The 142,298-nt window shown below is 47.6% G+C and overlaps 2 protein-coding genes across 2 annotated transcripts; both read left to right on the top strand.

Moving 5' to 3' along the window:
- The first annotated feature begins 15,879 nt into the window (after positions 1 to 15,879).
- On the top strand, positions 15,880 to 71,576 carry LOC142043076 (uncharacterized). Its single transcript, XM_075053778.1, has 4 exons — positions 15,880 to 15,949; positions 36,522 to 36,608; positions 63,003 to 63,185; positions 70,186 to 71,576. Exons 3-4 carry the CDS (start codon positions 63,042 to 63,044, stop codon positions 70,690 to 70,692), a joined length of 651 nt encoding a protein of 216 aa, XP_074909879.1. The 5' UTR covers positions 15,880 to 15,949; positions 36,522 to 36,608; positions 63,003 to 63,041; the 3' UTR covers positions 70,693 to 71,576.
- Positions 71,577 to 84,925: 13,349 nt separating this feature from the next.
- ZIC3 (Zic family member 3) lies at positions 84,926 to 87,524 on the top strand. Its single transcript, XM_075054191.1, has 3 exons — positions 84,926 to 85,993; positions 86,611 to 86,774; positions 87,282 to 87,524. Exons 1-3 carry the CDS (start codon positions 84,943 to 84,945, stop codon positions 87,462 to 87,464), a joined length of 1,398 nt encoding a protein of 465 aa, XP_074910292.1. The 5' UTR covers positions 84,926 to 84,942; the 3' UTR covers positions 87,465 to 87,524.
- The last annotated feature ends 54,774 nt before the right edge of the window (positions 87,525 to 142,298 follow it).

The following is a 142,298-nucleotide window of genomic DNA, read 5'->3' on the forward strand; positions in this document are numbered from 1 at the left end:
GGGGCTCTCGCCCTGCGACGGCGGCCGTGTAAACCCTTGCGCCGGCACAATAGGGAGCAGCCCGCGCACAAGACGGCCTTTTCTCTTCCGAGGAAGAGTCCGCCTCTCCCTTCCAACCTGCTTTGCTGGAAAAAGGGCTTTCCCAGGCGAAATAACTTACTTACATTGGGAGGAGCCTTTTGTGGCTGGGCTCTCATATTGTTCTTTGAAAAAAGTAGCCCTTTTTCCCCCGCTCCCCGAAGAATAAAGCCATGCAAAGAAATACAAACGGCACAGCAATGACTCGGGCTGTTACATGCAGGTCTGATTTGATATATGAGATCAGTTCCTATAGTATAAATCTGCTCTGGTTTCCTCCCGAGCTTTGCGCTGAGATTCTTGCCCGGTGTTTTGATAATACCTTCTGAAAAGTGAGCGACTCGAGAGTCAGTTAAAACCATATTTCTTCCAGGCAAATAAATGTGTAAATGTTCCCCAAACGCACTTGCAAGCAGAAATGTCAGCTAGTGTTCTCCAGATATTTTGATGTTGATGAAATAATATTTTGCATTGACAAAGATGGAAATTTGAAGTAATGACTTGGTGCAGCAGCCTTCAAAACGGTAGATAAAAATACAGCAAAATTTCCTTACCGTTGATAGAAAAGTTTGCTTTAATTTTAAAACATCTGAATAAAAAAAGCAGTTGCACTCAGTTTAGTGACGTTCCCGGCCTCTTGGCAACATCCCTTGTGCCAGGGTTTCACTGCCAGACCTTCAAGACGTTGGTTACCCCAAATGCTGCTCCTCTCATTTCGTGTTGGCCACCCAAAACCCTTCGCATGGGGGTTAATGCGGCTCCCTGGCTCGGGTGTCTCAAAGCAAACTTGGGAGCAAAACTGCCTCTTTGAAGTCAACAGCTCCTGGGGAAACAAAGTCACGTGTATTTTTTTCATAACAAATGCTGCAGAAATTCCCTCTTTCCTCAACACCAGCGTTACCACTCGCCCCGTGGCTGTGGCTGTGGATGGTGCTGCTAAAACAGGACTAGGGGTTCGCAGGTGGGGGAGAACTGGCATTCATCACTTACCCCATGGAAACCAGGAAAGCTGCCAGTGTGGTATGGCCGCAGCTGATTTGGCGAGTGGGTTTGCTCCTTGGGATGCTGGTCAGTCCCAGAGCTTTGTAAGATCATGGGAGGAATAGGACGTTGGTGCCTAGCGAGGGAACTGCTTTATATTGACCAGTCCACGAGCAAAGTGATGGCTTGTTCATACCAATCATGGCATTTGTGTGTGCAAGAGGTCCCAGGGGGGACTCTCACATGGTGGGACAGGGACTGACACCACCTCCCCTGCTCTTGCAGCTACGGGATGGTTATAGTGGTGTGCAGGAGTGAAACTCGTAGTATGCATCTCATCCAGGGGATATTCTGTGTACACGTCACCACCATCCGCTCTGCGACGGCCACATGCTTTCCGGAGGGTTGTGGGTACGTTAAAGCTGCTGTGTGGTGTCTGCACTGTCCATGCCCTGCAGGAGGCTTCACCTGCACCTTGGGTTGAAGATCAGTTGGTGACAAACGCCATGAGAGCCGTATGCATGGAAATAATTGACCTCACAATGCTCTAATGAAGGTGGCTTGTCTGGACTCAACCATGGTTTGGGTATGCGGTACTTCCTTCTGGTCACCCAAACTGCAGCAGCTTCCCTCCCTGTTCCTCGGTGGCTGTAAACCGGAGTGCCCACTCTCTGGGGAGCAGCTGATCTCTTTGTTGTAACTGCAGAGCCCAAACAGCCCGACTAACAAACGTAGGATTGGAAAAGACAATCAAGCCGGTTGAGTACTTTGCTATTATCTGTTCTTGGCACAAAGTGGAAGGACCTCGTCTACACCAAACCTCGCTCATTTACACTTTGCTTATCTGCAAATTCCATAATTTACATACACAAAACAGTGTTTTCTTCACATTTATTAGCACTGATTAATAGCAGAATGCTGCAGCGAGCCCTCCTGTTACTCCAACTTCATTACTTTTACAAAGTAGACTACAGCCCGCTTACCCAAAGACGCTTTGCTCAGAAGAATTATCGATGATTAAAACCAAGCTACACTTGTCAAAATAAATTACCCAAGTACGTTTTGAGAGGCAGCAGCCTTCCTCTTTACGGCGGTTGCCTGCCTTGCTAATTTGCACCGTGCGGAGACTTGCGGTGGGACGGCAGCGCGGGTGGAGGCCGCGCGATGCCACGTGGCAGCTCCTCAGCGCGGGAGGAGCCTGTGGAAGCGATTTGGGTTCTCTTGTGTTTCCTCACACGTTACCGGTGTTACATCAGCTGCGGGTGTAATCAAACTTCGCCGATGGAGGAGGGTAATTCGTTCATTGGTTTGCAGAGCTCGGGTCCCCCAGGATTGCCTCCAAACTGCGTGGTGTCTCCGGCTGCTGGATTTTGCGTGTGGATGTGGGAGTCAACTGGGAGCTGTATGGAGAAGCAGGGAGCTCCCCGTTGGCTGTGAGATGAGGTGGCACAGAAGTGCATTTATTTTCATCAATGGTGTGTGGAATGAATTATACTCGTGAAATTTGCTCCAGATCTTCCTCTTTCAGAGGGTAATAAGTAAACAAATGGTGCAGAGTGCCGAAATGTCCTACTTTTCCTCCCAGGGGAGACCTTGGCGGTGGTAGGAGACAAGATGCAACGTGGCAAGTGCCTTCTGCTCTCTTGTTCTACGGGGCAGAGGAGAAACCCTCCCGCAGTGCTGGTGGGCAAGCACCCATTTAGAGGAGACAATATTGAGGCTTCTAGTGAAAAATCTTCAATGCCAGGGCAAGAGGAAGGTCTGAGCGACGGTGTGCTGCTCGTCTGCCCACCACAGTGCTGGGGCCACTGCTTCTGCAAGGACTGGCAGGGACAAGAGCCCCTTCCAGCCTGCTGGGCTCTCTCCGGGCAGCAAAAGGGCTGTGGGAGAGCTCTTCGTACGTGGTCCGGCTGCTTCACGTGCTCGGAGAGGCACTGTCGGTGGTGCTCGTCGCTGCTGCTGCTGCTGGGGGTTTCTGGAGGGGCTGGGGAGGATGCTGATGGTAGCAAGAGCGGCCCTGCAAAGGACTCGGTAGAGCAAAACGGTGCTGTGGGTTTGCTCCCGCTATGCACTGTGACTGTGTGTGTCGTTACCGTAAAGGGTTTCTCTTGGTAAGTGGAGAAGGCAGGTAGATATTTGGCCCCAAAGGCTGTGCTGGGAGCAGCTGGCTCTAATGTGGGGCTCGGTGCCACACTGCGGCTGCCACTTGTGTCCAGGCACGGTATGAGCAGGTACCAAGGAGGATTTGCACCCTACGGAGAAGCAGAAAGCAGATGGTGACAGCTAGTGAGGGGGCGATGCGGGGACATGGGGACACTACCGGCAGAGCTGTGTTTGGGGACATCCCTCAATTCCTGTTGTGGGTGTAACCAGCTCGCTTCACTTGACGTGGGATAGTCCCCCCATACCTGAGAACATGCTACCTTTCGTCTACAACATGGCTCATCAGAGGTGGGTTTTGGGTGAGCGCTCATTTTGATTCCCAGGTGTAGTGGTGGTGATATGAAGATGGGTGTGAAAAGGACTTGTTTCTCAACTGCCAGTATTAGGGTGTTCACAGCAGTCTTTGGGACAATATTATAGGCAAAACAGAACTTTCCAGACCAAGTTGCTTTTTTGGACTAATGCAAGGGAGGATGCATTAGCACCCACACGTATTAATTACGCTTTCAGTGGCTTTTCTTGGGCACAGGCTGAAAGTACAGAGCATCTCATAACCTGAACTGGGCAGGCAGGAAAGGGGGGGCAAATCTGAAATATGTTCTGACACTTAAGGCTTCAAAGTGGTAGTGGAGGAGGAAGAAGATAAAAATCACTATTGCTCCAACCAAAGGAATCGGAAAGTGTGTAGGCAGAGAGATATTTTGGCATTTCTTCTTTGTGCATGGAGCTGGTAAAACGCTGTGAAAGGCTGCCACGGGATAGCAGCAGGCTGGATAAAGGGAGCTTGGCTTTCTGCTGTGGATTAGATCCTTGCCCAAAATGCTGTTCCTCATTATCAGGCTCACAGTAGGTGAGGGTCTGTTTTCCAACCGCCCTAGAAACTTGCCGTCGGGGTGGATGGTGTTTCCGTGAGAAAGGCGTCTGTCGCAGGCAGCGAATCCTCAGCCATGGGCTCTTGGGGGACCCCACGATGGGAAATCTCGGGGGTTCACATCTTGACTCAGTTACAGCGACTCTCAGGCTCTGAATTCCCTTGCTGGAGTGGTGGTGTGAATCCTCGGAGGGAGGAGAGTGGGACAAGGAGCCTCTCGTCCCCCTGCAGAGAGGCTTGTCCAGAGGGGCATCCAGGGTGGACAGGATTCAGCAGCCTCCTTCTTGATGCAAACCCCCAAGAAATTCAAATTGCCCTTCCTGGCATAGGACACCTAAAGCGATGGGTGTACCAACCATAAATAGAAAGAAATAGCAGATTGCCAAGTGGTTAGAGGAACTGTATTTTATCAGGCAAAATTAAGCACTTAAAAAAAAAAAAATAGAAGAGCAAAGCAAACAGCATAGGGAATGGAGTAGAGGTAATGCAATAGCTTAATTGAAAAATTAACTCGAATTGGTGGAGATATGACTGCTGCTCTCTGGATTGAAAACTGGCTGGAGGAATGTAAACAAAAGACAACGAGAAACAGGATTTGGCTGGGGGGAGGCTCCACATTGCTGCAGACACACCAAAGGCATATCCCCTCCGAGCGGCACCCCAACGGTGGTACGGGATGGCGAGCAGGGGGTACCCCATCAGCAATTGCAAAATATCTGAAAAAGACCAAGGAAGTCTAGAAATTGGCACAAAACCCCACATTCTCAGGAAAATCCTGGGTAATGCATTAAAGAAAACCAGTCCTTCGTGCGTGCGCTCAGCAGGAGGAAGGCAGGAGAGGAGACAGGAGCCTTTGGGAGCGGTAGGCAGGACTCGAAAGCATGAGGCAATGTTGAGTGCAGGTGCGAGGGGTGGCCAGAGCCCTCCCGAAATACCCACCCTGGCGAGCCAGCCAGCTGGCCGCACCGGGACCCTTCCTCTCGGCGAGGCGGGATTTCACTGAAATGCCAGTAATGCCCATGAACCACCAGATCAAACAGACCCTTTTTTTTCCCCCCTCCCAAACCCCAGTTATCTATTGGAACCAGATGCATTTTTTTCCACAGGAATTTCCAAGCCGGGAAGGCCAGGCTACCTTGTTGCAATCAGAGAGGTGACTGTCTCCCTCTGAATTTTTGCTTTTTCAGACATATGGAAATGCAGCCTTTTTCCTTGTGATGAGAAAGGTTTGCTAGGAATCCTGTTAAAAGTGCTCAGCAGACACTTGTTGTTGAGTAGAGCTGGGCTTGCTTTGACGGGCTGCAGCACGGCGCCTTGCAAACTTCACCCGCCGTATTTAACGAGATGTCGCAGATTGGTACGCCGAATTATTTCCATGTTCTCCTTTGTGTACCTTAGTAGCATTTAGGGTTTTTTTAATCATGTTGAACGTGTGAGTTTGTTTTCCTTTTTTTTTTTTTTTTACATTTATTTCACTTAGAGCCGTTTTGAAGTGATAGACACCTTTCTAGGTAGCGGCTTCTTACAACGTATAAGCCCGTTTATCAAAGGCAGGATTTGCTGCTGTTGTTTTTCTATTAGAGAGGAATTACACTAAGCCTGTAGCAGACATTTTGTGTTACCATGGCAGCCCATATTTCCTACAGGGTTGTGACCTCTAATGACTACAGTGGAAAGCTAGGAAAAATGGGGACTCTTTGAAGATTAGTAAATAAATGCATACTTATGCAAACTATCCGAGAGATGGCTAAACTATGGAGAGGGAATGGCACGATTCCGAAAGCTGAGTAAATGGCTCTATGTAAATACCTGTGTGTTTTTTAAAAATCACCTTTCATTTCACGATCCTTTTAAAACGCTGTTTTGTTTCCATCAAAGTGGTACACAGAACACGTTTTCTTCTGCATAGGGCCTGTATTATTTTTCATGTAATGAAACAGAAATACAGAGTTCAGAATTTCAGCAAAAAATGTTTCTTACCACCTAAATCATTCTTTTTTTATAGACTTTTCAAATATTATTGCCGTCATGATTGCATTTTCAGTGTTCTTTTAGTTCATCATTGCTAGATAAAATAAGGCAGCAGAAAGTACTGAACTTTTAAACAGACATCTCAGTAGGAGCTGTCTTTATTCTTTTAAAATAGAGTAGTAAAAAAAAGTCTCTGTTTTTAAAAAGAACAGATTGATTTTTACATATGGAATTTAGTAAAAAGGAAAAATTGCACCTATCGAGTAGTACACAGTACTTGTTTTGGACCATTAAAATACCTACAAAGGTATTTTATGGGATTTGTTTGTGAATTTTAAGTGTTCCTGCATTGTAATCTGCAGTGATCTCCTAAATTGTATAAACCCTCAGTAGACATGTTGGTACTCTGTGCATCTTCAGTTAATGACCCTTTTCATGTAAGCACAGCTGTTGCAATGTAAAAAAATAAATTAGCAAAATGTGCTTCTTCTCCCTGCATCTTCCCTGCACTTTTCAGTGGATTTCAGCGTTTTTCCCCTTCAGTCAGTAACTTTCCAGACTCCTGCAGCCCAGATACGTGGTACGAAACTCTCTCCCATCAATGCTGTCAGCAGAAAAGGAGCAGATGAAGCTCTTACAAAACAAAACCAACGTCGGCCAGATCCTGAATCTTTTCCTCTCCTGTCAGGAATATCGGGGTCGAGACAACACTACTGCTCCTTGCAATGGAGGTTGTTTTAACCCTTTTCTCTTCCTTTAGAGAATAAAACAAGACCCTTTGCAGGTAACCCCATAGCACTGGCTTTCAGGGAGAGCACTGGAGTCCCTTGTGTTGAAGCCACATCTACTGAAGGTTGAAATGCTGCCAAACAGATACGGGTTGTCCCCCCCGCAGGGTGGGATGCATTGGGGATACATCACCCTCGTGCTGAATCTACCCGCCAAGGGAAGTCCTCTTTTTGTGGAAATCATGGGGGCTTGAGTACACCAGGATGGGCCGGGGAGTGGTTTTGTGGTGCCCTGGAAGGCACAAACCCAATATCCACAGGGATATTCCCTGCTCCCCACAGACTTGAATCCCTGACACTTTGGGTGCCCACGTAGGATGGGAAAGCCGGGGTGGTTTTGTGATCCACCCTCGCATCAGCATCTAATACTGTAGTGACAATCAATGAGGTTTTGGGATGGCTGCTAGATAGGGGCACGTGCAATGCTCTTGTGCTGGCTGCTCCTGGCTGTTGCCATGTCCTAAAGGTCCTTCTCCTGGGAAGCACTCAGATAAGTCGCTATTATTTCTAGCTTAAGCAGCAGTACGAGGTGCTGCAGTATGAGGCAGCACAGCTCAGGGGAGCACAGAAACCGCGCTGCAAGGCGTGCGATGTGGGGAATTGCCGTGCTCTCTGGTGCACGGGAAAATGATGAAGACTGGAGGCAGATGGAGAAAAAGCATCAGTTTTGGTGTTGGCTTTGATTTCTTTGCGTGTGATTTTGCTTCTCGATAACTGCACTGGCAATACAAACTTACAGGCTCTTTCTAGGGATGTGGGACACCAGATGCCTTCTGGGCTGGTTTGTTTTGCCTAACACTTGTGTTATTAATCTTCTTGGAATTGGGAAATTTAGTTCAAAATGAGAGGCTCCTGATGTCACTAATCCTACTTTTCTTGTGCAACTTCACAACGTGCTTATGAGCCAGGCTATTTTATGTTCTTCTTTCTTCTCCTCTTGGTAGCTTTGAGTCCTCTGTTAATTGACAGCGACCCAAAAAGGACCTCCTGGGGAATTGCCCCCTCCTCAGGCTCTCCTCCCCTCTTGTGTCAGTAATGAACCCCTCACAGGAACAGGGGTGGGGGTGTGTGGTCCCATGTTTTGGACTTCTGCCCTCCTCGCCCAGGGACAGTCCTTCTCCTCTCACTCACTGCATGGCTCTTCAAGCTTTTCGTACCAACTGGAGCTCTCCCAACATGAAGGTTTGCTTGCTAATCAGCCTCACCTGAGGTGTGGGGTACGCACAGATCTGCCCTTTACCTGATCCCAGGCTCTCTGGAAATCTTGCCGTTGGCTTCCTGGGCTCCCGCAGGACCTGTTCTACTTTTTAAAGCTTGAAAAAAGCCCTGAGACAGAGGGACCGAGCGCGTGGCCTCCATCTGTGTGTTGTGGGTCGCTTGCCTCAACCATGAAGCAACCCTATTCCCCCGCCCATCCTTGAACGCATAGTTTCCAGCCCAAACTATTTGACAAATCTGACCCAGACTAGCTAATAGTTTCAGGGTGACCAAAACCGCGTATCTGATGAATTTACGATTCAACTGAAAATTCTTGCTTTACTGAAGTCCAAACATAGAGGGGAAGCTGGTGGTTAAGGCAGGAGGGAGGAAGAGAGGAAAAGAAAGCTGGTGAGGAATGCTGGGGAGGCTGAAATGGGATCCTGACGTGAGCTGCGGGGCTGGCAGAGCTCTTTGGAAAGGGGGTCTTCTTGGTGGAGGACCTGACCTTCAGTTTGCACGTGCTGGTTGGGGGCCCCCAGGTCCTGGCTAAGGGGAGACCCCTCCACCCCTTCCAGTGGTCTCGCGAAACTGCTCTGTACTTCCTTTGGTTAATATTTTTCTTTCTTTTTTGTTTTGGAGGGAATTTTTCACTAGTCCTTGAAAGCAGAATTTTTTTGTCCCTGCTGATGTGAAGTCGGAGGGACACTTGCGTTAAATGAAATGGAAAGTGTGCACTTCTGAGGAGGAAAGCGGTACAATTTTACATCTGGTGGGGTGCAGCAGCACTAAATCGTTACTGGGTTTGTAGTGTGGCAGCTGAGCAGACCGGTCTGTGATTTCCCAGTCCTTCTCCCAAGCCACTGGCACTTAGAGCCGCTGCCATCCCCAGCCACCATGGTGGGCTCTCTGCAGCTCCCACCTTCCGCAGAGCTCCCTGCCTTGCCCGCTGGGCAGCCGCGGTTTGGAAACGCGGTGGGACCGGCAGGAGAGCAAAGCGAGGACCTTTGGGAAATGCAATGACTTCTGCATGTCTTGCTCCTGGTTTCTGCTAGCTGAAAACCTGCAGACTGAAGGTAAAACAGTTAGGTTTTGGAACAGCCCCAAGCTGAGCATCCGCCACTGTAGGCAACTGAGCAAGTCCAAAACCCACCAAAGTTACACATTTTGCCTGTGGCTGGGAGAGCCTTTGGGAGCCTAAATTTCTGCCTCTCCCAGGGCAAGCCGGGTTGCTGCCAGCTTCCTCCAAGAGAGCACTTTGGTGTCACCTGCCTTGAAACCAAACTGAGCAGAAAAGCCCTGTATCGGACCGGAGTCGTGCTGCCCATGCCATATTTCTCCTATCGAAGCTGGTTGTCATGGAGTTGATTCCAAACAAGAGTAGAAGTTCAGGTGAGGAATAGATGGGTTGGTGTTTTGCAAGGCTTAAATATAAAGGAAAACGGGGGAGAATGATCGCTCCAAACAAGGCTGCCCTCAAAGAAAATATTGCTCGTGGCTTTTCCACACAGCTCTGTGGCAGCAGAGACAAACCCTTGGCTGCTGCTGGCATTCCCGGTCACGAGCGGAGCAGTTCAGGAAGTCAGCAAATGAACCACGTTCCTCAGCCCAAATTGAAAGGGTTTTTTTGGGTTGGTTTTTTTTTTAAGACTGAATGTGAAGTAGTATCCTTTATTGCCCAGAGTACAGAGGAGACCACAGTGTAGCTGTGACAAAGCTTTCTGCTTTCCAAAGTACTGCAGTGATTAAGGAGAACAAGTCTCTGAACACCGATGGGAGTTAGGTGCTTCATTGCCATTTCAGTCTTTGAAAATCTCTCTCTGATTTAGCCAAGTAAACTGTACCAATTATCTCGCAAAAGTTTAAAAAGCCTGTCTGAGCAACAGAAAACTCAACATATCTAGGGACTTATGCTGCTGTGAGGACAAATCTATAAATCTCTTTAAAACAAACAAACAAAGGAAATGGATTAAGAATCTATCATAGATATATAAAAAAATATATAAAATATATACAGATTGTACTCAACTTGCATTCCAATTACCTTCACCTCCATTTCGTAGGAAATCAGGGAGCAGGTCGGGCTGGTGTTTCCCTGCTCACGTCCCTCATACTGTAGTACCCCCATGGTTTTGCATCTAACATTTTGTTAAGCAAGTTCTCATTTAGGGAAGGACCATGGCTTTTAACTGGGACCATGGCTTTTATCTGGACAACTGAACATGCCAAAGGAGAGCTGTCTTTGTGGAGGATGGATAGATACCCCCAGGCGATGTGAAAGCTCTTCCTTGTGTTTGCCATACTGTTTCCAGACAAAGTCCTTCAGCAGGCTGCTGGCATCGCCATGCTGTCCTGTGCTTCCAGAGGTGAGGAGCATTTAAAAACCCCAAATGAGAATGCGGTAATTCTGAGACAAATGTCCCCAGCACTATGATCCAACCATCCCCACAGCCGTGGTCACCCCACGCACCCCTTTCCCACCCAGGCTTGCTCCAACGCTGCACCTGGTGGTGGCCGGTGCTGCTGCTGGGGGTGACTCGTCTGCTTTTGAGACTTACTGGTTTGTCAGGTCTCCCTAGCTGAAAATCAAATATGTATGTCCAGTGCGCTTTTTATCTAGTTAACTAAACACAAATAATGCGTTCTGCCTTTTCACTTTGAAAGCCTTCAACGCTTTCTCTTTTATCTCTGTCTGCATTGTTCTTTAGCAACCTGACAGTTGAGTATTAAATGGTCTCTCTTTTTCCTTTATCCTCTGCTCATAATTTTCAGTGATTTTTCGCTGGGCATCACTTCCCAAAGTGCCTTTGTGTATTCAGAGCTAGGCAATGTTGGACATTGATGTGATCTAGACTTCTGAAACAACGCAGGCACTTGCAGGCGTGTTTCTTCTTCTCTGGGGCAGTTAATTTGATCTGGTGACTTAAGATTTGTCTCCAAGCCTGCTGGAGAGGAGTTTTGGAGAAATGCCATCAAGATGAAGTGACACATGCTCACTACCAGCCCTTTTTTTGGCATATTGTACTTTCTGCTCCTCTGGCACCAAATCCCCGGTGGCATGTCTGTGCTGCCTGATGAGTGAGGGCAATCTCTTTGAGATTTAAATTGCTTTAACATGTCTTATTAGCTGCTGTGGGGAGGGTCTTTGCCTGCCAGTGCCCATGACAGGACTCTCCCCATTTACAAAGTCACCTTGTGTACACAGATGCTCTGACCTACATTCCCATAGATCCAGCAAGACACTGTGGAGGGCGCTTCTGGAGCTCCACTTTCCAACTTGGGAGTTTTGACCAAAAATGCTGATATTCTTCCAAGACTTTTGTGCCTGGTCACACTGCAGGCTGCTGCGTAGCTCCTTGCTTATTTGCCCAAATTAACATAAAGCCAAGCTTTCTGCCTGAAATATTTGTGAATCTTGCAAAACATTTTTATTTCTCTATTTTGGATATTTTAGTGATCTTATTTTTCCTCATACATCTGTGTCGCTGGACTTCATGACTACTTCTGCTGTGTTGGGCCCATTCATTTCAACAGTCATTTCTTGCCATTAATTTTCAGTGAATAGTTGTGCTATGATTATTGGTTTGCTGGTAAAACTATGATTTTGATGACTGCAATAGCCATTTCCACATTAGGTCTTGAATTTGTACTGAATTAGAAGCAATAGTCAAAAGAAACAACTTTGTGAAGATCCCGCTTTTTTTCAGCCATTTCCTAGTACAGAAGTTGCTAACACAACTACCGCATAGCTGCATGTCAAATGTGGACAGAAATATTTGTAGCAACGATGCGAGCTGGAATGATGTTATGGAATTCCTGCTATGCTGAGACGCTAAAATATGGTTTAAATTAAAACTGAGGCTAAGCGTATTATTTACTTGATGAGGTTTGTTCCACTCCTTCTCTTGGGATACCTAAAAGCAGGCTGCTATTTCTTCTTCTTTTTTTTTTTTTAATTCCTCTGAGATGACTGATGTCCTCTAAATCAAAATGACACTCAATATTTGAAATTCACCTTCATTCAGTTGCATTTGGTCATGTAAATCACACAGTGGTGTTGCTTCTGTTTCTCAAACGGCCATGGGTTGTTTCTTATAAACAGGAAAGGGCAAGAAGAACCAACAAGGAAGTTCAGCCTCCCAAGGAGATGCGGTACAAAGAACAGGGTCTTTATCAAATGTTGGTATTTTCCCCCTTGTTGGGGCAGTGCAGCATTCCTAGAGGCATTGTGAGTGCCAGAAAGGACTGGCGGTTTGAGAGTTTCTAACCTGAAGGTGGGATCTGGATTTAATTTTCTCTCCTTACAAATGTATGCAGTAATCTGGCGTTTGTAAGTGCCTTGAGTAGTAAAAAGTATCGTTGCATCTCTGTCTGGCTTCTTTAGGAGGTTTTTTAAGGCTGGGACTAGACCTTCTGACTTTCCAGTCTGGTAAGTGGCACAGCAGAGATGTAGTCTTCACCCAGAAGACTTCATCAGCTTTGGCTCCAAGAAGTGCCACTGTCTTAAAAAGGATGCGGTCCTCAGGGACAGAGTCAACACTACGAATAATTTTGCGTGGCCCCTCCAGAAGCTGATGCACTGCTCAGTTGCCCTCCCTTGCAGATGAGCAGCTTTTTTCCAGTTTACAACTGCCCTGACCTTTGGGACTGAACTGCAGGACTTCCCAGGCAGAGATGGGTGGGCATGCAAGGTGGACCATGGGTGCAAGGGGTCATGGCAGCTGTGAGCTTTGCTGTGCACTGATTTTGTGCAGTACATTCGACTCCTACTGGGTGTTAGATCCAAGAATCTTGCTGGGTTCACTCTGATGCACTGTATCTGCAGGAACCATCTACAGGACTTCTTAATGTCTACTGCCCTCATGTTGTGTCTTGACAAGAATTTGAAGTGTATAAACAGGTGGCATTGGCAAATTTGGATGCAGTGTTCCTCCGCTCTGCCTAATAGAGAAGTAACTCTTTGTCCTGGCTCTTGCAAAGGTTGTGCTTATGGAAACACTGCTGGCACAAAAGGATTTTACGGGCAAGGGTGAACCAGCCTTATGTTATATTTCACATTTTTCTCAGCCCCGCAATGGTGCCAGTTTCTGCCTGCGTGAAGCTGTTGTGCAGCGATGTTTGGGAACTCGCTGTGCTGAACATCTCCCTAGTGCACTATTAGGTTTTGTTTTGGATGGTACTGCACGTCCTCCTTCACTTTCTGGGCTCAGACCAAGCAAGGAAAAAATATGGCTTTCTTCTGCATGTTGTTAGAGAAAAAAGTTCAACAGGTTTGACGTGAAATCACTGGTCTATTAAGAAACAAAGCAGGAGATTTTGATCTTGCCAAATCCTATGGCTTGTAAACAGAAATTATCGCTGTCTTTCCTGTAGTTGTAGGACAGAGAAGGCAATCCAAATTGTAAATAAATTACGACTAACCTGGGGTATAAGCGGGACTAGATACATAAGGACTCACCGTTCTTGGCCAACCCCGAGCCCTGTCAGAGACTCCAAAACAAACCCGCTGGAAAAGCCTGACTGGAGATTTCAGCACGCGCCCTGCCATAGCAAACCGCAGGCTCTGCGCTCTATTTATTTGAGAGCTAGAAAAGGTCACATGAGAGCGTATAAAATGCCTGGCCGATGTATTTCTGGGCAGGGGAAGGGCCAGGGTTTGAGCCTGAGCTCTGTTGTTGATGGCAGAGTTGGGGTTCCCCACCTCCCCCCCCCAACCCCGAGCAGGGCAGCAGCCCCCAGCCCCACGGTGCCCCATTCCCAGGCAGACTGCATCACGCCAGGGAGACCTCCCTGCTGGGGACTGTGCCCAAAATACCAGTGCTAGCCCTGCCAAAGTGGGAACCCAAGAAGCACAAGGGTCTCCTGCTCAGGGCGAGTGTTTGGTGTGGTTTTACGAAGGGATGGAGCTGGAGCCCGTGGTCCTTTGCTTTGGCTGTTTCTCTGCCCCAGCAGCCCTCCATCAGCAAGTAGACTGAAAACTCAGAATTTATGTTTTGAATCATCTGGGCTGTGGTGTATATATTTCTTCCACCTTTCAATGATGTTTCTAAGCCTATGATTGCTAATTATCGGTTAATAATGAAGCTTTCAGAATTAGGTCAGAATAGGGTTTCTTTTTTATTTCATTCCTTTCTTTTCACACACCAGCGTGTACAGTGGGGCTGTCTCCTGCCTGCACTGCTTGTAGCAAAGGTGACAGACCCACACCTTGAACAACGTGCAAGTGTTTGTTGCAGAGGGCAAATCTGTACCAGGGGACAACAGGCCTGATTGGAAGTAACTTAGTCTGGAACAAATTCAGAATTATCATCACTGAGACCAGGGAGAAGAAAAATAAATAGAAATCTTTTCCTGCTAAACTAAAACTTGTTTTCAAACTTCATAATTTTGCAACGAGATACATTTGTAATTCTACCTGGAAGCCAAAGAAGTTAGTGCGTGTGCATCATCAAACCCAAAGCTGCAGAAAAAGGAATTGCTGAGATCAAGAAAAATTAATATCAAAGAAACATAAAGGTTACGCCCAGGGGTCCTGTTCTAGGTCAGAATATTTGTTCTTTGGGTGCAGGGCACAGTTGCTCTTCTCCCCTCTGCCCACAGCTCCCCAGTGCATACCCTGTGCTGGGTCCCTGTGCAGAGCAATCCCTGCTCCCACCGGGGCAGCAAGGGCAGGATATCCAGCACAGGCATGGGGGGAATGTTTTGCCCCAAATATAAAAGACAAGAGGCAAGATTTAAAACAAAGACTTTCTTTTGTAGGTCAACAACAATTTTGTATCGATGAGTTCCAGGATGCAAACCGGTTGTGGGAAGCAGGAAGACAGGGGTATTTGTTTTCTGGGGCACTTCATTTATTTTCCATAACCGTGTACCATTTACTGTTTTCAGTGGCTGGGACTTTCAAGTCCATAAAGGTGTTATGGTATCCTGTTCTACTTGGCTTTCCTTGTGGAAGGAAAATCATTCATCTCTGGACTGATGGAGGCTGATTCACATAATTCACTGAACACCTAGCAGTCACGGGTTGACCTGACAACTCTGGCTAATAACCATCCTGATTAGATGACCTTCATATTCTCCCAAGAGCTCGTCAACCAGAGTTCTGATGATGAATCACAGACAGGGCTAAAGCAACACAGAGCTCTCCCAACAGCCCTGTCCTACCGTGGGCTCCAGAGCAGAGGAACTGAATCTGAGACATCTTCATCTCTTCCTTAATCTGTAGTCAGGCAGAGGCTGAGGTTTGCAGGACATGCCTAAAGCTGGGGATCATTGCTATCAGGAGTTTATACCAACCCCAGCAACAGCCTCCTTTCTCACCAGACTCACGCTTCTCTTAGTCCTTTACTGTGCTGAGGACAGGTCTTGGTGGGTCACCTGGAGTTATTTGCAAGGAGAAATCTATGAAGCTTTCTTCCGGACAGCATGATCTCTGTCTCCTGTCTCTACTAGGTCTGAATGTGTCTTGTGGGAATCACAAAAGGGAGTGTCAGAGAGCCGTGAATCTATTTTTGCACTCGTACGCAATAGCAGAAGAAACAATGGTTTGTCGTGGGGATGCCCAGTGACCTGCCTGAGAGTCACGCATCTAGTTGAGGATCTCAGTTAGGAAGGGACTCTCCAGGGAACTGTAAGGGACAAATATCCTTCTGTTCTCACTGGAAAGCTGTAAGGCAGCTTTCTTCCATCTACCAAACTACTTTCTTTATGACAAGAGGAACCTGCAGAGTGAAAGCAGCAGCAAGACATCAAGGCCGTGGAAAACAGACTGAAATCAGGCAGCCCCTGAGTTTCTGGGGTAGGATGTGTCTGCGTGGGTGGGCCCAGTGGTCTTTGGTGGCAGACTGAGATAACACCAGAAGTCACCATCGCTCCCAGAAGTCATGAGAACTCCACGGAGGTAATACCTTCTTCAAATTTCTTTACACCTCGGCCAAGGCAGCCTGGGGTCTGAGCCTGCCTTCATTGGTATTTATGAGATGCTCCCCGCTCTCCCAGGTAGTCTGGCTGAGTTCAAAGGCACTGTTGCAGTTGCCTGGGCAAGGATTATTCTCAGGAGTAAACCTCCACAGGATCAGGCCCTAGGTGTGCATGATAACATATTTACACTTTGTTTTATTTCTTTTTTAAATGCCCGTGGTTTAAGCCTGTAGGTGCATTTCCTCAACAAATCCTGCTTGCTAATGTTTTCTTGGCAAAAGCTACCTTGGAAGGAAAAAACAACCACCCCTAAAAAGCACTGAAATGGGTGGCTGCCGCAGTAAAAAGGATCACCTGGAAGGCACCATCTTCAGCCAGAGCTGTCCTGAGAGCCCTGTCTCTCTGCTAGCATGAGATAAAAGCCCCTGTGGACAGGCGGGCTCTGGCTGTGCCTGTGAAAGGGGAAAAAAAAAAAAGCCTGGGTCTGCTGGATCAAAAGGGACTTGAATCTCTGAGCACCAGACAGCCTCTAAACCCAACCTTGCTCGTCCTCCGGCGCTGGCACTGTGTCATATGCAGCTCTGTGCAACTTATTCCCTTCTTTCCCTCACCATCCACCCAAGGATTGAAGCTCCTTGCGGGGCTGATGTGGCGTTTGCTGTCCCTCTGCTCCTGCCCAGCGGGGACCTGCTGCCCCGGGGCACCCTCCACCCCACTCCAGTAACAATTAATCCTATAACTGGGATTTAGGCAGCTTGCTTTTCACGGCGTGGGCAGACACGGACAAGGTTCCTCGTGGGTGGGGGGGAGTGGGATCGATACCGGCATCCCCACACGGTATGGCACAGCACGGCCCGGGCCCGGGAAGGATGCTCTTCCCACGCCTCCACCGTGGGTCCCCCTAGACACGCGTGAAGCCCCTCGGAACCGGCTCCAGCCCCTCCGTGGTCCCGGGGCTCCGGGACGCTCCATCGTGTCGGGCTCCGGCCGCTTTTCCCCTTCCCCACCAGCGACGTGCGGCCCCCGCCGCTGCTTTTGCCCCGGGAGGGCAATTAAGGAAACAAACGATTTGCAGCGATTAGCTGACTCGCCGCTTTGCATATTAATACGGCGGGGATGCCTTCTAATGAACGGCGCGGCGCTCCGCCCGGCCGTGGGCTCCTGCCGGGGCTGAGAGCCCGGTGGCATCGTGGGGGGGGGGACACGACGACACGAGTTTAAACCCCCCCCGGGCTGTGGGTGCCTGCCCACCCTCCCGGGGGATCGGCTGGGTGCCAGGTCTGGGCACAAGCACGGGGTTGGGGGGGGGGGGTTTGTGCAGGTGTATCTGCTCCTCCAGGGTGCCCCCGGGGGGGGGTGAGGGTGCCCCGGGGGGGGGTGAGGGTGCTGGGTGGGCTCTCAGGTCCATGCGGATGCTGCAGAGCTCCTGGGGTCGGACCTCCCGGTTTTCCAGGGGATCTAGCTATTTCTAGAGGGAAAAGTGTACGGAAAGTGCTTTGCGTGGGCCGCTGGGGTCTAATTTAGCAATTTAGGGAGTGCTGCCCAAATCGCTGAGGCACTGTCCTTGAGCTGTGCAGGGAGCCCAGCACCCAAGCGAAGTCCTCGTATCACAGCCAGGAGGGATATTCCAGGACCTGTCGACACATCTGTACACTTCTGGCTCTGTGTACAACATCCCTTTCCCGAATGTCTTTAGAAAGTTATTTCAGATAGGCAGCTGGGATGGCCCAGCTCTCTCCACCGGTACTGGGAATGAAGGATGAGTCCTAGGACAGCTCAAATTTTGGCAGATTTTAGCGTTGCGTGGATCGCCGTAAAACCTTTAGCCTCTTGTCTAGGATTTTGCAATGACCAGGGGACAGTGGTAAACAGAGGTGCCACAAGTTGTTATTATTAATCATAATAATAGAGCAAAGAATAAGAATAATCAAAATAATAAGAATAATGAAGGCAACAAAGAATAGATTGAATTTCTAGTGTCAAACTGCTATTCAGAAATAATACACAGCAAATTCCAAGTCAGCTTCCAGAAACCCCCATCTGCACTGACAGCATCCCCGGCAGCCAGGCTGGGGACAGTTGGGGCAGTGGCATTTGGGACAGCAAACCTCCGGGTTCACAGGCTCAGGAGAGGAGGCAAAGTGCCCGCAGCACTTGTGTTTCTGCGTACTTCCCTCCCGATGATCCAGTAAAATACGGGATATCTTGTCTTTTTAAAGCTGCATTGTGTCCAATGAGAGAAGATTTTTTAAAAGGGAAGCTGTGTTTTCTGAAACCGTTTGCATGTGGGGATGTGTCGCGTCAGCTGAGAACAAACGCGCTGGAATGGGGCTTGTGATGTGGCTGGTGTGACCCATGTAACCGCATGTGCTGGCTGGGGACTGAGACAGAGGCAAAAGAGCACTCTGAAAGCTTAAGGAAGTCAAAAATCACTTTTGAAGGGACACAGAAATAAAGCTGGCATGTATCTGTCTGTCTGGTTTTAATATACTTCCCAAGATGAGACACTGGTTTGTGATTTTGGGTTGCTTTTTTTCTGCTCAGCACATTTTATGGAGTATTAAAAAAGCAGTTAGAAAGCTATCTGTTTCATCAACAGTTATCCCTTTTCTCTGTGAGTTAGAGTTTGCTGAGAGTTTATTCTCTGCTTTTCATGGGGAAAAAAAAAGTTCTAAAATCAAACTTTGTTGGTTATTTTGGCAACTGATTATTTTCCAGACAGTTCACCTGTAGATTACCTGGAATGCTTGAAGAAAACTAAATATTTTGAGGGTTAAAAAAAAAAGATACTTGATAGTTCCTAAATACTTTTCTCATAAGAACATATTTTCTGTAGAAAATATCATTGACAAAAAAACCCAACCCTAATATCTACCTGGAATTTATTTTTTAATGATTCACTCCTCTTATATACATGCAGCTGTCTTCTTGCGTGTCAAGTATGCACGACCATTTTGGATGCAGTTGGTTTATTTAACGTATGCAACAAAAAGGTTAAGGAATTTTTAAAGCCGGTACCCACGTCAGTATTTTGGCATCTAAACAAGCAGCCTCGCTGTTTGGATGTGCACGCATTTTCTCGTTGTGTTTTGTCTTCTGTTAATAGTCGGCTCCTGTTATTGACGGGAGGCAACACGGGTTGCTCCCTGACAGTCCGGCTCTTTATTTGGATGTGTAACTCCAGGCACTGCAACTTTGGCCGTGAATGCTTGGCCGCGACCCATGTTATGCAGTCAGCAGGAATCTTAAATTATGATGATGGGTATTTATTGTTTGTGTTATGACATTTTCTAGGGATCCAGCTGAGCGCCGTGCCTGCTTCTTCCAGGCACGGCTTGTACGTGTGGGGAGAAGTGGGATTGTCCTCCCGCATCCTTTGGCCAGACGAGGGGCAGGAGGGGAAGGGGAATCAGCAGGACCAGCCCTGCACTGGCCACTCTGCGGCAGGCTGGCCGGAGAGATGTGTAGATTTTAGGAAATGAGTCAAACATTACTCTTGAAAAGGAGGTGGCCAGGCAGGGAGTTTGGAGAGTTCATTATGGCCACAGGGAGAGGAGTTTGGGAGGTCAGCAGGGGTTAGCAACAGCCCCTACCTCCTGGGCAGGGATCCCCGCAGGGTCCCCCGGGCTTGGGCTGTGGGGTGAGACCCGTCTTGCGCCGTGCTGCTGTCTGATAAGCTCTGTCCCAGCTGGTTGCTTTCACAAGAGTTATTTTCAACCAAGCAAGAGTATTAGGCAGCCAGATTAGGGTCTAAGGTTTGGCTATTGTATCTAGAGCAATTAGAGCAATTTAGTTTTGCAGATGTTATGGGAGAACAGCCTGTTGGCTTCATTTGGAGCTGTGCTTGTGTGAGGCATCCCAGGCTTTTGTGGGTAAGATTCGGCTTATGGCTACTTTGCCCCCTACTTAGACATCTCTTCGAGTCCTGTGTCTGCTAAGCATTCACAGCTCCCATCTCTTGCCGTTGTCCTTCTCTGGCCAGCACTGATGCTGGCTGTGGAGGTTCCAACATTTGGGAGCAAACATGAGAGTCTTGAATTGGAGTTACGCTCTTCTGCCCAGTCTCTAGAGAGGACGTGTTGTTCACCAGCCGTTTGCACGTTAATGCTAAGTAATACAAACCCTGGAAGAGCATTTCCTGGCATTTCTTCTTCTGACACCCCTTTCAGTTGCAAGTCTTGCTTCTGAGGAGCCAATGGCCATAAATTCTGGTGTAAGCAGGTGCTTTTCTGTTGGGCTGGCAGCCCTCCTAATAGCTACCTTGGCTTGGATTCAAGGTGCAACCCTTAGTTTTGGAAGAGTTGCCCTAAAAGCCCAGGTTATTTCTAATAGCTGGGCAGCTGTGGACCGGTTAGCATGACAGTCCTCCTCTAGAAATGTCCCACATTCATGCTTTTGCACGTTCATGTGCAGTGCTGTTGTAGAAATGCCTATGGCTGTCGTGAGGGAGCAGGAGGAGTGCTGGGGCAAAGGCTAAGCCCATGTGTAGTCACTAAGTCTTAACTGGGCAGCATTTGGGGCAGAGCACAGCCCAGGCTTGGTCCTGCATGCCATCTCTTGGGTCCTGTGTGCCATCCCTTGTGTCCTGTGTGCCATCCCTTGGGTTCTACATGCCATCGCTGCTCACCCCTGCATGGCAGCACCAGGGATTTTGGTACCCATAGCCGTGGAAAATACCTCTCCTTAAAATTAATCTCAGCTTAGAGGTGATCTCCCTGAACTCAACTTTTGCTTTGGATAAAGCCTGATTTTCCTCCTGTTCTGGGATATTCATACCTTTCAAAGTGATGCTGTTTCAACCACCTTTTGAAGGGCAGCTTTGGCTTTCAAAAGCAGAGGGCTGGGGAGGTTGTTTTGGTTTCCCCAATGCACAGGACTCTCTGTCTGCCTCTGCTTTGTCTGCCCCTCTGCCACTCTCTCCGAGTCCGACCCAGCCATGTGGCCAGGGATTCGTGCCTTGGTTGGAGTTCTCTCATTTAATTTTCATGCATCATTTATAGCTTGCTGCGGTGATTTCATAAAGTGAGTGTATGTAGTTAACGCAGGGGGCCGGCTGGGAGCCGGTAATGCAGCTGTGACAGAATGGTTGCTCCCTGCCTTTGTCATTATTTTCTGTACTTGGTATGTGCTGGTGAGAAAATGCTTCTGGACCAAACACTCAGACTTATTTTTCTCCATGAAACTTGATTGCTTTCCTGAGGAAAAAAAAAAAAAAGGATCACCTTCCCTTTCCTGGAAATCTGGAAAATTTCCCACATGCAACTTCTGCCCTTCAGATGGACATCGTCACAGGGTGAAACCAAGCAGGGAGACGGCCTTGAGCAGGGGTGGCCAACCAACCATCACAGACCGCAAAACAAGGGCTATATATGAGTGGAAAAGTTTGATTTGTTGCTTTTATTGGGCCAATTCAGTGCAAGTCCCACTCCTGGGGTCCATGAGGGTTGGGCACCTCTTACAAGGAGGATCTTCATGCTTGATGGGCTGGAGCTCCAGCACGGTTTTGCAGGGTGTAGTGTGGTGGAGGATGGAGGCAATGAGTCCCTGTGAGCCAAGATGAAAACTGGAAGTGATATTTAGAATATGGTTTGCACCCAGGACAATGCCTGACCGGAAAGCTTAAACCATGTGGTAATGGCTTTCAAGGCAACCCAGGGGCTGCGCTTCTGCCATGAGACTTGGGAATGGGAACCCTTCGAGAAGGCAAGAGGTCAGCAAGTACATCCAATCTTTCTGCTGGACGACATACAGTAAAAGCTGGATGGGGATACAGAACACAAAGCAGTGATAAGGAGACATGTTATGACCTTGTCTGCTGTCAGCAGCTTACATAGCCTGCCAAGGAAAAACCAGCCTGCATTACAAGGGCCATATGGTATTTTACTAACCGAGTGTATAAATCCCTAATACAATTAGAAGATCCAACTTCCATGCTGAATTAGAACCTCTGTGCTGCTTTATCTGGAGGAATTTCTGGATCGCTCAAGATTGTTGATATCAGGGAGGAAAAAAACATATATGGATGGAAAAAGGGCAGGGGTCCATCAGCCTGCTGGGTGGAGCAGCCCTTTTGCTGGTCTGTGCTGTGAGAAATCCTCTTTCTGGCTTGTGCAGCCCCTTTTGGGGCTGCCTGGAGCTGGCCTTTGGGTGCTGGCTGTCCAACCTTGCAGCAGCAGATGTCTGTTTTATCAGAGAGAGTTTATTTAGGATTCCTGAGCAAGGTTAGGATTTCTGTAGGAGGCTAACAGGAGCTATTGCTATCAGGGTAGGGTCAGGAGAAAAGAAGAAGCCTTGTACTTTTGGCTTCCTCTTCCCTGTTGGATTTTGTCCGGATCAGACGTGTGAGCGCAGGAGGGAGAGGGGTGCCCGTTGTGTATGGGGATGGGTCTGAGCATGTCAGCTCCAAAGGTGCTTAGGACCAGAACGTGGGCTGGGGGTGGTGATGGGCATTGGAAGGAGGTACCAGGTAAAGTGTTCGGTGGATTTGGGGATGTCTGGGTAAAGGCAGACTTGTGCGATGCAGTCAGTGGAAGTGCAGCACATCCAGGACTCGTGCTTCAAATGGTGCAGTCAGCCATCAGCTAGGAGGGGGGAAGAGAAAGTCAAAGCAAGGAAACAAACAGGCTTGATCAGAGATTTTTCTCCAAATCTGACTTTCACTGGTAGGGAAATACCATTGCAGAGCCAGAGACTTGTTTTGTCTGCAGCCTTTTTGGGTCCCCATATCTCCTTTATTCATCCCCAGGCTGTCCTCTCCACCAGCATTCGCTAACGAAGGGCAGCTGGGTGGTGGAACTCCCTGGCACAGGGCTCTTGCATAGAATATTTTGGGTTGGAAGGGACCTTTAAAGGTCATCTAGTCCAACCCCCATGCAATGAGCAGGGACATCTTCAACTCAATCAAGGCATGCTGCCTTGGAGAGGTACCTCCGTGTCCATCAGCCACTCAGTCTACCAACACGTCTGGATTTCTCTTTGGGCTGTAGTTTAAAATGCCAAACCCTGCTGATACCCACACTCACGACTTGTGATCCCCTTCTGGGGAAAGGAAACAAAATCTTTGGAGTCCCATAGTGGTCATCCTGCAGCCCATTGTGTGGGGAACCTTGGGGAGATGCTGGCAGAGATCTTTGCTGCAGTAAGCTTGAACTCCAAACCTTGTGGGTGGGTTTGAGAAGCAGGGCATGGCTAGAGCCAGTTCCCAGCAACTGATCTGCTTGAAGATCCCCCTCTTATAGAAACTAAAAAAGGGTGAAAATTTGTCAGTTTGGACTATTTTTTGGAGAGGCTTGAACCATTAAACACCAGAACCTGCTGCTTTGTAAAGCCCAGAAGAGTTCAGCAAAAAGTGACTGAAAATGCGGGTGCTTGCAGCTCTTGCATGGGAAAGACACGAAGCCACGGTGCTTTCTCCTGTTCTGAGCACCACAGCTGAAGGAGGGAGTGTTGGGCTCCACGTCCTTTGCTTGGAGACCCTTGGTGGGCTGTCTCTTTTTCTGGACCATAGCAGTCTCCACATGCTGGGATCATCCCTCTGAGTATAGACCCTTCCTTAGCCTTATGGACCTTTTTTCTTGTCTGTCCTGGCCTGGACAGGTTTACCATGGTGTTACCCATGTCTTCTCCAGTGGTTGCTGGAAAGGCTTCCAGGAACATACAAATTTCCCTCTTTATTCCAGTATATGAACCTCTGCAAAAGATACCACTTTATTTGCAGATGAGAAGGGAAATGACTACCTTTTATTAATAAGCCCTGTTAAGTACTATGGAGGGATGTGGCTGTGCTTAATAATATCAGTATTGAGGGACAGCCTTGAAGCAGGCTGGGACATGCTCTCCTTTTCCCTATAGCTATTGCAAGTCATTTCTCTCTGTCTCAGTTTCTTCCTTTCATAGAGCTGGCTGGGGAGTGTGTCCTGCCCTGCTTTGTGCTTCTCATGGAAAGATATTATTGCTCTTATTTTCTTGGCTGTAAAGTGTCAGCCAGGCATTCAGTGAAACAACCTCCCTTTTATCTGGGTTGGAGGGAACATGGCTTTTGTCTGAATGGTTATAGCTGCTCAGTCTGATGCAGATGTCTCGTATGACTACACAAAGCCTGGTTTTTGGCTGTGCCGCCTCTCTTTTTCATGCATACCTATTTCCAAGCGAATCGCTCTGTGCTGGAGCATGTAATTGCAATGTGCAGCCCTGGCTCTGCCCACCCGCTGGAGGAGACCATGAGATGGGAGCGATTTACCCAGGGGCTTGTCAGGTGGTGGTTACCATCTATTTAGAGCCTGAAGGAGGGAAGTGCCATGGGGTGATGTGCGTGAATAGAAAATACGCTTCTAGCAAGAGCCGGATCCTGCAGGTGGTACAGCTCAGACCTCAGCCCACCGAGTCCTGTGTCCCCATGTCCCCACTGCCAGCGATGCTGACCTCATCTCGCTGGGATGGGAGCCGCTGCCTCCAGAGGCATTTCACATCTGGATGCCCATGGCAGCCCGTGTTGGAATGGGGCGAGGGTGATGCTGGACCACTTTCTCCAGCTCCACACAGCTCTGTGTGTGGCAGCCCCCAGGCCCAGGCACTGGGTAAGGGGTAGTGACTTCTCTCTTGCTGTGTCCATCTGGCAGCGGGTTTCTGTGCACAACTTGCATTTGTTTTGATGGCTGGAATGGCAGTAATGCATTGGTTACCTGAAGTTTTTGTCAGGATGAGACTTTCAGAAGCCTCATTTGTTGGTCCCTCCTGTAGGAATTACTGCTTGCTCCAAGCTTGGCTTCTCTGAGTCCGTAGTCAGGCTGTCTCGCCTTTTTATTTTTAACAACTGGAGAAGTTCTTAGATGCTGTTACAACCCTGGAGCATTTTTAACATGAGTACAAGTATATATACATACCATGATGGATGAAATTGTTGAAAGCTCCTTCAATGAAATGGCCAATACGGTGGCAATAAATTCAGAGGAAATGGACATTATCTGCTGATTGACCTTCTTGGTACGTTAAACAGCTTTTGCTTTTGCCTTGAGGCATCTGGCTGCCTGACATGGCCAATTATCCTATGATAACATCAACTTCATTGGGTCTTATTGCTTCATTATGAAACTGCTTTAGCTGATAATGCATTGCGATTAGCGGGCAAACGTTCTTGGGAAGGGAGATTACTCCTCACCCACTGTTCAGCTTCGGAGCGGTGCAGTTTGTCTGTCTGCTGTGCAGAAGGCAGAGATGTGGGGAAGGTCCTTTCCAGCTCCCAGGAGCAGCCCCAGAGGTTCTGGCAGCAGTGATCCTGTTTCCCTCTCTCAGCTTCCCATTGCCTCCCTTGATGTTTGGATCTTTTTCTTGCCCAAGTGAAATAATTTGTAAATATTTTTATTTAGGGCAGGAAAAGTGCCAGCACATGGGTGCCACTGGGGGGGAAAAAATACTGGCGCTTAGTCCTTCCTTGTCTGGAGCACCAAATCCTTTTCTCTTGTAATCAGAGCTGTGCATAACACTTTGTGCCACGATCCAACCTGGCACGTTCCTGCCTTTCTGTCCACGTCACTAGAAGGAAAGAGAGCCTCTCCGCAAAAGCTCTTTATACTTCCACCCATCTTCTCCTCCTGGCACACGGTGGAGCGGAGCTTATGGCCATGACAGTGATGGATGCTGGTGCAGAAGGAAAAACTACACATCAGTAGCCTGTTTCCCTTGCACGTTCCTAAGATGATGCCAACGCTGGGAGTTCTGCTCTGAACCCATGGGGATTTTGCTCAGTGCCCCATTCCTGGAGTCCTGTGAGCGTGAGAGACTCTCCACTTCCATTGAAAAAGGGAGAGCCGTCCTTGCAGAGGGTGAAAAAGCATGAAAACACTGACTATCTTTTGCAAATAGTTTTCATTTTTTCTTTGTAGTGGCCAGCCAAGTGGGGGGCTCTGGTAGAGGTGCAGCTTCTCCCACGGAGCAGTGGGGAGCCCATCCTCCCTCTGCCACCCACTGCAAGGTACCAGCACGTTACGGAGTTCGGTGTCCATGCCGATAAGTCGTGGGGTCGACAGTGTGCATGCGAGGTACCTGTGGGAGTCAACAGGAAGATTTCGGGGACCCAAACAACCTTACACAGTGAATATAATGCCAGTGCGTGTGTTTGCTGGAGCATCCTCCTTGTGCCCTGTACGTGGAGTCACCAGACAGCAGGGTCCTGCCCAGACTGGGGGTCTGCCTGTCCCCCCAGCCCCGTATGCTGCCCAGCTCGTGGCATCACCCACCCTGCAGGCAGGGCAGGGCAGAACCTATTTTGGTGTTGGGGCTTTGTCCGTGGCTGGAGGGCAGCTAGGGTGCAGGTGGGAGCAGCCGAGGAGGGGAGATCAGAGGCTTAAGGAAGCCAGGGGAAATCAGCCAGGCCTAGCGCAGCTGAAGAAGGAAGATCAGAGTCCCCGAGCAGCTGGGGGGGAGATTGGATTAGTAGTTGGGAGATCAGAAGCCCAGACCGACTGGGGAGGGTGGATCAGACAGGCAAGGAGAGAGGAGATCATAAACCCTGCTAGCCCGTGAAGGGCTTCAGGTGGGTCAGGACAGCTCACAGGGGTGACCAGATGGGGCAAGTGGTTTGCCAGTGCTGCCTGCGTCCGCTGAGCTTTAATACGTGTCGGCGTCTTGGGTTTGCATCCCCCCTGCGATCGCACTGTGTCCCCAGCACAACGGCAGGAGCTCCCACCCCGCCGAATCCGCGTGATGCAAAATGCAGCACAAGGCGATAACGCAGCGGCTCTTCCCAGGGACACCATCTGGGTGAGTGGCTGCTTGCAGCAGGGAGGCACCGCGGTAATTACGCTGTGTTTCAGTCGAGAGTTCCCAAGAGCTGCTAAAATGCTGCAATCCCTGCTAAGACCCCGACTGCATCACCGCAAAACGCTCCCTCCCACCTGCAGGCACCATCCACCAAAGGCTGTGTTTGGCTAAATAGAGCCTCGACGTCCTGCCCCTGCCCGTCCGAGCGTGGAAACGCACAGCAATCGTAAGGGAGAAGGAGCTGTTTAAGACAGATAACTGATAAAACAGCGGCTGCGCTCTTTCAGCTCACGTGTGGCTGCGGAGGTGGCACACCAGCATCACCGTGAAGCTCCACCACCCCTGGTCTGACCTCTGCACCTCTTCTTGGAGCACCAGCTCCGGAGAAACACCCCGGTTATCTGTGTTGGCAGCTGTCCCTCTCCTGCTGCGATCTCGGGGAGCCCCCGCCTGTGGAGAGCAGTCCCTCGGGAGAGTGGGTTGGGACACGGGGAGGTGAGACGTGGCTGGCGGAGGGGACAGCCCTTGGGAGACGTGGGCTCCTGCCTCTGCTGCTGGCAGTTGGGCAGCACTTAGGAGGTTTGTGCTTCTCTGCCGGGTTTTCCCAAAGGAGAAATAGGAGTGAAGATGGAAGGGAATGCTTTCTAGAGAAGAGAGGACCAATCACTTCTCTGGCATGTGCTGTCCTGACAGTAATTGCCTATTAATATTCCCTTTCTTGTGCTTCTTCCCCTCCTTCCCTCAAGCGACGTGGCTTCGCTTCCCAGTGCTGCTTGCTGTGGTGGCAATGCCTGAGCCCAGTGCAGAGGTGTTGGGTCACCTTCCAGAGCAGCAGGGATACCCAGTGGGGGGACATCACTCAGTGGTGCCCCTAAACCCACTGACCCCAGTTTTGGGATTGGTTGCTGGTGCCTTGATTAAAGGGATAGAGCTCTGGCTGCCTGGTGCTCCCACCTTCAGAGGTGTCACTTTGGACCTTTGCCATGTGGACCTCTGCCACCGCAGCTGGTGGGGACAGCCTTATGCTGGGCTCCTGCCAGCCCAGCTTTTGGTGTCCTCCAGGTGGTGGGAAGAGCCGTGGGTGGCTGCATGGAGGCAGCTTTATGGAGCGTGGCTAATTGTTTCGTTGTGCCTTTCAGGCCCTGAAGGTGGGCTCAGGCTCTGAGGACGCAGGGTCCAAAGGGAAGGGAGTGGAGCAGGACCATTCAGAGCAGCCTTGGGTTTGGTTTTGCAATCACAGGCAAGACATGGATGAACCTCATATGGCATTTCCTGATGTTTTCCTGTCTCCTTACTCGCTTTCTTTTGTTTTCAGCTTGGGTTTGATGTTTTCTGATGTTTCACTGACACGGGAGGTGTGCCTAGCAGTGATGGAGGGCACTGCAGCACGAGCCGAGCATCCCTGCGCTGGCACCAGCCCCGCTGCCATGAGGTGTGCTGGAGCCAGCGGGGCTTGGTCCTTCTGGACCCGCTTCAGCCCGGCTCAGCCCGGCCGTTCAGGGTGGCCTCCTCTGCAGCCTTGGTTACAACATCTCTGCCCCGTGGGAGGTGTAAAAGGGAATGTGTCAGCACATGGCAAAATACCAAAGTGATGGATGTTGCAGTTTGGATGATGTTCTTGTTGCTCAGTCGAAATGGTTTGATAGCAGAGATGGGAAAATAATTATTTATGCACAGCTGATTTCAGAGACACAAGTAGAGGGAAGGAAGGCATTTTGCCTGGGTAAGGATGGCAGGGTTTTGGCCATATTGGGTCCAGCATCTGAAAAGCTAAACTTAAAACAGCCCAGGGGGAAGACGTTGCCAGCCCCACACCTGGCACCTCACATACCCGCCATCCTGAGAGGCTCACGTTCAGGATGCCGAGTGTCTCTCTGCTCGGGGTGCATGCAGAGCTCCAGTCCACACGCACAGGGTTCCTAAAGCTGCAGCAGACCCTGCCCCACGGAAGCCACCGCTGCCAGCTGCTGGGGCTTGGGATGTGCCTGGAAGATGGCTTAAATGGAAAGCTAAGACAACCTTATGCAAAAAGGTAACAGCTGAGAAAGCAGAAACCTGTAAAACCTTTGAGCCATGTTATTTGCTAAGCTGATAAAAGGTAGAGTGCATAAATTTATGAACAGGGGAAATCCCTGCTGTATTCACATGGGCTGCTCACGGTTTCATAGTTAAGTAAATATAGTTCAGAATAAGAACAGTTTAAAGGAAATTTGAGAACATAATGAAGCTCAGAGAATTAACTGAATAGCTTTCATTTGAGATTACAAAACCACAGCATAATATAATGTTTAAATACCAATGTGGCTTCAATGTTATATAAAATAACCAAACAGAGATAAAACCACTGTTCTGTCCTAGCATCGGCTGGTAATCTTATTACTGAATTAATGTAACCACGTACGTTATGATCACTGTTTTCCCCCCTAACTTGACAGACTAAGTGAAGGAATAAAAAAAGTCAGAAAAGGAGTGCATGTTGGTTTTGAAGCTCACCGAGCTGCAAAGCCTGATGCAAAGCAAAGCCCGATGACCCAGGCTACACCGTGCTGCCAAAATGCTGCTGCCCTGGCATTGGATGGGGCAGAAGAGACACCTTGATTTTGGGGCAGCTGGAAGAGGCTGGGAGGATGCTTCATACTGCTGATGCCAGCCTTCATATAGCATGGGGAAGACTTTGTGTTTCTGGGTAGGGAACGTGAGTTTAAACTATTAGATTCATTGTAGGAGGGACTGGATGTGAGAGGGGTGAAGGTGTGTAGTGGTTGCTGGTTTTCAGAGAGAAAGCCCGGGTTTTTCAGTCTCCCGTGGTGCACCTGGCTTTTGGGCTGAGGCAGGACCTTCTGCGGTCTGTCAGTGCAGAAACTGCCCCTTGGGACAAGGTGGGTCCCATGATGGATTTATTTGACACACCACTGCATCCTTTCACGTGGTCTGAAGGGAAAAAAACGAAGAATTTATTGTGGGTTTGTGGCTTTGCTCTATCAGTTTTATTATTGGGAGACTAAAACCCCTCCCTTGTTTGGCTGCCAGCTTTCCCCCGAGTGATGCACCGATCTAACACAGCCATCCTTGCTGCAGCATCCCAGGGGGATGGGGAGGCACGTGCAGGAGGAGCAAATGCTTCCTGGCCCCATCCACCTCCATCCACAGCATCTCTGAGGGCAGCAGAGTCCCAGCGCGAGGAAGCCAGGAGGAAGCAACAAGCAGTGAATGTCAGGAGGTTAGGGGGAAATAAGTTATAGATGAGTAACAGGAATAAAAATTAACCATGTGCTTTTTCAGTGGAGTTTTTTCCCAAAGGGTCACCACTTATGTCTGTGATTTGGGGTAGGAACCACGTGTTGTGGTCAAACCAGGGGCTGCTGGGGCTACAGTTGGCAACAGGGACCAGCACTGAGGATGCTTGTTCATGGCATCCACAGATGTGGTGTAATCAGGATACTGGCATGGCTCCTTTGGGACCATTTTTTCATGTTGTGCAGGAACAGCGGCCAGTATTTTCAGTGCTTTGGGATCTTCAAGGTCTCCCACTGGTACCCATGTCTTCTGGCTGCCGTGGTGGGGGCTCAGCTGTGAAGGGCAGGGGACCCTCTGGTTGTGCACCCAGGTGTGTTGCAGATCTCGTAGCATTGTTTGCAAAAGATGCCAAGATGCCTTGGCCCAGGGAAAACAAATACCTTCACATCCACGCTCATAGCCAAAATGATTTGCTCAGCTTTGAATTATAGAAATGTTTCTCCAGATGTTTTGAACTCTGGAATAATGCTGCTCACCAAACCTAATACCTAAAAGGCCTCTTTTATGTGACTATTACTTTGGTGACCAAAGTGCCAGGGTTTTACAAGAGCTGCTTATCCTTTGATAAAACAAAATCAGTGAATTTATGCTGACAGCTTCAGATGCTGCGGAAACCTGAGCAACCTTTCACCAGCATATGTTGCTTGCTGGATCCTTCCTTAAGAACAAACCGCAGAAGCATCTTTAGTAATTTAATGAGCAATAAAGAAGACTATAAAAAAACAAGGATAATTAAATGCAATGATAGATTTTAGCACCCTAAATGGTTACCAGAAGTGCTTAATCAAAACTAAGGTTTGTGCTAGGCAGAATGAATAGCTCTTTGTTGCCCCATAATAGAAAACATTTAAAAATAAAATGCAAAGAAAGATTTGGGATAGCATTGGAATGACAGAATCATTAAAAATCATCACAGCCTGCCTCCTGATGCTCCTCTGATACTTGAGTAAAACAAATAAAACAAAGCAAAATTAGGGAGCTGTTTTGTATATTGCTTTGATCTTTGTTTCACCTTTTGCAAATATTTATGAAAGGTACTTTAATACAATTCGGCTTGTAATTTTTCGATTTGGAAGAGGAACAAATAGATTGACAATGTTAAAGGTTAGTCAGTGAGGTGATTTTTATTTTTTTTTTTTTTTTCCCTTCAGCCTACTGTTCTGGGAGGTAAATCCTAGAGCATGAAACACTGGGTACCTAGGCAGAACGAAGGGTGATGTGTGTGCCTGTGTCCTGTCAGGATGGAGTGTACATGAATTCCAGTCCCACCGCCACTCTCGTTTCAACAACACAAATAGGAAACTAAGGAAAGCACCAACATTGCCACAGATTCTTTCTTAACACAATAGTCTTTAGGAAAATCTGTGGATTAATTACACATTTTCATGCGATAACATGATGTTAATTGTTTACATTAAGCCACATTTGCTTATGTAAATTAACTTAATTGGAAAATTCTTTAGTGTATAATTGTGATAGAGAATTAAAGAAATGAGGAAATACGGAGGACGTCAAGGCAATCCTGTGCAGATGATACTCTGGTGTGATTCAGGGTGACCTAATCAGTTAACTTGGGCACTAATTTCTCAGATAGGTACAAAAGTGCTTGAAACAGATGGGTTGTAATTCTAACAGTTAATGGCCTGATCCTGCCCTCTTTCACTTCCGAGCCCTCCCCATCACCCAGGAGGGAAGGGATGAGGAGGGCTGAAGAGGTGGCTTCACCCTTGGTCTCTGCTGGTGGGACCGCAGCAGCTCAGCTTGTTGGTACTTGAGTGAGCACAGCATTTTTCATGAAAACATCTTTGCAAACAAATCAAGAGGGAACTCCATGCTGGATTTGGGTTGCTGGGCTGTACGCCGCTGGCCAGAGTCTCTTGCCTGTTGTTGGTTGCTGGAAATTTGTAATGCCCAGTGAAAAACCGTGATCTCGGAGAAGTCTTTGAGCAAATAACCAGGGCAGAGCTTAGGTCCAGAAACAAGGAGCGTGAACAGCCTTGCCTGCGGGTACCAATGCACTCAGTGCTGTAGTTGGCGTGAAGTGTGAATTGGATGGTGATCCTCAATCAAATACTATCACTTTCTCATCTTGGTGGCTTTAGTGAGCAAAAAACCCCAGCAACAAGGAAACCGCAGCCAACTTTGCATATGCCACAGGTCAGGTCTCTGGGCTCACTTCTCCTCATTCCCCCTTTACAACTTACTTTGTACCCAGGCTAATCACCGCAGAGGTACTTTCCCAAGGCTGTTGGTTGTCCCAGTTGCTTCAGGATAAACTGGCATATGGCCAGGAGCCTTCCTGGAGTAAGTTGGTGTAGTGCTGTTGAAGCTATCAGTGGGGTCTGTTAAATTAGAGAGACCGAGGGAAATACATGGAAAAATGCCGAGCGGCCTGTTTTGGCTCAGAAAAGGCAGGTGTCAATGGGGGAGGTAGTTTCTCTGCAAGGAATGTCTCTGTGCAGCCACCGGTGTGGGAGACCAGGGTAGCCCCTCTCACCGCTCCGGGGCACAGCCACCTCGCCCCAGGGATGAGGCTGTTTGTCCTTCTTGCCATGCTGAAGACCTGTCCCAGCTCTTACCCTTAGGATGCTGCCACACAGCATGCCCTCACCAACACTCACAGGGTTCCCAAATCTTGTCCCCAACACCCCGACGGGGCAGGATCCCTGGCTGTGGGACTTTTCTCCTGCCCCAGGGATGTGAACCTGCAGAAGGTGCGTGTCTCCATCCTAGTGCAACGTGCAGAAGAGCTCAGCAGCCCTGTCTTCACAGCTGGTTTCACCCACCGGTGCACAGCATCACCAGGCTGGGGACAGGCTTGGAGAGGGGGGGAGACCATTATGGCCCCGTAAAGGGCTTTCCCGCTATGGTCCCGGCTGCTGTGGGTGTATGTGTTGGTGCCGAGGTGGGTGCCTGCATTGCCGCCGTGGTGCGGGGATGTGTCCGCCCGCTTGGTTAGGGGTGCAGGGTGAAACCAGTGCAGAGGACTTCAAAGCTCCGCTGTGTCATCCAGCCAGGAATCGCCTTGCTGCAGCCTTTTTCACCAGCGATTAGACATTAGGTAGGTAGATGAGCAGAAACGCTGGGCTGTGCCCCAATCCAGCCCCTTTGTTCTCCCTGCCACAACCCGACCAGGAGCAGCCAGACCTTTTTGCCCATATTATCGTCACCATCTCCCTGACAGGCATAGTAATATACTGAGCTATCTCAAGCTGGGAGTGTTTGAATGAGGAGAGATTTAAAAAAAAAAAAAAAAAAAAATTAGAGTGAGATTTCAAGTGTCTCACCGGAGCTTGGTGCTACAAACTGCTTTGTCAGGAAGGTGCAGGGATGAGGGAGCCAAAATTACAGGCAGGGAGAGGGGAGGCTGCCCGGGCTGCCCACAAGAACGGGCAGTGCTGAGCTGAATTGCTGTGTATGTGTTATCATCACTTAATAAATGTTATCCAGGAGAGTGGAATGTGTTTGTGATTGGATGGGACTCTCCTGCTGCACTTAAAATGTTTTTCTTTGATTCAGCAGCTCCTCTAATGGGAGGATGAGCATCACTCCTTAAGGGCTGATATCTAGTTAAGTCTTTGTCAGCATAAAAAAAACCCCAAGCAATGCCTTCGTAGTCCACTGCAATGATATTTCACTGTATCATATGCCTAGAAGAGTTGTGTCCTGGACCACTATCACTGATCAGAATCTAGCCATATTTAAAGGGGAAAAAAAAAAGATTTTTTTTTTTTTTTTTATTAGACTTTTTTTTTTTCTTAATTTTACTTATTGGGAATCACATCATTATTTTCTTGAGAGAATCTACTCTTGGTGCTATGTAAAGATTGACAATCTGGAGCTTCATAAGGAAAATGTATCTGAAATATTTCCTCAGCCGAGTCTCAGAGGCACTAGGCTGTCCAAAAGTGTTAATGTAGGCAGGCTGCAACTAAAGGAGCTTTTGCAGCTCCAACAGACTTATTAATTTTGAAGGGTGTTTCTCTGAGCATTAAACCTTTCTCATGCTACATGCTGTTTGCACTCTTTTGTCTTACAAACCTTTTAAAAGTTATCCCAGGATGCTTCAAGTCGAGGCTTTTGCTTTTTTGGGGTGGCTTTTTTTTTTCGTTGCTGCCTGTTTTCTGTCTTAACTCAGTAAACTAAGAGCCGATGAAGGGCTGGGTGAGAATTTCAAACTCCCTCCAGGATAGTTTCAGAAAAGATGATATGGACAGAGGAAAAACAAAAGCACGCGTTGTCAAACGTGTGCATCTTTTACATCAGCGTTTTTTATCGTAAAAGTGCCCACTTTGTCTGTATTTTCAAGACATAGAGGGAATATGTTAAACGAAATATTCAAATACTTTGGCAACTTCTGCACACTTTTTTTTTTGGTATTATAAAGCACTTGTTCTGTAGCCGGGTATGACATTTATTAAAGAGTCGTGGGTTTACCAGTTCCCATAAACAATTTCCATGGTTACCAGGGTGGTGTGGCTAGAGAAATCAAAGTACTTATTAAGACATTAAAAAGTAGGTTTCTTTTAAATGAAAGCAGAGGTGTACTGGGTAACTTCTGGTTTAAGTATGTTGTTTTAGAAAGCTTAGGACTTCATCTGGTGCTGGTGCAAGCAGGTCCAACAGTCCTGCAGCCAGAGATGCCCATGGCATCGCACCCACTTATAGCGGTGGGGGGAACCTGACCCTTGGCTCAAACTCCGTGTCCATTCACAACCCAGGTCTCAAGCACATCCCTCTGAGGATGTGAACATTTGTGCAAACCTCACCAGCCTGCTCGCCCTTGTGAATGGTTCTAAGCACCCAGTGGAGGCCACTGGAGTCAGCTGGAGCTGCTGATTTTCTGCGGCTTTAGATCCAACCGCTAGTCCAATGCAAATATTTCTGGTTTGCACTGCCACGAATCCTGAATGTATTTTCTGTGTCTGCCACCAGCAACAGCAAACGTCACAAATATATTCAACAAAAGAAAGAAACCTGGTTTCTTATGATGGTAATTGAGAAATGAGTTACAGTATTGCCAGTCTTTGAGGTTTGTTGGGGTTACCGTGAAGTTCTGGGCCATATATTAGAATCTCCGCTTTTAGGGTCAAAAACATGATTTGGAGAACCGAAAAGCCAGAGACATTTAAAAGGACTCAGTACATTCTTCAGAAAGAACTGTGTGATTTCTAAGCTTAACTTATGAATCAGGAGACGTGAACTTATGTTTCCAAGACATGACACCCCCCCCCAGCATCCCTGGGTCTTTCATGCATATAGAATCATAAAATCATTTAGGTTGGAAAAGACCTTTAAGATCGGGTTCAACCATTAACCCAGCACTGCCAAGTCCACCACTAAACCATGTCCCTAAGTGCCACATCTACACCTTTTAAATACCTCCAGGGATGGTGACTCAACCACTTCCCTGGGCAGCCTGTTCCAATGCTTGACAACCATTTCAGTGAAGAAATTTTTCCTAATATCCAATCTAAACCTCCCCTGGTGCAACTTGAGGCCGTTTTCTCTTGTCCTGTCACTTGTTACTTGGGAGAAGACACTGATCCCCATCTCACCACAACCTCCTTTCAGGTATTGTAGAGAGCGATCAGGTCTCCCCTCAGCCTCCTTTTCTCCAGGCTAAACAACCCCAGCTCCCTCAGCCACTCCTCATAGGACTTGTTTTCTAGACCCTTCACCAGCTTCGTTGCCCTTCTCTGGACACGCTCCAGCACCTCAATGTCTTTCCTGTAGTGAAGGGCCCAAAACTGAACACAGGACTCGAGGTGCGGCTGGGCAAAGACGGGGTCTGCGTCCATGGGCTGTCCTCTTAGAGGGAAAATCTCTGCCTCCAGTTTTGCAGCTCGTGTCTGAGAGGACCTGGAGGACCTGACACAGAAAGTCTGCCTGCTCAGTGTCTGTTTTATAAATAATGCTATTAAATCTGACTTTTAAAAGCACTGAAATGCCCTCTGAGATGAGACACGCAGCCAGGAAGCACTTGTGGCTGGGGTGTATCTCCCTACCAAGGTAAAATGCTGAAGCATCTGCCGCTCAGCTGCTCTGAGGCTACGCTAAAGCCCAGAGAAATCGCAAAAACCCCAATCCCTGTAACGGGACTTCTGCTCGTCTGCTGCCAGGGCAGTGGGACAGCACGGGGAGGGCTGGCAGGCACCCGCTCCACATCTGGGCTGTATCTTCAGCATTCAGGTTCTGGCCTCCCAGAAGCTGGTGTATCCATGCTAATCAGCAACACCTTGGTTTAATATATACTGAAACAGGTTTTCCATGCTTTACATATAAAATGCTATATCAAGAACATATTAATGTTCTTGAGCCAAGACTATTTGGGCAGGAAAGTGCCAACGAAGTGTGACTGAATCCATGTGAAAAGGAAGTGTCTGCTTGAAGGAATTAAAGCAAATTTAAAATATTCAAGTTCACTGATTAGAAACATTATTACATCTCTCTGGTGGTGAAATAGCAAGCAGCAATTTCTGCTCCTTTCTTCACAGGCCCTGCATTACCTTGAGGGAATTGAGAGGATTCGTGGACTGGAAGGTAACAGACGGGGAATCCAGAGAACTTCAGCCGCAATAAAGGTACCTGTGTGCGACTGAACGAGTTATTAATTTCAATAAATATAAAAACATCAGTAGTGCCTATATGTCACATTTCAACCAGAGGCAGCGCTGCCTGTTTGGAGTTGACAGTTTGCTTTCCAACTTCTTTACACCTTGCTTTTCTCAGACTTGTGTTTTGAGTATTTAGAGTTGCAGGACCAAGTCCTCTGCTTCTTTTCTAGCAAACACCCCTGCCTGGGGTGGAAAAAAGATAGTAGAGAGAGAGATGGCCTCATTAATTCTTATGCCTTTCCTTTTAGAGCAGGAAACTCTGGGAGTTTCTTCTAAGAAACTCACCGAATTGTCGGCTCCTGCCCCATCTTTGGTGCAACTCAAGCAGCACGGAGGGACGAGCCTGGGCTGGTCCCAGCCAAATCGCCAGCTCCCGCCTGGGGGGTGGCTGTTTCTGTGCTTGCAGGGCCTCATAAACAGAGGGGGCAAAGCTATTTCTTTCCTTTCTGTTCCTGTGCTGCTTCCTGAGGCCCGTTTCTCCGGCAGCCGGCTCCTCCTGACCCCCTCTTTCCCCGCGCTCTGGCAATCGTGTGGCTTTACGATGGCAAAAAAAAAAAAAGTGGTCCCCAGATAACTATTTGGTATAAGCAAACCATGCGGCTTTAATGGAATTACCTCAGCCCTGCTAGTAAATAATTTATAGGAGGCAGTAAATAAAATATGTTTCTGTGTTCTTAAAAAAAAAAGAGTTGTCAGCTGGCAAACGCCTGCTGGGGGGGAGTTAACCCAGAACCTGCCCCACCGCAGAGATCCTGGCCAGGGACGGGACCTGGCGGGGAAAGCATCCAAGCCAAAAAGAGCTGTGGGGAGGGGGGGTCCGAAAAACTGTGCTGCTGAGCGGGGGTCCTGGGGGTACCCACCAGCCGCTTGCTGACCGGCTGCTGGCTGTACACATCCATCTGTCTGTCTGTCCGTCCAGTGGGCCATTTCCGAGGTTGCCTCCCGGTAGCCTTGACCGTGAAACTCGAGTCCCAACCGCTTGACCTGAATTTCCGAGGCACCCGCTGCAGCCCCCGCAGTGTCACCGAGCCCCGATTGAAACTCGACCTCTGTCACTAATGGCTTTAACGGGAGCTACGGGGCCTGGTCCGGGCGGCAGCATGGGGGTACCCGGTGGTCTTGGGGTGGGATGCTCGGAGGGATGCCTGGAGTCGGCGGGGGGAAGGATGGAGGGTACCCAGAGGGGGATGGATGGAGGGATGCCTGGGGAGGTGTGCATGGAGAGGGGCGCAGAGCTGGCTGCCATGCCCCTCCCCAGGGCTGTGTGTCCCCCCCAGCCCTTTGTGGGAGCAGGGGATGCTCAACGATGCGGCCCCCCCTCATCCCTGGGATGCGCTGCCCAGCGCCATGGTCAGGGCTCGACCCAGTCCAGCCCGGTCCAGGCCAGCCCAGGGATGGGGTTGGGGGGGGCGCAGCCGGTCCCCCGCTGGCATGGGGGAGTTCGGGCCGGGGAAGGCGGCAGCGGAGATTTACGATGCGGGAGGACAGAGCGTGAAAGCAGTATATCATCATCAGGTTGGGCTGAAAGAAAGAAAACATATCTTCAACAAAAAGCGGGGCTTCGCAATTCAGCTGCGTTGTTAGGACAACGCAAACTATCCTTGAAATGATTAGTTCCACTTCAAAGGCATTTACATTCAACAGGGGCAGACGCAGCCTCTTTTTATGTCGCCAGAGGAGGAGGAAAAAAAAATATAATAATAATAAAAAAAAAAAAAGGCGAGGAGGAGGTGGGGAGGTTTTGTGCTAAGGAGAGTCATATGTTTGCTTCTTCTATTTATTTTTCCTCATTCAGGGGACACTTGTGTAAGATAAACAGAGCGTTCGCAGCCGCAGGGCTCAAAAGCCGCTGGCCGGGGAGCTGGGCGAGGGGTGGCTGGGCAGGCGTCTCCGGGGGCTGCGCTCGGACTCCCCCACCCCTTCCAAATGGGAAGCGAAAAGACAACAGTAAAAAAAAGAAGAGAAAAAAAAAAAGAAAAAAAAAAAAATCCCTGACCTCAAGAGCTGTCTTTCCTGGGACATCTGTTATTAACTTGAGGAAGCGTGACATACGTTTGGTTAGATCACAAAGACTCAGGGTATCCTGACAGAGTTGGGAAAGATTTGAAGACTGAGGTGTCCCCACACTGCTTGGGAATTGGCTCCCATGTCATGGCCTGGGCCGGGAAGAAGTTTTTTGCATCTGAAATTACGCACCTAAACCACTTCCCAGAGGCCTTTGCATGGGGAAAACCCACCTGGTGTGTTCCAGGTTATCCTGAGCTGCACAGGATCAAACGCAAAGGAGGAAAAAGATGCTGGAATTAGCACAGAGGCAACATTTACCATACCCCTATTGCTTTCCCCAAACCCAACCCATATCCCCTTCCCCTGATCAATTCTCACATCCAAATGAACCTACCCTTCTCTCCTATTTCAAAGCAGGTCACTTATTTTAGCTCCCAAATTACCTAATGGTAGTGTTGGAAGTCAAAAAGCAAGCATAAAAATAGTAAAATGCAAACTATGGAGCCTATGTGGAGAGTTAATGTGGGCTAACAGAGGAATTCCCCATCACCTGAAACATGTTGCATCAGCACATGTGCATGTGTATGTATGAGTGGGGATTTTTGCTTTGAGTCCCTCTGTTCCTGTTGCCAGTTTCTGCCTGATGTTTTGCAGCTCATCCTTGGGTTAGACCTCATAATTCCGTAGAAGAAAATTGAAATTGTAAAAGATCCTGGGCAACAGTTTTCTAAAATATTTTGTCTCCCACAGCTATCTCAACGCATATGAACTGAATTATTCTCAATACTGGTGCTGATCAAAAATCTTTCTTTCAAGTCGCTTTTGTGGGGAGGTTAACACTTTGCACATTTGAAACCTAACAACTATATCTGGGTGTTTTTAAAAACATTTTTAAAGGTGTTGTGAACATTTTAATGCCTGCACCCACAAACTCTCAGCTTTAGCCTTGTTGGAAAGCCAGAGATGACAATGGCCCCAACTTTATGAAATAAATAGCAGAGCGCAAGTTAGTGTTTGGAAATGAAATCCTTATTCCAGCTAAGCTGTAGCTGAAGTCAAGGTTTAACTGCTCCATGATCCTTGTTTTAGGTTATGAACATGCACGCGAGTCATTCCTGATCAATCCAAGAAGTTCCCTTCCCTTTTTTTTTCCCTTTCCCCTTTCTCTCGGTTTTTCTTCATCAACCTTTTTCTCACTGGCATGGGAAGGCTCGAATGAGGAGACTTGGAGAAGTCAGCACTCACTTGGTTACTTTCATACAGGTTTTGGTCATTTCAGATGTTTTGTTTGCTCTGGAGAGCTGTGGCCCAGGGAGGACCGGTCCGGTGCTGGGTCTTGTTTGGATAATGTCAGTTGAGAAATTGTGTGCTGCAGCAACCAGCATATAGAGACTAGAAATGGGCCTTTCTGTGAAATCAGCTCTCATGGTGGTGTTGGTAACCAGGAGAAATGTGGCCAAAAGTGGGGCAGTGGCATTAGAAAGAAAAGCGGTAACAGGTTTTTTTTTTTAGAGGGTGAATGCCAGGGAGTTGGTGCTCTGGAAAAAGAAATAAATAAAACTAGAAAAATCTTAATAAAAAGAAGATAGTCTTGAAAATTAATAAAAAAGAGATAGTCTTGAAAATAGTTTGGAATTAGAGAGGCAGATGGGAGAAGAAGAGAAGTGGGCGAGCGCTGGCTGCTGCGCTGTGTGAGGGGCACCGGAGCTCAAAGACAAAGCAGAGAGCACTGTCAGCCTGAGACACGTTAGCCAGCGGTGTTATTTTTCATTCCTAAAGATAAAGAAATGTTTTCAGTCAGAAAAATGCATTTTTATTGAATTCCCTGCAAGTTCATACTTTAAAAATGTGTTTTCCATTTCGGACTTTCTTGTTTTATGAAACACTAGAAACACGAGAGCTTTTCAAATATCCTTGAGAACGATGGGACTTTTACATTTGTTCTGTCATTTACTCCATCGTTTATAGAGGCTTTATCAGGAAACTAAAGCCGACGTGTGTTTTAGCTCTACAGCGTCTTCTGATGTGGACCTTTCCCTTCTCCTGAGTTTTATTATTAATCTGTCACCCTGTTCCTAAAATATTGGTGAGGCTGCTGGGGCCCCTTGCCTGCAGGAGGGAGGGGAGCGTCTCCCCCTCGGGACTCCCCAGTTTGGTGGGGTGCTTGTTAAGGAGAAATACGTTGAGTGGAGAGGGGGTTTTAGGCTGCTTTGGGAGGCTGAGGGCTCAGGGGAGTGAGACTGAGTGAGCCGGCAGCATTTTGTGTTCCCTGGGCTCGAGAGTAGTAATTTTGGCTTGTTTGTCCCAGCTTATCCATGCCTGTCCATAAGCCGGTGTTAACTAGGACCAGCTTTCAGGTTTGCAGGCAGGTGCTGGCGGCCGCGGCATCATCCAAGGCGCGTTTTTGGGGAACAGGAATGAGGAATATGGCTGTTGGTGAGAAACGCACTCAGTTACCTCAGGTCCCTTTGCAGATCCGCCGATCGCAGCCTCGCCGGTAGCGACGCAAAACTTGGGTGAGCGGGGAAAAAACCTCTCGGATTTGGGGGTTCAACCCAAAGGCTCTGCTCGGGTGTCCTCGCACAGGGCAAGCAAAGAGCGAGAGGAGCGGCGTGGGGCGCGGAGGGGGAGCGGGCCAGGTGAGGAACGCCCTTCCCCATGTGGTCTCTTCCCCCCTTGTTATCCCCTTGTCTTTCCCTTTCTCTGATTTTTGTGTGCGTGCGTGTCTCCCTCCCCTCCTTCTTGTCTGCGCGGCTCCTCTCCCATTCTTGTCTCGCTCCACCCTCTGTCTCTCTTGTCTGGCTGCCCCACTCCCCTTTTGTCCTGCTCGGCTGCTCGGCATCGCTTTTGTGTGCTAATAGCAGCCGACTGCCATCGACTCAAAGGATCCCAACGCCACTGCCATCGCCTCCCGGCTTTTCATTCAGCTGCTGAGGACCAAGGAGGCTCCTCTGTCCCGGCCTCCTCGCCGTGCGGCATGGCTGATGCCCACTCCTGGGATGACTTTTTGGGTCCCCTCTTGCTGGGTGCAGCATCTTGGCCGTGATTGCCACGACCTGGAGGGAACAGTCCCCGTGGCCAGTGCACCGTACCCCCCAGTTAGCTTGGAGAGCCCATGGAGAGGGTGGTGGCAAGGCAAACTGGAGCTGCAGGAAGGTCTTCCAGGCTGCTTTGGGCCACAGTGGGGCTTTCCAGAGGTGCTGGCACCCATGTGGCAGGAGCCAGGGAAAAGGATTTGCACCTCCACGGGGATGTAGGTGCCTCTCGTTCCTGACACCCTCCAGCCCCTGTGGCTCCATCCCCATCTGAAATGTTTCTTATTTTGTGTTATGTTCAACTTAAAACATTCAGGGACATAGCTCCCTATGGGGGTTTTTCCTTTGAGTATACGGAAATTGCTGTTTATTGTATGGCAGGAGCCGGTGGCCCAAAGCAGGCTCCGGGAATTGGCCTTTCCTGCCTCTGAGCGCATCGCCATGAAGCGTGCAGGGGTTTGTCCTTGGGCTCCCTGGGGCAGGAACGGTCCCTTCCATTTGGGGATCAGGCACTGGTGGGGCAGCAGGTGACAACGTGGATCAGTGGCTCATTCCCACCCCACACTTTGCCCCTCGCATCCCCGGTGCTGGCCCGGCAGCGGCTTTGCTGGACGCTCCTCCCCGAATCCCATAAACAGCAATTCTTGCAGGAGGCATCTTCGCCCCTTTTCCCCCGCGGTGACAGCATGCCACATGCTTTATTGCTCCTCTCCCTCCTGGGAAGCCTCTGATTGCTCTCGGGAACCGCCACGCTCGGCCGAGCGCACCCCGCAGCTATCCCGGTGCACGGGTGGGTTCTCCCTCTTGGAGCGGGGACGGGGGAGCAGGGCTCCGGTTCGCACAGCAGCATTTTCGTGGCTGGAAAACGTTTGTTGCGACTCGGTGTCACATTTGTTTTTCTAAGAAGAGCCGCATTCCCTGCCCTGGTTTTGTCCTGGGGAGCTCCAGGCTGCGGCCGTGTGTCTGTACCAAGGTTGGCAGAAACCTGCCTCGTCCTCCAAGCCCCGGGATTGCCGGGATGCTGTGTGGGATACTACATGTCAGCCAGGCGATGCCGAGACCTTTGGTACTGGCTGCGAGGCAGACAGCAAGGGATGATGTAACCTGCCTCCGGTAAATGCAAAAGAGTTGCAGAAAATGCTAAAGAGGCTGAAAAAAAGCAGCCGGTTCTCAGAACAATTCTTTCTAAAGAAATAAACCAGTGTCTCTTCCAAAAGGAAAATCTGGAAAGTCAAGTGGTATTTGTCTGTGGCCACATATTTCCTCTGAAACTGTGTAGGGTCGTTTGTAAGTAGCCTGTGCACTGCAAATACACTTAGATTTAAAGGGGGCAAGAATAAAAGTGAGAGAATGCATTTTGCCTAATTACTCATCCTTTTCAAGATTTGTTTGAAATATTTTTCCCTGACACTGTGTTTTCTTTCCCCTGAAGAGAACAAGTTAAAAAAAAAAAAATAGCAGAGATAGAGGGAATCAATGCTAATGAGATGTTAAATGAAGTATTTATATTACCTGCTGATGGGTCTCATTTGTACACCTGGAGTAAAAATACCTGGAGTAAAAATAAAAGTAAATACGTGTATGTATATAAATGTATGTATACATATATAGACTGAGGTATAGATTGATTGAGAGCTTGTGTATGCGTGGGTGTGCGTTTGCATGTACAGGTAGGTGGAGAGAGACAGAAATCCACCTGTGCGCTGCTGTAGCTTTGATTTACAGATGGGTCAGCTGAAGTGAGCAAGTCCCTCTGTCCCTGACACACCCCACGGGTTGCTCTTTATTTAAAAAAACAAACAAGCTCCCTTAAAACCCGCTACAGGCTGAGATAAAACAAGGCAGATGCTAATGAACACCAAGAGGTTTGCAGCCCCCCGAGGAGGAGCTGTGTGCGGGTTTCCACGGCACGCTGACCTTTTGTGTGAGTGCTTCACCCTGCCACAAAGTCAGCCTGCGTGACCTTCTGGAGCGTGCAGGAGTTGCAATGTCCTGGAGAGAAATCCTGTCCCTGCTGAATCCGCCGCAGCATCCAGATGCCAGACAGAGCCAGAGCCGGCATCGGTAGTGCTCGCTTTTCTGGAGATCACACACCATCACTGCTGTCAGATAAGGATATAAAAGCCTGGTTTTATTAATCTAGTACAGCCTTCTACGTATTAAAAAATAGTTGTGCCATTAATAATGAATTTGTCACATTTCTCTGTCAGTTCCAATTTGTGTTACTTCCCAGCCGGCAGCAGGCTTTGTCAGCCAGCACGGTGTGAGCTGGCAGAGCTCTTACCTGGCATCTCGGCATCATCTCCACTCTGCCCTGTGCCCTGGGTGCTGCTTGCCAGGGGCTCCATCCTTACCGCCTTCCAGAAAAGCACCCTGGTCCTTAATGCCACAAGAAAGGGGAGGCTGGCTTAGCTCAGAGATCTGGTCTGAAAAGTGGTTTCTGTTCCTTGGGATAGTAAAAAGAATCACAATGACGAAGACACGGGTTTTTAAATGAAAAGACCTAGTAAAGTTTTTTCACTCTGAGGAGTTAAGTAGTTGAGCATGGATGCCACTGGGTAACCGGTAAGGCAGTTACTTAAACATTCCCAAATAAATCTGCTTTTCCTCCACTGAGACCAGATTTGAATTTGAAGTGATGGAGCTCAGGGAATTGCATCAAAAACCTGTTACGGCCATCAGCATCTCCTGGCAGCAGCTGTACCGGTGGTGGAAATGGTGAGCTCCAGCCTATGACTGAAACCTCCCATCATATCACCCTTCTTGGAGCAGGTCTGATAGACCTCATGTGTTGTGGGACACTGCCCAGAGAGGGTCCCACAGAGCCCCAGGGTGGGTGTGTGGCTGCTGCTTGCCTCCCTCTTGCAGTATTTGCCCTAGGAAATATCATCTACCTCTGACTTTGCCACCTCCTCCAGTTTATTTTAAAAAATGAACAGTCCGTTAAGTCTGGAGGTCTTTAGGCCATGGATTGTCTCTTGCCATGGGATATGTTAGTCTGGTTTCAGAAGGCTTTCACTTCTGAGCTGCTTGTCTGTCCCTGTCCCCCTGTTTTGCTGACTCTGAACCCATAAATCAGAGGCATTGGGCTTCATCAGCTGTGCTGATCCCAGGACTAATTGGTATTGCCCTTGAAATCACAAGTCAGGCTGTGCAACATTGTGGGAATAGCTTAAAAAGCTTGAAACAGAGGGGAAAAAAAAAAAAATTGGACCAGGGTTTGATTTTCTCCGGATCCTTTGAACCCATGGGGATACAATGCAAGGGGATATAATAAAGGGGTGATGGCATGTTCCCCAGTAACTGCCACGATACGCTCCGGGAAGGTGCCTTTGGCTGCGGAGCCAGCGGGAGCCTCGGGGGCCGGTGTGGGGACACTCGAGTCACGGTGTTTCGGCCGTGCTGCGGGCACCTTCCCAGGCACGTCTGTTAGTGCACCCCGGCGTTAGTCACTTGGCACAGCGAGGGTACGGCAGCGTACAAGGTACCATTAAACAGACATTGTACACCCCAGTTCAGTACAAGACGGGGAAAACACTTGAAAGTACAGTGTGGATATATGCTGCGGGTGTTTAGCGTGATGTAGCAGACAAGGGTGTCGAAGGAAACTTCTGGTTTGGGAGTGTTTGGGTTTTTTTCTCAACTGTCATTGCTTGCTTTCTTTTCAAAGTCGCTAATCAAAACATTTGCTTATCTGGAGAACAGGCTCATGAATGCCTCGATGGGGAGCACGGCAGCAGGCGATGGTGGCAGGGTCCCGTGCCCCTCGGTCCGGGCATCTCCTGGGGTGCCGGTGGGTGCTGCTGGGGCAGGTGTCTCCCCGACCACCCCTGTGCCCCGGCGGGGACCCCCCCGGTGAACCCTGATGGCTTACAGCCTCATCTGGGCAGCTTCAGCCCTTCTCCGCTGCTTTTTGCAGCTCTGCTCGGTGCAGAGGCGGTGGGTGTCCCCCCCCCAGGGAGGGAGGACAGGGAGGTGGCCTGGGGGCTTCATGTGAAGCCATGGGTGGGGGGGACTCTTTCTTTTCCCTGAGGCTCCCAGGGGCTGGCAGCACCCAGCAGGCTCCTGACATGATGCTGCTGTCCCCCACCATGGTGGGGTGGGAACGGGCGACCTCCCCTCCGGCGGGAAGGGGAGACATGAAGTCCTCAGAGCTGTCATTACCGCGTCTTTCAAAGCACTGAATTCTTTTTGTAATGCTGTTCTGTATATGATGTTTCTTTCACCGTCTTAGCTGTGAGCTTTTTGAGCTTTGCTGTTATTGCCTGTGCCACATGCTTTTAAATTATTGCTCATGCCACAGCGTTTATCGCTTTTGCTCTCATACCGCGCTGTTGTAAAATCTTTTCGTGTTTAAGAGCCCAAAGTCTACCTGACGGCAAGCATGGGTGCCAAGGCATCGGCTGTGCCGCCGAGCATCCACTCCATGAATTCAGCCCTCAGCAGGCACAACGGGCAGAGGCGAAATTTCCCCTTGTTTTTAGAGAAAAGCTACTGAAAAAGGAAGAGGAGACCAGTGAGCTGTAGTTATAAAGTGGGTTTTTTCAGGTACATGTGCCTGTGTGTTGAACCATGGGTGCCAGCCAAATTGCTCTTAGAAAGTTCAGCACAAGACAGGCCAATTTAGAGTTCCTTGAAACTGGCATCATCAAAGAGCTGTGGGACTGAACATAAGCATTTGGTAAGAAAATATTATTCTGAATTGTTAACCTGAGAACGGGATGGAAATGCGGTATCTCCAGGCTGTACCACATGCCACCGACTCACAACGTCATTGCTTAACCCGTGTTAATGGCACAGGAGTTACAGCCACGCTGAGGGGGGATCCTGGCAGCGATGCTGTTGCACCTCTGGGCTCTGAGCATATAAAGAAGAAAACGCTGGAGGATGATTTTTATTAGATCAACTGTTAAGTGAGACCCGGGTGCTTTTAGCGAGCCATCCGTGACAAACCTATTTGCAAAGACCTAGACAACAACAAAAGATTCTTCTTAATGATGGTTTCAAAGTTACCCTTATAGGAGAAAGATCTATAAAATACATGTGTGTCTGTGTACACATATCCATTCACAAAAAGCTCAAACCCTGTCTATAATTTGATGGAGAAATATAAATGTGATAGTTGATCTTTCTTTTTAACTGAATTGAATATTAGCATTCTAGGCTGACTTTTCCATCTGTGTCCTGCAAAAGATTACACAGGAACCTTCTCCGACTGCAATGTGAGTGAGCCTAATGAATGTGTGTGTTCAGTCTCATAAATGAATGACAGTTTATTTTTTAAAATACCTGTTTTTCAAGAGCTTGTGCTGAAGCACTCAGAAATTCTTATTAATCTATCAGAGTTAGCTTTCTAATTAGTATATGATTGCTATTTTATAAGGAAATGCCCATTGAATACTACAGTTTTTTCCCCAAGAATGACTCCTGGGCACCCACAGAAATTTAAGGAGAATATATGGGACTAAATAGGGCCAGAATTTGGCCCCCAAACACCAATTTTCTGAAAGAAAAGGCAAAGAAGGTTCTGAAAAGCAATGCGAGATGCTGCTTTGAAATTCAGTTATTGTCCTAGTGATTCACTGCACTAACAGTATCCTGCCAGTAACGGCTGGCTTTTAAAATATATATTTGCGATTAGTTTAATTCATGGAGCCTTTTTCCTCTGAATTGATTTGATGAAATGAACTAGGCAAATAATAAATTTTTCACTGGAATGAATCTGCTTAATCAATTTAGACAATCAGTTTGTTCTTTGCTTAATAACATTTGCAAAACCAAAACAAAGTCTTTCATTAACAAGGATGGCCAGACATTCATAATGAGATGTGGCATCTAACATCAGGTTATGTCTTCTCTACGAGCAGAAAACAGGATTAAACATCTGGTGCAAGTACCTGGCTCTAAAATGCCTCTCCTGCTACTCAATGTGGGATTCAACATATGTTTTTTCCCCTGTCATGAGTCCCATTTACATCCCTGGACATTTTGCCAGGGCAGAAGTTAATGACAGGTACACGGGTCCAGATCTGAACCTGCCTAAAAAACCATGGAGGTTTCCAGTCTGCTTCCGATGGGAGCTTAGGAAGTAACGCAGAGACCAAATGCAGTGTTGAGACTCTGCATTCAGTAAAGTTCTCTCATTTGCTTTTTAGAGGAGGAGTTTAATATCGAGTAGTATTAAATAACTGCTTCTTACAATGGGCTGCAAAGTAACAGCTTGCCTGAGAAGCCTGGGAGTCCAAAGCATCTCTGTACAGGGAAAACAAACACTACTAGCCGGAGAGTGATTATGCTTGTACCGCAGTGCAGAGGACTGTTTGGTCTAGTAATTTTAAAGACATTATCTCCTAATGTTTTATTTTCACTGTGTTCTGGATTTTATGTTGATTTTAATTATACCTCTTAGGAATAATATCTGGTAAACTAATTTTGGTGAATGGCAATGAAAAAGCATTATCCACCTACGGTAATTACACATATTTCTTAGTCCCTAGATAAAATAGTTTTACTTAGACCCCACTACAGAATTTATAAACTCCTTTTTACAGATCCTGCCAGTGGAGTTTCAGATAATAGAAATCTAAAATACTAATCTCAGCATCCCAGATGGCCGCCTCCAGGAGCAGCATAAACTGTTTCCCCCAACAAATTTCCTTTTGCAGCCTTCTCAGAAAAACACAGCAAGCCAAAGCAAAGGCATTCAGTATTTTCCCTCATGGTTTCTATTAATTTAATAACTTCTGCCTTTGAAATCAGGGGTGGGGGTGCCACTGAGTTTTACTGCTGAGTTTTGCCCATCGATCGCTCTCCCACGGTGCGGTGTAAATGCCCAGCTGCCCAGCGATGGGCATTTTCTGATGCTGCTCAATAGATGGGAGAATTTTTATCATCCCTTCTTCCTTCCAGCATAACACTCCACTGACATTTTGGCCTCTCTTTATTAAGCCAAATGTCCTATTCAAGAAACTGAATGCTCCAAAACATTATTTCTAACATGTTGTAAAATATTTTAATACAATAATATCTTCTTCCCCACGTTTTCATAGCATTTGGAAACAGAAGCTCAGGATGAGCAATTGGTTTCACCTGTGGGTGATTTCTAATGACTGATAATCTTCTCCTGGGACACCCTCCATCTCTTTCCACCACTGTCTTCTCCTTCAAACCTCTCCTCAAAGCACGTCCTTTCCCCAGCACTTCGCAGGCAGGTGCAAATGGATGTACTGGGCTAAAATAAATAATAAAATGGAAGTGAGCCCTGAGGCCTGCAGGATGGGACAACCTTTCCTGTTCCTGGATGACTGCTGTGCCTCCTGCCTTCGCCTCCCTTGGCTCTTGCTTGCTCCCAAAAGCATTGTGCTGGTCTCTGGGGTGAGAGGTAAGGACTTTGGGACAATAACCCAACTGTGTGATGTTTTCTGCAGAAGGGTTGCTTGGTGCCAGAATTTCCTTTTGTCTGATTTTTTTTTTTTTTTTTCTTCCCCCTGAAATCCTTAAGGATATCTGGGTTGGGAAGCCTGAGTTGATGTTAGGACTCCAGCAGACTCATTTAGGGATGTTATGGAAATTATGTGAGAGATACGTAGCAAAAATCAGGGGGAGGCAAAGGCAGCCACACATAGAGGGAAATGAGGGGTCTTCTGCTAGCGTGGCTGTCCTGACTGGCATGGCTGTGTCAAGCCCAGCTTGGGGCAAATTCTGCCGGCCCTTTAGCTGGACCTAGATCTCAGCAGCCTCTGCTTGCTGGTTAAGGTATAGTTACATGTTGTCCACCCTGGCATCCTGTAGCTGATCACATCTACTGAGGGTTTTTTCCCTTAGCATTGATTAATACTAAAGACAAAATTCCATTAGTGTCTTTAAACTGTTTCATGCAAATTCACTTTACAGTCAGATTTTAACTCACTCTTGAAAATGGTGGTAAAGACCTGCAATCCATTCTTCTACATGGGCGCGAGCTGTTAAATCTGCTGTTTTATTTGGCATTTCTGCTGTATTTCGAAAAAGCGAAAAGCTGGGACACAATACATCAGAACCAGCTTCCCTATTTAATGCTGTATAGGCACCATTTATGTTTTAGGCTAAACTTGGTCTATTATACGGTGGCAACGCCTGCCCTTTTGCAAGACTGGGCTTTTGTAGTCTGCGAGATCAAGCAATGAAAAAGCACCGCTCCTAATTCTCGCCTGTGAAAAGTCCCCGTCAGCTCACATTGTACCTTCTCCAGCAGAGATAATGCTGTGAAATGATCCAACTTGAACTTTTTCCCCCGTCTTTAAGCTTTAAGCTCGTGTTTAAGGAAGCTCATCTTTACCCTAAAAGTGGCAATGCTGGCAATGGAAACTCCCTTTCTCTGCTCTTTCTGATGGTGTCGGGGCTGGGCACGCATGGTTTTGGGGAAGGGGGGAAGGCTTTTCTGTGGCTGTTTTTGGGACATCCAAAGAGCTTCTCTAAAGCCTGATTTTGACCTTACTGAACCCAGAAAAAGGCTGCTCTTGATTAAAAAGGGGGAAAGACCAGGTCTGTTGCTTTTACTGAGCCTTTTCTGTAGTGATTTCTACTAGATGGGAAGCTGAAAAGATGTAAGATTTACACACTGGTCACCAGTGATCCGCAGTACCTGATAGTCTGAAATAAAATACTGGACTGGGTACAGTGACTCCTTGCATAATGGATGCTTCATCTGGTCAGTCAAGGATTTCTAGTAAAGAAAATTAGTGGTATTTATTTTTTTTCTATCCATTCAGTCAGTCTTTTCTTGAGCTGTTTCTGCAGTCTTTGGGTATTATTATATTTTTAATAACAGTTTAACTATCAGATGTAAAAATATATATGAGATAAAGAAGAAGAAATCTCTAACTGCTTCCAACAGATGTCTTACAAATGAGTCTAATGCTTTTTTTAAAAAACAAAACACTTCAGTAATTCATTTTGCAGCATTTGAATATTAGGGTACTTAGAAATAAATGTAAAAAGTAATTGTTAAACAGAATCTAACAGAAAGTGTGTTCCGCTACTGAATTATGTGTTGTTAGAAGAGGACAATGCAGCAAATCTACAGCCTATACAAATCAAACTAGTTAAAAAGTGTAAGCCAAGAAATATTCCATTCTAGTCACTGACTGTGAAAGAAACAAATAAGGAATTTTAAGTGTGCTCTAAAGAGATGATATATGCTTTAATTTTAAAGGTAATCTATGCTGTCGGGAAGAGCTACTGTTAGATGTTACACTGCTTCATTTTGGTTGGAAAACTAAGTTGTTTGTAATAATCCATTTCTTGTCTAGTATATTAAAATTATTATTTGAACTCAAAACTGAATAAGAGCAGGATTTTCCACAGAGAGAAATTAATTTCATTTTGTTGCTGGTCTCTCGTTAAGCATGAGGAACGTGTGTCTGTCCCAGTCCCAGGGACTTGGGACTCATTCTAGTGCTCAGGCTTGGCTTTAGGGTAAGTTTACCCTGTGTGTGAGCAGAAGAAATGTGCAAATCACAAAGAAAAAATGCAAACTCTCTCCTGCCTGATCTGTATTAACTGTCCTCCCTGGAAACCCCATGCCTGCCTACTTTCCTGCCATCCTCCAGGAATGCCTTTCGAAAGGTCCGTGTGTTAAAGCAGCAATTTGGTGTAACGTGGGGAAGGGGCTGTTTAAGAGCAATTAAGCAAACACTTTTGCCTTTCTCAGCCACTGTAACATTTCTCAAAAGATACTAGAAAAGAGATTGAGCCCTTTGTATGTTAAACATGTGTACAGTTAGTTGTTCTTGGTGGCTTTGGGTGAGCCAGTTGCTTGTGTGAATAAACACCAGAGCTGCAGACTTGCCATTTTGTGGGAGAAATGTAAATTCTAACATTGGTAATTTGCACCTCGGTACTTCATGGCTGTAACGTTAATCATCTGTTATAGTATTACATTTTTTTGTTGTGAGTTTTTCTATGGTGGGGGTTTTTTGTTTGTTTAAGCACCCAGAAATCAAATATTAACCTGATTAAGAATTCAGCGTTACATGTAAGGCGGAGAAGAGCTGCAGGTGGTGACAGGCAACTGGATTGTGTTTGATCTGGCAGTTTTCATCTATGCCACCATTTTATTCCTGCTGTGGGACTGCAGCAAAATGGTGGTTCGCTTGTTCTGCACCTCGGTGATGAATAGGGTGTGTGAAATCCCAGCCCCTGCATGCCAGGGACTGCGCTTGCTCCCGAAAAGAGCACGCTGAAAGATGTACCCTGGCTCGTGTGTGACGTACAACAGGATCTCCTACTGGAGAGCTCCCAGTATTGGAGTGGGGAAAGAGCTACGTTAATTCTTCTCATGGGATGAGGATTTAGGAATTTCATCATCCAGTGATTTTTATTATTATTATTTTCCCCCCCTCTCATGTTTTCTTTGGGTAGGGGAGGGAGATAATCTCAGAGCATATGTATAGGGATGCCTTGTCGTGATGTCTCTAAGACGGCCAAGTGCCAGGATGGCTCCGCATCTTCAAGCAGCCCCAATCCTTCCTCCCGTAGGCTCCGGGATGAGTTTTACTTGAGGATTTTACTTGGAAGAGGCTGGGTGCAGAGGGAAGTCAGCAGGTTGTGCAGAGCCTGGCTTACCCGGGGGTACCACTGGGACAGCCCTGGTCCTGGCAGGCTGTGAGGGCAGGGACACCCTGGAGCTGACTGGGAAGCCAGTTTGGGAAACCCTTTCCAGCCAAGACTGCTGCAGCTCCTCTGCTGACCCAGGAAGGAGCGTGTCAGCCCTTCCTTGGCCATTCCTGATGTCCCCTGAGAAGGTGGCAGCAAGGTTTTGTGTTTCCCTTGCACTGAAGTGCTGTGCTCAGTGCTGGTTTCTTTGGCTGACCACAGCAATCTCCATCTGCCAGGGACCTCCCAGGGCTATCTCAAAATCATCAACCGGGGCTCTCCCAAATGATGTCCAGGACAGAAGTGGGGTGCTCAGTTCCCTGTCAGAGTCCCATCACCTGAAGAGATGCTGCTTGGCCAATGCCTGAACCAGCAACTGGCCTCTGAAGACCATGAGAAACATCTGCATTACTTCTAAGAGAAATCACGTGTGACTTGGTTTCCCCACCATCTCTTGAGCTGTGACTGGCTAAGGCTGAAGGAGCTTATTTCTGCCAAGAAATTTCCACTTTAACTGAGGAACGTGGACAACCTTCCTGTTTCAGCTGGCTATGTCCCAACCCTGCTACCAAAGCAGGGAGTTGGCTAGAAGGAGTTCACATTGCTTTGGGCTTCTTGGGGAGCTAGGCTGGGCTGTGGGCTCACACAGCCTGAAGCACCTTGCTATTCCTGTGGCCAAAATCTCAAGCCGGTCCTGGCATTTGCCCTTCTTTGCCAGAAGAGAAACCTTTCTTGTGAATAGTTGACTGCACGTGGTAACCCCCCATATAGAGGGAGGACCAGCTAGGGGGTCTCACAACCATCGCTGGACAAAAAAGGACCTTCTGGTCCAAGTGAAGTGTCTCTTGAGGGAATTCTGATTCTTGTTGTGACCTGAAACAAGTAAAACTATAAGGGCCAATAGTGCTCAGATCCCACTGTGTCCTGCCCAAGTAATTCTGTAGGAGTCGTTGAGGATGTGTTGTGTGTGTTCATTTATACAGTGAGCTGGATGGATTGGGGCATGGATTTGCTGTCTTCCAAGCTTAGAAAGCACCTTGCACGACCCTGGGCTGACTGACATAATAGTAATCCATTGGGATTGCTTGTTTGCTAGTAACTTAAAAAGGGATTTTTGTGCTGGGATGATCTTCAGAAGAGAAGCTATTTCAGCAAGGAATTCTTTCTGGCCTTAAGTTTTCTGCATGTTTCAGCCTCACAGTTGTGCATAAAACTGTTGTGTATCGATAAGAGTTTCCTTCCACCCATAATCTCTTCTCTCCTTCTGTTCCCTGCTGTAAACAAGCCATTAAAAATGTGTTTATGACATCACAGTTGGTGACCATGGAAATGACTTTGATGTTAGAAAGACAAATATAGCATTGTGATTTCATGGCTGGATCAAGGCAGGAGAAGACCTGTGTTCAAATGGCGGGTAATTAACGAAGGTGGTGGAGGGGAAGCTTGAAAAAAAAATGTGAAGAGCCAGTTGACAGAATATGATACATTTTAAAGTTTTCCCCAGTGTAAAAAATAAAATAAATTTAAAAAAAAACTCTTTCAAATAAAAAATTGCAGTGCTCTGGCTGTACTATTTTAAATAAAAGCCTATAGTGTAAACAGAGAACTGGGGAGAAAGCTTTGGAATAAGAATTATACATACGCAAAAAATCCAGCATGTATCTTTCAATCTAGAGTGATCTGTGCTTAAATCGGGCTTGGAGCATGACGGCCAAACTAGACCGTGTGGCCAACCTTCCTCCAGTTCACACCAGTAACAAAGTACTGCAGGTTTTGAGTGCAAATGGATGGGGCTGGGATCTGTCTTGTAAAATCCCCATCTGTTGCTGTGTTATCCTCCTGGTCATACCTGCCTGCAGCCAGGCTCCTCAAAGGAGTCAGGGGAGCCAAGTCTGGCAGTAAAACAAAAGTCTTTGGCTCCTGATTTCACTGTGACTCCAACTCTTCCTCAACCTGTTAGGCCAATGCTCATGGCATGGCTGCATCCATCATTTTCACAGACTGTTGAATATAGGTCCTATATTCAACAACATATATATGTTTTCACATGCATTTTATTAAATCATTAGCATTACATGCTTCAGAGGCAGCAGGACCAAGCCTGCTAGGAAACTACCGTCAGAATCGTTTCTGGGCTCTTTTTGAGCAGTTGTTCCAACATATGTAATTATGAATAAAATAGCCTCTGAAAAGACCTCCTTGGATTCAGAGAGATGAAAACAATAGGGTAGAGATTAAAAAAGATGGTTCTTCTCGGCTAATTGTTTTTAATAAAATGTTAAAAGTGAAGAAAACACCAGGAAACTATAATTAGGATGATAATGCTTTGTTCTGCAGAAATACGTGCCCTGTTGCCTCTCCTATTGCAGAGCAACAAAGGGAACGAAGTGGAAGGGAAGAGGAAAGTGGGGATGAATGGGGGTTGTCAAATACTGGACTGGAAAGGTCAAGAATCTTGTCTTGAAGGTAAAGCTGATATAAAAAAAGCCTCGCAGCAAGGCTGCCCTGAGTGCTGCCCAGCCTGCTCAAGGGGTTACCCAAGTGTTGGGGCTGGTGGGTCTCCCTGGCTGCCCCATACCCCAGGTTCTGGCCGGGAGCGCGGCTTATGAACGCTGCCCAGGATTTCCAGGTGCTGCTGCTGAAGTCCACGCTTCCTCCTGCGAAAGGAAATCCCCCAGGTTTGGGGGATTTGTATGTTCTTCACGTCCAACTTCTCTCGCAGCTGAAGGCTCAGCCCAGCAGGTCGAGAGGAAGACGCGGCCCCTCCATCGCATGTCGCGGTGCTGCCGCCTCTCTCGCCTCTGCCTTGACTCTATGTGTCCTCTCCACCCCCCTGAAACATTCCTGATCCCGTTACCATAGAGCTGCCATAAGTGTTTATAGCAAATAGCACACACGCCCAAATTAGCCCCTTTCTCGGCTTTGAGCGATGCGCGGGCAGACTTGGCTAGCTGAAGGCTTATCCGGTGACACCCTGTGACAGTCCTGGGCTACTGTCAGTCTCTCCCTGAGTCATTAGGGATTCAGCGCGTTGTTCACGAGTGGGTTTGTTGTGTGATTCACTGTGCAAGCTCAGAAATTGTTTTGCTTATGAACCCGGTGATGGTGTTTTGTCTTTCCTCTAATTGTGGAGATTTTAGGCTGGCCAGCGCAGGGCTGTCGTGGTGCGTGTTTGTGCCCGTGCTCTTATGGTTGCTCTTCGCTTTCTGTGAACCTCCTTGTGAATGAAAACTGACCCGTGTGCAGCTATCGGAAAGGTTTTCTCAGACTGGTATTTTGCAGTATTAACCCTTCTTTTACCCCTGTGCACTGCCCTTTGGAGCACAAAACCTCCAGTTTTGGGACAGCAAAGGATGACTTTGCCGTTTTAGCGTGGACTGGCAGCACGTGGGTCCTGGTGGTGCCGCAGCCTTTCCCTGGGCTGGTGCCTCGCTTGTGACACGTTTCTCTTTCCTCCGCTCTCGGATGGTAGCAAACTGCTAGAGACTAGTGATTCAGATAGCCCACGTGTGTGTTTGTGGTCCTCACCTGTTGGATGAAAGCTGGGGCTGTGGTCTTTAATTAGGCTTCCCAGGGGAAGCTTTTATGCCCCCAATTAACCCCTTCCATAATTACCCATAGAAATAAGCAGCCTGGCCCTGGGATGGGGCGAAAGGCACTGCTGGCCAGGAGCTGCCCTTTGCTTTAGATTGACAGGTCGTGGCTCCCTTTGGGGACAGCCACTGCAGTGGGGGTGGCACAGGAGCAGGGACACCTCTGCTGCAGGGTGCCAAGGAGGGCACAAGAGCAAGGGCTCCCCAGAGGGTCTTATATGCAAGTATAAAGAAATTTAGTTCTCCTTGGGCTAGAGGACTCCGTGGTACCTAGGCGGTATAAAATTCATAAGGGAGCAAAAGCTGAGTTCCTGAAGGGGAAAGGAAAGCTTTAGAAATATCTGGGTTTTCTTTTTGTTACATTTATGTCCAGCGCCTGATTAACACTTTGGAGAAGGAAAACATTTCTCATCCAACAGCCCCCCCCCCCCCACTTCGTCTTCTCTCATGAGACAGGAAAGACCAAATTTTACATCTACGAAATCAGTGAAGTAAATCACAAAATAGTATCTTCCCCAAAAGAAGAAAGAATGAATCCTTTCAGCCTCGTACCAAGAAGCAAGAAAGATCATAAAATCGAAACATTTTAAAATACTTCTGGGTCGCATTTAGCAGCTGGCGCAGAGCAGCAGGGAAGTGCAAAGTGTAGTTATTGCTTATTTTAGGTACTTTATTTTGGGTTTTTTTGTTTTGTTTCTTCCAGACTCTGGATAGAAAATGATGCCAGTTTGCTTTGTGAGAAGGAAAGAAAATTTATATTGACAGGTTGCTGAGATGCACCTGAGAAGCCAAGCTGATCGGGGTGAGCTAAAGTTTCTTCCCTTGCTGGCAGGCTTTCTCAACTGAGTCATGTAAGAGTATGAAACCCCTCGGTTCTCTGCCAGCAAAGTGCTGGTCATTTCAGATATATTGTTTGAACGCATCCGTCGGAGGACGGGCAGAGACCACCAACGCTCTCGCCCCAAACAGCCTTTTTCAAAGGGAAAAATGTTGGTGGATTCTCACCATGGTGATTATAGGGGATTATTCTAGGATTCTCAGAAGTATCTGAAAACCAATCTTTCTAAGTTATTTCTGAATAGCTATTGAATGGATAATTTCCATACCCATTATCAAAATGATGTGCTGGTGGTGAAATTTAGCTGTATTGTATTTGATCAGTAATTGGTGAAATGTTTTCCTAGGGTTAAAAGTAGTGTCGGCAACAGCTCTGTGTAGGGATTTACAAGGTGTTTAGATACATTTTTATGTATTCAGTTGCTTTATGCTATCCAAATGCTTTGATGGTGTGGAGAAAGCTAACGGGATTTATCTGAGTATTTAAAGACAAACTGAAAAGACTTTTACCTTCTGAGACCCAAGTTCAGAGTTGCATTGCTTCTGTTAGCTGTTGATGACACAACTAACATTTAAAACAACGTACAATGTTAAAGTCTTGATCATTAATGACTTGCAGATCTGGAGAATAGAACAGGCTCAAAAGCAATCAATGCAAATGCATTAGAGCAATTAGTAAAGAAAACATCAATGATAAAAGAGTGAAAGCTTTCCTTAGCTTAGATTGTCTCTTTCAGTCCATGGCAGTAATGATTAAGATTATGCCATATCTTTGATTTTATCTTGGACCATGTGAAATAAGAATTTGGTAAAATGTCCCTCACTTTTTCAGCTGAAACAAAGAGAATAGATTAAGACTGGGAGAGAGTAAAAAAGAAATATGGAAGGAAGGAAAAAAAACCCCACTTAATTTCCAGTTAAAGGTGAACTGAAAAGGAGAGCTGCCTTTTAGCCCTGGTTTTACATTTCGGTAATGTGACAAGCACACGGTGGATCCGAGTGCATTGAGGCAGGAACAGGCAGGACATAGGCAGCACGTCAGGCTGAGCTTTAAAAATGTTCCTGTGTTGTAGTAGGTAGCTGGGGTCAAAAGCAATTTTCTGGAATTATATCTCCCCCATGAGGTGCTGGCAAAGGGACAGAGCTGAGCTGTTTCAGGACTGAGGAGGGCAGTAACTAAAAAAATCAACACATCCATCACAGCACAGATACCTACACCTTCTCAGTTAGAAGCGAAACATCTTTCCTCTAGCCCCTGCGTGGCTGTTGTATGTTGGTACACTGCTTTTCTCACCTGCGTTTTGGATCCAAAGCTGCTGGCTCCTGCTGGTGTCTAAAGCCATAACGTGTGGCTGTGTGGACAGGAGGTCAAGGTGGCCAGAACGTCAGGGCATCCCACGCTCCCACCTGAGGCACCTCTACGGCTCCAGAAACATAGAAGGAAAGAGCTGATTCTTAGACAGATGTTTAAATATTCCACATTGTCACTACCTGCTGACAAAAAACCCCTCCTCTCATTGTTGAATCCGACACATTCTAGACAAATCTTTAATAGACGTTTGATTTTAGGGCAGTCTATCTGTCCTGGTGTCCCATGGCCCTCTGCAAGCTCTGGGTGGCTGAGCCCTTCTCGGATGTTATCCTGCTGCTGCTCTCAGCATCCTCCAGAGAAGAGCCGACTCCTTTGGCAGCTGGAGGGGATGATGCACAAAGAGACTAAGTGACTTGCCTGAGGCCAGAAAGTCTGTAGCTGAGGAAGAAATGGAAGCCTGGTTGCTCAGTTCTTGGTCGGGCAAGCTGGGTCCAGGACTATCCTTCCTCTTTAAGCAATGAGACAATTTAATCCATCTAGAAATAACCAAATAAAAAGGAAGAAAAATATTATTTTAATATTCCTTGATAGAATATATAGCACTGGGAGCCAATGTAAGGAATTAAGTCAGATATTATAGACTAATGAAAGCTTACCTAATTTACCACCAGGCTAGATAATATAAAACAAAGCTTTGCATTAACTATATAGCGATTTAAAAAATGTTTCAGCCTGACATCAACACTTTATTATTGCATATTTGGGGTGAACTCCCTTAGATTCAAAACACGGTATCTGCAGACTATTTGTCCTCTTATTTTAAGGTGTATTTAGCGATGACGTTTCCTGTAACAAACCTCACCTGTTTCATCTTTAGTGGCGCTCTCTCATACTACTCTGCTTTCTTTCACCCAGCGGCTGGTGATCCTCGTAGACATCCCCACACCAGGGCTGCAGAGATCTGGCCCCAGCAGTAAAAAAGTTGGAAAGGAGAGTTAAAAAAAAATGCAACCCTTCCATCTTGGGTGCCTTGAAACACGTATAGCTGAGGGGAGCTGCCAAGGGGAAGCCATTTCCATACGCTCTCCTTGTCAGAAGAGTAAGCAGGCTGAAAAAGTTGGATGTGCACAGTAAGTGGAAGCTGACCCGGGCAGCCTTGATTTACATAGCGCACACTTGGGACCTGCTCATTACCACAACATCCCCCTAATCATCACCTCCACATGATGGGCACATGGATGTGAATATGCCCCAGGATCCCCAGCGCTTCATTTTCCTAGCAGTACCCAGCCTTTTGCAGTTATTGTGATATGACAGATGCACGTATCATTGAAAGCAGGTCTTGCATGGCATTACACAATGTAAATCAATAATGTGAAAATACAGCCGTTAACACAATGTACAGTTTTGCCTATTACTACAATGCCCTGCTTGTTCCAAAGGAAAAGCAATTTTATGCTCCACTGAAGCATGGTTTGCTTAGCCTTCAACTAGCGGCAAATGCCAGATACTGCAAAATGTTACTGTTACGCAAGCAGTGTCCTGGATTTATTTATACGTATCCATGCAAAGACTAATTTCAACAAGGACTAGGACTGGAGTCCCTCTGAATACGGAGCTGAACTGCTCTGACCCTAAATTTCCAGCTCAGCTGCTTCTTCTCAGCACCCAGGTCCTGATCAAGCAAAGCTGCACGGTCCCACGCACCTCACTGGGGCTGCTCTTGTTTTGAGTTCGGATTAAATTCTCCCAGGTTTTAGGGTATCCTAGCACCCAGTGTCACCTCTCAATCCAAAAATCAGACCAGGATAACTGCCTGCTATGTACATGCCCCATGTATACAGGTCCTAGGTGCTGGGATCACACACCGCTGCGGTTGCTTTCCCCTTGCCTCCACCGATCTCCGTCATACTCCTTTCCTTGGATATGAGGCTTGATTGCCTCCCTGCGTGACAAGAAAATCAGCACTTCTTGGGAACTTCTTACCCTTGTTGGCTGAGATGTATGGAAACCGTAGCATGAAGCCTCTGAACCCATAATTATCAATACAGGTCTCATCAACCGCCCCTGCCATTTTCAAGCCCGGTAGAAGTTAATTCCTTTTAGCTGAGGACACAAAAGGAAGAGCTGTAATGGCAAAATGAGAGATCTGCTCGGATCACTTGGGTAGCAGGGAAGAGGAGCGATGCTGCTGTGTAAAGGTCACCCCTCCTGACCCTCTCTGGAGGCAGAAGTTGCTCAACATTCACTTCTGAGCAAGGAAGCCTTGATGTGTTTAACCTGGCGTAGAAACTGGGTAGAAACAAAGATACCAGAAAAACGTGCTGTTGAGGTGGAAAAGCCATAATTCCCGCGCTTATCAGCTCAGCATAAGGGGGCACAAAAGGGCACTACCACTTATTCTCTGTCTATGCAGCCATCCTCGGGTATGAAAACCGCCCTGTGCTCCGCTCGGGCCGGGGGTATTGATTTTCCCATCTTGCTCGAGCACAGCCGGGGTGGTTGCAGGAGCAGGGAAGCAGGGATGTGGCTGCGGCTCATAGCTCACTTTCCACGTTTTCTGGCAGAATTGGTTTTTGCTGGGAAAAGGCAGATTTGTCAGACACAGGCTGTTTAGCAGAAACAAATTAATTACCCTGAGAGTGTGGACAGGAAAATGTGGAAAAAGAAAAGGGGTGGGAATCCCCACGGGCTCATGGTTTACCAGCTTTCTACACTTTAAGTCTCCTGTGTGGAAGCAGTTGGGTAGCCTCAAGAGAAATTTTCTTGTTCATGTTCATTTAGGGGTAATTTCTGGATCTTGACTTGTCCCTGAGTTGGTTAGAAAGCGCATTTCAAAACGTTAAATTATTGCACAGAGTAGAAATTCTGGCATTGCTCAGTTTTGTCTTCAGCGTATAAGGTGAAGCCGAGGAAGGATTAAAAGCTCCTGCCAGCTACGCTGTGCTGGCATCTAGCCGCTGCAGGTACACTTCTTAATGAGAACTTAATTAGGAATCAAGGGGTTCGCTGGTGAAGGAAGGACACAGATGCTGACTTCTTTCAATAAAGCAGTGGCTGAGACGTTGCATGCCCATGCTGTGGATGGAGGGGCCGGGGCTGTGTACAGAGTGGGGGCGAAGGCACAGCCCCCTTCCTCCACCCAGCAACACTTGAAAATTAAATGCGGTTTTTTTTCATCTGGGGACCTGCTTGGAACCCAGCACACTGACAGGCAGCCTGGCCTGACCTGACCTGCTCAAAGGGTGTGTGGCAAACATGAGAGGGTTTCATCCAGGAGAAACCAAGCATTGGAGTTCATTCCTGGGTTCTTCTAAACCTTTCTTTTTCTCATTTGGGCTGATGTCAATTCGAAATGCAAATGCAACCTTGAAGCAGGAAGTAGGAGTATTTTTTCTTTGAAGTGTCTACATAAAATATTTCTGTTTTATTAAAATACACCCTCTTTTTTTTCCTCCAGAAACATTTGCCGTGTTGGACCCAAACTCAGGAGTGTTTTGCTGCCTGTCCCCTTCCCTTTTCCATTACACTTACTATTTGCTGGGGGAAAAAAATGCCCTTTCTGTTGTGCTGCCTTGGTCGTCCCTTTCCACCATGGCCGCAGCGTGGGTCGATCAGCAGCTGCTGCCTCTTGCCTTCCCCCTGCCTGCACTTCTGCCAGCTCCAGCATCCTCTCCGATGCCTCGGGGTGGGCTTTGCCCCACCACGATACGAAGGTGCAGGCCATTGCTTTTGGGATTTGGTCCAGGCCATGGTGCGGTGCATCGATGCTTCTCACGAGCCATGGCTTTGCTTACAGAGGGGAGAGGGAAACCTTCTTCCCCCGAGGCTGAAGCTGCCCCTCCACGCCTGGGGGCTCTTGCTTGCGGAGGAGAAGGGAACTGATCCCCTTGGCTTTAATATTTCTATTATACAGCCTAGATTAATTTTGATTTTCTCTTCTGACTCCTTTGTTGTGTTTATTTCAAGGGATTTCTGTCACCTCCCTTCTATACTTCAATGTGCCTGAAAAATTTCTGTCAGGAGTGATTGTGTATGACTTCAAGAAAGTGCAATTTTTAAGACTTGAATTCACTTTAAAATCCCCACTGCTTTCTATTCTTTTTTTTTTTCCTCCAAATTAACGCATCTCCACGCTGAAGCTTCCCCACCTGACAATGCTGTGTATGTTATTACTGCCACAAGACCTTTCCACCACTGGGTTTCTCTCTCTTCCATTTCTTGCTATGAATATGAGATTTGCAGGGAATTGCTGTGTGCTGAATATTTGCATCATGGCCCGGGATGCTTTGAGTAAGACTTCAGCGAGCTGAAAGAGACTTGAGATCAATCCAAAATACTCTGGAGAAAACTCCCTAAAGTCGTAGGCAAATATTTCCAAACATGAATATTTCCACCCTGGCAATTCTCTTTAAATATATTATTGTGACAGACAGCTAGACAGACAGGCAGACACTTACGGACGGCTGACATTAGCATGTAGCTTCTGCTGTCACCCGCAGACGGGCTGCGTGGCTGGAATGATGATGTTTCTGTCCTGACTTTGGGGAGTTTCACATATTAGACAGTACTAAAAGAATTTTTAATTGGACTCATTTTACTTTTTTTTTAATCAGAAATGAGACAATGCGCACGAACCCCTGTGGTTACTGTAGTCTCAATCAGCTGCCAAATAATATTATAGAAGTTGTGATTGGATTAATGAAAAGCTTGTAACAAAATTATGGTTGTGAGGAAATTATCCTATTGGGGGCTTTAATTTAAACTGGTGGGACAAAATTAGTCCTAAATTAAAGAAAACAACTAATTGTCTAGATATTGCTTCGTTGATAAACTCACCAGTAGGATCCCACTCCCAGAGTGTCACTCTGCTGTTCATAGGGTTTTTCAGGGAAAATGCACTGGGTAGCCTTGTTCCACTCCCTTTTTGCTTTTTCCACAGGTGTCCCAGCCTGCGAGCTCCTCCTTGGCCCCACTCCTGATGGCACCGAGCCCTGGAGGTCCCAGAGGGAAGGATGGTTTGGGCCAGCCCAGGGGTACCCCATGCTTTCATAGGGATCCCAACCCCTCAGCTGGGGTGATCCAGCACCCGCATGGGCTTCCATTGCTGGGACATATAGATAAGGTGAGGACTCATTCCCTGTGTCCCATCTAGTGGTTTGCTTCGGTGCTCGCGATGGAGCAGCCTAAGCCGTGTTCTCCAGCAACTTCTGATTCCTGCCCCGTGCCATGGTTTTGGGAATCGGCTGGTTGCCTGCAGGGTGCTGGCCCTTTCCCTCGGTGCTGTCCTCTTCCAGCTGTCCCGGCAAAGCAGGACCCCCGGCTCATGGCCATTGCTCATTTCAGGGCAGAAAAGAGTATTCAAAGTCCTGAGGGTCCCCAGGGTGTGGGAGAGGACAGCTAGAGACACTGTTCTACAGAAAGAGCTTTTTTCTTCTGCTGGAATCAAAAAACAGCCACAGATCTGTAAATGCAGAGCCACGGCTGTGCCTCGTGCTGGGGAAAGGATAAATTCTCAGCTAACAGTTTTGTCCGCATTCCATTCAGTAACAAAGCTCAGTTTTCCCCATAGCTGGGAAACCCTGAGTTTGCCTTTTAATAACCACAGAGGTGCTGGAGGCAGCAGAACGCATGGGACACCTGGGGTGTTTTTCATCACATTGTCCTGCTGATCTGGACATGGTAAGAAGGTTTTGTGGAACACAGCATTAACGTGCTGTAGGCAGCTCCCGTGCTGCAAGGGTATTGGGAAGTGATAAGTGGGATGTGGCAGGTACATTGGGCACCAATTGCATCCTATCAGAAAAAATCCCGAAAAGGAGGGGACCCCCATCAGGGCTGACAGGAGACCCCCCTCCCTGATGCAGATGACCTGCAAAGCTGAGCCACTTTGAGACAGGACTCCTGGCACCAGTAAAGGGTGTTGGTAAGCAGATGTTAATCCCCCTGTACTTGGGGGCCAGTTAGACTGAGTTTTCCCTCTGTTTCTGAAGCCCCATTAGATCCTAGCATTTTGCCGGTGGGTTAGGCTGCATTGCCGGATCGGTTTTCTAAGAAAAAAGCTCCATTTCCTTCAGAAATTTTCCCTCTCCTTTAGGAAAATGTTTCTGTTGCTTCCCTCTGTCATTGGCCCTCAAGTGGTAAATCCCAGGCAAATAAATCTGTATTTAAAGCAATAAATTCAGTGCCTTTCCTCTGAGGCTTTATTTTCTCATTTAGTGACCTCTTGTTCCCCATGTCTTTGACACTTCTCCGATGTGCATTAAGCAAATATGCAATCATCCTTTCATTCTCTATCTTTGCTTTCATTATGATTTTTTACACTTCATTACATTTCCCTCTATAATTGCAACTCTTTGTTGTCCCAAAGTTTTATGGCTCTTTCCTCTCTTCTCTCACTTCTTGTGTTTCTTTGTTATTCACGTTAGCTTTTCTTGACACTGTGTTCCTAGTACATTTTCTAGATGTCAAGCAAACTCTTAGGCCTAAACTCATTTATCTTTGAACACTTTCCATTTCCACTTCAGTGCTCTACCCCAATGAATTCCATCCAGAACTTCCTTTTCTTCTAAAATTGGCTGTGCTGCTTTTATTCAGCGTTCTTCCCTTTTTAGGCCTAATTATAAATCCGATTGTTCGGTCCTGAATGCTTCCACGAGCTCCATTCATTTCCGAGCGCGGTTCTGCCATAACTGCCGGGGGAAGTTGCGTGACTGCCCTTTCAAAATCCTAATATGATCTAGATGAGAAAGAGCGGTGTTATTTCAAACTTAAATTAAACCCTAGCGCGAGATCAGGCTGTTAAATCCCTCTGCTCTCCTATCGCCGCATTTACCCACCCTAGAAAGTTTAGAGGAGAGCGAGGATGCTCTGCGGTGGGTTCGTGGGTTTATGGGGTTTTCCCAGCCCCTCGCAGCGAGCGGCGGAGCTGCCGGGAAAGCCGGTGTGCATCGCCGTGCCTCCCGCCGGCATCAAGTGCAGGGGTCTCTTGAACTCCCACTGTTCCGGCAGAAGCAGTTCAAAGTGGCAAATGGCCGATTCCCACAAACATACACCGCCGCTTTCCTTAGGAATTTTTACTGCCTGCTCGAATAATTGGATGTTAATTTGTAAGCAGAAAGTGCCACTCTTACTGCCTTAATTTTGAGCATCTTTGGGGTAAGTGACCAAGGGGAAACGCTAGGGTTTTTGCCGCAGCTCTCCACCTGGGGATTGCTGAGCTGTTTTGGCTGAACTTTGGCTCTGCAACTGGGCAGGGGCTGTGTGGGGAAAAACCACCTGCGGTTTGTGAAGCTTACCCTGCTCCCAGGCTCTACGTGGAGCTCATCTGCTTAGTCTCAAGGCAAACCATGCCCACTGCTCCACAACCAAATGCCTAAGTCCAAGCCAGAGTCTTAGAGTCAGACTTTAGGAAAAGCTAAATGACGTGATGGGTTTGATGTATCTACAGATACGTCTGGCAGTGTTTGCCTTTAGGTATGTCCAGGTGTTAAGACTGCTTAGGTAGCTTTGGCTGGGTTGAATGTTCTCAGGTGGGGAACGCGCAGGGCTGGGAGCACAGTCTGAAAGAGAGAACAAATAGGAACCTGATGCTCTTCCTGTGGAAATGTTTGCAGGGTTTGCTAAGATTTCAAATGGGCAAGGCAACACGCTTCTTTCTCCTCCAGAATTGCCCTTGGAGGGAGGTGATGACAAAGAGAATCACTCTTGTCCACTTACTGATTTAACCTGATTTCTTCCTGTTCTTTGAGCATCTGGAAAAAACATGAGTAATATGATGACAAAGTTCATCCTTTGCTCTGAGTTGAAGAGGAGAATGTCAGTGACTCTGCAGACCTGGGGCACTGTCATCCCCACCTAGTGTGGGGGCTGCTCTGCTCTCTAGGCATTGTTTTCTCTTGAAAGCCCAAGAAAAAGCAACCACTTCTTCCCGGCCTGTCTTCTTGTGACCTTTCAGACTGGTGCTCAAGCAGTGTCAGCAAGCCCAGATGATGTGTGGTGATGGTCCTGCAGGAACGTGAGCAATAGGACTGCACCCTGAAGTGTATATATAGGTATGGTTGTGCATGGTGCACCAAGCACACCATTGAGCATTGGTGGTTTTGAGTCCTATCCATGGTGCAGGATCACCGGTGCGGCTGCAGGCAGATAAACCGGTTGGGATCTATTTCCCACCTGGAAAAAAGAGTGGATATTGCTGGCTGTATGTATGTATGGTGATATTTCTGTATGATGCTTAATCTGCTGAAGGCTTTAAGATGCCTCATGAGTTGCTCTGTGTTCAACTCAGTGATTCAAGGAGGACTTGCCCTTGTCCAGCTTTGCCAGTGCAGAGCAGAACCGTCACGGTTGGAGAGGGAACAGACGCTATCAAGATGCACAAACACCCACTTCAGGGGTTGCCACATGTCGCTCTGGGTTGATGCCACGTAGCACACAGCAATGGAGGGCTCAAGAATAAAGCCCCTTCGGCCTCAGAGGAACACCGTCACCTACCTCATGGTTCATTGCATTGGGGTCCTGCTCTTTGTGGAGACAGTGGAAGAGGGGTTCAGCCTCCCCAGGCGTCTTACAAATTCACTGGCCTTAGAGCCTGAGCCCTTTCAAAATCTGTACATTGATTTGTTAAAAGTTTTGATGTTTTTTTAAGAACTTACTTTAAGTGAAGCTGCTTGAAATGGTGGCCTTCACCATGAATTGATTGGTTATGATGTGGGAACTGTCCCCAGGGGGTGCAGGGGCATGGTGGGGGTATTCAGCTTGTGTCTGAAATTTTTATCCTAGTTTGCAGAACCATTAGTTTTTTGGAAGCTTTAACACATCCATGTGTATGGTCAGGTTTATTTCTCTCTTAAAATATCTGACAGAGAGAGAAATAGAAAGACCCCTTGCAGCAACTTCTCTGTATCAGACCAGTCACAGGAGATAACCTGAAAAAAAATCAGCTATCATATACCATATCATGTAAATAAATACATCTTGCAGTTTTTCTAAGCATCTACAGTCAGCTGTATATGCCGGATGGATATGACTGGATTATTATAGTCTGTCATTTCAGCATGAATTCAGACACTATTTTAAGTGAGTACTATTTAATAGGCTGGAAGAAGCCTTTGGAGCTGTTATTATCTCTCATGTAAATGCATGTTAAAGCAATTTGAACAGGCATATCATCTTCCTGATGTACTGTATCGCTCTTGTGGAAAGGCTGAGGGTTTTGTACTGTGCCATACCGGAGCTACCACCCTCTGGGACGACAAACTGGAGGAGTGCGGACCCCCAGGATGGCAAATGGAGGGATGTCAGGCTGCTACGAGGACCGGCCAAGCTGCCGCCTGGGCTGTGGCGACGTGCTTAAGGATGCAAAGCGAACAGCTTGGCTTGGGAGGACCGAGGTAAATAAGTTTAACACCAACTTTAGAGATGATATCAGCAAATCTGCACGGACTGACCGTATCAATCACTTCGTTGCAGCATGACACGGCTGTGCTGCCTGCGGGTTGCAGATGTGCTGGGAACCCGGGAGCCTGCTGGGGAGCGAAATGTTTCAAGGTCCAAAGAGCAACCTCTGGGAAACCGCTGGCTTTGGAGGGCCGGGAGCCGTGGGGAGAGACTGCACAGCATCACTGTTTATTCACAGACAGCAGAGAGTGAGTGGGTAGGAGGGATAAAATCCCACACAGCACAAAAAGCTGCTTGATGGGGATGCTGCTCTAAGAGACATCCGTGGCAGGAGAAAACAGGCCTTGAAATTGCCATAGGAGTAGGTCACGTTTGTGCTCGTCTTCCATCCCTGCCCCAGCCCAGGAGCCCCTGCACCGTGCCCGGCTCTGGCCGCAGCCGGCGGGCCGCCCTCAGAAGCAGGCAGCAGTCCCCAGCTGCCTCGTGATATTATTATTATTTTTTTATTCACCTCAATAAAAATCTGTGATTCATTAAGTGCTTGTCATGTTTTGATACGTGGATCAGGAACTGATCAATAGCCAGCCAAATTTAATAAAAAGGAGCTCTATTCTTGGGAAATGAGCTTGTTACCATGCCAACTATCGATCTTTCCTGACAGGCTCTGTAAGTCGCAAAATGGGGTCCTGATGGGTAGGTCGGTCTCCCTGCCTGCCTGCCTGCCAGGAACGATGCCGATTGCAACCTCTGTATTTAAAAGACTTTGGAGACAACCCTATTTTTTAATACTGCCTCTATGTAATTCTTTGGCAAAAGTTCTAGATTGCCTGGAGCTAGCAGAAATCATCCAAATGCTTTATTTTTTTTTTTTTTTACTGGCTCTAAGGTGGTGGAAATATAAGACAGAAGGGAGCAGAGCTCTGGTTCTGCACTGGAGCCTCCCGGGGTGAGGAGGGATGAAGCCCGACGCCAGCCCACGTGCCCACCTTGCTGATGCCCGACGTGCCAGCCATCGCCTGGTCCCTGCCCGACACCAACGCCGCAGCGTTTGTTCTTGCGATGTTGATGACTTAATGTGAGCCAGATGGTGTTAAAGGGCACCGGACCGATCCCCTGTCAGGTGGATTTCTCCAGCTGACCATGGTAAGCAGGACAGATTTGCATCCCAAGGGAAGAAAGATGCTCCGTGGAGTCCCACGGGTCGCAGAGTCACTCTGCTGAGCTTCCCACGCTGATCCGAAGTCCCTGAATTTGAAGCGTTGGCATTGCAGCCCTTCTCTGGCATGGGTGACACTGGAAGATTTGGGAGCAAGAACTGAATATGGATGAGGAGGAAGGGGTTTGTCAAATGGAAATAACGCAACCCTGAGGTTTTGATTTGCCTGATCTGTTTGCAATGTTCCTAGATTTTTGTTTGCGCTTTATTCTCCTTTTATTTCACAGAAAGAGGGTGGGCAGGGCTGTCTGAGGCTCTGCAGGGACCCGGGCCATGTCCTTACCCCTGCCAGGGGCTGCGTGGCAGGCTGGCACAAAGAGGGAGTGCTTTCCAAGTACAAAACACACCATGAGTTTTGGCCCAATCATTTTCCTTCAGGGCTTGGTCCAAAACACACCGGGATCAGCGGAGACAGATTTCAGCGGGCTCTGGCCCTTTCCCAGTCCAAACCATTTAAACACAGTGGCCCATGTCCTTCTCGAGGACAGCTGCTTAGGTCAGTGTTTGAGGTTTTAAGTATGGATGGTGAATTGTACTTGGGGCAGCAAAAACTTTATAGGCTTAGAAAATCCAATTCTGTGCTCAGTACAGTCCCTGAGACTTCCCTAGAATAGTTTATCCAGCCAAAAGTGAGACAAAGGTAGAATGTGATGTGAAAGATCTCACCAAAGTCACTAGGGGAGAGGGAGTGCGATGTAATTCCTTCATGGCTTTTCCAGATTGCGTACCGTAAAGCTTATTACAGTTTGATGTTGACATTAGCCCTGCTTTGGCGGGGGGGGTTGGACTCAAGACCTCCAGAGGTCCCTTCCAACCAATGTTTTTCCATGATTTCATCTCAGAGATGTGATGTGAGGTCTAACACCTAAATGAATATGTGACTGACTTTCTAGGGTGTTCAGACTTGGAGGGCAGTAACAGCTGACATCAAAACGTGAATATTTCTCAGAACTATTTGTGTATATGAGGTGCCAGAACGATCCTAGTCCCTCGGCTGCGCGAAACAGAGGTTATAGAACAGTGCTGTTTGCTGCAGTTATCAAAAAGGTTGCCAGCAGCAAGCCCCTGCCCTTGTGTCTGCTCTCAGCATTCCTCCTCCTCGGGCTCAGCTCATCCCAAACTTCCCGCTTCAAGTTTCCTTCTGTCAAAGATTTTTCTCTACAAAAATCAGCAGACATCTCCATAGGGTTCATTAACCTGAGTTATTTCATGGAGAGGTCCTTTAAAGGTGAAAGTCTTCAGTAAGGTTAATAACCCCCAGCCTCTCTCCGTCCCTGCAGTATTTTACAGTGGCGTGGCATGGCAGCGAGCGCTGAGCAGAGAGACAATGAAGTAGCTCTTTCAGTGAAACGTATACATGCCAAATTAAGCCTAAAATAAAACTCTTCTTAAAATCCAGTGAAGGTTGGTTTGGGGAACGGACTGTCAGATCAGAACCCCGCTGCCCGGGCAGAGCCTGGCAAGGTTTTAACGCAATACCGACTCCATATTCTGTTTTCTCTTGCAGTTTGCGCTGGAGCCTCGAAGACAAATGAGACCGGTCGGGTGCCAAGAGCAGTGCGATGCTGACGAGAGAGAGGGGCCCCTCCGAAAGCCGCAGGAGGAGGAAGGCCAGCAGCGTTGTCTGCAGGAGCCGAGATGCGGTTCCCGCTGCTGCTCCTGGGCACGCAGCCCTTGCCCCGCTCCGCCAGCCCAGCTTTCCCCTTTCCACCAGCAGACAGCGAAACAGCCCGGCAGGTTCAGGGGGAACGCAAGCGATGGGATAACCAACTTGGAAAACACCTCTTGCTTCGGAGAGAAAGCTGCCAAAAGAAAAGCCCAGCTCGCCAGCGTTATCTCTGCAGGCAGCTGCCTTCCCTGCCTGCCGGGAGCGAGAGGCTCCACGTTCAGCACGAACCCAAGCGAGGGGAGAGAGACCGAGCTCAGGGGTGCCAGAGGGTTTGTGTTTTCCCGTACTCAAGGAGCCTGCTCTGCAGTTTTTAAGATGGATCAGCAGCCTTACATCGCGTCGTGATTTGGCTGCAAGTTGAGCTGAATGTGTATTATCTCTGCAGGCTCATGGTATGCCTCTCCTCCCCGCCTAATGTATGAATATACAGCGAGAGTTTTACGGACAAGATAATGCGTTTTGGCTGTGTGAAATATTAGTGTTCTCCCTATAGGAGAAAAATCTAATTTTGCTGCGAGTTCCACAAAAACCAGACAGATCTCCATTTATATCCTGGATAATAAATCAAAGCAACATGAAGTCTCGTGCACAGAACTGAAGTGGTTTCTTAAAGCAAATTTGGCAGGAAATAAGTCATCATCTTAAAAAGCCAGTTCACTCTCCATATACAGTACGCCACCAACTCTTCGCTAAAAACTGCAAACAGGCACGAAAAGTCATTTTCTGAAAAATAGAGACAAATCTGTGAGCTCTAGCGATGCTCTGTGAGATAGGCCATATGATTCTCTTATCAAAATAACACATAACTTTGACAGAGAAATCACCCCATGAGTTCTCTTCAACTCCCAGGTTTGCAGTGTCCAGGTACTCAAATCACCTCAAATATCACAAGGGCCATTAGTTTGGCTTCATATAAAAATAAGGTCATGCTGGTATCACATCTTCCCTCTGTGCTTTTCCTCTTTCTTCTTGCCTCCTCAGCTAATGTTGTTATTTTTTTCTTAGGTTTTTTTTTTTCCAACCTTCCTTTCTAGTTTCTATTTCTATCGTGCAAACATGCCATGGCAAAGCGATGTAAGCAATGCATAATATATTTGCAGTAATGTATGATTCATTTACTAGCTTTCATAATTAATGTAGCTGTGTTTTACATACACAGTACTTCCTGCATGCATTTTATGATGTGAACACTCTTCAAAATCTAATAAAATGTAATCCATTAAAAACAATGGTACTATTCCTGTGATGAGATTTGTGTGCAGTTTTGCAGCAGCTGCAGAAAGAACTTGGTGCCAAGTTTATATTCTAAACACCAATTTTATGCTGCTATTTCATGCAGCTCCTAATTCTCAAGGTGGAAATTATTATGATGATATATATTATTATGGTGATACCACAGTTGGTCTGGGTATCATCTGCTTTCATGCCCTGAAAACTTTCCAACTGAAATAATTTTTCTATCTGCTGTCTGGAGTTCAATAACAAATATGAAATTATGCTGAATTTATGAAGAAACGTATAAGAACTGTACAGCAGCATCTGTAAAATATCAGCTAAATAATGCCAACATCTGCACCTCCAAAAAACTCATCCTTGCCTGGGGTTTGGTGGGGCTGAGCACACACGGCCTCACGGTCTGGGCCCCAAGACCCTGTTCCCAAAGATATTCATGCATCTAATTGCCATCAGTATCACCAAGAGTTAGGAACTGCCAAAGAGCTCAGGCCATGCGCTTTATTTACACATTATTCTCTTCCTAGTGAGGATTTGAAGACCCCAAATTATTTTGCACCCCACGGAGAAGAAAGCCGATGTAGCCATTTGTGTGTTGTTCCTTGACACGCTGTTCCAGGCGGATGGATTTGGGGGCTTTTAGTTCCCTATCTTCTTACTAAAAATGTGTGTAAAATAATTTCCAACAACAAAACCTGCACTTACAAACGACTCAATCTAACATGAATACATTGAAAATTCAAAATGGATATGAAAAATGGATACAATTTCCAGTCTAAGGCTAGAAATCCTGTTTCCATCTCTCCAGATATGAGGCTAAAATTTTGCCTGCTTTCCTCCAGCCAAATCATCATTAAAGCCAACGGGTGCAAACCATTCCGGCTCAGTGGTGGTGTGGGCTTGGGGGATTTACCTCTGCCGAGGCTCTGACCCCAGGCTTGGGCAAGGGCAGCCAAATCAGCCCTGTGCTGCTTGTGCATTAGCATTTCTCACCTGCACAGCACCTCGGTGCTGCCTTAGCTGTCAGCAGGTGAGGAGCATCACTGACTTGAATAAGTTAAGCCTGGGCTTGTGTCTTATAGGATCAGTTTTGCAGGGTGGGGAGGGTATAATAGGAAAATGCAGCATTTTCTGAATGCTGCTGGTTGGAACAGCAAGGGGGTGGCTGCACCTTCAGCATGACTCCAACCCACTGGTTTTGCTGGACTTGCATCAGGCTTTCCCTGAAGTATTTGACGTGGATTTTTTCAAAGGTATTTAAGTATTTCCTCTGGATTTTACTGTGCCCTTCCTGGTGAACGGTTCCCTGCTGGGGCAGCTGCTTGTGCTGCGTGGGCAGCTTTGGTGTTTCTCCATGAGTGGGATTGGTGCAAACCTACGGGTAACTCATGCAGCAGCTGATGCTGCTTCAAGATGGGGAGCTGCTTCCCTTCCCCAGCATGGCACTAGGGGAAAGGTGGGAAAACCTTAAGCCCCAAACCCTACCATTTAGAGAGATCGATACCACCGATCCTGTTGGGAAGCAAAATCCTGCGCTGCAGCAGCACGGAGCTGATGTGCTGTGTCTCTGTCTAGGGTGAACCTGCTGGCCCCTTGCGTGGGGTCCCAAGCTGGAGGGGGAATGACACCCACCCCAGTGTGCTCAACCTCCCACTTGGCTGCCTGTCGCCTTGCATGCTGCGGGGAGGTGGTCACAGCAGTGGCGAGGGATGCCTGTACAGTGCCCTCCTAGCAACTTGGGAGGAGGCTGATAAAACTGGTCATTTCTAGTGTTTTCTAGTTCTGACTGGGGAGCTGGATTTTTTTTCTGTGCATTTGAGGAGGCTTTTTGTAGTGTTGAGTCGTGTGTACTGCTCGGATCTTTGGGCTGGAGGTTATCTTGTGTTTTTTCCCAGATCTTGGATTATTTTTACGTGCTTATTTTTACCTTTGCTTTTTTTTTTTTTTCCTAACAATTGCTAAATCCATTATTTGAGGAGAAAACCTGTGTAAATGGATCTCTGTGCCCTGTAAAGGTTCAAGAAATGCAAAGAAGTGGAGGGGGAAGGGATCAAGCAGCAGCCCTGTTCTGAAATACCAATATTTGAAAACTGTGTTTTAAGTGAGTCTCTTCGATATCAGAGACCTGGTAGTGACTTCTACCTCTGGCAGCCGTGTGCAGGTGACGCTGGAGCTTTCCTGGCAGCTCTACCTATTTTGCTGCAATCCCAGCAGGTGCCTTTTGCCACAGGGTCCGTTCTCCTTCTGCCAACAAAGCTACCGGGGGGCTGCTCCCCTGGGCAGGCAAAACCCCTACGTCGTATCTGTGCAGAGCCCCTGGGAGCAGCAATAGCGGCAATATTTCTGACTCGAGGCACGTGACAATGGGGGCTGCGCTGTGGCTCACGCCGGCACACGAGTGGGGCTTGGCCTCGGCATGGGGTGCTGCCCCTCGGCCCCAGCCTGCCAAGTGCCACATCAGAGCTCTGCTCGCCGGTGTCAGGGCCTCTGGTGTCCTAAATGGGTGAGAAACCCCCTGGGACACGTGTCTACCCAGGTGGCCTCCTGTCCCCGAAGAGTGGCCTCCAGCTGGGAGGTCTCTGCCCCTCCAGCCACCTCCTCTCAGCATGGTCCCTACCTCAGACCCCCAAACGGCACCGGCTCCAAGTCTGCCTCCTGGCAGCTGGGGTGAAGGGGCAGAAAGTCCCCTTTGGGGGAGGTTTAGGGAGGGGGGAACAGTCCAGCCCGGCTCAGCGGGAGCCTCCCAGGAATGTAACAGCAGCTCCGGCACACGCGGGGGGCTCCGGATGGTCCCATTGCGTGGCCTGACGCTGTGGCCAGGAGGGCTGCTCAGAGCATCGCTTTTGAGGCGGGTCAGAGAGACAAGTTTTGGGGGGGACGGGGGAGAAATGCAGGACAAATGCTGGACCTGGAAGACCTTTACTCTGCCTGATGTGGAGGAAAACTCCTAGGGGCGTTCAAAGAAAACACCTAATTACTGCTTGTGGGGTGGGGGACACACAACACAGAAGCTGCAGACCCCTTTGTGGGGTGGGGGGGAGCGGAGAGGGGCTGGGGCACCGCCAGCAGCACCCCCCCCCGGCTCACCCCCCATCTCCAACCAAGCGCCGTGCCGGGGGTCCTGGGATGGGGTACCTCTGGGGCTGGGGGGTTCTCCGGTCGTGTCCAGTCGTGCTGTGGCAGGGGGTGGGCTGGGCTGGGCTGGGGGGGTGCGCACAGGGGTTTTCCGCGGGCGCGGAGCGGCAGCGCGGATGCCCGGGCGCTTCTTCCTGCAGGGCAAATGGGGTGGGCACGGGTGGCTCCCGGTATCCGAAGTGCCAGGGGTTTAAAGGATATAAAAAAAATATATATTTAATAGATATATATATTTTTTCCCCCTCCCTGCACCAGTAAGCACCGGCTTCATTTGCACCTTTAGTTCTCGTTTCAGGACGGGCTGCGATGCAGCAGCCGCCGCCGCCTGTGCGTTAAACGGGAAATAAAATAGAAATAAATGCCCGCATCTGTCCCGTTTTTAAGGTAAACGGCAAAATCATTCCGTGTCTCCCAGTCCGGCCAGATCCTCCCAAGGACCGTGGGGAGACCCCGACGTCTGGGGAAAACTTGGAGCCCTCTCCTGCAAACGAGCGGTGCGAAATCTTGCGAGATAAAATGATGGAGCAAAGGGGTGTGGGGGGAAAAAATCTCTGTAAATAGGTTGAGCATCGGGAGCCTTTGTGCCCAGGTCCCCTTGGAAGGCGAAGGGGCGTCGGGGATGCCCGTCCCCCCCCTCCCGGCTCCCCTTTTCTGTGGTGTCTGACCTGGTCACATCAAAGGACCCGCCGGGGAGGTCTGTGCACAGCCGCGTCCCCGAAATTTGCGCCTGGGAAGAGAGACAAAACCAGGCGATATTAATATATTACTGAACGGCGAAATATTGAATGTTTCTGTACGTGCGCGTTGCCAGAGGTTTGCACAGTTTGTCTGAAAACACCCGGAGTTGCAGGCGGAGGAAAGGGAGGGGGGTTTTAATAAAAACCATTTGCCACTTGTCTTCAATTAGGGTCTAGAAATTTAGCAAAAAGAAAAAATGTCTATTTTTTTTCTCACTTGCCGTCGGGATCAAGAGGTAAACGCGGCGCCTCTGCAACGATTTCAGGGCTTCGCGTTAAAAGGAGAGAGAAAAACACAGGCGGTATTGTCGCGATCCGTGTCGGCGTGCCCGACCGGGTGACACCACCACCCCCCCCCCCAGCCCCCGGAAAGGTCTTCGCCGCCCGGAGCCGGACCCCCGACGGGCCGCGGGACCCCCGCGGGGCTCAGGAGCGGCGGGACGGGGAGACCCGGCTCCGGGGGCCCGGGGCTGGGGCGGGGGGGACTTTACACTGCGGATCCTTGCAGCCCTCAGCCGGGCGTGAGGCGGGGGGGCCCATTGCAAGGTGGGGTACCTTCATTTTTTTTTTTTAATTTTTTTTTTTTTTTTTTTTTTTTTTTCCCCCCCAGTGCCGTCGGGGGAGCCCCAAGCCGCCGGGGCTTCTCCCTCCCAGGGGCTGGGCAGCCAGGGAGCCTCCTGTCACCGTGTCCCAGGCAGGTGATGGGCACCTCGGAAGCTAACACACACACCCCCCCGCTCCGATATTCCCCTGCATCTTAGTGTCCATGACAAATAGAGGCAACGTGAGACAGGAAGGGGGGAGGAGGGAGAGAAAGACACGCACACAATAGCCAGGCAAATTGTTAGCAACTCCGGCGTTTGGGGAAGCCGGTACTGTAACTGCGCTCTCATCAGTCACCGCTCCTGAAGTGATAGTAAAAATGCATCTAAACATGCTGCGGTGTGATATATAAAAGCACAGCGGGATGAGCTGCTTTCCAAAAAGGGACTTGGTGATTGGATATGCCTTGGCATGATTGACAAGAGCTTAGTTTGGTAAAGAGAAGACACGCAAGCTTTCACAGCGGGATTTCTTTTCTAAAATATATCACACTAGCCTTTGAAAGGCGCCGCACACTATAAGGGAAATAAGGTTGCTTTATAGTGCGCTGACATTTCTTTAAAACACAACTAAGATCAAAAAAAGAAATAAAATGTGTTCCAAACACAATGTTTTAATTAGTTTATTCTGTGCATTTGCTTTTATCTGGTGTATATATCACGGATCCCCACCCTTTAATTAAAACAACTGGCTGCCTATACAACAGCAGAGACAAACGCTTAACTTTCTCCTTTGTAGCTACAAGCAAACGCAATTTACTACAGCTCTCAGAAGAGTTTTTAAAATAAACGTGGACGCCTCGAAAGCTATCGGGGAATGGGCGAAGGTAGCGGGAAATGGCTGTTGCCTGGCTTGGAAAACTTGAGACGATGTCAAGTCCCGCGGCCAGCCCTGCCCGCAGCCCTGCCCGCAGCCCTGCCCAGGGAATTGAACCGCAACGAGGGCACAGAGCTGCCTTCAGCTGGGAGCCGCAGCTGAAGGGCTGCGAAGGGGCTTTCTCTTGGCTTGCTTGCTTTTTGGATTTGTTTTGGTTTCTCTCTCTCTCCTCTTTTTTTTTTTTCTTCTTTTTTTTTTTCCTTCTTCTTTTTTTTTTTTTTTTTGGTGCGGTCTCCATCGAAGCCCAGGTTACCTCAAGCCTTTCCTTTCCCCCCCCACCTCCCCCCTCCACAGCCCGCTCCGAGGTTGATCACATAAAGCACCTTTTCTATCGCGATCTCCCCCGCCTCTGCCCGACAAAGATTCTCGTTACGGAACTGATCCTCCGGGGAGGGGAATAAAAGTCCTTTAAAAGGCATCGACTCCTTTACCCCGTGGCAAACACACCGTTTACAGGGGGGGGTTCATTGTGCCGGGGAGCCCCCGTCGTTGCCCCCCGCGCCCGGGGTGCGGGGCCTGCGTGGGGCGGCGGAGGAAACGCGCTGCCTCGGGGTATTCGATAGCAAAAATAGAGAAGGAGGGGGGGGGGGGTCAGACCGGCGAGGGGTCGTCTATCGGCCTCAAATGTGGGGATTTCGGCAGCAAGAGGGGAGCTGGCTCTCCCCCAAGCCCCGCGGTCGCGGGCGGAGCGTGAACCGACCCGGTGCAAACGTGGCGTGGGGCGATGGGAGTCGGGTGTTGGGGGGGGGGGCATTTGGGGAAAAAGCCCCCGCCCCGCTGCTGTTATTCACCCCGCTTTGGTCCTAAGGCTACGAGCGGGATTTTGCCGGTGAAAGCGGCTGCCGTTTTCGGGATTTTACCCCCGAAAGCGGGGCTGTTTAACCCAGGGAAGCGGGCGAGGGCTGAGCCCGGTTCCCCCCCCGCCGCCCGTCCCACTGCCCGCCGGGCGGCCGGACCCCGTCGGGGCTGGGGGCTGGCGGCTTCGTTCCTCTCGTTGGGGAAGGGAGCGGGTCAGATCCCGCAGCTTTGCGGCGATACCGCTTTTCCCGGGGAGAAAAAAAAAAAAAGCAAGAGGAAAAGGGAATGGGCAGATCACCCCAAAGGGACAGGCGGGGATGGGTCCCCGGGCCGGAGGGGCGAAGGGGGGCTCGGTTCTCTCCCCGGTGCGTGGAGGAAAACTCCCGGTGGGTCGGTGGGCGATGCGGCCGGAGGAAGGATGGCGAAGGGCGAGTGGTGGAAACGGCGCAGCCCTCGTTTTACTTTTTTAAAAAGTCTTTACATCGTTCAACACGTTGTTCCAACACGTCCTAGGGGCTAGCGAAATCGTGTCCTCGTCTTTAGGGGATGCCGGCCGGCGGGAGACACCCTCGGTGCCCGCCGTCGGTGCGCCGGGACGGCGCTGCCGGAGCCGATGCTGGGCGTATGGCCCGACCCCGCGGGCTAGGACCGGGGCGACCCGGTCCCCCTTGGCCGGAGCCCACCTGCGACCCCCCCCCGAGGGTCTTCTGCTCCACCGGGTGGCCCCGCAGTCGGCCGCCGGGGCGGCACTAGACGGCCTTGCTCCGGGGAGTCCCGGCCGGTCTCAGCTCCCAGCCCGGGGCCGTGGGGAGCGGGGTCTCCCTCTGGCGACCCTCCAGCTTCGGGCCGCGGCTGTGGCCAGTGCTGGGGAAGAAAAGCTGGAAGCGAGAGGAAACACCGTGTCCCCCCTCGTCCCCCCCGCGGGGCGAGAGCGCCCGAGCCCCGCCACACCCCGGGGCTCACCGTGTCGCGGGTGTCCCCGCAGCCGCCCCGGGGACCTGCTGCAGGCTGGGGGGTACCCCCGGGACGGGATTTAAGGCCGCCCCCCCCGGAGCCTGACAGGTCCCCCCCCGGTTTGCCCTCGGCAGCTAGAGACCGCCGTCTCCGGCCCCTCGGGGGTGCCGGTTCAAACGGGGCCATTTGCAGCCGGGGAAGGGGTTTGTTACCGGCGTTTACACCTGCTGCGAGGCCCCGGGGCGGCTCGGCGGGGAGAGACGGGCGAGCCCGCCGGTAGCAGCGGGACCCCGGGGCCCGGCAACGGGCTGAACCGGCGTTGATTTAAGGACGGAACTCCACGTCTCCCCCCGGGATGCCCCGTCCTCCGCGGGGCAGGCTGCGGGGGACCCCGCCGTGTCCGAACATGGGCACGGGACAGCTCCAGGGGGGGTTGCCCGGAGCTTCCCGGGACCTCGGCAGCCGTCGGGGCCGGGCCGGGCCGCTCCGCAGCGCCGCCTTGTGCCCGGCTCCGCTCCGGTGGTGGCGGCGGGGGGGGGGGGGAACGGGCGGAGGCGGCTGCCGCAACCCCGCTCTCAGCCCCGGCAGGTTTCGGGGTACGGGGGCACCTCCGGGGATCCGTGGGCAACCCACCCGGCCCCCCGGGGAAGAGGGGTAGGAGGGGGCCGCGTAGCCCGGGTGAAGGTTCGGAAACAACCAGGGCTCGGGGGGCAGCGGGGAAAGGACGGCTCTGCCCCCGGGAGCTGCTGCCGGGTCGGCGGTTCCCGAGATCGGGATGCTTCCCCGGAGCCCGGGGTTTGCGGTTGCCCCTCAGGGCTCAGTCACGCAGAAAAGGCTGACTAAAGTCTGTGTCCCCCCGCAAGAGCGGGACAATAGAGCCACCCTCCGGGTCACAGGTCACCTCCTCGCTGATTGAGATATTGGCCACTTCCCCCCACCCCCTCCGCTCCTCCGAGGTGCGGGGGGGGAGTGGGGTGGATTTCAAGGGGGGGCGGCCGGAGGGTGAGGATGCTCTCGGCCGGATCGGGGTACCGAGGGTCCGGCTTCCTCCTCCGCCTGCTCCCGGGTCTGCACCGTACCGTGCCCGGTACGAACGGCTTTGCGGGGGGCTTTTTTTTCCCCTTCCACAGGTTGGCCTGTCCCGGGGTCACTCCGGTGCGTGGCCGTCTGGGTGCGTGGGCATCGCAGGGGGCGGCCCCGGGCGACCCCTCGCCGTCCCCTGCCCCTGGGCTTGCCTCGGCCCCCTTTGGGGCGACAGGACCCACTTTATTCTGCAGCACCTTTAACTCGTCCTCGTGGGTTTTTCCCACTCGCTCACGAGCCCGACGCGTGTTTCCCACGCAACTGAAGGGCGATTTTCATTTTGGAGGGGAACTTCTCCCCATCACCACCAAACACGCGACAAACCCCAGCCTGTGGGCCAGCATGCCGGTGCCGTCCCGGCTCCCCAGGCTGCAGGATGGAGCCCGCTGACACCTACATTTTCTCGCCCCTCCGGTCTTTCTGCCTGCCTCCGCCTGGCCCTTGATATTCCTCACCCCCTCCCCTTGCCGAAGTTCAGACCTGTTTACTCCAGCCCGTATCTCTGAAGTTCAAATGTACATGTGCTTCCCTCTCCGCTGAGTGACAGCTACAATGGAAATGTCTCGTTCGCTCCTGGTTTGCATTTAATTACACTGGAGATGCAATATGTTTATGGCAGGAGAAAAACTACTTGTCTTTACGCTTGTTAGGGATATTCATTTATCCGCGATACAGCACGGTTTAAAAGCTATTTAGGGCGTATGAAATACTCCCCGCACCGGCCGCCTCGCAGGCCAACGCGGGGGATTTTTGTTGCTGTTTCCCCGGGTTTGTTTTGCCTTTTCCTTGCACCCTCGGTGGAAGGGACGAGGGAAACCCGCGGAGCCGCCGACACCCCCCGCACCCGGGGCCGTTGCCGAAACTTCACCTGCCCCTGCCCCACTGTGAAATCCACCGAAACGAGTGGGCACCCACTGGGGACCATTTGCTGCAGGGCCCAGACCTTGTGGTCTTCCCCCTGGCAAGGCTCCCCGCACCGTGCTGGGGTGCTGGGACGGCCAACGTTAAGTCCCCGGAGTCCCTGGGCCAGGGTGGGGGGCAGAACCGGGGGGGGGAATGGGACACCCGGCAAGGAGGTCCGGATCTGCCGCCATGTGGGGCATGCAAGGGAGGTGGGCATCGGCGGGACTCCGGGCACAGAGGGACCCGCACCGCTTTCCAGGGGTTTTATATTTTTGTGGCTGTTAAATTCCCAAATCATCCCAAAAGGCAAAAAAAAAAAAAAAAAAAAAAAGGAAAAAAAAGGTGGTGGAGGAGAATTACACTGATATCTGTTCTTGACGTAAAGCAGGGGGTCTTTCTCCGCCTTCCCCTCGTGTTGGAAGCACGAAAGGGAGCTTGCGAGACTACTTTTCCGGTTGCTGTTGTTTGCACATTTGCAACTGAGATAGATGTAAAAAGGAGAGAGATGCGATGTTCCCCCACCTCTGGAAAATAAATTAGGATCAGCCAGAAATACCGCTGAATAAAAATGGAATTTACTGAAGTGGCAAAATATGTACAAAATATATTACACTTTTTTTTTTAATTACAAAAGCGCAAGGGAAAAAAAAATCATAGGCCATACCAACAATGCCCTTAAAAAAAATAAACGCGTTTCATCCCATTTTTGGTCCCCAAGCCGGCAAATTCCAGCCAGGAAGGGATTGGGTGTAAATAGTGCCTGTACACCCGTGCAGGTATTGCTGGGTGCGCACACCCAGGCAAAGTTGGCAAAGTAGTAGTGGGAAACGTATAAAAAAAGATTTATAGGTTAATTGATGTAGCCCGATCCGCAAGTACGCTGCGGCATGGCAGGGCTGCGGACGCCGCTTGCTGCAAAGCCACCAAACCTTCCCCGAAACGGCGAGTCCTCGTCCGACGCTACGATCGTTTCTTTTTACCCCCCCAACTCTCACCCCCCCGGGATGCTTTTCCCCGAAGCCCCGCAGTGCTGCCGCCGCCACGCAGGGATTTTTCTAGGCGGAAAAAAAACCAAATTAATTTTAATTTTTTAATTTTTTTTTTTTTTAAAGCTTCTTCTGCCGTGGAGCCATGCTCGCTCCTTCTCCCTGAGCCGGAGGGTTTCTCAGCTCTCCCCCCTCCACCCCACGCCGGGGCAGCTGCAGCCTCGCGTGGCGTGGGCACCTGGGTGGCCAACACGGCGCCCGTCTGTCCATCCGTCCGTCCGTCCGCATCCCGTTAGGGACAGACAATGCTACACGTGAGGCCTCCAGCACAAGCAGGGGTCAGTCGCCCTCGGTCGCCCAGGTCGGCGACTTCAGAAGCGCTGCCCTCCCCGGCGCTCAGCTGATGGGCTAATTGAATTATGCCCCCTCCCCTTTTTATTTTTTCTCTCTTTTTTTTTTTTTTTTTTTTTTTTGGGTGGGGGGGGTTTGTTGTTGCCTAGAAAACCCTCCACGTGCAGGAGGTAATTAATTACCAGAGACAAGGCAGGTAAAGCTGCCGCGGAGCAGCAAAAGGGGGGGGGGGGGGGGGCACAGGTCGGTGCCGGGCTGGTCCCGGCCCCCCCGCACCCCAAGTCCCGGTCCCACCACCGAGGGGGCTACAATCCTGCCGGTCCCCCCCCCCCCCGCCCCGCTCCCGCTCAAGAGCCGCGGGGCGTAGCGCGGGCGCGCAGCGAAGGCGACCTCGGCCCCGGCTCCCCCCCCCCCCCCCCTTCCCCCGGGCGGGTCCCCCCCGGTGTTGTTCTGCTGCGATCGTGCACTAACGGCAGCGAAGGACTCACCTTCCAACTTTGGGACTGTTCTTGGCGGCTGTGGCCTGGGAAATTTGAGTGTTTGACGGGCACCGGTGTTACCTCTCGGGGAGATTTTATATCGGTGGCTTTTTTTTTCCTTTTCTTTTTTTCTTTTCTTTTTTTTTTTCCTCTTTTTTTTTTTCCCCTCCCTGCAAACCCTAAAATAAAGAATGCGAAGCCTTTCCCGGGGCTGATTGGGGGGAACGATGTGAAAGGGCCGCGGTTATAAAGCGCTGCTTGAAGCGGGCTCTCAATGCGTCTCTGAACTTGATCAGATTTTACGTTTCCTGCAGAGAAGCCGGCGGCGAGCCTGAGACCTGCCCAATAGCCAGACTTGGGGGCTCAGCAAATCTCAGGATATTACAATTACAGCCATCTTTCTTTCTGCCTTTTATTTCCACTCTTGCTCCCCATAGTTCTTTGCAAATGCTTTCCAGAACAGAAAATGAGTGGATTTATAGCGCTGTCTGCAACTGATAATTATTCCAAGGCAGAACGTTGCCTTTGCAAAATAAAATTAAAAAGAAAAGAAGGGGAAAAAAAAGGAAAGAAAGAGATGGGGGGGAAGGAAAGAAAGAGACGGGGGAAAAAAAAGGAAAGAAAGATGGGGAAAAAAGGAAAGAAAGATGGGGAAAAAAAGGAAAGAAAGATGGGGAAAAAAGGAAAGAAAGATGGGGAAAAAAGGAAAGAAAGATGGGGAAAAAAGGAAAGAAAGATGGGGAAAAAAAGGAAAGAAAGATGGGGAAAAAAAGGAAAGAAAGATGGGGGAAAAAGGAAAGAAAGATGGGGAAAAAGGAAAGAAAGATGGGGGAAAAAGGAAAGAAAGATGGGGGAAAAAGGAAAGAAAGATGGGGGAAAAAGGAAAGAAAGATGGGGGAAAAAGGAAAGAAAGATGGGGGAAAAAGGAAAGAAAGATGGGGAAAAAGGAAAGAAAGATGGGGAAAAGGAAAGAAAGATGGGGAAAAAAGGAAAGAAAGATGGGGGAAAAAGGAAAGAAAGATGGGGAAAAAAAGGAAAGAAGAAAAAAAAAGGAAAGAAAGATGGGGAAAAAAGGAAAGAAAGATGGGGAAAAAAGGAAAGAAAGATGGGGAAAAAAGGAAAGAAAGATGGGGAAAAAAGGAAAGAAAGATGGGGAAAAAAGGAAAGAAAGATGGGGGAAAAAAGGAAAGAAAGAGACGGGGAACAAAAAAAAAGATAAACGAGTGTAGGAACAACACGGCGCAGGAGCCGCCGGGCCGGGCGCTGCTCGGCCGAGCTCCGCGGGCCGCCGGGGAGGGGGGGGAGCGGGGGGAGCCCCGCTGTCGGCGGAGCCGGGCGCGACCCCCCCCCGGCCGGGGAGGGAGGACGGAAAGGGGCGGCTGAACGCGGGCCGGTAAAGTTATCCCCGGCCCGGGCGAGCTGCGCCCGGGGGGCCGGTGGCGGGGAGGAAGGGGGTAGGAGCTGCCCCCGCGTTTGGTCAAGAAAGAGAAAAACAAATAGAAACGTAAAATTAAAAATTAAAAAAAAAAAAAAAAAAAAAAAAAAAAAGAAAAGCCACCCCAAAGGCGCCGGTTGGAGTTTTAACGTTGTTTTTTTTAAAAAATATTTTTATTTTTGAAGGAGCGCGGCGGCTTCGCAGCGGTTTTCACGCCTCCCCCCGCGCCGCCCAGGCAGAGCGTCCCGCGTGGCGTGGGGGGGGACGGGGACGGACGGGGGGGTCGCGGCACGGCGGGACACGGGGTGTGCGTGCGTGGTGGGGGGGGGGGGTGTTGGAGCGCGGTGGCACAGGGACACGCACGGGGGGGGGGGGGGGGGGTGCCCGCTTCTCCCTCGGCTCGGCGCGCCGGCCCGCCCCCCCCCCCATGTCCCGTCTGTGTCCCCCCTCCCCGTTTTACCTGCGAGGTTCCCCGCACCCAATCAGCGGCGGCGGCGGCGCGGGGCGCGTGCCAATCAAGCCCCTCGCCGCCAATAGGAAGGCGGGCGGCGGGTCAGGTGACGAAGGCGGCCCCGGTGGTTCCCCATTGGCGGCGGCGAGGCCTGGCCCCGGAGTTGGTTTTATGTGCGAGGCGCGGGCGGGCGCCCCGTCAGTGCCCCGACGGCGCCGAGCGGGAGCGCGGCCGCCCTGCCGCCTCGCCCTGCTCGGCCCGGCCCGGGGGGGGGGCGGGCGGGCGCCTCTGGGAAGGAAGAAGGAAGGAGGGAGGGGGGTGGGTGGGGGGCGGGTGGTTTTTTGGGGGCTGGTTGGGTTTGGTGGTGGTTTTTTGTTTTTTGGTTTTTTTTTTTGGTTTGTTTTGGTGCTCGCCTCGGTGCCCGCCCGCGGCCCCGGGGTCGCGCCTGCCCGCGGGGGGTGGGGGTGTGCTTTTTTTGGGGGGTGGTTTTGTACTTTTTTGGGGGGGGGGGAAGGAAAGGGGGGGGCGGGGGGGAGGGCAGGCTGCAGCCGCTCCGACGGCCCCCGCGCCCATGACGATGCTGCTGGACGGCGGGCCGCAGTTCCCGGCGCTGGGGGTGGGCGGCTTCGCGGCGCCCCGCCACCACGATATGCCGGGCCGCGACGCTGCCGCTGCCGCCGGCATGGGGCTGGGCCCCTTCGGGGACTCCTCGCACGCCGCCGCCGCCGCTTTCAAGCTGAACGCGGCCCCGCACGACCTCGCCGCCGGGCAGAGCTCGGCGTTCACGCCGCAGGCGCCGGGCTACGCCAGCGCTTTGGGCCACCACCACCATCACCACCACCACGCCGGCCAGGTGCCCTCCTACGGCGGGGCCGCCGCTTTCAACTCCACCCGCGACTTTCTGTTCCGCAACCGCGGCTCCGGCATCGCGGACGCCGCCTCCGGTACGGCGCAACACGGGCTTTTCGGCGGCTCTCCCGGTGGTTTGCACGGTCCCGGTGGCATCCCGGATACCCCGGGCTACCTGCTTTTCCCGGGGCTCCACGAGCAGAGCCCGAGCCACACGTCCCCCAACGGGCATGTGGACAACGGGCAGATGCACCTGGGGCTACGCGGGGACCTTTTCGGGCGACCGGACCCGTACCGGGCCGTCTCCAGCCCCCGCACGGACCCTTACGCCGGTGCCCAGTTCCACAACTACAACCACATGAACGTGAATATGGGCATGAACGTGGCGGCCCACCACCACCACCATCACCACCACGGCCCCGGGGCTTTCTTTCGGTACATGCGGCAGCCCATCAAGCAAGAATTGTCCTGCAAGTGGCTCGACGAGAGCCAGCTCAGCCGGCCCAAGAAGAGCTGCGACAGGACTTTCAGCACCATGCACGAACTGGTGACCCACGTCACCATGGAGCACGTCGGGGGGCCCGAGCAGAACAACCACATCTGCTACTGGGACGAGTGTCCGCGGGAAGGCAAGTCCTTCAAGGCGAAATACAAACTGGTCAACCACATTCGGGTGCACACGGGGGAGAAGCCCTTCCCCTGCCCCTTCCCGGGCTGCGGCAAGATCTTTGCCCGCTCCGAAAACCTCAAGATTCACAAGCGGACGCACACAGGTAAGGCCCGTGACACGCACCCCGCAGACACCCCCACGCACACCCACGCACCCGCCACCCCCGGTGCCGCCGCTCTCGGCCCGCCGCGGAGGGAGCCACGGCGACGCTGCTGAAATCTCGTTTGCGGTGACTTCCGCTCCTTTTTATTTTATTTTTAGGCCCGATTGGCGTCTCTCCTAATTAAATCAGCGATGTATTTGTCGAAGTGTTTTTATTTGCAGCCCCGGCTTCCCTTCGGCCCTCCGCGCCGGTGGAGGGAAGGGAGGGGGGAAGGCAGGAAACAAACGTTATTTTGGCTTGTATCCTCGAGTGTGTCTTGTAAAACTGTCCGAGCCGCTGAATTTATCTCGGGTCTTCTCCCTCCCTGGGCTCACCCAGCCACCGTCCCTGCCGGAGCCCAGCGCGGGCCTGGCAGGAGGTGAATTAAAAGTAATAAAGGCTGACCCGAATTTATGCGACACTTAACAAACCCCGCTGCCCGTCTTCCCCTTCTTCATTTTCTGTGGTGCTCGTGCATCCCATCCCCAAGGTGGGGCGAGCAGGGCAGAGGTTGTCCTGGGAGGAGGCAGGGGATGGAGAGGGGACCGGCCCTCCTTCACCCTCTCTGAATTTCGCAGGTGAGAAGCCCTTCAAGTGCGAGTTTGAGGGCTGCGACAGGCGCTTCGCCAACAGCAGCGACAGGAAGAAACACATGCACGTCCACACCTCGGACAAGCCCTACATCTGCAAGGTGTGCGACAAATCCTACACCCACCCCAGCTCACTTAGGAAACACATGAAGGTAATCACCCCTGCGCTCCAGCCCTTTTCCTCCCTGAGCAGGGATGCTCAGTCGCTGGCGTGCTCAGGGCTCGTCTTCCCGGCCCAGGGCAGAGCTGAGCGGTGCCTGCCGCAGCGCTCCACGCTCCCGGCACGGCCCGAGCGGTTCCCCGGGGTCTAGGCCGTGGCTGGAGCACAGCCCGGGGAAATGGCGTAGTTTCTTTTTGTGCTCCCACCGGTGCGAGCGCTGCCCGGTTTCCAGAGCGTGGCTCGGTGCTGGGGCCGGGGGGGCTGTGTAAATGCAACCTGGCTTGTGGCTGCAGTCCCCCACACCCCACACCGGGATGCTGCAGCGAAGTGGCCGGGAGCCGAGGCGGGCATTTGCCGCCGGTGCTCGGGGTGGCCGGGCAAGGCACGAACCGCCTGCTTGGACCGCGGTGTCCCTCCTGCCTGGGGGAGCATCCCGACCCGGCTCAGCGGGGTGGCGGGGACCCCCGAGCTCGTTCCCATCTCTGCCTCTTGGTTTTAGGTGCACGAATCCCAGGGGTCGGACTCTTCCCCTGCAGCCAGTTCGGGGTACGAGTCCTCCACCCCCCCTGCGGTGGGCTCCGCCGGCAGTAAGGACTCCACTAAAACGCCGCCGGCCGCCCTTCAGAGTAACCCCGGCCACAACCCTGGACTGCCCCCCAATTTTAATGAGTGGTATGTGTGAAGGCAGCTGCTGCCCGGCCAGAGACTGGACCAAATGTGTTGGGAACAAGAAAAAAAAAAAAAAAAAAAAAAAGGACGCACCAAACCAACTGCAGCTCGCTCCCACGGAAAGGGAGTTTCCACACCGACGACCGCATAGGGCTACACCTAGTTAACTGCCAGGATCCGGAGGGGGGGGTCTTTTATTATTATATTATAATTATTACTATTTTTTGCAAGCCCAGACGCTGGACTAGCCATGTCCTTTTCTCAGGATTGGATTTCTTTTTTTTTTTTTTTTTGTCATTTTTTGCAGTTGCAGTCGTTTCTTTGATGTTTTTTTTTTTTCCTCCCTGCCCCAGTCCCTCTTCCTCCGATTCCCCACTTTTTTTTTTATTTTTAATTTGTTTTGTTTTTCCTTCTTTCGGTGGGATGTTGACATGAGGATGAAAATTCTCCTTCGCCTTAGTGGTGATTGTTTAAACTTACAGTCTTAAACCGTGCCAAAGTCCTGTTATGTCTTGAACTTTCCTCTCTAGCTCTCCTGCTGCTTCTTTCTCTGCTCTCCTCCTCTTTCTCCTTCTCTCTCTCCAAGCATTACACTTGTGAATGTATTCTCGTCTGATGGGGTCGGTCAGTATTTTTCAGGATGAGGATGTGGTGTTTATTCTACTCAGATTGTGACGTTTAGTATAACAGTTGCCTTTTTGTAATAACTTTTTTTGTAAATACATATCCATGATGCCATATTTATCGTTCGTAATTTAATTATTGATACAAAGTGCCGGGAACTGAACAATATTTATGGGGGAGAAAAAATTGTTTTCTAACAAAAAAAAAAAATACAAACAACAACAAAAAAAAATCCAACTCTGTACAGCTTTTGGTTATAACTGCTTTAGCATTAAAAGTTTATTGTTTTGGAAAGAGCCGTTTTTGACCTCCGCCGGGGGGATGGGGCAGCGGCGGGTGCCGTGGCAGACCCGGTTCGGCGCTGCCGCCGGGACCGGGGCCGTTGTTTTCGGGCTGGCGATGCCGGGTGAAGCCCTTCTCCTCGCCGCTGCCTTTTCCTCCGGTCCCTTTGTCCCCGCCCAACGGCTTCGCTCCCTCCCGAGCGGACGGACAGACGGATGGACGGAGCCCGGGGCGCGGCGGGAACCGCCTCGACGGGGAGGCCCCGACGGTGAGTACCGGACCGGGGCTGCGCAGCGCCCGGTGCCCCTTGCATGCATCGCGGGGTCCGGACAAGCCGTGCAGCACCGGGCTGCTTGCTGGGGGAACCCCGGGGTGATTTTGCGGCACGCCGGACTTTCTCCATTATCGTCTGTTTGGGTTTTTGGGATTTGGTGGGGTGTTTTTTTTTTTGTTGTTTTTTTCTTTATTTCTAACTAGGCTGCGGAAAAGCCTCCCTGTCCTCAGGAGAGAAAAGGGGTTGAGCAGAGACGTCTCGCCCGAGAAACTTCACCTCCGGCGCTGCTCAGGAGCCCCGATGGTGGAAACAGCACAAATACCCCCCCCCTCTCTGCCCCCCCCCCCCCGGCAAACCTCCGTGCCCCTGGAGACCGGTGGGACAGCCGGAGCTCCGGCAGGGATGCAGATGGCCTCCTGCCCCGGCGGAGCGTGGCCGGTGCCCCCCCCTCCAGCACGGCCAACCCCGGGCGTGCGGCTCTGCAGCCGCATCTTTTGAGCGAAGGGACATTACGGCACGCTAACCCCAGCTCCGGCGGGGGAGGCAGGGACCCGCACCACGGGCTCCGTACCTCCGCTGACCGGGAGAGACCCCAGACGGGCCCATCTTGAACTTGACATGGGGCACTGCGGGAGGATGGGGCGGCTCGTCCCCTCCAGCCTGCCACAGGGTCCGCTCGGGTGAGCAACCCGCGAAGGAAACCTTGCATGCTTTAAAAATGAAGTTTAAACGGATCTAGCCTCTCCTCCCTTCCAAAAAAAAAGAAAAAAAAACGTCCATCGGGCAGAAAATATGGGAGAGAGGTGGATTGCAGCCTCTGTGCTGCCCATCTGAATAAAAAAAAAACCAAAACCAACAGTCCCCAAGGCTGGTGCAGCTCATCACTGCCCAGGCTGGTCCCTTAAAATAGTTCCCTTCGAGGTGCCCCGGCCAGACATGGATGTCCACTTCTTTCATGCTGTGAAGTCTTTCTCTCGCTGTGCGCAGAGCCGAGCCTGGGGGCTGGACACCGAGTGCTGCCGACCCCGGCCCTTCCCGGGCACCCCGGTGGGCGAGGAGGAGCGGAGATGCCCGGGGCCGTCGGGTTTTCCTGGGACACCCACCTGGGTCGTGTCTGCGTCGCTCCGGACCGCGCCAGGCTTGGAAATGTGCCGGTAGGCTCGGTTTCGTTACTGCTTTGCTGGGACCCGGGGAGGCGTGGGGTGCGCAGGGCTCCGCGGGTGCGTAGGGCTGGACGGCGGAGCACCCCGGGACGTCTGCTGCTGTCGATCCCCAAAATGCCAGCACAGAGCGGGGGGCTCTGCTGCGGCCGGGGTTGTCCGCCTTGGGGAGCCCCGTCGGGAGGATGCAGCATCTCCGGGTCCCGGGGGAGCATCCCCATGGGGGGGGCTGGGTGCGGGGGCCCTTCCCGACCCCACAGCGGCTCCGGCTGGTCCCCGGGGACCTCCGGCCGTGCTGGTGTGCCTGTCCTCCTGCTTGCCCCCCCCCCCCCCCCCCCGCAGTTGCTTCCTTGGGCTGGCAAGCACAGCCCCAGCCATTTTTATAGCCAGGACTTCAAACCAGCATCCCGGATCATTTGGCTTCCCCTGGGTAGCCAGCCCGTCCCCCACCCTGGGGCCTTCCCATCCAGCCGGTTCTCGCGCCCAGTATGGGGAAGGGGGGTACAAACTGGTGTCTGCACCCTGCTGAGGTCAGAGACCCCCCTTGGCCACTCCGCAGCCCCCCCCCGTCACCCCCCAAATGGTGCGTGGATGAGGCAGGGGCAGCCGGTGTGTGCGCGTGTGTGGTTTGGGATGGAGGAACGGGTGCCGAAATTGGGGACCTGTTTGGTCGTGAAACCCTCGCAACGCCCAGGGATGAGCCCCAGCACCGTGAGGTGGGGCAGGAGGGGTTGTGTGTCTCCCCCCCAGCACGGCACGCTGCGCTGGGGGGTGCTGCTGTCTGTGCAGCACCTCTGTCCCCCCCCCCGGCTGCTGCCGGCCCCGAGACCTGGGGGTTGAAGGGCAGGGAAGAGCTGTCTCACCCTGCTGCCGAGTCCTCAGCTCTCATGGACAAATAAGAAGGGTTCTTCTGTAAAAAAAGAAGCAAAAAGGCTCTGTTTCTTCGCCCTTGCTCATTGCAGGGAGATGCGGAGAACGGGAAAGACCCTGCCTTTTTTTTTTTTTCCCAGATTTCTTCCGCTGGTTTTGTGAGTCGGGGTGAGACAGCTCATGATTTTCAACGCCAGAGCCTGGCAGCGGGGACCTGCGGGCATTCCCTGCGTTCGCGGCTCGGGCGAAAGCTTTAGAGAGCCGGCCGGGGCAGGACAGCGCGGGCAGAGCAGGTGCCATGTTAGCTCAGCTTTTAGCATGTCATTAATCACGGGTCTTGTGTCGCACCCCAGAAGGGTCCCGGGACTGTTCACGAAAAGGGGCCGTATTCTGCTGTCCTCCTCCCAGACTGGCAGCTCCCTTGAAGTTGCTGTGCTTGCTTGTATGAGCGGGATTAGGTGGATTTGTCCCCAAATAAACAGAACTCGGGATGTTTTTCTAAAAGGGGTAATGTTGATTCATTGTGCTATAAAGAATCTAAGCAGAGGCAGGCGATCAGCTGGAGCCATTCCTTCTCTACCACGCTTTATGAGCCATGAATATTTTGATTCCTTTGGTGTCATTGTTTTTGCATATCTGTCTCTGTCTGGTGTAATCCTATGAAAATAATATTGGGTTTTTTTCAAGCTTTGTGCGTGCCATTAGCAGCTAGTGGCTGCACACAGTGTGAAGGCAGAATCCTGAAGGCATTTGATGAGGTTGTGTTCAAGTGTCTCGCCGCTACGGCACCAGGAATTAAGTTCCTATAGTAACTCTGTCGGCTGTAGAGCTCCGAAGTAGTGGAGAGGGTGTAGTATTGTGTGTTTGCGTTTTTTTTTTCAATATAATGTTCGTTCCCAGATTAAAAGCACCACACACTAACAGCAGCTCTTTTAGCTGAGCCTAACTTTCATGACCGTTTGATAAACCATCCCTGTTATTTATGCTGCTAGTATGATCAGACAATATGGAAAATATCTCTGCAGAGATGCACTCTTGTTTTGGAGAGGTAAAACTCTAGAGAGAGCCTTAAGTTCTTTGCAGAAATCTAATTTTATTGTGGAGTGTGCAGAAGGAAATAATTTGTATCGTACTGGCTAATCTGTACATCCCCTGAACTAAGACATTTGGTTAACCTTACTGTGCCATTTGTATGGGTTAAAAATACAATCTGTGCCTTGCAAGTGCCTGCTTACCTGAACGTAACTGCAGGCAGTAAAAAAGCTTGCGTAAGAGCTTACGCTGGTGAGTGAGAATGGCAAAGCAAGGACCTGCCCTGCAGACTTGGTAGGAGACGGTTTAGGATGGCTTTACAGACATCTGTTCTGTACTAGGCGTGGAAAAACCCTCTGCAGAAACTGGGGGAGGCAGTTGTCTAAGGAGGTGCAGATATATTTTAATATTAAGATGATAATTTTTATTCTCAGTGAAGAAGGTTGTGTGCTGCTTAGGTTTTCTTTTAGCTGATGCTTTGGTAACGTTTCTCCATTTCAAATGTTTGTGTGAAAAGAAACTTTAATAAAAAGGGCAGGGGGGAAGAAAGAGTTTAGCTGAATGATTTTGTTTTGGCAACTTGTTCAATAGTGGCAGCTTTGAAATTTTCAAAGCTCGACTTTGAAATGGTTGAATGGGCGATACGCGAAGTTCCTTTCGAGGGAGACCCAGGCCGCGCGTTGGGGATTCGTTCCCGTGTGTGCTGGACAAGGTAGCCTGACCTGGGACAGCCGGGAAACTCGGAGAGGGGAAAAGTCACCGGCGGTCCTGCCGGCTGGAAAGAGGCTGGGGAAGCTGGAGAGGCTTAATGGCCGAGGAGCATAAAGGATACATGCAGAATAGGACTATTCCCATGGGTTTTGTCCTTTTTCAGAGCGTCCTATAAGCCCAGTTTGGGCCTGTGGTATTTCCAGAGACACAAAATGGCTCTTGGGGCGGGTTTTTTTGGGTGCTTGGCACAGTGGAGCAAGGGGCTGGGCAGAGATCCCGCAGCTTTTGAGGAGGCTGCGCCGTACCTGGCTTCCAGCGTCTCCGATGTTTGGGCAGAAACTGGTCTGCGGGCAGGAAAAAAGTGGAACATTGGCGGAGTTTGGTATGGGGGGGAAAAAAAAAAAAAGGTGTTTTGCTCTGCAGCCTGCGCAGAGGGTTGTGCCCAGGCAGGTGCGGGGCTGTCAGCGCTCCCACTGCTTCAGAGGGAGCGGAGTGGGGTTTGGGAGCAGAAATGAGTGTTGTGCTTTATTCACAAACCAGGACGTGGCCTTTAGCTGGCAGGGTCGCAGCAGGGTAGAAAACGTCGGGATTTTGGTTTCTGCTAGCCATGGGCTTGCTGCATTTGTATGCCACAGAGAATAACCCCTTTGGAAAATACAGCTACAGCCAGAAAGGCTCGAGAGGCAGTGAATCAGCATGTAGGATTTGCTTTAAATAAAATTACCTACTTATCTCTTCTTTAAATTCCTCCCAGTTTCACTAAGACATTATTCCAGTGCCAAATCTTGTGTTTGGCTTGGTTTTTTTTAGAAGTATTTTTGCTGCTTTCTGTAGCTTACATAGCATAATTCTTTTACTGTTTTGGGCAAGAGGATGATGTTGTTCTTTCTGTTTGCTTTTTTCCCTATTTTCGTTTGTTCTGTGTTTGTTTTTTTCACCTGTGTTAGTAGAATGCAGTTGAATTTAAGGTTTCCACCACTTCACTGTGTTCTTACTGAAAATAAACATTTCTTTTGTTCGCATTTAGCGTCCTATTAAATCCATGGACTTGAGCTTCTCAGTAATTATCGATAATCTCAAGAAAAAAGTAGAACTTGTGTTGAGGTCGGTGAGAGAAATTCTGTCTTAACTATAGGAAAAGTCTGAATTTGGACTCAAATACTATCTTTAATTAAGAGAAAAATCTCTGTGCAGCAGGTTATGTGACTAGAGTTCCTCCGATGCATGCAGATTTTGCAAGAACTGGACTCTGGTTGCTCACTGGTGCAAGGACTCCTGGTGCTGAGGGAGGCAGATGTTCCCCAGAATACTCGTTTTTCCCATAATATTTATTTTTACTAGAAAGAAGATGCTGCAGGAACTTGCTGAAACTGTCAATCATAAATATTTAAAAATCACATTCCAGGCACCATTGAAATGGACTTGCTTAATTTGACAAGATTCAGAAAGAAAAAGAAAGTGGATAAATTATTTTTTTTTTCCTCTTTCTCCTATTTTTTTCAGTGCTGTGATCCTCACTGGCTGGATTTTTATTTTGCCCCATTTTTTTTTCTAGTGACAGCTATAAGGCCAAAGGGGCATATACCTGTGTTTTAAAGTGGAGCTCGAGTTTTCATGTAATTACCTGATTCTGGAGCTTGACTTATATTTTTTAAAATGAGGCTATTGATAATATTGTGAGAATTGCTAATACTGCAGCAGTAAAATATATATTTACTTTTTAATCTTGGCCTGCAGAAGTATTTTAAAATAATGCAGTAAGTGGAATGACTTACTTTAATGGCTTAGCACCACTCATTTTGTTTTTAAAATGGGATACCAATGTGATGTTGCAATCTGCTACTTTTTTTTCTGTTTCCTTTTTGTTCTTTGCTGATGCGGAAGGAGGAGGCAGGCAAAGGACCAAAGGAGTTGAAACTGCGCCTTGAAGATACTCCCTGTACCTTCGGGAGGATGTTGGGCTGAGATTAAAATAAAACCGCTCTGTTGGTGCTCACTTTATGTTGCTGAGGACTTGATTTCAGAGGAAGTTCCCTGACCCTTTCCAAAATCTCAGGTTGGAAACGTTTAAAAAAAAAAAAAAAAAAAAAAGGAAAATAAATAATAAAAAAAAAAGGCCTGCATACTCATTAGTTCCTTTTTGAAATTACAAGCTGACACGGGACATTTTAAGAATTATGATGTGATAAAGAGCTAACTGGGTCCTGCACTGGGTCCCTAAATGTGTGGCTGAGCTCTGCAAGCCTTGCCTTGCAGCCATGGTTTCTCTGTATGTTTAATACACCAGAACGGACCATGTAAGCTATATCATGATGTCTGTAATCAGAGCAACAGAGAAGAATACAGTGGGCTCACATCTGGGTCTGCTAAGTGTGATAGTCCCAACTTCAGGCTGTGGCCACTTGATCCGCTTTTTAGAAATTTATAGCACAAACTTGAGCAACTGCAGTATTAAAGCAAAATTCTTTGTTGTCATTTAATTTTCATGCAAGCCAGGGGAAAAAAAAATGTTCTAGAGAGAACAATAGTTTATATCAGCATCTTAGTTTTATCACGCTTATATTTCTAGATTTCATTGTTTTGCCGTAGGTTAAGAAATAGTTTCCTTCCAGATTGACAGTAAATTGCAGTGCAAGAATTAAGTCAGCATAAATGCCCCCTACAAAGTTTAAAATCACATATGCATCAGTGAAACATTAATGTCCTGAAAATATGTTTACTTCTTTTCAGTAATTTTCTGTTCTTAATCTCGGACAATCTTTTACATAAAAGCTAGTCATCAGTGCCGCAGCGCGAGTAAATCGCGCCCGGCAGAGAAGCTGACGCAAGGAAGGGGCATCGGAGAAATACTGCATTTCATAAACACAATCACTAGAGCATTAGGAGAGCAAACATGTGGTTTTATGAACATAGTTATAAATATTTAAACATGCAAAATGAAAATGTTACTAAATGTCTGGTTTTCATTATCTTTCGATGAACATTTTCATTCTTGGAAACATTGCTAGCTGTCTGCAGAAAATGATCACCACCCCCTCCCCAGAATGAATGATGCGTAATGCGAAAACGTGTTAAAATGCACAGTTGTTTGTAATATCTTCTACCAAAGTGGAAGACATTCTACCAAATTTGGTATTCTACTGAATCGCAAAGTATTCTTGCCCAACAAACAGGCAACCATCCTGCTTCTGTCAGCAACTTGCTTGCTAGATGTTATGAAAAATCTTGAGGACGGTTTGGAAAATATAAGATGTCACTCAGCGTGCTTGGAGTTGTGTCCTGCCATCCTTTCTCCGGCAAAATTCCTACAGAAGTCAACGAAAGATGCGGCTGCTGATTTTATCGTTATTAACGTATTATTTTGAAGTGTCAACAAGTGTTGAAGCGTTCTGTGTGCCTCCGTGGAAGGGTTGGGAGGCTGCAGGAGGAAGTTTGGGGTGGGAAGCCCGGGGTTTTGGGAGAGCCTTGGCCGGGCTCTCGCGGTGGGTGTGAGGCTGCGCCTTTAAATAGGATGGTAGCAGGCAGCGGCGAATACAGGTTGTGCAATTTAGCTTGCGTGAGTGGAGGCCTGTGAGAAAGCGGAGGCCACGCTGTGCATCACTGTTCATAATAAGGCAGGTGTCCGATTCCGCGGATCCAGCGTAGTCAGCCGTCTCTCTTGGCTTCGGTTCTCCCTCATCAGTGCATCCCCATGACGCTCTGACTGTGCCGCGTATGTCATGAAAGAAGATGCCAAATGATTTTTTTTTTTTTTTTTTTTTTTTTTTTAATGCACCGGGAAACCCGTTTTATATTAGTCATGTATTTAATCTGGACTGTCGTGAGTTTCTGCCGCGCTCGGTAGAGGCACGGCATCCCGCGCGCTGGCACATAGGCACACACGCGCGTGCTGTTTACTATTCCTCCTGCAGTCGCTCCCACCAATAAATCTGCACTTGCTGTAGCCAGGATGGAAATCTTTAAGACAAAGGACTTGAATGGGCAGTTTTTTATTGCTGTGATGGAGTAGAAGGCCCCAAGCTGGGGGCTAGCGCATGCATGAATGCTGCCCCCCTTGGCTTGGTACTGTCTCCTACTAGCACTGTACCAGTACCAGAGACTGTAAAAGGGAGAGGGCCCCAAGGCTGGTAATTCCCCATTTCGATTCTTGGTCCTGTGACTGCAGCAAATCCCAAAGCAACGATGGCTGAGAAGTAAACTTGGAGAAGAGCGTGGAAGGGCAGGCTGTCGGGTAGCGCAGGGGATGCCTGGGAGGGCAGCACAAAAAACGTGGGAATGGGGAAAGGACGAACAAAAGAGATGTGGGTTGGCGAAGGAGGAATAGGGGAGTGAAAGGCGGCGAGGCTGGTGCAGCAGCGAGGAGCTGCTCCTTGTCCCTGTGTGTGAATACATCCAGCTGAGCCTTTTTGCATTTGCAGGCTGTTCAGGCAGAGCCCCCCCACAAAAGTGCGTGAGTCTCTGGAGACGTGCACGGGATTTGCCCTGTGGGAAGCAGCCTGTGGTGCTACGCAAGTTTTGGCTCCCGCGACGAAGTGCAGCGCGCCGGGGCATCGCCGGTCCCGCGCCGGGGCGGTGGGACGTGACCGGTGATGGAGCCTGTTGGCAATCCGGACCTGAGCTGCGAGAGGGAAGGAGCGGGCTGGCTTCCTGCGGGCGGCTCGGTGCCCACCGGCCTCGGGACCCTCGGGGAGCTGTTGTTGCCCTCCTGCTCCCCCACGGCTCCCGCTCCCCTCTGTTTTCGGAGGCCGCAGCCCGGGTCCTGCCGCGACGGAGGGACCGGGGCTGGTTTCTCAGCAGCAGGCGCGATGGTGCTGCTCTCTGTCCGCTTACGTCAATGCAGACCTTTCCATGGACTCCAGTCTGGGTTGGATCAAGCCTTGCATGATTGTGGCCCTTGTGTATTTCAAAACTGCGTTAATCTATATCTGGATCCCAATGGGGGCACTCGGGATGAGCCGAGCTCAAACAATCCTTGGCAGGAGGGACAGACTGGAGTTGGCAAGGATTTTGGTCCCATTATTGGTTACTCGGAGGAAGGAATGTACGCACCATTTTAATATATGACAACTTGAGGTCTGTCATCTTCAGCGTATTAGAAAAGCCTCATTTTTAACAAATCCCAGAGCATTTACTAGGCATCGTGCTGCAGCTGGATTGAGGCTGCACGCTGGTCGTGGGCAGAGGCATGGGGCCTCCTCTCCGTCTCGTTAGGCACTGAGCGACTTCTCCCACCGCCGGGTGGGCGCCAGCGGGAGACCCCCGGGCTGCTCACCTCTCGCTCCCGTCTGCCTCCGATGGCAGGGGAGATGGAAACGTCGGGGCAGAAAAAAGCAGTAGCAGTGCAGCCCGTAGAGCAAACCGCGCTGAAAGCTTTTCCTGACTGGTTAAGTCCGCCTGCATGTTCTCAGCAAGTTTAGCCAGGGGCTTATTTACCAAGCTCAGAGAAGACTTGCCTCTGCAGTAAAATCTTCAAAATATGTCCCGAAGATCCTGAGAGAGATTTTACACTCTGTCGGTCAGTTTGCTATTTCCTCTAGTGAGAAATCCAGATGGGTGCCTCTGTTGAAAATTGGCTTGTATGAAGTCACCCTTTCTGCTTTCTCGCTCTGGGTTTCTAAAGTATGAAAATTCAACCTCTTAAAGATTTTTCAACAAGATTATTTAGGCTCATTGTATCAAGACTAAGAAATCCTGTCCAGGTAACCTAGAAATGGCTAGGAAGGATGGAGGAAATATCTTTGGTTTTGGTTGGGGTTTGGGGTTTTTTTGCTTTGTTTTGTTTTTGTTTTGGAGGGGGGAAGTTTTTAAAATAGCTTTCTCTATTTTTACCAAGCATTATTTGTATTTTTATCGATCAACAAACCACCCGAATACTTAGCAAACTGTTCCCTTCAACAACATTCCCATAAAGAGAAAGCTGAAATAATCAGCACAAGGAATAGGTGTCAGCCTTAGACAGACGACTGTGTTTCTGGGTAATCTAATGCCATTTTAATATCTTGCTTTTAATGCAGCTCAGAGTACGGTTTGATGGACAAGGCACTGATGCTCACGAGCCTGAGTTTAGTTGTTAGGGGTTTGTCAGAAATTATTTTTCACAGACAACTGTAGCTAGAGCGTCAGCTCCCATTAAGTATATTAGGGCCTCTGAGGTTCAGTGCTAGCACACCGTATTTTGTAGCCTTTGGTTTGCTTCTGTGGCGACAAAAACAGAAGGTCTCTGGTTAACTTCTGACCATTGACATATTAAATGAAGATGAGCATTTGAGCAACATCAGTGATTTCAATTGACTCATCAATTGCCATTGCGTAGCAGTCCTCATGTTTCACTTTGGTAACAAGCTGATCTGCCACATCTGATGCCAGCAATTCAGTCCTTCAAACAAATGACATGTTTGATAAAGAAATCTTTTAAAATTCATTATGCACTTTGGCTTTTGTCTTTCCTTTTAATACAGCATCTGTTGCAGCCGGGATACATTCCTTGATCGTTTCTGAGTCTGCAATTATTTTTATGCCTGCCCAGTGTCCCGGAGATGTGAAACGAAGCTGCCATGCTATGCTGCTGAGCCCTGAAACTCTACACAGACATTCAATTTAATCTCTTGGAACAGACTGCATTAAAGTAGTTTCATCAGTGCACACTTGTGATAAAAAGACGACATGAAGAAAGACAGTGAACTAAAAGGCCCTGCTTTTTTCTGGGAAGAAAATAGGATATCTGTCCCTTCATTTGTTTCATGGATTCCTCGCACAGCCATTTAAATTCAGCAGAAGGCTCCAAATGTCTAAACTTTATCCTGAGCATTTTTTCAGTGCTGGAAAGGAATACAGTTAAGTGTCCCAGGGGGAGTTTTACAGAAAATGCTATGCGCAATGTTAATGAGTTGGGATGGGGTCATACTTTTTTCCATATAGAGCCAGTACAGAAACAAATAAGGGACTCAAGAAGCGATGATCTGCAGGGGTCCACTGGTCTGTGGCATGGGGTGATCCTGTACTTCTGTAGCCCCTCCAAAGACTGGCAGAAGGATCACGGGGGCTTTAACCCAAAGTGCCCCCATGTGCCTCCATCCCGCTCTGTGCCGGGGCTCCATGAATAGCTGGCGCTGGAAGAAATGACAAACTTCTTGGGTGCCACAAGAGATTGCATCAGCGTTACTGATCCTCACTCGGCTCGTTACTGAAAACGCATCAAGCAGCTATATGGGTCAGACTGCTAAATTTGTAGACACGGAGTGTCAGGAAGCCTTTTTGTCAACTTGGTACCGTTTAGTATATTTGTCCTCGAGTTCAAAGCAATCCTGGCCTCAGACTTGTGATATTTTCTGCCCTTTCCCCTTTCTGTTGGCTCAGACCTCTTCCCTTTGAGGCCAACATCAAAATAAAGATGTATGTTTCCTCCGCCTGACCATGGCTCTGACTCTTTAGATCAGCAATCCTATAGTCCATATGTCTTCCCATCTGTCAACTGGCATTTGAAGCCAGCTTGCTCCTCTATTCTTTCAGACAAGTGTGAGAATCAGGAGTTTCTTTAATGACGGTTTCAGGCCTTAAAGCGTTTGCTAAGATACTACCTATTAAGATCCCTTGATGGCACCTTGAATAGAGATCAAAAGCAACTGAGTTCACTCCACAAATCTAATTCCGTCAGTCAGTTTAGGGCATTGAGAGAGGGGTGGGGAGGGCTCGGGAGGGCACCGCGCTCCCGCAGTTAGGAGACAGGCCTGGGAAGTCCGAGCCCTGGCTTCGGGGAGTGACGTAAAACAGCAAACGAGAGCGCTGCCAAATCCCTCCAGTGGTGGCTGCGCTCGAACTGCCAGGGCTCCTCGCGTTTGAAGAGCAGATCTGTGCAAAGTGGGTTGGTGGCTTTGCTTGCACCGTGCTATGGTGACAGCCGTGCGGAGCTGAGCTGTGCCTGGTTCAAACGAGCGCTTTTTGGTGCCGCCTCGGTACCTGTGTCTCCGCTCCTTTGGCTGGGAGATAATTCAAAATCTTTTTGCAATGCAAGGCGGTAAACAAAAATCTTAGAGTACAAAAGACTCTTCTCGTTAATAATTATTACCAGGCAATAATTTGTCTCTTGTACTTTGGAGAGCTGCTAATAATGGGAATCCGTGTCCTGCTTCACCACTGGGACTGCATGAAATGTGGTGTGGAGAGATGCTGCCTGCATGGCATTATCACAGCAAAATGGCCACTCTTTCTGAGGGCACAGTTTGACTTTCAAACTTCCCTGTATCTAATGCTTGTCAGGAGATGCTGCAGAGCCCTTGGAATATTTGGGGAAGTGTTTGCTCCGGTGGTGCATTTCCCCGAGTGACTGTCATAGAAGTCGTGGCCATTAATTCGAGCCCAGAGCCTGAAACTCAAAGCCTGTTGGCTGCGGGAGCTGGAAAATGCAGGGTGCCCACCGTGGGAAGGGTGGTGGAGGGCATTCCCCAGGGACCCTCCACAGCCAGTCCTAACAAACGTTGCTGTTTGTTTTTGGGACCCAAATGTCTGAGAAGAGCTGAAAAGCCCCAGGATGTGGCTAAGTGCCAGGGGATGGTGTCACACTACTGACTGTCTAGTAAAACTCGACTCATTGGAGTCAAGGACACCATATGTCCCTAGGTTTGCATTGAAACCTGTTAACATGTGAGCATGAACCTAAAGTCCAGACACAGACTTTCTTTGGCCTCAATGTCTTTAACTTCAGGCATAATGTCATTTCTGCTCCCTGAGGGAAAACAGTCGCTCTGGCTGCCTGCTCTGGAGCCTCACTGCTTTCAAATCAGGTGGTTAGTCAAAACTGGGGGCATGCAGCTTGTTTGCTTGTAAGAGGGGAAACAGAAATGACTTTGATATGATTCTACGTCTTCACCAAGAGGATGCACCAGCTTCTGGACACTGCAGTAAGCAAAACGTCAAGAGTCAGTTTTTGTTCCCACTTCAAGCCTCTTTCAGCCAGCCCTTGCCCAAAAGCAGTCTTTATCTGAGATTGTCATTGGGCTTATTTAAATGGGTTTGGCTTTCAGCTCTTATTCTTTGCCTGTACTCTTGTTCACTCATCATTTTTCTTTTACAGTCTCCACTCCGTCTATTCTGTCCATCTTTACATGATGATACTCAGCCAATTTTGTCTTCATCACAGTCGTTTTTAGTGTGAATCCATATCTGCCTTTTTAGGGGGTAGTGGTGATGGTGACGTATGCTTGTGGTTGAAGCAGAAGCTGCTATTGAGTTGGACAAAATAGGATGAATGCTGTATAAAAGCCTTCAGAGAGCTGTGGAGTCTCCATCCTCTCTTCCTTGTTCTCCTGGGAACACTTGCACAAAGAGTATTTTTAATGTGAAGCAAAAAGGATTCTGACGAATACTCATTAACATTTTGTTTCTGCAAAGATACATACATGATTATCACAAGGCTGCAAGGGACATGTATTCAGTAAAGCTCTTAGATGTATGCTTAGTTTTATGTATATGCTTAAATCTTCCTGATGGTGCCTGCTTTGCTGAATAGATGTATTAACCAAGACAAAACCAGGTATTTGATGGAGCTCATTTGTACTGCTCAGGTATGATGCAGTGTGCTGCGATATAGGTCTCCAAACTCACTGCATAATAGTGCTCTGTGAACAGTGGATCCTCTCACGTAATTGTTGCAATGGATTGGCTGAAATACATACCACAAGTCATTTGTATCATAATTGTGAACAACATACCTTAAGAGCAGGATTTAACCAGAGAGGTTGCAAAGGGAAACAACATCAGAGGCATCATACACTGTAGCTTGTTTTCATCTTGTGACTTTTTAGTGTGAGCCCAGGTGGGAATCATTAGGCAAAGGTATCGCTTCTCCATTGCCACTTTGGAAGCTCCAGTCCCGTGAATGCAGATCTGATATGGGCTGCAGTCTTTGTTAGATATCGCCTATATCCCTCAGGGCATACGCAGGCAGCCCCATTTCCTGCTGCCTGTTCTGAGCTGGTTAAACCCAGGACAGCCTTGGTCAGGAAGAGTTAACATAGCATGGTGCTGAGTCTCGGCTAGTAATCTTGTCTGAGGGGCAGGAGAATGTGTGTCTGTCTGTGCCTCTTCCTGCAGACATACCACTGATACGTTCATCTGTTGCTCTGAACACCCTGTGGAAGGTTGCGTGCTGGGCTTGCTTCGCTGTGTCATTAGATACTGCCCAAGATTCACTCGGGAGTGAAGATTTCCCATTTGCACAAAAGACGAACATATTTTGAGGGGCATATTATGCAGTGGAGGTAACCAGACATGACAGAAGGGTTTCGAGGCTTTGCTGGAGTTCTCAAATCTTATCACAGGGGGAACCATACGCTCATTTTTCATGAGGTCCCCAGTCTTCCAGTGGTTGTAATCTACTGTCTGTGCTGCTCTTTCCATATGAAGCTTTGGGTTCCTTTTAGCAGCTGCTTGGGTGGAATAATGAAGTCTTAACAGTTGGAAACAAAACAAGGATGTACGGTCCTAGCTATTTCTTTTGTGACTACCCAGAAATGTTCTGAAGATGACTGTGTTTTGTATGACTGAGTGTCATTTTGAACATACTTGAAGCATACTGAAGCTTTGACACATATCACCAGGGACTGGAGTTTCTGTCACCGTGCAATGCATGGCTTGCTAAGAAGTTCATTAATGTAATACCTCTAGATCTTGCTGGAGCCTCAGGATGTGATCTAGTATGAACTCAGAAGCCTAGGTGTCTCTCCTGGGAAGGGGAAGCTCCAGGTTCTGGTCCTTAGTTGCAGGATTTCTTGGTTTACACACAAAGATAGTTGAGAAGCAGGGTCCTGACTCAAGGACATCCATGACTACAATGTCTAGGTGCTACAACCAAACAAGCTCATCAGGATGGTGGTTTGGCACTGGTTCTGCACCCCAGGGCAAGAGGGCAAGAGTCAGGCTCCCACTGCTTGGACACAAATATTAATTCAAGCCGGCCTCTTGTCCCTGGAGGGCAGGGTGAGCAACTTCAGAATATGACAGCTACTTAGGAATTGTCACTAAAAATCAGTCACCCAAGACGAGCGCTGACTTCCTTGACAAATGGGCCAAAAGCATCCTGGTTTAACTTCAGGAGAGCCAGGGGAGTTACACTGTTGTTTTTTACATCACCATTCATTTTGGCCATACTGCAACAACAGGTTGCTTAGTATGTGTATGTAATTGGGGGTATTTTTTTCTAGCTGATGGAAAGATAGCTGTGTAATTAATGGACTGGGTAATTTGTTCTAACAATAGGCCATATTGTGACATTGATTGTTAAACAGACTTCTCCCTCAGCAGAAAAAACCATTTGCGTTTAAGTCTGTTAGCATAATAGAGCTCAGTATTTCTAAGAAAGCTGCATTTGACCTTTGGTGAAGACTAGAGATGGTAGCACCTGTTACCAGTGAAGCAAATGAAGATGGTGTATCACTTCTATTTATATGACAGACGCCAAGCATTGTAAACATGCTGCTTCTTGCATTAGGACATCCTCAAAGTACACACAGCCAGTCTAAAAAATATGGAAATACAAATGGTTAAAATAATACCCATCATTTGACATAAGTACTATTCTTCAGCACATAAGTAATGTGAATATTATGTTGCACAAATATTTAGAGCTTCATTTACCTTCATCTTCTTTTCATTACTTGCAGGAGGTCTTGTTCTCTGATGGTGTCCTGAAAAATACAAACTGGATATTATTCTTATCTCTGCTGCTGATATTTACTGTTGATAAATAGACTCAGTTAAATGGGAACAAACGTTTGTTTCATAAACCTCTTGCAACTGCAGACTTCATTATCTATGAAGAATACAGAGATTAATTCTGCCATTTGCCAACAGCATGTTTCCAGTTTCCCAGTATATAGTATGCACACGCAACTGTACCTGGGCTGAAATATTTTTTTTCCCCTTCTTGGATAAGATACAAGGATTGATTATTGATGTACTCACCCTAGCCTTTCAACCTGGCTGGGATTGCCAATTTTTTCCACATGCTGTAGTGTCTAAAGTATTTCTTCTCGTCGGTGGAGGTGAGATTGTTTTGTACTGCAGTGAATTGGTCTTTACTTTGCCTCCTTAGAAGCTTTATTTTTTTAAAATGTTTTCTGAGCACATGGCTAAAGCCCCTTTTCCAAAAATGGATTTCTTTTTATCACAAAATGCTATTATAGCACATCTCAAGAGTTAAAGTTTTATCATAGGCAGATTCTATTTTCAGATAGCATCGTGTGGAGACTATGTTTTCAAAAACATTAACTCAAACCACACGGATGCACAACTGTTTTAAAATATGAGAATTCACACATGCTTTTTATTATAACGCACATAAAACTGAAGTATAATACAGTAGGCTTTGGCAATAAAACAGAGTAGTCGATATATAAATTTTATGCCTAGTTCTTTAGATTAATGAACCGCTTTTCTTGATGAATTGAGCATGAATGAGTAAAAACACAATGATCTGATTAGATACTAAATCAATGGTTTTCTGGCAATTCAAAAATTGCATATCTAGTTCAGAGTTCACTTTTTTTTTTCCCTGGGACAACTTGATAACCTTCTTCTACTAGCCAAACCACTAAAGAGGCATTGTCAGTCTCTTCAAGTTCACTATTGTTCTCAGAAAATCACTTCCTTAAGAAATATCCATATGTCGAGGGTCTCAGTTGTACTTTGTAGGAAGAAAAATTCTGGGTCAAATTCATTTACTCTGTAACTCCACTGAAGCTGGATTCAGCTGGCACAAATATCTCCTAATGGCATTATAGCCGGGGTGAGTCTGGCTTCACCTTCTCTCTGCTGGCACAAGAAATGGGGAGAGGTCTGTAGTCAATAGGGACAGTTGCAGGTGGGGGAGATTCCTCAGGGCTGAGATTTCCAGTTGAACCACTTTGTACGTTTGGAAGCTCACATTTGCATTGAGGAATATAAATGAAGGCAACGATTTTCCAAATGAAGCGAACAGCCAGATGACCTTCTTCTGTAGGTAGGGCCCCATATGTGTTTATGGCAGGGAGAGACCTTTTTCATTTCAGAAGCATTGGGAAGAGGAGATACAGATGGGGAGCTGTCATAAGCTAGACAAACCTCCAGTGGCTGGCAGGGAAGGAGTTAATGAGCCCCTTGGTAACAACTAGAGGAAGACCTGTACAGCAGGTAGTGATTTGTGGAAGAGTAGAGATGGGCCAGCTTTTGGCTGGGGGCTATGTAAAAGACTGCCTTAGCAGAAGAGCCTGCTAGAGGAGCAGCTTTGCTGTTTGGGGGCTTTGGCTGCAAGAAGTGGTGTCTCAGGCTGTTGTTACAGACTTGGGTGAGGGAAACTACGCTTTGCACTTTTCTTTGGCGTCCTGGTGGTGCTTCTCAAAGGGGCTGAGATGCTGCTTTGCAATGAAGGGCTCCCTTCTTTAAGGTGAGAGTGAAGAAGTTGTGGTCCTCAGGCTCTGGGGCATCCTTCTGGTGTTGCAGTTACTAACTGAAAAAGCAGACTGGTCAGCTCAGGTGATGGAGCCGTGCAAATGGAGTCATGCCAGAAGCTGGCTGAGATAAAACTGGCTGAGATAAACTCTCTCACGGGAAAAGATGCTGGGCCTGATTCTCTGTTCTCTCACAGCCTTCTGTAGTTGTTGGTCCAGTGCAAAAGTGATGTGAAATACTGAGAAAATAAATTATTCCCAGAGGGGCAGAGGAATAGCAGCATCCTGTGTGCAGAGGGAAGCTCTGGTGGGAGGTACAACCCCTCCGTACAAAGGGTGAGTGCTGTGGGGAATGGGAATACCAGCACTTAAGGCTGCAAGGGGTAAATCGGACAAAGATGGTGAATCCTCCAAGGTGGAAAGAGCAGCTGCTCTAGAGGTGGTTGGAGAATGCAGAGTATTCTGTGAGTCTTTTGCCTGGGCTGTGGGAGAGTCATGTTCTTGTTGTGGCTGGCAGAAAGGACAGGGTAAACAGGGCAGCCCAGGATGTTTTAATGTGCACAGCTGTGGCCTGGCTCACATCAGAGAGGTCTGAAATGGAGGGGGAGAGAGAGAGAAAACAAGTGGTGGAATTGAAGAAGGTGGCAGCACTCACACAGTGGTGAGCTGGTGTGTGCGGGCTGCAGGCGTGTCTCAGATGGACTGGAAGAAAGGAAAGGAGACATGTGGTGTGCAAAAAAAAAAAATTAAAAAAAAATTTAAAAAAGCTCAGTCAGAGAGGTCAGCTCTTGAAATGAGCCTGCCAGGGGTGGGGGTCCTGTCCCGGGGATCCTTTACATCCAGAGTCCACCATGGCATTCACAGACCTCTGTCTGGTCCCTTTTCTTCCTCACTAGTGTCTTCCCCCTCCCCCTCCTCCTCCTCCTTTGTCAGGCAACTCGTTAACACTTATTAGCAAGCATCTTCAAAAGGCCAGGAGGGGGGGAAAGGATGGGAGGGGAGCTGAGATGGCTAAAGGAAATGATTAGGAGATTCCTTTTCCTTTCTGCCTATTCAAGCTTTAATGACCAGCCCTTGCTCTGTCTGTGCCCTGCATTGTTATCCAGCCCTACCCCAGGATCGCAGCACCCCTGCTACCCCCGGCACTGATCCGCTCTGACATCTGGGGCACTGCGAGTGCCCAGAGCATCTAACCTTTCTCATGCTGGGGGAGCTCACTGGGTCTTACTCTTTCTGCTGCACTTGGCATTGGTGCCAGTGCTGTGCCAGCACTGGTTTAGCCTCCTGCTGGTTCGCTCCTCCGAGTAGACCTTCTTAATCGGTGTCAGCAGTGCTGGGCTGCCTCGCTTGGTCTGCCCTTGTGTGATCCTGCCTAGAGACTGATCGCTATTTATGTCTAAACATGGCTTGTAAATCCTGGGTATCCAGCGTCAAAGACCAAGAATCTGCTAGGCAGCAAACAGGCTGGTTTAGTGGCCAGGATTGTGCTTGCTTGAGGTGGAGGAAGGAAGGTTGAATAAAGGCGACAGAATTCGGCCCATAGCTTTCTATTTCTGCCTTGTAGTTCCAGTTGCAATGCATGTTCTGTGGTTTCCACTCGAGCTAGTTATCTAGAGCTGAGCCGTAATCCCATCCAAGTGGATGGCAGTGCTCCCGTTGGCACTGGGAGAAGCAGGCTGGATCAGTGGAGGCTGTTCTGGGCATTTCTGTTGTGGAATGTGGGTTATATTTACATTTTGTTTTGTTCTGTCCATCAGAGTCTTCAGACTGGTGTTTCTTCACCCTTTCCAAGCTACGGCACCAGAATTAGAGATCCTGGGCTGTTTTCTATGCATTAGTGAACTCCCCAAAGAAGGATTTTTCTATCGGAAGACTCCTGTAACTTGGTCACAATAACCCACCCCTCCTCGTCTCCCACCTGGCAGACAAAGAATTGAGAAGTTTTCAGAAGCTGCTTAAGTTCTGCATCTACCGAGGACTCTGTAGGCATAAAATACCAGCAAGTGCCTGTCTTTTTTTCACAAAGCTCTTGTCTTTTCCTACAGGAACAGCAGCTTGGCAGCAGGCGAGCTGGGTGCCAGCCCCTCCAGCAGCGTATGCCAGAGCAGGGAGGTGACCCTCAGTGCAAAGTTCCTGCCTTGCAGAGGGGAGGAGGCTTCATAGATTTCCTGCCCCTACTCAACGCTTTTTAACCTGGGGCTATATGTGTAATTGTATGTACGGGGCAAAGCCTTGATCCCAGGAATGGGAGCTTAGAGACAGAGCCTTGAAATTAAAATAACTTCAGTTGAATATATGTGTGGGTCATGGGCTAGAGCTAATAGGTCTAGGACACCTCCTGAAGTCAGATCTGGCTCTGAAAGGCAGCATTGCATATGCGAACAGACCTGTTTTCTCTGGTGGACTTCTTCAGGATCTCCTGAATTGTTAGTGTAGACATGTATTTACAAATGACTCTGTAGCCACCCACTAATAGCCTGGAAAGAGATTTTGACAGTGCTTCGTTGTACAGAGAATAGACGTGATTGTTATTAATATAAAGTCATTTGCTTCCAGAAGTTGATGCTCTGAGGGCTCTGGCTGAATCTCCTGGGATGTGAATTCTTTGGAGCAGTGACTCTGTGTGGAGAGAAGTAGAGGCTTGCTAAATTTGGGGGATGTTTTACTACTGAACCCAAGCTGTTGTGGTCTGGGGCAGCAGTGCACAAAATTTGCCCAGGTAGTTCAATTACTTTTGTGTCAGTATTAAAGATGAGTACAAATTTGTAATGAAAGCAGGAGGGGGAGGGGGGATGGAGTAAGTGATTTAGCTTGTTCTGTCTTTTAGCTTGTAGAACAAACCTTGGATAACGTAGAGGAAAATCAGACCGAAGAGGCACTGGTGGCTGGCTGGAGTACTCCTGCTCATACACAGACTGTGCAGCGCCTGCTCTGAGAGCTAGGCACCTTCGTTCACACCAGTTCATACAAGGTTCTTCTTTCAACAACTTGTTATTACAGTCTGCTGAGAGTGTGAGAGAATCTCCTCTGTGTCACAAGCTGAGGTTTTAATTTTAAAAAAGAAGGAGGAAAAGTGGATTTTGAGATGAATACTGGAAAATTGGAACTATGCATGGAAAAAAACACAGAGAAGAATTGGTGAGCTGGAAAAAATAGACAAATTTTTTTTTTTTAGTGTTTTTCAGAGTTTATGTTCTTTATCTATTACTTATTCCATGCAGCATTTTGGAAAGTATTTGGCAAATGTATAAAAGCAATCTGTAGGATACTTTGTAGTCAGATGCCATAACCTAGATTAACTTGACTGCCTTTACAGAAATAGCTGCTGAAGAAATACACTGATTTATGTGTCCGTTTAAAACTTGTTTGGGGAAACAGTTATAGCTGTAGAATAGAAAAATATTTAGGACAGACAGTGCAAAAGTTTTATAGCTTCTTAGTATGAAAAGAAGGGTAAATTTCAATTATGCATTTTATTAACACAGCCTTTTTAGCTCTATAAAATGGTAACAATGTTAAAATCCCCTCCTGGGAAATAATGTCACATATCTTGCCGCTGAGAGATAGTACTTGAGGATGTTATGAAATGCTGGTGGAGTTAACCAGTTGTTAATCAGTTGTTCATTTGCAGCTGAGTCCTGCTCCAGCTGAAACTGAAGATAATTGGATGATAATTTTGACTCGCGGGCGGTTTTGTTGTGAACTTGGTGTCTGACAGGATCTGTAAGGCATTATTTTATTACTGTGATAAAATCAGGTCAACTTGTATTCAACTTTCATCTACCAGCAGGTCACCAGACGGTCGGTGCCGAGGTGCTCGTGTGGGGCCTGAGCAAGCAGCACCGGTCGGTGCTGGGCACCAATGGCTCCCGGCCGGCTTCCTCACGGCCCCGATGCTGTTGGCATTCCTGGAGGGCTCTCTCCTGAGCCGACACCCCCGGGGAGCATCTGTAACAGGTTTTTGAGGATCTGGTGCCCCAGTACAAACTTCTGTGGGGCTGGTGGGAACGAGGCGCTTCCGTAGCTCGTGGGGTCTGGGTCTGGGCCTGCCCTGGCCTTCGCTGCCTGGCCCCGCGGGGCTGGGTCCACGTCCCTGGTGAGGGGGCCTGGCCAGGCCTGGGGTGGCCACTGCTGCTCCCACACGCCTGTGGGCACTGGTGCGGGACAAATTCCCTCTGTGGGGACGTGGCAGGGGTGCGGGAGAGCTGCAGCGCCCAGAGCCAGCCGGGACGGGGCGGCCGGGCCCTGGGACGCGGGGTCCCAAAGGCGGCGGAGGGAGAGGCTCGGGTGTGCCCGACCAATCCCACGCTGACATCTGTCCTGGCCAGCCAATCGCCAACCGCCAGCGGTGCCCCTCTGACCAATGGTGGTGTGCCACCTGGTCCCCCCAGGGCACTGTGGGGCCTCCGCCCTCTCGCACTGAGGCAGCAAAGCCAGGGAGGGCGGCTGCGCTTGAGGGCAGCTCCCTCTTGTTCCCGGTGTCCTGCCCGGCCCTGCCTGAGGAGAACCCGGCCCCGTGCACACGGACAGTAGCCCGGCCGTGGGGGCACCTGAGTTTTAGCATACCTGTGACACGCTGCTGTAGGGCGCCGGGAAACAGCAGGAGCGCCAGGGCCTGGTGTAAAGATGCTGCAGGTCTTCTCCTGACAGGACAGTCCTTCAAGAAGTGAGCGAGTCCCACGGGATTTGCTGTAAAACTTATCGGGCGCTGGCTGCAGGTCGTATAACTGGCAACTGGCCTGTCCTGGTTCGTCGCAGTCCTGTCTTCCACTGTTTGTGGCAGAGGCATCTGATGTTGGTTCACTGTGTCTCTTTCTCCTCGAAGCATGAACTCCACGTAGCAACTGGCAGCTGTACTGACTAGCTCGTTGTCTTCCTGTAAGTGCTAGTTTTCCCCCAGTGGAAAAGAAAGTGTTTCGGCAATATAATCCCAACGAATGAAGGGGTTTTCTTAATTAAAGTAATAATCTGGAAGTTGTCATTGATAAGTGTGTAAACAAGCTGATTGCAGTGGGCGCATGAATAGCTCTAATGAGTACGTGTGGGTATTAAATTAACCATGGTTCACAAGCCATGCATGGCTATATGGTTATTTAAAAATAACCACTTTCCCCTTCTGCTCGACTTTGCCCACCACCCCAAAAATCTTGTCTTTTCACAGTGTTGCACAGCAAAAAGGAACCTGCTTCTCTCACAGGAAGAGGGCTTTAAAGGAAATCATTGCTCTTAAGGTGGCTGGGAGCACAGCCTGTGCTGTTGGCATTTTTTCCCCTAAATGAAGTGCAGCCTGGTGGGTAGAGCATGGGCGTTCAGCATCAGCCTCTCCTTGCTGGTGGGTTGTTCCAGGGCCCTTGGAGGAGGCTCTCCGCTGCTGGATGGGGTGGAGGACCCTATCTGTGAAATGGGAGAACAATGGCTCTCGCAAGGCTGTTGTGCCGTTAACGAGCTCCTTGGAGGAAGGGCCCTACAGAAGTGCAAATCATCTTCTTACTTGCTGTTAATTATTGATATATTTATTCATTGTAATAAGCAGGATAGAAATAGTGCAGTGATGGTAGGCTCAGCTGATGTGTAAGTGGGTGGAAGTACCGTGGCTTCTTGCGACTGTCCAAAGGAGGTGGCCACTGGACCTGCAGCTCTGCTCTGTTGGTGCTGGTGGGACTCTACTAGTCTCAACTTTCCAGGCCCAGGGATATCTCCATGATTTGATTAAAAGGGCATTTTGTGTGTACCTTCCATCTACTGGAAGGGAAACTAAGTTTGAGTGCTAAATGTATTCTGGCTGGCTTTCCTGGGTGGTCCTGTCTGCAACCTAAAATGGCAAAGACAGACACAACTTCAGGGTGTAGTTTAGCTACCAGAGAGTTAAGTACAGCTTCTTCCCTGATCCAGAGGAGGTCAGAGTTCATGTGTTGTTGTGTACTGGAGGCAATTGGAACTGGTCTCCCATTTTAGAAGCAACTCTTTCTCCTTTGCTGTCATTTCAGGATATCATATTATGAAGTGGAAATTCAGCCTCTTGTTAACCACTGTGCTGCTGCAAGTAGCCTCCTTCCTTTTGAGTGCCCTGATCTAGCAGAGAATTAAGGTGGAGGGGAGATGTTGAATCTGTTAGACTACCAAAGACAGCTGCTGTTCTTTGTTTAAACGAACTGAGACTTGCATCATGAAAAAAACAACAAAAAAATAGGATATTTATTGCATGTCTGCCTTCACCCTCAAATTGTAACTTAATGTTTCTCTGTTGGGATAACAATAAGTGGGCTAAGGGGCTGCTTTTAGGACATCACTTTCGAGGGAACTGCTACAGTGTGCTGTGTATCTATACCTCTGCATATTCATACATCTGTTGTGTTACTGTCATGGGATTTATGCTCTTCTGGGCCTGCATGATCATCAAACAGACAAAAGAAAAAACAGGGTAACCTTGGCTCTGAAGGTATTTGTGTTTACCAAAGTGTCTGCTTTTATCTGCAAAAACTCAGGGAGGAGATTTGTGAGGGGCTAAATGTGTTCCTTCCCTTCCACAACTAGCACTGTCTGATTGGGGGGGTGGGGGTGGGAGGGGTGTATCCATGTCCCATGGGCACCGCTGTCCACATGTCAGTTGGGATCGTATATCCATCCCTTGGTGAGTGGGGTGTATGATGGCGGTAGTCATGCTGTAGGACAGCATGTCCTGTTTGCTGCCCAAGCATCTTGGAAACACAGACCTGCAGCACCTTGCTCTGCTGGGCCTTCTCCTGTTTTGTAGGACCTTGGAAACACAGCAACTGTGTTTTTGGGCCCACATAGGGTGGGCAGAGGGCTGGATGGGGTTTGCATGCAAGGTTAGTGGTGGGTGGACGTGAAACTCTGCACTTTGACCATCTCCTTTGACAAAGACAGCTCCATGCAAAAGGTTGGGAGTCTGTACTGCCCAGAAGTAGAAAACCTGAAAAAAGGGAGGAGGGAAGGGATATGTCCTATCTCATCCAGCAGGTCATTGGAGGAGGTAGGTAACAGTCTTCATCCCTAAGCCCTTGCATCTCTTGTTCCTGTTGACTATTGTTAAGTGAAACAGCTGGAATGTGTAGAGAAGAGCTGGATCCCAAGTTAGAGCTGATACAGGCCACAGGTACCCCCTGCTTTCTGTGACATAGTTAATGTTCCCAGTCCCCTGGGCTGGCTTCTTGCTTAAAGCAGCACTCTGGTGTTGCTGGAGATCTCGTTACAGTGTGGGTCCTGTTCTTCCTGAGAGGCTTAGTGCTGAACAACTCTCTCTTTAAACAAAAACCCAACCCAAACCAAACAACAACAAACCCCCCCAAGCTCAGGTAGGGTTGTTTTAGCAGAGCAGAGTGTGCTGTGCATGCACAGTCACTTCCTTGTGCATTTGAGTTAAAATAGGAAGTCCCAGGTGGAATTTCTACACTGGTGTGTGATCTGTCTGGATCACTTCCCTTTCCTGATAAAGGAAAGGCAATGTTGCCTTGCTTTGTGAAGCTCTCTCCTGGCAGCATCATGCCTGTTCAATTTACACAAGTCCAAACTAGCTATAGGAAGTAAGATGTGTGCTAAGCTTGTCGTCCACTACCCTGCAATGAGGGCAGGATTTGGACTTCAGGACCTGTGGGGAGTTACAACCTTCAGGTATATTTCTTCTGTCAAGCAGACCAAGGCTTGCTGGAGATTCCTAGTTTCAAGGTTTGGCAGGAATTGCCATTTCACATTGCTAGCAAAGAGTCTGCATATATGCCATGTAATTAGCACCAGGAAATTCTGACTCCTGAGGCTATAGGGTTAAACAAATATATGTCCCCATTAAACTTGAATAATAAGAGGTTAACTCATTAGGAAAAGAACACTCTTGATGTGCTTAATGGAGGGAGAGAGCATTAACTCTTACAGTTCCTTGCAAAGCCTTATGTTACTTTAACTTTCCTTTTTGTGTGTTAATTTTTCTTCTACAGAATAGTTTACACACACCACCCCCACCCCCACCCCCCCAAGTTGATCTCCTGTGTATTCTGTATGAGTCTTCTCTTGATTCCTGGATTATTGACATGCTTGGCTCCTTTGGAGTCTTTAAAAATTATGTCCTGCTGTGTTGATGGTTGGTTGCATACTTTAAAATAATATGCAGTACAGAACTTCTGCAGAACAAAGGCAAATCTTGAAAACCACTCATCTGAATGTCCAGTAGCATGCCTGTGTCTTTCCTATTTAATCCTTTGTAGTAGCAGGAAAGACCTGGAGATATTAAGTCACAAGCAAGTGGCCTGCAAATGTAACATTTTTCATCAAAGTGATTTAATTGTAAAAGCACACAAAAAATAATTTTAAAGACCTTGTATTTGCAGTTCCAAAACCAGTTAATTTCCAACAGATGTACCTAGCTTGTAAACCTCTGCTTGGAGTTGTTCTGGACCAGGGGCTTGCTGGATGTGCTCATACCTGGCTGGTCACAGAGTTCAAGGCTCACTGACACTTCTTACTGTAGAATGGGCTTCTCGGGTCAGGCAAAAGATGCCAAATGAAGTATACATAAATTAATATAGCCAAGGCAAAAGCTTGCAAGCTTAATAGTTCTTTGATTGTGGCATGAGCAAACCTTATTCCAGTAGCTGTGGCTCTGGAATACCTTTAGTGTTCCCCAAATGCTGTTGTCCTTTGAAGAGAGCATGTATTCTTGCCTGAAATTGTAATTCTGGGATTGCTGATTACTCCTTTCACCCTGGACAGTGACGGAAATAAGTCAGCTCCAGCTCCTTCAGCCATCTTCTCCAGCTCTTCTTCCTTGCTGAGCACCAACCATGCACTCTAGGGTGCTGTTGCTGGATCAAGTGTCCCTGGGAAGCAGGAGATACATCACTTTCATGTTTGGGAGATGCTCTTGGAGAATTTTTCCTGTCTCCAGGCATCCTTAAATGTTGTTCTTTTGAATGGGGTGAGTCTGGGTCCTTGGGAACTTCAGGCACTATGAAGACAATAATCCTATTGCTGGTCATGCTTCTGTCAGAGTGATTAATCCAAGCATTGGCTCCATGTGGTATAATTAAAAACTATTGATTTGTACAGTTTGGTCCAATCAAGGAGAGAAAAGTGGTCTTTTGCACAGGTCTTCTAGAACTGAGAAGCTGATTTTTCTGAGATTACTTTTCTAAACAACAGGAGCAGATTTAACTAAATAATTGACTTCTGGTAAATTGAGCACAGAGATCATCTGATTCTGCTGTAAGCAAATAGGAAATTTTTCTGCATTGTTACTTGCATTCTGGATCTTTCGTAACAAACATCTGGATGTCTCTGGCCATAGATTCCTTACACTTGGCAGTTAAAAAAAAATTCTAGAGAGGATTTGAAGTTAGGGGCCCATGGGGTGAGAAGGGGAACCCAAAGTATTCCTGACCTTTGATGACCCACTGAAGAAATGAGATTTGCTTACGGAACAGCTACATGTTTGAAGCAGCTCTAGCTGGGAACAGTTCTAGCCATGGAAAACACAAAAGTGTAGCCTCAGACTATGTAATAATGCTTTTTAAGGCAGAAATAATAATAATTTATAATGCATGCAGCTGTATAAGCTCTCAGCAGAATCAATTATGGAACATTTTATTTTGTGGATCACCTGAGAATAGCCTATCTTCCCGAAGCTTGCAGAGAAGAGATGCAAGAAGTCTGGGAAATGCTTCCAAGCAAGGAGGTTTCCAATAGCAAATAGTAAATCAATGATGTCAGCCAAAGACAGGAAATCAACATTTTGGCTCCTGTGTCCTCCATGGCTCTGCCTCTTTCCTGTATGTGGGAGTGTGCATGTATGTGGAACCGTATAAACAATCACATGCCAACATGTTTCATGTGGTGTAGAGGCTCCCTTAGAGTGACTGGCTCCTGGGATATGTAGGTGCTTAGTATAAATGCTTGTGTGTTCTTAGACAAGCTGAAGAACTTGTTTTCAGTGGTGTCCTGTGGAATGATCCTGAGATCCAAGTGTTTCATATGCTGCACTAGGGTAGAGGAAATAGCACTTCTTTTTTTTTTTTTTTTTTTTTTTTCTGAAGTAACGTATTTTTGTTGCACTTACTGCCTGTTATATGGGCAAATTAATCTCTGTGTTTTTGTCAGGTATTTCATACAAGACTTCTGTTGCAGCAGCCCAAGCATTTAGATTTTTGTCTTTATTTTTATTGGCCTGGTTTCCACTTTAACAAATTCACAGCTTGCAAGCTATGGCTGGAAGATTCAAATGTGCAAAACATTAAGGAAGCACTAAGCACAGACATCCTCTTAATTTGTGCCCTGTCTTCGCTACTAATAGTGTGTAACATCTGACTACAGTAACGCCTAGAGCAGAGCACCAGCTCCTGTTGAGCCCCCGTTGTGGTGGGTGCCACGTGGGCGGGAGGGGGAATTCCTGCCTTCCAGGGTCTTGAGTGGGAACTAAATGAGACAGGGGCTGGGGGAAATCATCACAGTGGGGAAAGAGAGGAAGCTACTTGGTCACACAGCAGATCACTGGCAGAACAGGGAACAGAATTAGGTCTCTGCTAGGATATTTAGTCACATCTAAACTCATTTTTCACGGTGCCTCAAGGCAGACTAGGTGACTTCTTACCGTACTTCTTTGCCCCATTTTATTACAAGCCCATGGATGAATTAGCTGGTGCCTGCTAATTAGTGAATGCAGACGAGGACAAATCCTGCTCAGGCTCACCTCGGCTTGCCTGGGGTAAACTTAATGCTGGCCATGACTTTTCCTTGTTTCCACTGACCAGTTAGATGCTGTGCCAATCTTGATTAACTTGGTAGTTTTAAAAACTGAATTCAATTAATTTCATCATAGAGACAAGCCCTCTGGGCATGCGAGTTTGCAGGGAGAGGCACAGAAAATAGGCTTGGATCACTACCTGCATTTCTCTGGAGTCATTGAAATCATACCCATTAATTCATAACCTGAAAGTACAAATATAAAGCTGATAGGTATGGCAAAAGAAATCACGCTACTGTGTTTCTTAGAATGCCATGATAGAGAAGCCGTGCTTTAAGTGGAAATGCCAAGTTCCTGATATGAAAGAGAAAGCCTATTCTACAGAGCCGACACATTAGTAATGATAAACAGATCTTCCAATGGATATTGATTTACAAAAAATAAGCTGGATTAATACAGACATTCATCTTCACTGTCAGTTTAATATCAAGATAATTTTATTTGATAGTGCAATGTAATAAACTCCCCTTTTCCTTAATACATATTTGGGGAAAGTAGGCAATATTGTAATACAGTAATTAGCCATATTTGCCTTCACTATGTGTGAATAAGATTAATATACTAGAGTGTTCAACCTAATTGATCTATTATGTGATAGGGACTCACAACCAGACTGCAAATTACAGTTTAACCCCCCAAAGGGCTAGACTTGTTTAGAAAATGTGCGAGTCTTTAAGAGATAAAATTAATAGAACTGACGTTGACCTAAATATTCAGTGTTATTAATTGTATCAGTGGGTTGTGCTGCTTTTATGTGCAACTAGGAAGGCAGTGTGTTTAGAAAGGAGCGGGTTTATGACAGCAGTGGGAAGGGTGGCTAACAGAAAACATGACAATTATTGCAAACCAGGTTTCCTGGTTAAAAAAGTGATTGTCACAGGCCCTTAAAATTGCTATTCCATGTGGTTGTGATTAAACAAATCATCCGTGCAGCGCGTTTGGAACATAATGGCTCTGTGGGAAAAAAAATGTAAATCAGGTTTTTGTATTAATGAAAACAGTTTAATATGGTTTTAATGACCCATTTTTCAGTCTTCACCAGAAAGTAATTACCAGTTAGATAGTTAGTGCTCTGGGCTTTGTTCTGGCTCTCAGAACTCCTTCAGCCAGTCACCCTGGGGAGTCCTGCCGTGCTTCACGGGCAGCCGTGGGCTAGTGACCCAGCAGCAACAGGGCCCTTCGCTGCAGCTCCCTACCCTCTGCTTTGTGGTGTATGAGGGACAAGTGGGTCTGTGCCTCTAAGTTCCCTGTTTATTGCTGATAAGGCCAAGGGTAAACCCATAATGAGAGAGAGCAGCTGCCCCTGAAAACAAAACTGAGGAGAGCTGGCTGTGCCTGATTAATAACTTATCTCTGGGAGTAGGCCAGGGACTGCAAGAGTGAACATCTGGGCATGGTGGCAGGATGGGAGTCGTGCACAGACCTGTATGTGGGCAGCTTGGCTCCCGAGGGAGGGTGTCGCCCAAAGGTGTACTGTTAACATGGACAGTCAGCAGGTTCCAATGGCCACAACTCGTTCATCTCCAGCAGAAACCAGAGGAGTAGAGATGGGAGTCACTGGGGAAACTGAGGCAGGGAGCCGGGATCTGTGTGTTCCTGACCACCTGCCAACCCAGTAAACCCCACTGCCTCTCTGCTCTTGTGTATGGAAACAAATGTCTGACTAAATGACCGAGGTCTTTGCATGTTTTTAACGTTTGGAAAGGGCTACCAGCCAGTGCCTGTTTATTCAGGATGGGATTACTGGATTAGTTTCTGCTGCAATGCTGCCTAGTGCTGGTGTTCATTCTCTAAGAAGGGCACTGCAGTGGGTTCAAAGCAGCCATCAGAGCAGGTAACGCACCAATGGACACCTTTGAATCAAGCAAATTACAACGCTGTTAGATGCTCATGGTTTGCACCTACTTAACATGGCAGCAGATATTTCATAATAGGTGGCTCTTCAATCTTCTGAAGAAAGGCACAATACAGCCCAATTCCTCAAGGTAGGAATATGCAGGGTCAAAAAGGCACATCTTTCACTTTAGGAGTTCATAACATTGGAATCCCTTGCTGAGGAATATGGTAAATTAATTGTCACCAGGAATTTTAATATCAAGGCAGGATGAAAAAACCTGCTGCAGAGGCTCAGAACAGAGGCTAGAAACCTGCGGCAGAGGCTCAGGATATACTCATCCTGTTGCTGTTGATTTGGAGCAGGATGGGGTTTGGAGAAGTCCCGTGTGCTGCACTAGAGTGAAGGCCAGGCTATTGTGATGATCTGTGGCTTGGACTGTGCATTCAGAGCTCATCTTTCTGAGCCTTCTGATGGAAAGAAGGCCAATGCTACCTCATACTTATATGGACACAAAAATAATGAAGTTTAAGGTCCAGGTGAAATCTAGAAGTTGCAGAATTTCTGATTTCTGGATGTTGGGCTCACTGCACTAGGTTAGGGGATTTGTGTGTGCTTGCTGAAGCTTAAGCTTATCTGAAATGTCTCTTGCTTGGAAGCAAAGGCACAAAACTAGACACTTTCTCTGGCCCCGCAATGAGAAATGGTAGGTTTGTCATGTAGTGTCTAGTACCCTACCTGAGGTAGTTCAGGCTGTTGAAAAGCTGAGTTTGTGACTTACACAAAGCCCTGTGCAACAGTAGCTGCTTTGCCTGCCGGTCAGCCTGGCGAGACATTGCAGCGTGCAGTGAGGGAGCACCTGCAGAAGCTGTGCAAGTTGTTACTGCAGGTGGCTGGGCAGGAGACATCAGAAGTGGCCTTTTACCTTGTAAGTCAGACGTAATACTGGGCTCTCTTAAATGACTGGGGGAAAGGTACATTTTGGCTTGATGTTCCTAGCACTTATTTCGACTAGGAAACATCACAATATGTGTGTGAGACCAGTGAATATAGAGGGATGAGACTTTATTCAATGTTCCTGATACTATTAAGAAATAAAGTAGTTTGAGGGCAGTGAGTGAGAACAGAAGGAGATTTTGAGGGAGGGAAGGATCCTTCAGACTTTATTTATCCATTGTAAAGAAGCATATGAAAGTAAACAGAAATCAATTTTCTAAAAACCCCTTCCAGGTCACCTGTAAGGGAAATAATGTGACACAGTTCAATGCCATGCACTGCAGATTTTGTCAAGAACATAAAGAAGCCTAGCGCTTTATTTTTATTTTTGAAGTGGAGGTGGTTCACAAGGTATACCAGGGAGATGATTCAGTGCTTACAGTTGTGACATGTCAGAGTCTCGTAAGCTCAAAGACGACTGTCTTTATTGTGTTTTCCTTTTCATCTTCCAAACTTTGAGCCCCTGTGTTCCTATCATTTTCCCTTTCCAATGTGAAATAAGGAGCATATTCTAAACAATGGTGCTCTTTTGATACATGCCATAATAAAGAAACACTGACTTAGAGAACAGCAGATCATAGCTGTCCCTAAAGAAGTACAGAGAGGTGCTAATCCTTTTGGCATGGCACTGCAGCATTTGCTCCTGCTGGCCGATGGAAAGCCAACAATTATTTTTCTCTTCTAACATAACAGGGACAAAGGAGCTTCCCTTAGCAGCCCATCTCTGCCCTAATTTATGTTGCAGCTTTTTAGGCAAGGGAGCAAAAGTCATTTTAGGAGCTATTGAAGGACATCTTCCTTTTTTATAGCTCCTGTATGGTTTTGGCAAGTGAAGTAGAATACATTTGTGGGGCACATCAATGGCAGCAGCCTGCAAAGGTTTCAGGAAGGGCCTATTCACCTCCTCAGTGGTGGCACAGCTGCTCTGAGATTCTGCCAAACAGGGAAGGTAAGAGGCACCTTGGGGATCCAAGGGAGAGCTGCTCTGTGGATGGGACTACAGGCTGTCGAGGCTATCTTCTGCAGAAAGGGAGGTGACAGGGCCAGGCTAGGAAACCAAAGCCCAGGGCTTGTAGTGCCGCATGTTGGATTGTGCTTTGTGGCAGGCTCTTCCTGAGACAACTCTGTTCTCTGCTGCTGCATTGACCTTGGGGGATAAAGCCGTGGGGATCTGGTTACGATGTTGCTGAGAAAAGGCTCTGGGGACTGTCACCCTTGCTCCTACAGACAGGCAGTTGTGACTTATAAAGGGCTCCGGTGCCCTGCCTCACCCCTGGGAGCTACTGCATGGTCTATCTTTGGAAGTGCTTTGTAATTCAGACTTTTTTTCTGCCTCAAACAGAATGACTTTTGCTGTCCTGTTGTGTGTTGAGTGTGATGGCAGCTCCCTGCTGAATGCTGCGCTGTGATGGCGGCCTTAAGATGTGTAACACATGTGAAGCAGAAGCTATTAAAAGAAGTTTTGTGGGGATCTTCACATGGTTAGTAAGAGTGCATGGTCAGATCCAAGCTGACTGACCCTGACTGGAAATCAGTATTACCAGGTGGGATTCCTTGTGGAATCCCACAAGGGACAGAAAATTCACCAAGGGTAGAAAATTCGTTTACTTTTTCTACTGTGTATGGCTCAGGATGAAGCAAGGACATGCCAACAAATGGCCCTTGATGTAATATAGCAGGAGTGAGGGACTAAAGCCCAGAGGTGGCACAGTGTTGTCCTGAATGCTTACAGGGTGAAGAAGTCCTGCCACTGCCCAACTGGAGTATATTGCTCAACACTGGATTGACCTGGGAGGCCTGTTCTGATCAGGACAAAATAGTTAAGAGTTGGCTCCTGTGTATTACAACTTGCATTGCCTGTGTATATTAACTATGAAATCATCTCATCTCCTCTTGTTCTCTCTAAGGGATCTCTGGGCTTTGAGAAAGTCACAGAGTCACAAAATCTGTCTCATATTCGGGAAGCAAGTACTCAGGTCAAGGGCTGTCTTTTCCTATGTGAGTATAACAGTTTTTAGTGCATAATGGCTGCAGTTTCTGACTGAAACCTCTCTAGGCTTTACTGCACCATGAGTAAAAAGTAATGAAATTGGCCAGAAACAAAAAAGCCCCAGGAATTTTGATTTCTCTACCAGACTGAGCTGCATAAAGTCCCCCATCCCTTGAAGACTGGTGTGGGTGGGAGTATTTCCACAGCCAGTGGGGTGGCTGAGCGTGAAGCACGTGGCAAGCCTTTGCAGAATGAGGGTTTAACTCCTCCACAACCTGCTAACGCTGTGTGTGGTAGTTGAACAAACTGACTGCCACTGTAACCAGTGCAATGTTCCAGCCACATCAAACCAAATGTGACACCACTTTCTCAGGCTCAGTTGCTCCTGCTGACAGTGCTGTGCCTGTGTCCTCCTGATACGCCAACTGCTCACTCTGCTGGGAGTACCAGATCTTGTCAAAGCAACCTAAAATGAATGTGCCAAAGCCTGTGGATGGTTGGTGGATATTGGTATTTGTAAGCTCCTAGCCTGAAAACCTCCCCTGACTTTTTCATTCCTTTCTCCTTCCAATCACAGTGACACTTTCTTCTCAGGAGGTTGCATTCATCCTTTTATTTGCCTCGTTAAATTCTGCTTTGTCGCCCTCTGACAATCTCTCCCTCTGTTGGGTTGTTTCTGTCTTGTGTCTGTGATGGCCAGATGGTTGGGATAAGCTCTGTATCTGGAAGACACTTGGGGACACCAAAAAGCAGAGTTCTTAATTTTTGGCTGGACAATACTTGATTTATCTTGTTCCTGTCACTGCAATTTTATTTTATCTGTTTTTTATGTCTGTTTTCTTTAAAACCCAATGTTGGGGGAGGGTTGGGCTCTGAGTTAGATCCCAGTGCTGTGACCTCATGGGACTGTTGCAGATTCCTGAGACCAGCGCCAGGTCCTTTGTCTCCTGGAGTCCTTTGCTGTGCCCCAGACTCTAGGCCATGCTTATGTAGCTTGGTAGTGGTGTGGGAAAGGAGGGAAGGAGCGAGTTGTTGTGGGCAGCGGTATGGGGAGCTTGAGGCAGAAGGGGTAAGCTCACAGGGGGTGTCTGTTCTTAATCAATTTGAAGATTTTTACAGATTGGCTTTCTGGAGCTGGGAGATGGTCTGGGGAGGTGAGGATCTCCTGAAAGCAAAGCCCTATGTCTTCCCAAGGAGGCCTGCTCAGCTGCTGTCTTAGAGGAGCTTGAGGAGTTTCGGAGCAGCTGCGTGGGAGGAGAAGAGGGATTTGTGGTTGAGCTTCTGGGAATTAAAAAGGGTTGAAATCTTGCCAGCCAAAAATGAGATCCTTTTAAAACTAGGGTGACATTCAGGCACCACCGAAGTCAGTGGCAGTTTTGTTCTGGACTTCAGTAGCATCAAGAGTTTATCCCAGCTGTGTGGGGAAAGAGTTGGAGTTATGTCAACTGCGTTGTTTGCTACTGAAGCTCTATAGCATGAACACCTTTGTAGACAGTAAGTGTCAGCTGCAGTGCCAGAGCACTCGACCTTGTATGTGTGTTCAGATAGCACAGGAAAAACCTGTGGGGTAGTTTGTAGGGTTAAACTCCCTATGGTCCTTTTTATAGTCAGGAGAGAGTGTGCTCCAGCATGGACCATTCCCTGACTTTAAATGTGGCTTTTCTTCTGGAGGGAAGAATCTGTTTCATCTCCCCAGGATGGTGGGACCTGCCTGATCTGTTGGTGCAGTGAATGGTATTTCACCCATACAGGGAAATCAAATAACAATTAAAAGGAACCAACTAAAAAGGCATTAATTAACTCTATTAGAATAACAAGCACTTGCAGAAATCTCTGTATGGGGTTGATATGTGAGTACACACCAAAAAAAAGATAAATTGATCTAATTGCCAATTTATTTGCTGTATTGTATGATTTTTAATTGTGTACTTTGGTTAGGAGATGGTGCTGTAAATAAGTCCAGTTGTCTTTTACACTTCTCTAAGCATCCCTAGTGCTATGCAGTATTGCACTCTGAAAGCAGATTGCCCTGAAGATCTGTTCTGCTGTGAGGTCTGCCCTGTGTAGCTCTGAGAAGAGGAATGAATTACATGGTTGAAGAGCTGTCAAGCAGTTTTTGTACCTCACATGTGGTCTCCTGGCAATTTGCTGTCACCTGATCTTCCCTAGCAATGAGGGTTTGTCCTATCCTTTGCCCTTACCCCCCAGAGGGTGTGCTATTTGGGCAAAACCTGGACAACTGGTATCAAGCCTCAAGCACCAAGTTGTTGTACCATCTGAAACAGAGCTATAGCAAAGCTCCTTTTAGTGATGTGAATTCCTGCTGACCTTAGCAGCAATATCTTATGTCTTGCATGCTTGAGGTGGCTTGGATAAGTATCCAGTAGGGAAAGCTGTCTTTAGACATGTCTTCACAAAGCTTTTTGTCTCAAATCTGAGACCCAAATACAGAACCTAATAGGATCTGGTGTGTCCACTAATGATTCCTGGAGGATTGCTAGAGAGATAACAAACCATCAATGGGCTGCTCTTAATTGTCTCTAATTTGTATAGTCTTCACTTAATAGATGTCTTTTTGTATTTGCTTAACAGTAAAAAAAATATTATGTAATTTAAATATCTGGAGAGAAAAATAAGCTCCAAAAGAAACTGCAGCTAAATGGCAATGCATATGTGGCAGTAGATAAAATGCATTTGCTAGTAGACTACTGCCAGGCCATGTAGTATTTCTGCCTTGTAATGCCAAGAAATAGGTAATGGCTTTGAGGTAAAGTGTTCTGTCTCTGTTTTTTCAGGTTGCTAAAGCCAAGCATGGTCAGGGTCTGACTCTTGCTGTCTCACCATACAATGCTAACTACATTGGCTAAATTGGCATAGTGTTGTATCTGGCAGACTCATGACTGGGAAACCTGTTCTGGCTTAGCTGCCTGACCATCTCACAGTACAAGAGTGCTTCTTGTGTGGTGTGGTATATGGACTGAACATAGGCTGTGGAGCATGATTGCTCTGAATGCTAAAATGTACTTCTTGTTGGCTTGGGACAACAAGCTGATGGCGGACTGCTCTCTGACAGCAGTGCTGGAGCCCAGACTTTGGTGGCATGTTACAAAGCATTGCTGCCTGGGCTTGTGCCTTCTGTAGAAGGGATCATTTTGCTTAACAGTTCTGGTGGCACCTTTTTGCAAATAAAGAGTTAATGAATAGAGTGGAAAATACTTAAAATTCTTTTTGATAACTTCAAAAATGTTTTCGGTAGCAGCTGAGTTGTCAGAAAATATTTACATAAGTGCATCTGTGAACCTCGCTACAATATCTTAAGATCTGCAGCAGCTTTGTCACATCCTTACAAATAGCTGTGAGCGATCTATTATGTAAAAAGGTTCAGTTTAATTTACAGGAAGCCTTACATTTTTCTCCAAGTACTATGTTTAGTTTATCTTTTTTAAAAAACTACCGTGGCTTTTTTTTTTGTGCTTCTCTACAGAAGTCTGAATGATTTGTAGAGAAATGTAATACCTTTTTATTAGGCTGGCTGACTTTGGGGAGGGAGGAGAGAAGTAAGCAGGCCTTGTGTAGGTGAGCTAGCTGTTATCAAAGCCTCCCTCGGCACTCCTGCCCCAACACCGATGTGATGCTGGCAGTTGGTTAACTCAAAGTTAAAACTTCTGTTGATGAGCTCTGAGGTGGTACCAGCATCAGCAACGACCAGAGGAGCGCGCGTCTCACCCTGCTGCATAGCACAGTGGAAGCCTTTGGGGCTGGCGATGACTGCTCCTGCTCAACACCTGGTACAGGCAGTTCTGGCTGCTCTGCTGGAAAGAGCAACAACCTGGAAAATTCCTGCTAACTTCAGTGCAGCTTTTGGAGGTTTAGGTCTTTGTGCGGTGACTTTTGAAAAAAAGTAATAGGCAGTATCTTTGTTCAAAGGCCCGATGTTCAAGCCAGCTTAATGCTGTTTTCTAAAACTGCTGTTACTACTTGAAGTCTCTGTGTGTTTTGATTCCTAAACAAATGGCTGACGTTAATGTAAATTGACTATTTACATTAGCTAAACTGACTTTTAATCTCTCCCTTGCTCTTTTAACTTGAAAGATAAAGCTGTCCCTTGGTTGAACTGCTCCGAAACAACAAAATTGTCTTAAACTTGCACCTTGCATTGTTCTGAATTCGAGTTTTATATAGACCCAAACCGTTCAATATCTTTAATTGCGTTATGTAAATTTGACCTACCCAAGTTGCAAAGCTTCCCTGAACAACTAGAGGCTTGTTGGCATATGTCCTTAATCAGCCGAAAACAATCAGGGACACTTCCTGAGGTTGCTTTGTTCTTCTCCACTGTAATGTGTATTGTGTGTGGTCACGTTCTCTAAGTGTGTGAAGGCTTACTCACACTGTGGGAATTTCTTCTCTATCTGCATTGCTGATGTAACCAGCTATTCAGACATATTTCTCCCTTAAGTGTAAAGCTAGAGACAATGATAATAATGGGACCAATTATTTTTTCCTAGTGTAGTGTCCCAGATCTGACTTTTCCTGAGAGAATACAATGTTTCTCTCTTATTTTTTCCTCCCAAACACTAGATGATATTTTACCAAGGAGAAGATTGAGAGAGATGAGTAATCTTTCTCTCAAACTTAGTAATGAAAGAATTACATGTTGCTATCCAGATAATAACTGAACTGACACAGCAATGAAGGCAGACTTTGAGCTGGTGTAGCATTCCCTGGAGAAAGGGAACATATTGGCAGAATTTCTGTTAATTTTCATGTGTGCTTTCATTCAGTGGAGGATTAAGATCACTATATGGGGATGCTGATACTGGATAGAAGTTTGCATAGGAAGAGTGAGGTTTCCAGAGCTACTCTCTAGAGTTACTTGAAATTTCTCAGAAAAATGTTAGCTAGTATTTGAAGCCATTTAACAAGAAAATGTTCTGTTCTTTGAGGAGGAGAAGACAAACCTATATTACAGTTTGTTTTTTTTTAAATTATTATTTTTTAAAAAGGCCTGTCCAAAGAAAAGCTCTGCAAACTTAATTTGGTTGAGGTAGTGTTTGAAAATATTTGGTTTAGGGTTTCTTGCTGAAAAGCCAGAAAGCTGTCAGAACTGACGAAGTTGAAAAGTCAGACATTTACAGGGAAATTTTCCTGTACAGCTTCAGTAATTCAACATAGTTTTACTCTTCCCAATTTGCCAAATACAGTGTCTAGCACCATTATGTAGCCCTATGTATTTTTTTCTTCCTAAAGATAAGGAAATAAATGTGTTCTTTCAAGACAGAGAAGACCATAGGATTAAATAGAGCTCAGTGATTTAAAACTCAGTGATCGATCGCAACTGAGCTAGGAGAATGGCTTAATGCCACCAGTGAAAAGAGCAGTCCACTCACATGCACTTTCAAAATGTTCAGTGTAATCTCAGTTTCTGGTGTTGGTTTATTTGGCTCTTATTCCACTAGGTCCCAAGAGTTGCAGTGGGAGGCACTTCCCAGTCTGTGCTCCAGAGGGATGAATAAAAATCAGTTCTCTAAAGAGTTGAATCTAGTGTTTTCTCAAACATGGTTAGTTTTTTGCTCTGATCACTATGGTGACCTCCAGGTTAATGCAGTAGCAGTCCAGTCTGCTGGGAGAACTGTGCTCCCTCCTCCTATACTTCTGACCTTTTATGACTAGTTCTCTTAAAATATGGCCAAAACCGAATCTCTGAGTGCATATTGAGAACAAATCAAATTTGATTGCTGTCTCATGAAGGTATGTAAAGCCCATTGGACGGGAGTAGAATTCAGTCTCCAAGTATTTTCTTTAAAATCATTGGAAGAACTTGCTGCAATTCAGGCAACTCTTGGATTGTGAAAAGGGCTGTTTTCCAGCCTAGTATGGCCATCCAGTTTGGCAAGACTGTATTGCTCTCCCCCCGTCCCAAACTGTTTGAACTTCATTATGAGTTTTCATTTTCTTTGTCCTGCACAAACTTCATGGTTCCCCTGGGTGCAGCTTCCTGTCTAGCCTTGTTGCTGTGCAAATGTCTTCTTCCACCTCAGCTTTTCTATTAGGCCCAGGGTTAACTCTTCTAAAAGTCGCAGTTTCACAGTGTACATCTCTTCAGCTGCTCTACATTAGTAAGTTTACTCTCACATTATTTTTAGGTTTAGAAATTCTAATATTCTGTGCACTGCCAAAGAACTTGTATCCCTCCTCACTCTGTTTTAAGTCTTAGAGTACTTTTGTCTCTAATTTCCCAAGAGAAGAAAACATTTTCAAGACTCTTGAAATATTGATTTGGGTTCAGATATTAAAAGGACTAGTGTTTAGGTAGCTTATTAAGTGTTTGATTTCACAACTTATTTCATGCTGTGAAATGAAGCAAGAATTTGAAGCTACTGGCTGAGATAGCCATTAGGTTGTTTTTTTAGGTACTCAACTTATAGTGCCTTGATTTTTCAGAAAACTTTGAGCAGCTCAGTTCTTAATGTCATGCTCCTAGGTAACATAATAATTGCTCCTATTCTATTCCAAATGGTTGTAATAATTTTCTTCTAAGTTGTGACCACCTATGAAGCATAATACTGCTGCTGTGTGCAGTTGCATGTAATGTTTTGTGGTTTTGGTTTTTGGTTGTTTTTTTTTTTGTTTTTTTTTTTAAAGTGCCTGTTTAAAGATAGATGTCAGTGCTCTCTGTATTTGAATATGTAAGTAATTTGCTTTTAGTAGGCCAGTCCTTTGACTCATCTTTCTCTTTAGCAAAGACTCCTTTTTTGGGCACTCCTATTTCTTGATGCAGTAAGTGCTGTGTAGTCCTGGTCCAGTTCTGTGTGCACCACCAGCATTTGTGCTTGTACTCAGCAGCCAGATTGCTTTTGAGCTCTCCTGCCTTAAGTAACTTTTCAAATAGTAATACAGAAGCAGAAGCCTTTGTATTCCCTCATTGGGGCTGTCCCAAAACACCCAGCCCCACTGTAGTCCGTTATTCTTTACAATTTAGCCTTTCATTTGGACTCTTTTGGAGAGGGATTCTTTCCCCATTTGGCAGTAATTACATGGTAATACACAATCAAAATTGGACTTATGGAATGTAAATTCTAAATTATCAACAAGAACTTTCAAGTACTTGTATCATCACTTTCCATGCTCTACACAGTTCAGAGCAGGCCTGCTCTGCTCTCTTCCTCCTGAAGTTGCTGTTGACTGCCCTTTGGGTCTTCTTTCCATCTTCTTTCTCCTTAGCCTCCATACCTCCTGCAGCAACTTCCCTTCCTTCACCTATCAGACATCTTCAGATTGCTGTTTTGCATTATTTTTTATTCTGTAATGTTTCTGAGCCTTCTCTGCTCTTCTGTGTTCCGTCAGCTAGAAGCTCTTGCCGTGTCTTATAATCATGTCCCATGTTTAGAAACGGCATAAATGTTTTCAAATTAACCCTTTGTACTGGCCTACAAAATTAAATACAAAGGTAGGGCTAAAGTATTCCACTTATGGAGTCAGTGTATCATAGGAATTGACTGTGAAGTGAATACAAGTGATTTCTTTGTGGCTGTGTGGCATCTTTTGGACATATACTTAAATATGAAACTTACAGGAATCTAAAATGAATGGGTAAATGAACAATAGATCAAGTATTTTGCTTTCTCATTAAATAAGTAGAAATAATCATGGGTACCAATTTGAAGCTTAGATGTTGCTGCTTAACTAAAAGTGATTTTGAGCAATGATGTGTGGATTAAATCATGGGATGGAGACTTGAATCTGGGTTCAATTCCCAGATCTGCCATTTCATTAAGTAACTTGTTCGAGTCACTGAATCTTCTGGTGTCCCACTTCCCTTTTATAAAAAGGGGACAACAATACTGCTTTTATCTTAGGTTATGAGGCCTCTGGGGCAGGAACTGCCTGTTATTTTGAGCATGTGTAGTATTTAGCACAATGGGGTCCTCCTCTTGGAGATAATAACAACAACATGTGCAACATTCACATAACACGATTTATCTTTCATCTTCCAATGCACTGGAGTTCCCAGATTGCCATAGCATTTTCTTTCTTAGATGTGAGAGATTTTTTTGTTTGTTTTGTAAGAATGCAGGCATGCTTTTTGTCTTTCTATCCTCTTGCCATCTGAGAGGAGGGAGGTGTGTGGGATAAACATGGTGACATACTGCACATTTTTCTGAAAGGTCTCCTTGAGTAGGTTGTCAAGATGACTTACCAGTTTAAAAAAATCCATCCCAGTAGGGAAAGTACTTGTGATATACAGGGAGAAATGCTTCTGGATTTCATGCCTTATGGTGCACCACATACTGAAGAGCAAGCCAGAAAGAGTATCTTGAGCATTGCTGTACTCCAAGGTAAACTACTCAGGTTAGATATAATTTTTTTTTCTGGTGTTGTTTTTTTCTGGTGTCCCTGACAGCTTCAGAAAATAAAAGCCTTTACAATAGGGGGCATGAAATGATTGTCAAAAATCAGTCAAACCCATGGGATTAGTATACAAAGTAATATGGCTGTGCAGAGGTGCAATGGGGGGAGACACCTATTTATTATAAATGGCATTGGGTGGACTGTCAGGAAGAAAAATATTTTTTTAAAAGAAGTATTAAATGGCAAAAAGCTGTTCTGGCTATCTCATGCTCACAAGAAGCAGAAAGATTCTTGTGGCATAGCTGACTTCAGAAAAATATTTGGGTTTGTAAGTATCTCAAAGTAGGAAGCAGAACTAAGCTAGAGGGATCACATAATTGAAGACTGGGAAATTCAGCTGGTCTGTAGGTGTACAACTTCTTTCCACACCCAAATCATGGACCAGTACATCTAAAGGGCGTAGAGGTGCAAACCTCCCTTTCAGCAAATCTATTCCTTTTGCTATACAGACTTGTGCTTTGAAACTAAACTCAGCGCACTATGAAAACATCAATGATTTTGTTCTGCATCTCTGCAGGACAATGTAAAATCATTAGCTTCTCCTTGAAGCTGAAAAGCTTCTCTGACCATAAGCAACTGAAGCTTTTGTAAACTCCATGTTTTGAACTGTTTTAGAAACTTATTCCAAGCTCTATTAACACAAGACACTTGGGTTCTTTTGAATCAGAGAGGTTTATCAGGAGTCATAGGATGACTTTGAATAAGGAAAATGCCAATTGTGTCAAGGAGAGAAGGTTCTTTAATGTCTTTCATAGAGGATCAAATAGGAAATGTTTAATTGCTGTGCTAGACCAGGCCTAAGTTGCCACTAGCCAAATGCCTTGTTTCTAGCACTGTCCATTAACAAAATGCTTTTGAAGTGGATGTGAGAGCCCCCCAAAACATGTGGGGATACTGTCCCTATTTGAGGGTCTTCCGTGTTTCAAGTAGTGACAGGACAATGTGAACTTAGAAACATGAGACTTAATTAGTTTTTCAGAATACTTGGTTATATATGGGTAGAACTGCTTAACACACACTTCTGGAAAACCAGAAGTCACCATTCTGTAGAATGAGAGAATATTTTTAAATGTACTCCATAGAGGAATCTCTCAGATATATGGCACAAATGAGCAAATATACTTTCTCTAACTTCTCTGACTGTTCTCAGAAATTTCTTTGACTAAACTCACTAGCTGTTTTTAAGCTATCCTCTAGATTTGTACCCTGACTGCTCACAAAGGAAGGTGCTGGACTTCTAACTTCTGGAGCAGTGTCTACAAATGGAGACACCGTGCATGCATCCTCTTTGAATATGTAGGTGGCAGCTGTATGTTTTCAGCCCATGATGAACTATGTGCCACTGTTGAGGCCTTTATGCAATATTACTGGAAATGGCTGCTGCAAATACAGGCTATGATAACGCACCATGGCAAAGCAGCCTGGTGTTTTCATGCAGAAAGACAGATTCCAACACAGTCCCAGACCGCAGTCAGCAAGCGTTAGACAGTGTGTTGCTATCGGGTAGAGTTGTTCTAGCCAAGATGCAAGATTTAGCAGATGTTTAGCAAAAGGTTCCATTCTTGTTGCCACAGACACATGTGGAGCTGTCAAGAGTCTGGTAAAGATTTTACAAGTTTTATAAGTCATAGTTTATTGAGCTTGGGAAAGAATTTAATATGGTATCATGATCTTGGAAGCTGTTTTCTTCTCAAAGAATTTCTTTTAATTTGTGTTTTTAAAGGTAAGCTCTGCTTTTGTGATAACTAGTAAAAGAGAAGCTAAGTAGATTTTTTTTTAAATGCTGCTTCTCCTCCTCTTTGGAGTGTCCTCCTGCAATATCTTCTTAGGTTACACAATTGTGTTTTCCTCTGAGCGATAAACTACGAGCAAGCTGAATCAGCACTTTGAAGCAGCTTAGATCTGGCTTAACTTTGCTCTGGAGAAAGTTCTTTACTAAGTATCATAATGGCTATGGAATGGTACAAATAAAGGGAACACAATTTATCAACCATTGTGGGCCATGGAAAGTGATATATTTAGATCAGCAGTTTATGTAAGTGAAGGACTTCTTAGGACACAAGCCAGTGCTGCACATCACAGGAGGCATTTGTAGGGAGGGATCTGGTTTGGGCAGGGAGATGCAGCCATGGAAGTCAGTGCTGTTTCTATCTATTGAGCACAGAGCCTACTAATAAAAATGAAGAATCAAGTATGATAATTTTATAATAGCTTGTGAGGTTCAGGCTGTAACTTATGTTACTATTTAAAGCATAGTAACTCTGAAGTGTCTCACTACCCATTGAAATTCTGTTGATTTGGTTAAGCCCTGTGAAGTTTACTGCTGGACTTGCTTGCTGGGGAGAGAGTGCTCTCCATCAGCCTCACTGATGTGAGCTGGAGCCACAGGGATTTGGGTGTGAAATAAAAGCAAGGGACTGGAGAGGCATTGTAAGGGATATGAAAAAGGGCCTAGTGTATACACACAAGGATAACAAGCACTTCTGCTTTTTAAATGCCCTTCACAAAGACTGGCTACCTTCTCAGCACTCCTCTAAGGGATTGAGAAGTAATGCAGTCACTGTTTTGGAGGCTGAGAGACCAACAAAATAGGTTTCCTCCAAGACCCTGAAAGCTACTCCTCTGCTCTGACAGTGACACCACCACCATCTTCCTTCTCCTGGAGCTCCTGCTGAACTATAAGCAGGAATAAGGCTTGTATAGCACATGGGAATGTGTGTTCCTCACCAGCATAGCTGAGAACAGCAGTTTGTTCAGTACTCTACAGTAGTGACAGGGCTGAAGAGATGGAAAAGGAGGGGTTAAGATACCTGCTAGTACTGTCTCAGTGTGATGTGGCTGCCACACTTGTGTGGAAAAGCATTAGCACTTCTGCTCTCCTTTGCATATGTCAGTTCTGAAGGCACTAACACTGAAGAGGAATGATGATGTTGATTGATGTAACCCTAGCAGAAATTGCTGGCAAAATCAGCTAGCTGTGGTGCTGTATTTTTAGTGGGCACAAAATTTGGAAGGGTCCAAAGTAAAAACTACAATCTGGAAATCTGCATCAAATTTGAATTTGAGAAACAGGGTCCCCAGTAAGTGATTGTCACTCGTTCCCAACGTGGAGGGAATGGAGGTTTGCCAGGTGTAACCTGGAGCAAGACCAGCTCCAGGGCGAGTTGGAGACAGAGATGTGCTGTTCAGGAGCATGATGAGTAGCGCCACAGCCATGTTTCATAAGGAGTTGGGGGAGCAGTAAGCGATGAGAAATGCTGAGAGTCAGGCATGGCAGTTCAGTGGCTGAATCCTCCTTGATTTAGGGTCTGCCTTTGTTACATTTCTGTTGTTTCCCCAGACAAGGTATGATGAATGCTGAGATTCTCAAGAGATGTACTGTCCATCCTGTACATGTGAGTAGCTCTCATTAATGTTAATGGGAGTTGCATGTGCTCAAAAAGTGAAGTCTCCCTTGTGATGCCTTGAGAAGGAAGACTAATATTTAAATGATGCGTAATTATTTGTGCAAATGGTGTAATATGTCATGTCTTTGTTAGGTCATTGTTGTTCAGAGAATTGTTCTGATAACATTTCTCTATAGAAAAATGACCACACACAAAAAGTAACAGACTGTATTAATTTCTGCTTTGTTTTACTTAAACTCTGCGTGCTCCTTTCTTGTTTTCTAAACAAAAAATAGTGTTCCTGTAGTTCCCCTCCCCCAGCAAAGTATCTTTGAAAATCAGTGTTTGTTAAAGAAGAGTGAAGTGTCTATGTCCCGAACTGCTGGCCTGCAGGGGGGTGATTAAGGAAACTGGGAGCTGTGGTGTGTACCTGAGCATAGACTTTAATGGACAAGATTAATACTTTTTCTGACCTGAGCACTGCAAGCAACCACTGAAATCAGTGGTAGCTGGGGAGGTTCAGGATCATAATTATACTTTTTCCACCTGAAGCCTGATGGAAGGACCTCATTGTTTGTAACCCACTGTGTTACTGGTAAGAGGAGCCAGGCAAAGAAGGAAGGTTCTCATCTTCTCTGACTTTGAGTTGCTCAGCACAGTGGTGCTCTGCACATAGCCTAAGGCACTGTGAGCTTTGTGACAGTACAAATGATAAGTAATTGTGGTTAACATCTGTGTAAATTGGAAACCCAACCTTTGGAAGTTGTATCTTGTGAAAGTACCAATAAAGACATGGAGAACTTTCCATGGAAGAAGCAATTTGGGTTTTGAGTACATAAAATCTTCAAAATGTCTGAAGTAAAGGCATGAACTGATGTTACTGTGCACATTTGCTTTGCTGGGCTTTGGACCAAAGGGCACTCTTCATTTCACAAAGTGCATCCTCTCAAAGATGCTGTTGAAGTGGGGCATCTCACTGAAGTTCAGGTAGTAGCTGGTATTGACGGTAGCAAGGTTGGTTCTGGTTAAAACTGTATTCTAACTTCTAACACTTGTGAAAGAGGGGAGTCTGGCCCTTGAAGAAATAACATGGTAACACCCTTGTGGTTAGAATTAGCTCCTGGTATAAAACTCTGAGGAAAATAGTGCCTTTCTACATAGTTGAACATGCAAGGAAAGCCCTCAGCTCTTTGAACTGAGGAAGCTCAGCAGCTTGACAGCTCTCAGAGTATTTGCTTACCCTATTGGGGCAGTATCAAATACATCCCCCAACATTAATCAAGTGTTGGGGTTGCATCAAATCAACTACTGAAGTTTGCCTATGCAACTGTGAGTCCTCTTGTGTGTATGAGCAAGACTCATGTGCCAGGTTTCTTTATCTGATGTGCAGGATTGGCATACATGGACTGTGTAAGCACAGCATGCCACACAAACCCTGGGCTGTGGAGAGAGTTACTAATTTTTTCTTTTTCAATGCTTCTGTTTTGTAAACAATTCACAAATGTAAATCTTCATGGCAACTCTGAGCTGAGAGGGTGACACAGACACCATGGAGAAACTAAGGAGTGGAGATGGTGGTAACTTATGGGGATGTCCAGTTTAGAGAATGTGTGTGACTGCAGAGTCATACCAATTTATACTCTTGGTATGTTCAGAGTGGAGCCCTTGCTGGTGTCATTTGCCTCTCAGAGTACTCAGCACTTCTGCAGATCACTTCATATGTCTTAGATGGGTACATATTCTGGTAGCCTCCAAATAATTTTTTTTTCTCCCAGTCTTTTCCCAGATGTTCTGTGGTCAGAAGCCTATTCTGCTGGCATTGTACAAATCCGTATGGTCATTCTGTTAACGTTTTTAGTCTGTTGGTATTAGACCTTCCAAAGCCCAGAAAAGCACACTCACGCTCTTCATTTTCACCTCTCTCTGTTGCTTCAGCTTCCTCAAAATAAGGCAAAGGCCTGCTGGAGACAAGGGAACTGCCCTGGCTAAAACTGCTGCAGCAGAGGGAGTTGCTCCAAGATTATTTTTTAAATTTTTATTTATTTTTTTAAAAATTCAATTAACAAAACCTTATGTTAAAGGCCAACTGTGTTGTGGGCAAAGTGACTCTTTTGGCTGGAAAGAGGTTTGCTCAGCACTGTAAGACTAGACACTGGAGACAGCTATATATCTAAATGGTCTTGCATGAAAATTGTTACATAGCCAAAAAATATATTGGTTGGGTGTTCTGAAGAGAGGTGCTCTGCATTGCCTTTTGGTTGTTGTAAGATGGGTGCTTGTGCACCAGACTACTGCAAATTTCTGACATCTCAAAAAGTCTCAGCCTTGACTCTTTCTTGCTCTGTACTTTAGAGTTGGGTTAGTGAAGAACACCTGCATAGCTAGCAGCTCTGGTAAACAGCAGTGTTAAAGTATCACAGGTGAAATATTCGTAATGAGAAACCAAGCTTTTTAAAACAATAAAATTGCCCCCTTTTGGCCATGGCACTTCCTACTCAGTGTGAAGCTGATCTTTAACTCGGTGTGTGCTCTGACTGTGCTCAGGGTGCTGTTAGGCACGTACCAGTTAGTTGAAGCACAAGACGAATGTGACCAGAAGGTACAACACACTTTGCAAGGAAGAAACTTCTGGGTTGCAGTGCAGCTGTTTGAGGATAGGACAGGAAGCATGCAGAGAGTGGAAGGGCTGCTGACTCTCATCCTTGAGGATATAAGCAAAAATGTCATTAAGGATTGTAGGGTGGAAACTTGTTTGGCAGTAGGGTTCTTGGCACCTGCGCATTCAATCCTGATTCGTTTCAGAGATGGGATGCTAAGTAAACCTAATAGAGGGGATGGCAAATCCTACATCCTTTGCCAAAAGAGGCGAGGCAAATAAAGCTGTCATGATTTGCCTTTTCTTCATTCTTCTCCACGAAGTAGATAGGTCTTTAGGAGAGCCGTCTTCCCTCTCCGCAGTGGTTTCAGCTGGCTCGTGTTGTTAGACTTACAGCTGATGCCCCTTGGCCAATCATGCATTGCTGATCACCATTCAAGGTAAGAGACAAAGAGAGAGCTTAGCAGTCAAGAGGATACTGATGAGAGGGGAAATTGCTTATTTGAAAGGCTTTTTAAGCGCTCTTCTCTTTCTTGACAACAACAGAGTTTATCGCTCTCCTTTTATCCCTCTGTATAGAGTCAGACACTGTCCATTATGAAGAGCTTTTAAGAAAGCCTACTCTCCTCTTTGTTAATCTCTCTCTCTTCTGGCTTGTGTGTGCCAACGAGAGGGGACTGGGGCATCTGCATGGTCGGGTATTAGGCAGAGGAGTGAGTGGCGGCCAGCACAGACCTCTTCCCTGGAAATGCTGTCAACGGTGTGGGTTTTAAACTTTAATAAAATGGAAATGAGGGTGAAGGAAGGAGAAGAAATACCAAAGAAAGTACACCACTGTGTTTTGAAATATGTTGACTACCTATAATATTGGCTTTCTCTTATTACATAAACCAGCCTGGACTTTTCAGTTTTACAGCTGCATGATTAGCTGGAAAATCACAGAATTTCTTGGAAAGTAGCTCAATTGTTCCCTCCTTCCACTTCTGGCTGCCTATTGGTGAAGTTTACTGCCGGCAGTTAACATTGCTTGCATGCCATTTGTCTGATACCAATGGCAAAGTTTAGACTTAAGGTAATGCAGCTGCTTTCAGAGTTCTGCTCCCTTCCAAGGATTGCTCACAGTCTTTCATTACTTCCTACATACACAATTTTTATTTGTGTTTGTTACTCCTAAAGGCCACAGCCCCAGTATGAGGCCTTATCTGCAGCTTTTTTTTACCCCAAAGAGCTTGCAGTTTGCATAGACAGGTGGGCAATATATAGGACAGGGATGAAGTTGCTTTTGTTTTACAGGTGGGGGTTTGAGGCACAGGGAAACTAGATCTTTAAGGAACTGAGAAGGAATGCTGGGGCCAGTCCTTTAGAAACAGGGCTTTGTGGAAGAGTTGCAGCTGAACATAATCAGTAGCGTAACCTTCTGGCTTCTTTCTGTAGATATGAAGGTGCTTGCTTCCAAGTTTCAGATGCTGTCATTGCCACCTGACTGCTTTGTGACCAACCTATCTTGATGCACAGCTGTGCTAATTTGTAGTCTTTTATAGACACCCATGAGTTGCCCAAAAAATTTTTGGCTATCATGGAATCAGATCCCCAAAAGTTTAAGTTGGGTTAACCGACAATTATTGGATTTGAATACTTTTGTGTTCACTGCCAAGACTGCCAGTAACTGTTATTCTGAAAAGCCATGATGCAGCAGAGTCACAGTACTTAATTTTGAAGTCTGAAATGTTTCATTACACTTTTCTTAGTCAACCTAAAATGCTTTGTTTCTGGGCAGCTCAGCTATTAAGTGCCACTTCTTGTGATGCATTACTCCACAGGGATGTGAGTTGGGAGACAACAGTCCTTGTTCTTCATGTATGATGGGGCCCTGGGCCAGATTATGTCTCCCATGAGGCACGGCAGGTGAGTTGGTGGGTGTTTGATTGCCCAAAGTCTGGCCATGGGCAGTAACAGGTCCTGGATTTGCCAGTGGTGAGACTGGTAGGAGAAATGCACTTGAATGTATGGATGGTCCCTGAGCAAAGTATCTTGCATTTTCCAAACACCACTGTTTTTAGTGATCTCCTACAGAAACTGCATTGGAAAATATTCTCTGTACTTCTATATAGTCCCTACAGGGTTATGGGGGTTTGTCCCTGGTACAAGTAAAGGTTCTTTCCGTTTTGAAAAGAGAATATCAAATGTCATAATTGAAATTCTGGTATTGATGTGTTAAGTAAAAATGTCTTAGGTCAATAAATGGGTGTTCAGAATTGTAACGCTCTCAAACTGTTCCTTGCTGTGCACAGAAAGGATGCAAAATGGCATTTTTATCAGTCAGTGAAAGCTTAGTTTAATTGGCTCCAGTCAAGTTTCTGTATTGTTCTGCGTAATCTGAATTAAACATTGGTTTGACTACATATGTGGCTTTATCTTCCTTGAAGACATAGGGTGCTCAGTCAGACAGTAGCATCAGCTTTGAAGTTAAGTTATTCATAGCTCAAGGATTGATTCTGACATTAACACTGTTTCCCTACACTCCTTGAAAATGCATCCCACCACCCCATTCTTTCAGTTCCTGCTTTAGTATTAATTTTAAATATCTGCAATTTCATAGTGAAAAAAAAAGCTCCCCTTCCACTCTACAAATAAAAGATTGAAAAAGCAAAATTGGAGGGATTAACAGGGAATGTTACTTTTTACAGAATAACTTCTTGCTTATGTTTATAGGCTACTAGCTATCATATGCCTTAACATAGAGTTGTTTTGCCATTTCTGTCTGTGAACAGGTTCTGTCACTTAACTGCAGAGCTGGGGCAGAAATGCATGCAGTAGATATACTGGAGGCTTAACCATACCGAAACAAATATTTTGCTTGGACCTTGCAAACCCATTCTTATTAATGACATACATGCCTAATAGCTTAGAGTCACTCACTTAAGTAGCCTTTGCTTTTAGCTGGCAGGTACAATTGAGTTAAGTGAAATTTCCTTCTCTCCCTCTTTTCTTTTTCTCTTCTTTTTTTTAAAGGGACTTGTGGGGGAGGAATCATGACTTTATTCTGAACTTTCTTCTTGTTTCTTTAAGGAACTTTTTGTGTGAGAAAGACTTGATGTCAGTGCACAAAAAAATGACTTAAGATTTGCATTCTTTTGCCACAGGAATAAATGAACAAAGTTTGCAACTGAAAAGGCATTTTTACACCTTTTGTTGTTTAGGAACATAGAAATCCCATTATGCTTCATGCATAGCCCTAAGGAATGTGCAAACAAGTATTAGATCAATGGCATGTCTCTGCAGCTTCTTTTATCATGAGTATTTAAAACTGAATATTCAAACATTCATTCATATTTCAAACATCTGTCTCAAATAGTGCATTTGTGTTGGAGTATGTTTTATTGCCAATAGATAGGTTAAATGTAAAGCTTTTAAATGTTTTATAACTTGCAGATGCTTAGCTATGGTCTGTAACAGTGTTTGCAGGGTTTTTTTGATGCAACAGAGTGGAAAATCAGCAATAAGCTTTAAAAGGTAGCCAGGCCAAAAAAAAAAAAAAAAAAAAAAGTACCCACCTGAAAGAAGGTATGTGAAGAGGTTGGTGTGTAATTCAGAGAACCCAGCTCAGCTTTAATCAGTAATAGTGGAGTCTGCATCATTTATGGACACTGTTAAACCATCTTTGTTCCCCAGATAATCCACATAAGGATCATGCTCCCACTGAGAGTAATCACCCCACACAATTTGACAATAGCCTTATCAGTGCTAAGGTTGGTGGTTGTCCAAGATGGATAACCAAGGTCTGATACCATATGGGCTTACCCTTGCCATCACATCCTTTCTCATTCTTCTGGGGGGAGGATTTATGGAGAGGCTTGGTGGCCTAGCAGTGCAGTCAGTGGTGTGCAGTTTGTTCTCTTGTGCATGTGCCCCCCATCGTTGCTGTGCCTGCCCTCAGCAGTGCCTGTGGACCTTGTATGAAGCTGTCTTTCCCACTTCAGCATATTGCTTTCTTTTGGCTCTGTGCTTAAAAAGTCCTTTGGAAAGGACACGGAAACCAGATGTGTTTCACCCAGTCTTGTTATGCACAACATATTCATAAATGTCATCTTAGGAGAAAGTAGGGTAAAGTGATTGCTCCCCTGTCCAAATGAATCAAATTCAACCATTTTTTTTGTGTGCGTGTGCAAAGACCACCTCTGGGTACCTGCTTTACATAGACTGATAAAATCACAGTCATGAGAGCCCCTGATGCAAATAAGTTGCACTGCTGTAAGGTGAAGCTTGCTTTGGTCGTGTTTCCCCAGTGCTTGAGTGGATGGGGTGACCATGTGAGCAGTGCATGTGTGCTAAGGGTTCACTCAGAGGCAAACATCCCCATGTTGAAGAGATGTTCAACATTATAATTAAAAATACATTACTTTTTGTGGTGAAAATATTTTCCAATGACAGGAAAGCTTTTATTTATTATTAAAGCGTTCCTGGTTTTGGTGAGATTTTTTGCTGTCTCTCTGGTGTATAGACTATAGACTCTAGCAGGGAAATACAGGAAGACTCCAGTCCTTTAAAGACTTTTTCATATGTTCATGCTGTGAATTCCGACTTTCAGATATAAAAAACTTTGTAGAGCTATGGCTTTAAAAACAAATTAATATTCAAACGAACCCAATAAAAAGCAAAGATAATGCATCCATTTAAAAAAGGAACCTCTCCTTTTTGTTGAGCACAGTATATCTGGAATTATTATACTGAATACTTTATAGCTCATTTTGCAAAATTGACAAATTAACAATGTCTTAACAAGGCCTTTCTTCCGGCAGTAATCTCCTGGGAACTAGATTTCTCTTTTTTTTTTTTTTTTTTGGTCAGGACACTAATAACTGTTTTTGCACCTCTTTATGTTGTCCACATCTTGTTTGCAGTTAAACTTTAGGAGCTGACTTTTTGTGGTTGCAAATACTTCAGCATCTGAGCATCTGGCCTTCTTTACTTTACTGAAGTATGCTGGCAAAAGCCTTCTTGCTTGTGGATTGCCTACATGTGTATTTTCACTTTTAAACCAAAAGACAGTGTGGAGTGGTCCAGCAGAGATCTTAAATTTAACCTGTTCCTAATCTGTTTAAGATAGGCCTGAATAAGACTTACTTTAAACAAAACCATTGTTTGTTTAGCCTTTTGCTTTTGTTGGCTGAACTGATTTAAGATTGCATATTGTGTTAAGCCAGTAAAACTGTGTGTATAAACAAGCCATATGTGTGAAACGTGGTCCTTGTTGCCCTGTCCCCTTGTCTGACCAATTGTTCCATCTAGCAGTGGATGCAGGATAGACTGGCGTGTAGCCGTGTTCATCTGTGGAGGTCATGGCCAGCAGAGCTGGATGGAAGCGAACCTTACTAAGATCTTGGTATTGAATGAAACACCTAGATGAATTAAAAAAAAAAAAAGAAAGAAAATAAAAAAATAAAGTCCATTGTTATTTGTATGGAAGTGAAGAAATAAAGAAATGTCAGTATTGGAGCTGTCTTTAATACTGGCATGAACTCTGCACAAGGCACTGCAGTAGTTTTTAGGTGATGAAGATTTTTTTTCCCAGGGGTCCACTCTTTGATACATTTGCATCAAAGTATTGAACTTTGTAGTAATCAAGACTTCAGTGGCCTGACAGATTTTATATGCATTTCCTGTAACTGAAATAGAACAAACAGAAAAACATGTAAATGCCTTTGTGTGTGACCTGGTTGAGGAGGACTGAAACCTTTTAGGAATATGATATATTTTATTGATGGAGGAACCTCTGGTTCCATTTGAGTCCCTGCAGTAGAGTGGTCTCATTGCACTCCTTGTCTCTTCGAGCATGGTATCTTCTTCCTGGGTTTCTTCCAGTTCTTCCTACTGGCAGTCCTGTCCCATGACCTATGCTCCTTATATCAGTACCAAGCCCTGCACTTGCTGCTTCTGTCCCTGTCCTCAGTTACCTTCAGGGACTTCACCATGTCATGGTGGCTCTTCCAGCTACCGCCTCCCTGCTTCTCTCTCATGAGTGCCATGCCTGAGTCCTCCTCAGGCAATGCTCCCATGTCCTAACCCCAGCATAGGTCCGTCATCTGCAGTTATCAGCTTCCAACTTCTCCCACTCAGTGTTTCTCTCTGGTTTATTCTCTCCCAGATGTGGTTCTTGCTGCCCATATTTTCTGCAGCCTGTTCATGGTGTGCTGGTACCAGAAGCAGCGGGATCTTGGGAGTGGCAACATCGCAAGCCTTGGCTCTTCTGCCTGCTGCTTTGGGGAGCAGGGACAGAGAAAATCCATCTCAGCCCCTGTTGAGCCAGGCTGGAGACTGCTCTGTGCATATGGTGTTTTAAGAGAACTATGCTGAGTCTCTCTTCCCCAAAGATTTACAACCTGGCCAAATGTGATTGGTTTTTTTTTTCTTCTTTTTCTTTCTTTTACATTAGCAAAAGGCACAGCAAAATCCCTGTCACCAGCAAAATCCCTCTGCTAAAGTATAAGGGACTATTCTGTTGCGAAGCT

This window comes from Buteo buteo, chromosome 22 (assembly GCF_964188355.1).
Source record: "Buteo buteo chromosome 22, bButBut1.hap1.1, whole genome shotgun sequence".
Lineage (NCBI taxonomy): Eukaryota > Metazoa > Chordata > Aves > Accipitriformes > Accipitridae > Buteo > Buteo buteo.

Bases quoted from the DNA above. Each gene is read 5' to 3' on its own strand.
- LOC142043076 (XM_075053778.1), top strand. From the start codon at position 63,042: ATGGCACCGAGCCCTGGAGGTCCCAGAGGGAAGGATGGTTTGGGCCAG. The intron at 63,186-70,185 runs GTGAGGACTCAT...TTTCTCTTGCAG, and splicing joins TGCTGGGACATATAGATAAG to TTTGCGCTGGAGCCTCGAAG.
- ZIC3 (XM_075054191.1), top strand. From the start codon at position 84,943: ATGACGATGCTGCTGGACGGCGGGCCGCAGTTCCCGGCGCTGGGGGTG. The intron at 85,994-86,610 runs GTAAGGCCCGTG...TGAATTTCGCAG, and splicing joins TCACAAGCGGACGCACACAG to GTGAGAAGCCCTTCAAGTGC. The intron at 86,775-87,281 runs GTAATCACCCCT...TCTTGGTTTTAG, and splicing joins CACTTAGGAAACACATGAAG to GTGCACGAATCCCAGGGGTC.